Here is a 144,179-nt window from a genome sequence, read left to right as displayed (position 1 = left end):
CCAAACCATTCAAAAACAAGCCTTGCCACATGGCCAGGCTAACCATAAAGGCATGTATAGATATTAAGGATGGAGTGGTCCAAAAAAGCGCTGTTGTGACTAATGCAGGCACTCGTGACATCGGCGGACCGATCTTCACCACTGGCCTCCCAGCCCGCTATCGCTACCGCAAAGGCCTTGGCAGTGAAGCTATCGCAAGAGGCGAGGCGGGACACGGCTGCTCGAACGAGCGTCAATGAAAATATGGAAGTCCCCTTCGTACCCAAACCATTGCAGAACCACCCTGGTCACATGACCAGGGTGCGTCAATGTACAAACGTCCCAACGTCCAACGTACCAACGTCAACGTCAACGTACGAACGTCAACGTCAACGTACCAACGTCAACGTCAATGTACCAACGTCAACGTACCAACGTCAACGTCCCAACGTCCAACGTCAACATCAACGTACCAACGTCAACATCCCAACGTCCAACGTACCAACGTCAACGTCAACGTCCAACGTACCAATGTCAACGTCAACGTCAACGTTCAACGTACCAACGTCAACGTTAACGTTAAACGAATAATTTTATATTTTCTCCTTAAATAAATGTTTGCAAAATATGATGAAAAGCTTGTTAAGCAAGCAAAAAAGAACAGAAAGAAATTCAAACACATCAAAGACCAATTTAAAGAATGGAAAATTAAGCCTATAACCGAATACGAAAAATACAAAAAGGAGGACCAACCAGTAATTGACAAATTAGATGCGATAGGGAAAGACGTGATTGACGCTATAGAAAAAAATCGTGAGATTGAAAAGCAGCTACTACCTTACGATGGGGAATATGACGATATGTTCCCCATACCACCTACTCCTGAGGTAACATCGTTTGAGAGAAGCTTATTTGTTGATGAACCCATAACACCAAAGACACGTAAGAGGTTGGAGCCTATGTTGGAACAAATTGAAGACGAGGAACGGCAGAAGATGAAGGCTGTTTCAGACTACTCAACAACTTACGTGGGCCCAAAAGATTCAAAATACTTAGGCGCTCTGAATGACACAATTTTTGGTCTCCGTTTTGATAATGGGAGGCATTAGATGGGTGACTCCGAAGTAACATTCAACAACGATAATATTATGGTGAAGAGGTACAACTTTAACGCCAGCGATGGATTGATGAAACTTCTGACTCAGAGAAACATACCACTTGAAAGCTACACACCTGAAGACCTTGATACATATACAACTATGCTGAAGGTTACCAATGCGATATACCAGAACAATGATCCAAATGCAAACAAACCCAAGTCAAGTAGTAGCGAAAAGTACAACAACATCATTAAACCAATATGGCAGTCACTCAAGAAAGAACGTGGCAACACGCCAAACTCATATGGTGGTATGGGTTTTGTGAAAGAGGTATACAGACAAACCGGTGGAGTACGTGTGGATGAGTGACGTCCGAGACTTAATTGATAGGCTAATGGTGATCCACGGTGAAGAGAATGCAGGAAATAATAACTACCACAATGAGAAGGTTGGGATAACCAAGATGCTTACGAGTAAATTTAATGACTTCATAATAAATAATCCAAAGGGGATACCCTACCTAATTCGTTTCCTGAATAATCTTCCTCATACGTTCTGGAAGGCAGAAAGTTATGGAAAGGCCTTAGTGAATACGTTAATTAATAATCTTCCTGTTGAAATGCATTTACCTGGATACAATTACTGTGGCACTGATACCAAACTAGAAGAAAGATTAGCTAGAGGTGATGCAGGAGTTAATCCTCTAGATGAAGCGTGTAAAAGACATGATATTGCCTACAGAGACCATAAAGATTTGGAACAAAGACACCAAGCTGATAAAGAACTTCAGAAGGCCGCAAAGGAAAGGATTTTGAGTAAAGATGCTTCCCTAGGAGAAAGATTAGCTTCAACAGCTGTAGCTGGAATAATGTTTGGGAAAAGGAAGCTAGGTCTAGGCTTAGATGATAATGGATGGGCACTGTGAATGTGAATGAAGAGGTGTAAAATTAACGGGTCACAACACATTAAAATTTAATATGAGTGTTGCACTAAAATATTTAATTTATTTGAGATAATAAATGAGAGGATTTAGTATTGACTATAACATTCCGTCCAGTGGGAATCCGAGAGCGAAATCTATTAAAATAAAACTGTCCAATGACGACCTGAAAAATCATGGCTTTCTAGATGCTTATCTTACAGAGACTCAAATGAAACAGAAAGCTAATAAACTTAAAAATGGTGGTAGCTTACTGATAACATTTTCTATACCTGTTGTGAAGAAGATACTCGAGTACCTAAACTCTAAGAGATTGAAAGCAGGTTCTGGATTGAATAAGCACGAAGGTGGATTTCTACCACTAAATACTTGAAGCGTTGGGAGCAGTCGGGTCCTTAGCTGGTGGTGCTGCGGCAATAACAAGTGCTGTGCACAAAAAGCAAAAGGAAGACGCAGAGTTAGCGGAGCAAAAGAGGCATAATCTTGAAATGGAAAAGAAAGAGAGTTATGGTATCTTTAAAAAAAGTCGAAAAAATTGTGCAAAAATATAACCACCCGTTGAGCAACTATGATATCGAGAGGTTAGCTGCCTGAAAACCTAAAAGATGTTGTTTTTAATTATCTAAGACGGCTTCAGCAATTGCAGTTAACTATACTGGAATGTGTAGAAGACGAGATAGCGATCAGTCAAATAGGTGAAGATATGTCACAACTAGAAAAACAATTTGAAAAGTTGATGGTTGAAATAATACCACAATCTGACTAAATTAGAGGAAGAAATTATTTTTAAGGTCTATGAAACCTTAAAACTATTGGTAGCAAGTAGTAAGAAGCAGTCTCTATTGGTATGTTTTGTAATGCTTTGTTTGGAACCATTATTTTGATGTTGAGACCAGGGTGGTGCAATAGAGTTCAACACAACAACAGGTGATCTGGCCGACTCCGCTTGAACCACATTTTGGAACGGAAAAATGAGGCAAAGGGGTACTCCACGGTCAAACGGTCCGTTCTGCAACTTTGAAGTTAATGGTTCAATGAACCATTAACTCCGCTTGTACCACATTTTGGAATGGAAAAATGAAGCAAAGGGGTACCCCACGGTCAAACGATCCGTTCTGCAACTTTAAGTTAATGGTTCAATGGCAAGTAATGGTTGGAAACCACTGTGCCCACGTGGGCACGGTGGTTCTGCAATGGACCAACTAACCATAAAGGATACAGCACACCAGGCTGAACAGGATAGGATAAAAGAGGAGCTTGCCAAAGCCAAGCAACAAGCTTTAGAGGAAGCTAAACAAAAGGAGCGTCTAGAGCGTAGTGTTAGGTTGATTGGTAAGCTTACGGATTCAACCACACCACGAACAAAGGATCAATTCACCTACATCGTGACCAAACGATCGTATCTGTCCTAGAACAAGTATAAGGTTGGTGGTAGCCTTAACTACAAGACCCTAAAGTCAAGGACGAACGAGACCCCAAATACTTTTTTTCACTTAAAGAGATGATTGTACCCATAAAAGTAAGCATAACATTAGTAAGACGGAAGGAAAGAAATATAACTATGCAGGTAAGCACTGCAACAAGTGTGGAGTGAACATCACTTATAAGAACTGGTCCAGGCACTTGAAATCAAAGAGTCATGTTAAGAATGACCCTAACAATGAAGAGAAGGAGGAGCACAACAAGGAGAAAATAACACGCCAAGACCTTAGAACCATGGCTAAAGATTACAATCTTAGTGGTGTTTCGAAAATGAAGAAATCGCAACTTAAAGACGTTTTGGCTAAGACTGTGGACATGTTGTACAAGAATCAGGATTTGGAGAAGCTAAGGGTACCACAGCTTAGAGAGATCGGTAGAAGTAAAAACATTAAGGTAACTGTTAGGACGAGGAAGGCTGAAATAATCGAATCCATTTTGAAGATGCAGGACATTGTCTTTCTTAATAAGGTAGCTGAAGAGTTAGGCTTCCACGAGGACTTCATAGAACAACCTAAGGAAGAACGCAAGCCACCATACACCATCACAGATTCATTAAGAAATTTAATGCTACTGAAGTAGATTACGCCATAAAAATTGATAAGATTATGGAAGTTGAGAATGCCATCAACGCAATGATTAAACTGGCCTAAGAGAAGGGTAACTACAAAATGGGAGATAAATTAACAGTAGTAGCAAGCAATCCGAATTTTCACCACGACATTTCGACTGATTGAACCACAGTGCTAGAACATTCATGAGCCATATAGGCAGAATTCTATCTTCTAACGAGAACCTAGACATCACTCAGACCAGGTTCAATATTATGATTCTGAATATGCCTAGAGGCCAGAAAGCACAGAAAATAATTAATCTAGCGTATGACTTGAGGACCAAGAGATGCATCACTCAAATAAAGAACAAAGATAACTTGTGCTGCCCTCGAGCCATAGTCACTGCTTTGACGTACCACTCGAATGAGGTTCTCGGTAGGCAACTGACTGACATTAATATTAAACATATCAGACTGGGTAGAAAAATTCAAACAGAACTGACTGAAGAGTTGTGCAAAAGACTCGGCAGTTACAATGAGGAAGGTTTCACGTTAGAGGATATAAAGAACGTGGAAAAATTATTGAATATTCAAATAAAGGTTGTGTGTGCCGAAAATTTTAATTCAGTTATATACTCTGGTGAAGACAGGGAAACAAAAATTTATCTATACAAAAACGGGAACCATTTCGATGTCATAAACAGTATGAAAGCGTTTCTAGGAAGCTGTTATTACTGCAAAGCTTGTGACTCACCTTACAACAACAAGGATATGCATAAGTGTAAAACGAACGCAAAAGTATGTATATTATGCAAGAAACCAGCACACCCTCCCGAAGGTAAAGCTAAAGTTTACTGCAATGATTGCAATAGGTATTGTTACTCTCAGGAATGTTTGAATCATCACTCTGAGGTTTGTAAGGCAGTTTACAAGTGCAGAGGATGTAATATGATTCTTCAGAGGTCTAAGGAACACAAATGTGGATACTCCTTTAACTGCATGGAGCCTTGTAAGACTGGTGAACATCAATGCTACCTACAAAAGAAACAACAAAAAGGTGGGAAGTGTGATACAAGGTGTGTTTGCACAGCGACAGATAAGGAAAGGTTCGTGGAACATTTTGCCTGCAAAAACGAGGATAAACTTATCAACAATGCAAAACTCATTAGGCTTCGAAAACAATTTAGTAATGGAGACATTTCAGAAGAAGAGTACAAAGTACTCTACACTAACACACTGATGGAAATTGTAACGCAGGTCATTGGGTGTGGATATACAGAGAAATATATTTGGTTCGATTATGAAGCTGAGCAAGATACTGAAGTGCACATACCTAATTTGGTAGTTGCACATTACATCGACGGGACCAAATTAATCTTTAATACGAATGAAGAGTTCTGTAAGTGGTTGATTTCTAAGAACCATCAAGGTTACACCGATATCGCACACAACGCTAAAGGGTATGACTCACAATTTATCTTGAAATACTGCAAAGAGAATACGTTGAAACCATACACTATATACAATGGAACAAAGTTAATGATGCTTGAGGTAAACGGTTTGATTAAGATTGTCGATAGCCATAATTTTGTAGCTTCGCCTCTGAGTGAGTTTCCAAAAACATTCGGACTGAAAAAACTTAAGAAAGGTTACTTCCCCCATTTTTTCAATACACGAGAGAATCAGCATTACATTGGGCCTATACCTGATACCAAATACTACGGAATTGATACGATGAAGGCAAAGGCTAGAGAAGAGTTCCTTGAGTGGTATCAACAAAAGGTTAAAGAAAACTATATATTAGACTTTCAAAAGGAATTTATGGACTACTATAACTCTGACGTAGATATTCTGCGTAGAGGTTGCCTAGAGCTGAGGAAACAATTTTTAGATATAGCTAACATCGATCCTTTTCAGTACATCACACTAGTGTTTGTATGGGTATTTATAGGTCAAAGTATCTCCAGGAAAATACAATGGCTGTGATAAAAACTGATAAGAAAGAAATGTATAGTGAAGCTTCAATCGGGTGGCTAAACACATTTGAGAACGTACAGCACGCTTTGAATGGTGGTGAAGTCATGATTTGTGGAGCAAAGGTAGACGGATTCAACAAAGAGAGTAATACTGTGTATCAGTACCATGGTTGCTTTTGGCAAGGTTGTCCTGATTGTTATCAAGAAGATACTATCAACAATGTTAACAATGAGACTATGGGAGACCTGAGGGAGAAGACCAAACGAAGAAGTGACCAAATTAGAGAAGCAGGTTATAATTTGATTGAGGTGTGGGAATGCAAATGGATTAAAAGCAAAGAATACAAATCGGTTTTGAGAAAGTGTACACCAGTAGAAGAGCCACTGAACCCTAGAGATGCATTTTATGGTGGAAGGACCAATGCAAGCAAGCTTAAAGTGCAGAATAAAAAATTAAAATATATAGACGTATGCAGTCTCTACCCTACAGTTCAGTATTTCGATTACTACCCTGTCGGTCACCCTATAAAAATATACAAACCTAAGAGGTACAACCAAAGTTGGTACGGTTTGATTAAGTGCAAAGTATTACCACCACGTAAGCTTTACCACCCAGTACTGCCTGTTAAGAAGGAGAAGCTGATATTTGGGTTGTGCAGAAAGTCTTTTGAGGAGAAATGTGGTGCTTGTCAGCACTCTGATGGTGAAAGGGCGTTTGTTGGGACGTGGACCACAGATGAAGTAAAGAAAGCTATAGAGAAAGGTTACAAAATAGTTGAAGTATATGAGGTTTGGCATTTCGAAGAAAAGAGCAATGATCTATTTAAAGGATACGTTAAGGACTTTATGAAAATAAAGCTAGAAACGAGTGGGTGGAAAGATGACTTTAAAACTATTGAAGAGTACACCGCAGCTGTTAAGAAATGCCTTGATATCGATCTGAATCCTGAAGAGGTGCTTCCAAATCCTGGTAAGCGTGCCGTTTCAAAGATTTGCTTAAACTCATTGTGGGGTAAATTTGGACAAAGGCAAAACTTGACCCAGAGTGAATATGTAGTGGATGTTAAAAGGTGGTACCAAATAATGTTGGATGACAGAGTTGATGTAAGCAATATGATATTTATTAATGACAATATAGTTCAAGTCACCTATAAGTATAAAGATCATTTCGTTGAGGTTAGTTTGTCTACCAACGTGTTTATAGCAGCATTCACTACTTCAAATGCAAGACTTAGGCTTTACGATATGTTGGACAGATTAGGATCAAATGTGGTCTACTACGATACGGATAGTGTTGTTTATATAGATGATCGTTCACACACAGTTGAAACAGATTGTATGTTGGGTGAATGGACTGATGAACTTGGGAAGGATGATCATATCACAGACTGGATCTCTACAGGACCTAAGAGCTACGGTTACGTAATGAGCAAGGGTAAGGTGATAATGAATGTCAAAGGTTTTACTTTAAACTATGAAAACTCCAAAGCATTGAACATCGAAACTATGAAAAATATTGTGTATAATGAGATTGATAAGGTTAAATTGAAATACAAAATGATTACAAGAGATACAAAATCTAAACGCTTGATTAATAAGGATGTTAGTAAAGAATTCAAATTCGATTATGATAAAAGAATGATTGAGTCTGAGGTCAGTGGTATTATTGAAACATATCCTTGGGGATATTAAATAACAAAAGAAATAGTATAAGTTAAGGTAGACACAAACCATAGACAATAAGATAGGTAAAACAGATTTAAGGTAGACACAAACCATAGCTCATAAGGTAAGTAAAGTAATTTTTAAGGTAGACACAAACCATAACTGATAAGAAAGGTAAAACAATTTTATAGTTACTTTCGCCTAAAACAAGAGTTACTTTCCGAATCCTGTCAGTGGACTGCCAGCGACGCCTCCTCGACCTTTACATCCGTATTTGGATCGAGGGTGAGTTTCCGTCGCAATGGCGGGAAAGTATTGTTGTCCCCATTCTGAAACCAGGGAAGGCCCTTTGGAGGTGGACAGCTACCGTCCCAATAGCCTCTCCAACGTTCTTTGCAAGTTGCATGAACGGATGGTGAGCCGGCGCTTGAATTGGGTACTGGAGTCTCCGGCCCTTCTGGCTCCATCTCAGGGTGTGTTCCGTAAAGGCCTCTCCGCCGCCGACAATGTTGTGAGCCTGGAGTCGGCCATCCGTACTGCCTTTGCCCGCCGTCAGCATCTGGTCGCTGTCTTTTTCGACATGGGGAAGGCGTATGATACGACATGGCGTCATCAAATCCTTTCTACGCTTCATGGATGGGGTCTTTGAGGCCCTCTGCCGATCTTTATCCGCAATTTTCTGTCGTATCTTACCTTCCGCGTGCACGTCGTGGCCTCATATAGTTCCTCCCAAGTCCAGAAGAACGGTGTGCTACAGGGTTCTGTTTTAAGTGTCTGCCTGTTGTTAATAGCCATTAACAGGTTCACTGCGGCCGTGGAAAATTCTGTCTCCGCTTCCCTGTATGCTGACGACTTCTGCCTTTATTACAGCTCTATTGGCATTGCAGCTGTTGAACGTCACCTACACGGCGCAATGCGTAAAGGACAGTCTTGGGCTGTAGCGCATGGTTTTCAGTTTTCGGCAGCCAAGACCTGCGTTATGCATTTCTGCCGGCGCCGAACAATCCATTCTGAGCCGCGGCTTTGTCTTGATAACGAACTTCTTGCTGTAGTGGAGACCCACAGGTTCTTCGGTGTAGTTTTTGATGCCCGGTTGACTTGGCTGCCTCATATTCGGCAACTTAAACAGGCGTGTTGGTGGCATCTAAATGCTATGCGATGCTTGAACCACACCAGCTGGGGCGCCGACCGATCTACCGTGTTACGGCTGTACCAAGCGTTAATCCAGTCCCGTCGGGACTATGGGAGTCTGGCTTATGGCTCAGCATCCCCATCTACAGCTGCTGGACCCAATCCTACACAGCGGGATACGACTTGCCACTGAGGCCTTGCAGACCAGCCCTGTGGACAGCACACTTGCGAAGGCAGGTGTCCCTCCATTGTGGTTAAGGTGCCAAAATTTACTGGCTGCTTTTGCTGCCCATGTTTTTAGCTTGCCCGTGCATCCAACCGGCCGGAGTGGCCGTGCAGTTCTAGGCGCTACAGTCTGGAGCCAAGTGACCACTACGGTCGCAGGTTCGAATCCTGCCTCGGGCATGGATGTGTGTGATGTCCTTAGGTTAGTTAGGTTTAAGTAGTTCTAAGTTCTAGGCGACTGATGACCTCAGAAGTTAAGTCACATAGTTCGCAGAGCCATTTGAACCATTTTTTGAACCTGGTTATCCAAACTATCGTCTCCTATTCCCGAAATCGGTTGTCCATCTGCCTGCACGTTGGCCCCGGTCAGGTTTTACGATCGCGGTCCGTGTCAAAGAGCTTCTCTCAGGGCTTGGGGCTTTACCTCTTCCGCCTCCTTTCTGGGCACCTCTGCATGCACCTCTGTGGTGTGTGACTCGCCCTCGCCTTGACTTGGAACTGGCACAGGTCCCAAAGGACTCAGTCCCTCCGGAGGCCTTCCGACGCCGCTTTTATTCCATCCTGGCCACGTATCAGGGCTCTGGCGTTATCTACACCGACGGTTCGATGTTGCTAGTCATGTCGGTTATGCACTAACTCTAGGGGACCATTCTGAACAACGTTCGTTGCCGGTTGGCTGCAGTGTTTACGCTGCTGAGCTGGTCACCATCTTTCGTGCCCTAGAGTATATCCGCTCCTGGTCAGGTGAGTCCTTCGTTATCTGTAGCGATTCCCTGAGCGGTTTACGATCTCTCGACCAGTGTTTCCCTCGTTCTCGTCTGGTGATGGCTATCCAGGAGTCCCTGCATACTTTTGCCCATAGTGGCGGATCTGTGGTCTTTGTTTGGACCCCGGGCCATGTTGGCAATGAAACAGTTGACCGCCTGGCGAAAGAGGCTACCAGTTACCCATCTCTGGAGATTGGCCTCCAGGCGACTGATTTGCGGGCAGTCTTACGCCGCAAAGTTGTCTCGCTTTCGGATGCTGAATGGCGCGGTATGGCCAACCCTAACAGACTCTGTGCCATCAAGGACACGACGACTGTGTGGCACTCCTCCTTGCGAGTGTCTCGCAAGGAGTCTGTCGTCCTCTGCTGACTGCGCATTGGGCACACACGGATGACCCACGGCCACTTATTGCGCCGTGTGGACCCCCCTCTATGCCGCTGCGGCCTGGCAACCACGTATTTTCCTTCACCACCTTCACAATCAGTAAAGCGCATGAGGGAGCCTAGTCCTCCAGATATGCTGATAGAACAGAGTAACAGGGCTCATGGAGTCGTAAATGACAATGTTTTCATCGTGATTAAGAGGAAGGAGGGCTCATTTGAAAAAGTGTCTCCTTTCTACATACATAAAGGTTTAGAAGGACTCGCAGGTACACTGAAATCTATCAAACGCCTGAGGAATGGTACCCTGTTAGTTGAGACTACTAGTGCAAAGCAAGTGGAGCTGCTTTGAAAGTCGACCAAGCTAGGCGAGTATGATATTACTGTCGAGTTGCACAATTCCCTGAACTCCAGTAAAGGCGTTGTCACTTGCCGTGATTTAATGGATATCGAGGTAGAAGATCTGAAGCAAGAATGGGCAACACAGGGGATTGTAGACGTGAAACAAAGGACACGTAAGAATATTGGAGTTATTGAGAAATCTGCCACTTTCATTGTGACTTTCCATTCGCCTGTCTTACCTGAATACGTTCTGGCTGGTATCCTCCGACTTAGGGTTAGGCCTTATATACCTAACCCTTTGCGATGTTTCAAATGTCAGCGATTTGGCCATACGACTATGGGTTGTGGGGGTGAACCGACCTGTGGTCTATGTGGCAAGGCAGCTCTTGAAGCTGGTACCAACTGCACATCTCCAGCGCTGTGTATCAACTGCTCTGGGAGCCATCCCGTCTGGAGCAGAGACTGCCCTGTCTTCTCAGAGGAAAGAAAAATTCAGGAGATCAAAGTGACAAAGAGGCTACCTTATGTGGAAGCCAAAAAAGAGTATAGGGCGACAAAACCCCCTGTCTTTGCCACAGCCTATGCCTCCTTGGTGCACAACCGTGCATCAAAAGTTGACGCTTCGACGCAGACCATGTCCAGCATAGCAGTATTCTCCACCACTACCTCTACCTGCGTTTGTTCCTGCCAGAGCACTACCAATAATGCTGCAGCTATTCAGGCTGCTCCGACTGCACCCACCGTTATTGGAGGGAAAGCTACACTAAAGCCTTCGAAGGCCCTCTGGAAACATAGTGCCTCTCCACTTCCCCCATCCCCGACTTCCACAAAGAAAATAGGACCAGGGAAAGGGGCACGGCGTTTGACGTCAAACCTGCCAAAGGCACCATTGGATGTCGTCATGGCATCCCTGACTGATGAGGAGGAAATCGTCATGGATTTTGATGCCTTGTCCCCAGAACCTGACAGCCCCTCTGTTGCCACTCGCTCCACAAGTGCCTCACCAGCGCCTCGCAAAGACAGGGGGAAATCTAAACCGAAACGCTGATATGGCTCCCATACTTCAGTGGAATCTGAATGGAGTCAGACCTCGCTTTGAAGAATTGCAGCTGTCAGTACAGGAAAACCCCTTTTGCATCTCTTTACAAGAGACCCATTTTAAAGAGACTGACACGCCTATACTTACAGGATACCACATGTACAGGAAAGACGACTTGACTGGTAATAGAGATCAGGGTGGGGTGGCAGTGTTCATTAAGGACACATTCGACTCCTCACCTGTGCCCTTAACCACAACGCTACAGGCGGTTGGATCTCAGATTCTGGCCCAGGTTAATGTCACAGTGTGCTCCTTGTATTTACCACCTGCTGAGCTCATTGACAGTGAAGCCATCGCACAGCTTATTGATCAGTTACCTCGTCCCTTTCTCATTTTAGGAGATTTTAATGCTCATAATGCATTATGGGATTCAAACAAAACCTGCCCAAGATGCCAGATGATTGAGCAGTTGATCAGGACTTCACACATCATACTGCTGAACACAGGCCAGGCCACGCATTTTAGCACCGCTTCAGGATCGTCTTCTGCCATATACCTCTCTCTTTGTTCGCCTGTGCTTGCGGACATTGCTCAATGGGTCGTAGACGACGACCATCATGGCAGCGACCATTATCCTATCTGCCTCCATCTCCCACTTGAAATGGGTCGTGTCGAACAGCCGCCGAAATGGTTGTTCTGGAAGGGAAACTGGACGCTCTACCGGCAGTTGGCTGTTTTTGAACAGTGTGAAGGCGTCCAGGATTGGGTGGATCACATTATGGCGTTGATGCACAATGCCGCTGATGTATCCATACGAAAGTCAAAGGGAACACCTGTGAGGCAGCCTGTCCCTTGGTGGAATGACGACTGTCGTACGGCAATCAGAGGCAGAAGGGCGGCTTTGAGAAGATTCTGTCAGTGCCCCACTGATGAGAATCTGGCAACATTCCGAATAACATGGGCACAGGCGAGACGAATTGTTAGGGAGAGTAAATGGAGGTCTCGGTGTGAGTTCCTGAACTCCATCAATAGGTCCACATCTTCAAGCAAAGTATGGGAAGCCATTAGGAGGATCTCAAGGCGATACTCTCTACCCCCAATAGCAGCTATACGTGAGTGGGGGTGTATCTTAACATCTCCAAGAGACATCGCCCAGGCGTTGGCAGAAGCTTTTCAATGTATTACGGCCGATTCTAGCCAGGACTCAGAATTTCTTCGCTATCAGGGTACACAGGAGAGGGCTGGTTTCGATTTCCGTTCAAACAACACTGAGGAATACAACCAGCCTTTCTCTTTGTGGGAGTTGGACTCTGCACTGTCAGTCTCTCGGGATACTGCGCCTGGTCCGGTCCTGATATCGTATAGCATGCTGCAGCAGTTGGATCTGCGGTCAAAGGAAGTCTTCCTTCAACTTTTTAATGAAATTTGGAAGACAGGTGACTTTCCTAGTTCGTGAAAAGAATCGATTTTAATTCCACTTATAAAACCAGGCCCCCTGCGGGTTCGGGGGTAAGAATAGGCCCACGGTATTCCTGCCTGTCGTAAGAGGCGACTAAAAGGAGTCTCAAACGTTTCGGCGTTATGTGATGGTCCCCTCTTGGGTTTGACCTCCAATTTTCAAAATTTCCATTGTTAGTGCGTGCCATTTGGGGAAGGACGCCTTACGTGGTTGTTTTCTATTGGTTGATCGTGTACCACCATCTTGCATGCTATCTATTGTCGTGTGGCGGGATTTACACCCCATGTCTTCTGGGCTGCCTCCTTCTCGTCTTGTGCGCAATCCCCTTCTTAGCGCCCACGACAACTGTGGACCCTTTCAACACCTAAAATCCAGCACGGTAGCCAGACCGCTGTGGTGGGTCGTGATGTACCCTCTTGGTGGTAGCCCCCTGATCATGCAGGGATCACACTACAGATGCCAGAGCTGTTTCCTCCCCACGCATGCCAAGGAGTATGTGCCCATCTTGACTGGGGCATGGGGACTCCGTGCAATAAGATATCGGCCAGGTACCCGTTGCTTTGGCTGGGTGACGCCCTTGGGGAGAGCCCTTGTTCGGAGTAGGTGGCATCTGGGCGGATGTGGCGCAATGAACTGCAATAAATCTCACCAAGCTGGTGGTCGCACTGCCACCATCGTCTCTAAGCGAGGCAGAATTGAATTTGATGCTGCACAATATGACCCTCAGTCGTTCCCCTCGTTGGCTGCGCTGTGGGAGGGACGTAGATCTAGTGCCAAGCCGGAGCCTTATGTACCACAATACCTTGTCTGCAGCAGGACTGATGGTGACTCCTTTCTTACGACAAAGCCTCTGTTTTTTGTGGAACACCTGGAGGATAAGTTTGGGGAAGTGGCGGGGCTGTCGAAAACGAGGAATGGGTCCAACATGCTCAAGACGTCCTCCCCAGCCCAGTCACGGGCGTTGCTCTTGTGTGATAAGTTGGGAGACGTCCCTGTTACCGTCACTCCCCACAGTAGCTTAAATATGGTCCAGGGGATTATTTACCATCGTGACCTCTTGTTACAATCCGACGACGAGCTGAGAGCCGACTTGGAACGACGTGGTGTGCATTTTGTCTGTCGTGTACATAGAGGACCCAAGACTAACAGGGCGGCCACCGGTGCCTTTATCTTGGCCTTCAAGGGTGCTGTATTGCCTGAGTTTTTCCTTCAGTTTTACCAAGCTTTCGTGCGTTCACGGTTGGACTATGGGTGTACAGTATATGGGTCAGCGAGGCCTTCTTATTTGCAGATCCTTGACGCTGTTCACCATGCTGGGATTCGACTGGCCACGGGTGCTTATCAGACCAGTCCCATACGCAGCCTCTGTGCTGCTGGGGAACCACCACTTACCATCCGGCGGCAGCTCCTGCTGGTGCGCCAGGCTTGTAAGTTTCGTGCAGCTCCCAGCTCGCCTGCTCACCATCTTGTTGCCCATCCACCTCTGGAACCCTTTTTCCCGCTGTCCCCGGGCTACGTTGCCATTTGGGATCCGTGTGCAACGTGTACTAGAGTCCCTCGGTGTGGAGTCTGTACAACCCCAAATCCAGGGTTTTAACCGCCTGCCACCCTGGTTACTGAAGAGGCCCGGAGTGATTTTAGATTTATTGCAGTACAAGAGAGATTGCACTCCTGCCACCGTTTTTAATGCAGCATTTTCTGCCATTTTATCTGTAGCTGTTTTTACGGATGAGTCGAAACAAGGGGATTCTGTTGGTTTCTCAGTTGTTTTTCCAGATCGTGTCTTCAGGGTCCGCCTGCCTCAGACTTTCGCTGTCATTGATGCAGAATTGTCTGCGATCTTGCGGGCACTGGAGCACATGAGACATTCTTCCTCTCCTAAATTTCTTGTCTGTTCCGATTCACTCAGTGTCCTTCACTTATTGCAACGTTTGTATCCGGCAGACAAAACTGTTCAGACCATCCAGGATGCCCTCCTCCGACTACAGCGACTGGGGAAGGTTGTAGCTTTCTGCTGGGTTCCGGGGCATGTCGGCATTGCTGGGAATGAAAGGGCAGATCTCGCAGCCAAGGAGGCGTGTCTCGCCCCACGAGTATCTCAGTGTGCTATCCCGTTGCACGCACTCACCTCACTGTTGAGCTCACGGGTTATGCGTCGGTGGGAGGATGAGTGGCTGGAAGTGACTGACAATAAGCTCCGTATAGTCAAGCCCACAACGCGTGTGTCGTGTTCTTCCTTTCAGCCCCATCGACGGGATGAAGTTCTCCTCACTCAGCTTCGAATAGGCCACAGCCCTATGACGCATGGCTACCTGCTCCGGCGAGAGGACCCTCCAATGTGTGGTGCTTGCGGCGTCTAGGTCACTGTGCGCCACGTTTTATTGGATTGCGTTTTATTTTCTGACCAGCGGGCCGCAGCTGACTTGCCAGCGGACCTGCCATCTCTTTTAGCCAACACTCGGACGAATGTGGCTAAAGTTTTAAAGTTCTGTGACATGTCAAATGTTTTTACAAAGATTTTAGGGAGAGGATTTTAATTTGCTCGCTGTGTGACAAGCTAGCCCATATTTTATGTAAGTGGGCAGCCAATAACAATTTCCTGTGACATTCTTGTTGCTATGTTTCCCCTTTCCTTAGGTTTTACCTTCTTATGTACCATTTTCCTTCTTTTCCTGCTTTCTTTGAGTGTGTGCTTTAGTTTTCTTAGGTCTGTCCACGTTCGTTCCTTTTAATGTGTCAGGGCGCTGATGACCTCGATGTTGAGCGCCCATAAGCCTCAATACACCACCACATATTGCGCCGTGTGGCCCCCCTCTATGCCGTTGCGGCTTGGCATTGACAGTGGCCCACGTTTTGTTGGACTGTCCACTTTTATCTGTGCTCAGGCAGACGTTTGCGCTGCCTGATACGCTCTCTGCTCTTTTATTAGATGACTCTGCCATGGTGGACTTGGTTTTGCGTTTTGTACGGGCAAGGGTTTTTTATCCTTTAATCTGAGTTTTTGTTTTATAGTGTTGATTCTGGCTTTTAGCCTCCGATTTTAAACTGAGTTTTTAATATGTTCTTGGTGGTTGGCTTTTCCTTTTTTTCTCCATGATCTGGCAAACACCGTCACAGTGTCTGTTTTAATTTGTTTTGTCTGGTCTCTGTCAGAGTATTTCATGTCCTGTTTCGTCTGCTGTCTTTCCTGTTGTTCGTTTTTTGTTCTCCTTGGGTGGTTTTAGTTTTTTTTTTGGAAAAAGGGACCGATGACCATGGTGGTCTGGCCCCTTTAATCCCACAAACCAACCAACCCATCAGGAGGTATCATTCCACCCTAGATAACCTGATCCTACTCGAAACAGCGATACAAGATGCTTTTCTACGCAACCTTCTCAGGGTTTTCTTCCACCTGGAGAAGGCGTACGATACTACCTGGATGCATAACATTTTGCGGCAGCTTTGTGAGTGGGGTTTCCGTGGGCGTTTACCCGCAATCATCAGATCCTTTCTGTCTGATAGGTATTTTAAGTATAAGGTTGGGAATGTCCTGTCTGCCCGTTTTAAGCAGGAGGACGGTGTCCCTCAAGGCAGTGTCCTCAGTGTGACCGCTTTCGTAATTGCAATCAATAGTATTGCATCCATGGTACGACGACCCATACAATGCTCCTTGTTTGTGGACGATTTTTCCATTTTCTGTGTTTCTTCCTCCCTTACAACTGCTACACGCCAATTACAGCTGACACTCGTGCGATTGGAGGAATGGTCTAAGACAACAGGCTTTAAATTCTCTTTGGAGAAGACTGTTTGTGTGGATTTTAACCGTTCCCGTTCTCTTTTTAATCTCCCTGTTTTAAAACTAGGAGACACTGTTCTCCCTATTATGCGAAAAGTGAAATATCTCGGGCTTCTTTTTGATGAGAAGCTTACATGGTTGCCACACTTAAAGGATCTAAAAGTCCGCTGTTTCAAAGCTTTAAACGTCCTTAAATGCGTCAGTCATAGATCTTGGGGCGCCGACAGTGCAAGTCTGCTCCAACTTTATAAGGCCTTTGTGCGACCTCGACTGGAATACGGATGTCAAGCTTATGGCTCTGCACGACCCTCCTACCTCAAAATGTTGGATGTAATTCACCATGAGGGTATTAGGCTTTCAACAGGAGCTTATCGCACGAGTCCAGTTGCTAGTCTATGTGCCGAGGCGGGAGAGCCTCCCCTGTCAATTCGGCGTCTTCTCCTCGTGGTACAGCACGCATACAAGGCCAAGTCCACTCCTCTTTCATTGGCGTCGAACACCTTTTCCTAGTCGGCACTGCAACGTCTCTTCCGCCACCGTCCGAAGGCAACAAAGCCGTTTGGCATCCGTGCAAATGAGAGTCTCGAGTCAGTGCACCTGGAGGGCATTAAGGTCCTCCGCCAGGGATGGAGTAGGGGATCTCCCTGGCTACTACAAAGGCCAAGAGTACTTCTTGATCTGGCTGCTTACAAGAAGTATTGTACCCCGGACCACCTTTTTAAAATTAAACTTACTGAGATTTTAGAACGCCATTCAGATTTTGTTGCTGTTTACACGGATGGGTCTAAACAGGGGGATTTTATGGGCTGCTCTGCTGTGTTTCCCGATACTGTCGCATCCAGGGGCTCAGCATTCACTTGCTGAGTACGGGCTTGGCGACCCTGGGGTCCTGAGGTGGGAACTGGTTAGCGCCGCCAGTCTCCTGTCACCATAACCCCCGGCCATGCTTCAGCGACCATCGTATGGCGCGGCGGTGAAATGTTGTGTGCTGCGGGGAATGGTAATCTTGGTTTGACCACCTGGATTGCGAGGAAGGCCAATCTCTATAAAAACCCCTCAATATTTCGGTGTGCTCCGCGCCTAGAAGATGCATGGCTGTTGGGGTGGAACAGTCGCAAGCGGGCAACCTCTGGGGCACCTGCCACACCCCAGTTGTATAAGGCTTACTCAGGCACGTGGGGCTGTGTCTGAGCGGACCTTTACTTCAATAGCTGCTTGTGGGACCGCAATGGAACCTTCGACCTCTACATTTCCCCCTACCAGTGGCTTGGGTGGGCCACTGGTAGGAAAACACACCCCATCGAAACAGCGGCTACGCGCTGCGCCTGGTGTTGCTAGAGATTTAGCAGACTGTCCTAACGGAGCACATGCTGATAATCAGAATGTGTTTTTGATTATTAAATGGAAGGAGGGTAGCTTTGAGAGGGTTTCTCCCTTTTACATCCACAAGGGTCTTGAGGGAATGGCAGGAACACTGAAATCTGTGAAGCGACTGCGCAATGGGACTCTGTTAGTTGAGACTTCCAGTTCCCATCAAGCCGCTTCCCTTCGGAAAGCAACCTGTCTAGGAGAGTACGCTATCGAGACTGAGCTCCACTCCAGTTTGAATTATAGTAAGAGTGTTGTGACGTGTTGGGACTTGGTGGATATCCCCATAGACGAGTTAAAATCTGAGTGGGCTGACGAAGGTATTGCTGGTCTGCAGCATATTATGAAACGAGTCGATAGGGACCTCGTCAAATCTGACTCGTTTATTCTCACGTTCAGCTGCCCGAGACTCCCAGAGCATGTTAAAGTGGTGTTCTTAAGTTTGCCAGTACGGCCATATTTCCCCAACCCAATGCGCTGTTTGAAATGTCAGGTCTTTGGGCATACTACGTTGGGGTGCAATGGGATAGCCACTTGTGGAAAATGTGGTCAGCCTGCCAATGACGGGGCCGATTGTTCATCGCCTATGAAGTGCGTGAATCACTCTAGGAGTCACCCTGTGTGGAGCCGGATCTGCCCCATCTATCTCGAAGAATGGAAGGTACAGGAGATTAAGACATCTAAACGCATCCCCTATGGTAAGGCCAAGAAGATCTTTAAGGCCATGCAACCTCCTGTGTTTTCAACATCTTTCGCTTCCGCTCTGAAAAAACCGGTACAAATGGCCACTGTTGCTACGCAAATAGAGGTTGCTAGTGTTAGCACTAATACCTGCGCTTGCCAGTGCACTTGTGCTGCTGCGGTTGTTTTGCAACCTGCGGCTCTTTCCACTACGTCGGACAAGGCCGTGGGGTACTTCCTGCCTCTCCCCATATAGCGCCTTCTGCACAGGCGAGTAAAACTCCAACTGTTGACAAGGCTCTGCATTCTAAGCCCCGCAGGACAAAGACGCTGAAGGTGAAGGTTTTGCCACCTGAGGAGACTAGTCAGGGTCGGTCCGATGATGAGGCCATTGTACTGTCTGACATCTCCTGTGGGTCGTTATCGGAGCTTATGGACATTGATGGCGACCGGGGGCGATCTTCTCGCCCCAGGAATAAATCTCCGGCCATTACGGTCTTACCTCCAAAGCACAGAGGCAGGGTGAAAGTTCAGCCATCCTGACCACTGGCTCCCATATTACAGTGGAACCTGAATGGGTTCAGGACGCATGTGGCCGAATTACAACTCCTTGTACGAGAGTGCCCCTTGTGCTTCTGTCTCCAAGAGACACATTTTCGGGCCACTGTTGCTCCTTCTTTATGGGGCTATACAGTATATCGAAAAGATGATCTGACAGGGGAAAGGTCAAAGGGTGGTGTTGCGGTTTTTATCCATGACATGCACCCCTCATCTGAGCTCCCTCGCGTTACAGACTTGCAAGCAGTTGCAGTTGACATTCTTGTGGGTCGGAGGCTCACAGTCTGTTCAGTTTATTTACTGCCTCAAGATGCAATGGACTCTGAGGCTCTCACAGAGCTTATTAACCAACTCCCTGGCCCATTTCTCCTTCTGGGGGACTTCAATGCTCATAATGTACACTCCTGGAAATTTAAATAAGTACACCGTGAATTCATTGTTCCAGGAAGGGGAAACTTTATTGACACATTCCTGAGGCCAGATACATCACATGATCACACTGACAGAACCACAGGCACATAGACACAAGCAACAGAGCATGCACAATGTCGGCACTAGTACAGTGTATATCCACCTTTCGCAGCAATGCAGGCTGCTATTCTCCCATGGAGACGATTATAGAGATGCTGGATGTAGTCCTGTGGAACGGCTTGCCATGCCATTTCCACCTGGCGCCTCAGTTGGACCAGCGTTCGTGCTGGGCGTGCAGACCGCGTGAGACGACGCTTCATCCAGTCCCAAACATGCTCAATGGGGGACAGATCCGGAGATCTTGCTGGCCAGGGTAGTTGACTTACACCTTCTAGAGCACGTTGGGTGGCACGGGATACATGCGGACGTGCATTGTCCTGTAGGAACAGCAAGTTCCCTTGCCGGTCTAGGAATGGTAGAACGATGGGTTCGATGACGGTTTGGATGTACCGTGCACTATTCAGTGTCCCCTCGACGATCACCAGAGGTGTACGGCCAGTGTAGGAGATCGCTCCCCACACCATGATGCCGGGTGTTGGCCCTATGTGCCTTGGTCGTATGCAGTCCTGATTGTAGCGCTCACCTGCACGGCGCCAAACACGCATACGACCTTCATTGGCACCAAGGCAGAAGCGTCTCTCATCGCTGAAGACGACACGTCTCCATTCGTCCCTCCATTCACGCCTGTCGTGACACCACTGGAGGCGGGCTGCACGATGTTGGGGCGTGAGCGGAAGACGGCCTAACGGTGTGCGGGACCGTAGCCCAGCTTCATGGAGACGGTTGCGAATGGTCCTCACCGATACCCCAGGAGCAACAGTGTCCCTAATTTGCGTAGGATCGTACGGTCTTGGCGTGTATCCGTGCGTCGCTGCGGTCCGGTCCCAGGTCGATGGGCACATGCACCTTCCGGCGACCACTGGCGACAACATCGATGTACTGTGGAGACCTCACGCCCCACGTGTTGAGCAATTCGGCGGTACGTCCACCCGGCCTCCCGCATGCCCACTATACGCCCTCGCTCAAAGTCTGTCAACTGCACATATGGTTCACGTCCACGCTGTCGCGGCATGCTACCAGTGTTAAAGACTGCGATGGAGCTCCGTATGCCACGGCAAACTGGCTGATACTGACGGCGGCGGTGCACAAATGCTGCGCAGCTAGCGCCATTTGACGGCCAACACCGCGGTTCCTGGTGTGTCTGCTATGCCGTGCGTGTGATCATTGCTTGTACAGCCCTCTCGCAGTGTCCGGAGCAAGTATGGTGGGTCTGACAAACCGGTGTCAATGTGTTCTTTTTTCCATTTCCAGGAGTGTATTATTGGGCTCTCCGACTACTGGCCCCAGGGGTCGCATTCTGGAAAGCCTTATGATGTCTGAAGAACTATGCATCCTCAACTCTGGTGCTCCCACTCATTTCTGTACTGCTTCTGGGTCGTCATCGGCTATTGACCTTTCCTTTTTCTCTCCAGCACTCACGGATTCTGCTCTGTGGGAGGCTGCAGTTGACCTCCATTCTAGTGACCACTTCCCCCTTTGGATTCACCTCCTGGATGAGGCTGTGGCATTACCAGTGCTGCCCCGGTGGCAACTCTGCAGAGCTGACTGAACACTTTTCAGCCAACTGGCTGTTTTGGAACACCGTGCCGGCATCCACGAATGGGTAGACCATGTTACAGCCGTGATCTCCCATGCTGCTGAATTGTCAATCCCACGGTCATCCGGTCATCACAAGAGGCGTCCTGTCCCTTGGTGGACCGCTGAGTGCTGCTCAGCCATCTGAGCCCGTCGTGCAGCTTTGCGCCGCTTCAAGTGCTGTCCCTCAGCTGACAATCTTGTGACCTTTCGGGTGGCAAGGGCTAAAGCGCGGAAAGTGATTAAAAAGAGCAAACGACGGTCATGGAAATCGTCCTTGAACTCCATCTCTCGCTCCACTAGTTCTACGAAAGTATGGGAAGCCATCAGGAGGATTTCCGGGAAACTCAGCCAACTACCTGTCACGGCATTGCCCATCAGAGATGTTTCCTCACGGCACCGAGAGACATTGTCCAGACACTGGCCATGCATTTTGCGGACTCTACCGCCACTGTTAACTGTGATCCAGATTTCTGCCGCTACCCCACTGCCATCGAGAGGAGTCACTTGGACTTCTGGTCTCTAAATTCTGAACCCTATAACTGCCCCTTCACAATGTGGGAACTGGATTCGGCGCTGTCTATGGCTCATGATACTGCGCCTGGTCATGATCAAATCCGGTACAGCATGCTGCGGCACTTGTTGCTGCTATCCAAGGAAGTTCTCCTGAACTGTTTTAATATGATATGGTTATCTGCCACGTACCCTGACTTGTGGAGGGAGGCGATTATGATTCCCCTCCTCAAACCAGGAAAGGACCGAACGGATCCCAGTAGTTATCGAAGTATTGCTTTGATGTGCTGTGTTGGGAAGACGTTGGAATGCATGGTCAACTGACGCCTGGTTTGGCTGTTCGAGACCAGGCAGCTCCTTAGCCCCTCTCAGTGTGGCTTTCAGAGATGTTGTTCCACTATAGACAACTTGACCCTGCTTGAGGCCGCCATCCAGCAGGCCTTCCTACGTAACCAGCATTGTCTAGGTGTCTTTTTTGACATTAATAAGGCGTATGACACTACTTGGCGCCGCCTTATCCTCAATCAACTCCATGAGTGGGGCTTTCGTGGCCGTCTCCCAACCTTCATTCAGTCCTTTCTTTCTCACTGCCTCTTTCGGTATAGGTTTGGTAATGTGCTCTCTGATTTGTACGTGCAGGAGAATGGTGTTCCTCAGGGCAGCGTTTTAAGTGTCACCCTCTTTGCCGTTGCTTTTAACAGTATCACATCCACTATCTGGAGTCCTGCCCAATGCTCCTTGTCTGTGGAGAGTTTTGCTGTTTTCTGTTCTTCCTCCACTCTTGTCACTGCTAGTCGGCAGTTGCAGCTTACGATAAAGTGCTTAGAGGCATGGACTTCAAAGATGGGTTTTACCTTTTCTGCAGACAAATCTGTGTGTGTTCATTTTAATCGTTCTCAGCGTCCTTTTACCTCCCCTGAATTGCGTCTGAGGGACACCGTTCTTCCATTTAGAGACACTGTGAGGTTCCTGGGTCTCACTTTTGATTCCAAGTTGTCGTGGTTGCCTCACCTTAAAGACCTCAAGGTGTGGGCCCTGAAGGCACTGAATATTTTGAAGTGTCTGAGCCATCGGCCCTGGGGAGCAGATCGGGCGCGTATGCTGCAGTTTTATAGGGCTTTCGTCCGATCGCGTCTTGACTATGGTTGCATCGTGTATGGGTCAGCAAGGCCTTCGTATCTGAAGATCCTTGACGCAGTACACTATGAGGGTATCAGGCTGGCCACCAGTGCCTTCCGTACCAGTCCCATCGCGAGCTCGTGTGCTGAGGCAGGGGAACTGCTGCTCGCCATCTGGCGGAAACTCCTCATGGTGGGATGGGTGTGTCATTTCCTGCCCTGTCCTACCTCCACTGCGTACCCTACCGTTGCCCGACCGCCTATGGAACGTCACTTTTCCAGTCGTCTCAGGGCAACGAGACCATTTGGGATTCGTGCCAAGAATTTGCTTGAGTCCCTTGGTGTGGAGCGTGTGGCCCCCCAACGACAAAGTTTTTCTCGCCTGCCTCCCTGGTTGCTCCAGAGGCCCAGCATCCTTCTAGACTTATCGGAGAACCGGAGGAGCTGCACTCCAGCGTTTGTTTTTACCTCCTTATGTTACGATATTTTAAACCAGTATCTGGACCATGTACCTGTATTCACGGATGGCTCTAAACAGGGGGACTCTGTTGGGTGTGCTGTTGTTTTCCCTGATCGAGTGGTCAAGTTACAGCTTCCTGCGGCGTTTACCATCTTTGATGCTGAATTGTTTGCAATCTTGCGGGCATTGGAGTAGATGAGATGTGTTCCCAGTCTTAAGTTACTCATCTGTTCTGACTCCCTGAGTGCCCTTCAGACCATGCAACACTTGTACCCGGCGGATACGGTCGTCTAGAACATCCGTGATGCCCTACTCCACCTGCAACGGCAGGGAAAGGAGGTTTCTATCTGCTGGGTGCCAGGGCACGTGGGTATTAGGGGAAACGAACTGGCGGATGTGGCTGCCAAAGATGCATGTTCCCTCCCTCACGTTGTTGTCTGTGCCGTCTCCCTCCATGCTGTAACCTCCCTTTTGCGTTTTCGTGTTATGCATGAATGGGAAGAGGAGTGGCTGGCAGTTGGTGACAATAAGCTGCGTCTGGTAAAGGCCGCTACGCGACCATGGCGTACGTCCTACCAGTCATACAGGCGGGATGAGGTTCTCCTCACTCGCCTCCGCATCGGGCACAGTCCCTTAACGCATGGTTTTTTACTCCGGCGAGAGAACCCCCCAATCTGCAGTGCTTGTGGCGTCCAGATTACTGTCCGCCACATTTTACTTGACTGTCTTTTATTCTCTGACCAGAGGGTGGTGGTTTCTTTGCCACCGGATTTGCCCTCTATTTTGCAAGACGACGCAACGACTGTGGTTAAGGTCTTACAGTTTTGTGTCCTGTCCAATTTGTTGCCTCGGATTTTAGGGAGAGGGTTTAATGTGCTGCTGGGTGACTGGCTCACCCAGGTTTTAGGTAAGATGTCCGCCAGTCACGATTACCTCCTTGTTTCCCTTCGTATTCTGTTCTATTTTCCTTGTGTTTCATTTCCTTTTTTAGTGTGTTCCTTCTCCTCTTGTTTTGCCTCTGTGTGTGGGGATTTGGAACTGCGTCAGGTCTGCGTCTTTTAGCCATTCTCCTTGATCGCTGTTCGTCATAGTCCCTTCACTGCATGTGTTCCTGATTTTATGTGCTTGGACGCTGATGACCACGCTGTTTAGCGCTCGTAAACCTCAAACATACACACACACACACGCAGACACACACACACACACACACACACACACACACACACCGATACTGTTGTAGGATAGGACTCGCAGAGCAGTTCTCACTTTCCTATGCTGAACTGTTTGCCATTCTGCAAGCATTAGAGCATAGGCGCCGACACCGTGGCACGAAATTCATCATCTGCTCCGATTCCCAAAGTGCTCTACACGCTCTTGAACAGATGTACCAAGCCGATCGGATGGTGCAAGAAGTGCAGGACGCACTCCTGCTCTTGCAACAGCAGGGTAAGGATGTAATTTTCTGCTGGGTTCCAGGGCACATACGTATTCCTGGAAATGAACTTGCAGATGCTGCTGCCAAGGAGGCTTGCTCCATCACACCTCCTGCATGCTGTTCCGTCCCCCTGCGGGCGATAACATCTTTCGTGACTCGAAAGGTCATGCGTTGGTGGGAGGCTCAGTGGCTGGACGTGAGGGACAATAAGTTGCGAGCGGTGAAGGATTCTGTCCGACCGTGGCTCACCTCCTTCCGACAACGACGAGCTGAGGAAGTACCCCTTACACGGCTTAGAATAGGACATTGTCCTTTGACACATGGTTTTCTGTTACGTCGTGAGGAGCCACCAACGTGTCAGAAATGTGGGGCACAGCTGTCGATACGACATCTTTTAACTGAGTGTGTTTTATATGTGGGTTTGAGGGAAGATTTCGGTTTCCCACCGGACCTGACCTCTCTTCTAACTAATAATGAGTAGAGTGTCGCTAGAGTTTTACGCTTTTGTGTGATGTCTGGACTTCTTCCCAAAATATTGGGATTGAGGACTTAATGTGCTGTACAGTGGTTTGGTCACCCGTTTTTTGTAAGTGGTCACTCAGCCGCCGTTACTTATTTTTACCTGTTTTGTACTACTCATTTATTTCTAGTTTTATCTACCTGTTTTGATTTGCTGTGTCCAATCTTGCAGTTTGAACATTACCACTTCTCGCAAAGATCGGCTCTGAATTGATCTTTTGGTAAAGGGCACTGATAACCTTGTTGTTGTGCGCCCTAAAACACTAATCGTCATCATCATCATCATCATCACGAACAGCCTTCCGGGCCACGTGCAGGGAACGCCCACCACAAAATACTGCCATTCACGGACGCAATTCTCAACACACAAACAAAGAACGCACTCTCCACCTTGTTTCTCCCATCCCTTCTCTTTAAAAAAACAAACCCCGGGAAACACACCTTTCTCGACACCTTGATGTAGGGAGAGTGCGTTATCTTGACCGTGACAGAGTGACGGCAACTATCGACGATCCATTCCCCCCCCACTGGTAAAAAATGTTCACCAACACTACGCCGACAATAGCATACACAACAGGATGGCACACGAAAATGAAAGGCAAGCAAGCCATTGTGTCATACAGTCTTCCTCAGAACCATATCAACGAACGTTATTCCCCGGAAAGCAAAGCAAAGCCTTGCAATGCAATGCAATTCAGCTGTCAAAGGTAACGTTCACCACAGCAGACACTTGCAGCCGCGCCGTTAAACGCATTTCAGTGCGGCTACAGTGCACCTCCGACAGGGGAACGTTCCCTTGCTCTACACTGCGTTTCTCCGTTTTGTTTTTTCCTTTTTCTTTTTCCCCACTTTCGTTTCCTCCTCCATTGTTTTTCCTTATTCCTCGCGTTCTGCCGAGACATTCGACCGATCAAAGTCAACCTTTCGTTACCGTTCTCAGCAGCGACGGTGTACAGTATGACGGGTGTTCAGACTTCAGTTGCGTGATGCCGGTGTATCGCGCCGAGCGACAGTCAGTTACTCAGAGGGGACGGATCGGATCACATCACCGACACACAAATAATTTCAACATAAACCGAGGGACACAGACAAACATAGACGTGTACGCCCATTCGCCAAAACAACAAACCGACCGTTGACGTCGTCTAGCGTCACGCTTACTGTACTGAACTGAACACACGTGCATCTTGAATGACGACATCGATGTGCGTGCGTCGTACGCACAATCAATCTATCATTCACCTGCACAAACGGCTATCACAAAATCAGAGTCAAAAGGTACATCATAGTGCGTGTCGCCCAACTCACTCGCCCATGCAATACAATGCAATACAATGTGTTTTAATGCACGTTCATTTAAAACGTCACTAACCCACATCCACGCTGCAGTTACGTCGCACCGTTGTCAACTAACTAACTAACTAACTAACTCGGCGTAGTGCAACGGAGAATAGTAGGCGGCAACATTTCACCCTCGCCATGTATGATGATGTGCAAACGAACCCGCAAACGGCCGTTACGGTGACATCCAACAACCGCGGTTTCCATTTCAGTCACATGACTAACCAGGCATACAAAGGGGCAAATGACTGATCACACTTCCCCCGTTGCAGACAGATAACACCAACACCAATGTGTAGAAACCACGCCAAGTGTTGTGCTCGTACGAGGCAAAGTGCATTCCACGTCACACTGTCGGGGACCAACACCTCGTGGCCGTACCCCCTAACACGCGCCCCCCACAATCAAATTCAGCAAACCCCATCCACGGCGCAACCAAAGCGCTAGGTAGCTATGCCACCTTCCACCCACTCAAACAAAAACAACAACAACAATTCCGCTCTTCCCGCAAAGGCAATTTGATGGCCCTGAAAAGAGCTGTTTTGCCGCTCTCGCAACGGAGGAGCCTTCTCCTTCCTTCCAGAGACACCGCCTTAGTTGGAGCTCGTGTACTTCGTCACCGCCTTCGTGCCCTCGCTCACCGCGTGCTTGGCCAGCTCGCCAGGCAGCAAGAGCCGCACAGCGGTCTGGATCTCGCGGTACGTGATGGTCGAGCGCTTGTTGTAGTGCGCCAGGCGAGAAGCCTCGGCCGCAATGCGCTCGAAAATGTCGTTCACGAAGCTGTTCATGATGCTCATCGCCTTCGACGAGATGCCTGTGCCAGGGTGCAACTGCTTCAGCACCTTGTAGATGTAGATGGCATAGCTCTCCTTCCTCTTGCGCTTCTTCTTGTTGTTGCCCTTCGAAGTGTTCTTCTGCGCCTTGCCAGCCTTCTTGGCGGCCTCCCCGCTAGTCTTAGGCGGCATGTTGAACGAACGTACAACAGCTAAGCGACGGCAACAGGCACCAGCAAGCGCTCCGCTGTAGTTAGCGTCTCCCCACACAGTGGCACCCGCCGCGAGCGAACGACATGTCGAATGGGTACAGGGACCCCTTGGTGTTGAAGGTTTGAGCTTCAGTTAGCTCAAGCCTTCTGTCAGAAGTTTTTACTGGGAACAAAGCTAATTAGTTTTTGATGTATGAAGTTTGATTTTTGTTGAGTTCTTGTATAGTGTTTCTTGGTGGCGTCTAGATGTTAAAGAGGCGAGAGGTCGTCATTTTCGGAAATTTGGTTATGTGGTGGTCCGGGATGATGCCTAAGTTTCGAATGAGTGGGTAGGGCGAGTTGTGCGAGTTGTGGAATAATGTTTCTGATTTTCTAATGATGATGTCTGTGATTGAGGGGAAGTTTGTGTTTGTGTATAAATTTCTGACAGATAACGGGGCCCATCGACGCCAGTCTCAGAAATGTGTTGTGGACTGCTTTCACTCTTCTAATGTTGGTGTCGCTGGCTAGCGACCAGTGTTCCGACCTGTAGAGTATAGCTGGCAGTACTATTGTTTTGTACATTTTAAGTTTTATTTTGACCGTGAGGCCATTTCCTTTTAACAGAGGGTATAGTTGGTAATGGACTGTGAACCCTTATTGCAAATCTGTGTGATGTGGTCCTTGAATGTGAGTCTTTGGTCGAAGACTATTCCCAAATATCGAATGTTGTCTTTCCAAGGTAGGACTACATTGTTGAAGGTGATGATAACATTTGGGCTCATCCTGCGGTGGGTAAACATTATCGTCTGCGCTATTTATTGTTATTTTCCACAGGTTTTCCCACTCCTGTATGGCTGCGAGGTGTTGTTCCAGCTTTTTTGCGATGAAGGTTTGGGCTGCTCCTATAGACAGCAGTATTGTCGGCGAAGAGTGAGAAGTGACCTGCTGGTGGTTTCGGGATATCGTTGGTGTAGATGGAGTAGAGGACTGGGCCCATAACTGATCCCTGTGGGACTCCAGCCTCTATTTCCATGGTGGAGCTGCCTGCACCAGAAAGATGGACGAAGAATGTGCGGTTCCTCAGAAACGAAGCAATGATGTTGGTGATGTGCCTTGGACACCCTTGATTGTGGAGTTTGTATATTAAAACTTGGTGCCAGACGCTGTCAAAGGCTTTCTCGATATCGAGAAAGACTGCTCCCAAGCTGTTCCTTAAGGTTTTGGCCATGCAGATCGTTTCCGTCAGGCGCATGGCTTGCTGTATGGTGTTATTTTCAGTGCAGAACCCAAACTGTTCTTCGATGATGATGTTGTTGTCTGTCTGAAATTTCTGGACCTCTTTTAATATAATTCTCTACATGTTTTTCCCCAGGAAACACAGGAGTGATATTGGCCTGTGATTCTGGGGAAAGAGGTGGTCCTTATATGGTTTGGGTATGGTTACTATTTTAGCTTTTTCCCATGGCAGGGGGAAAATAGTGGTGATCCAGGCAGGCATTAAATAAGGATGTGATAAATTGTATGGCGTTCGGCGCCAGGTGCTTCAGTTGGAGAGGATTAATGTTGTCTGGCCCTGACGCTTTCTTGCTTCCTATGTTGCTGATGATAGTGCTGATTTCATCTTGATCTACATGGGTGAAGGACATGGTGCATGGGATTCTGGTGATTCTGTTAAGTTGGCGCAACGCATGTTCCTCGTGGTCATCGCTTTCCTGATCTTCTATGTTTGGTGTCCTAAATTGTAACTCCAACGAGTCAGCCATTGCCTCTGCCCTTTCTTGGGGCTCGTAGACAGTGCCGTTACGTCCGTGTAGTGGTGTTAGGGCTGTGTTCTCCTTTTTCCTGGACTTGATCATCGGCCAGAAATTGTCTGGGCAGGTTTCCATGTCCGTTAGGACTGTTTCCCAGCAGTTGCTACAGTGAGTTTATAGTTCTGTTCTGGCTCTCCTGGCTAACCTGTACATCCTGGCTCTGTCAGCAGGGTCTCTATAGTCTTGCCATCTGCGTCTGTAGTATTTCTTTTCAGCGAGGAGGTTCTGGATATGGGCAGGGAGGTCTGTTCTAGATGTTGAATGGGCTATGTTATTGTTGACTTTTTAGCACAGTCCTTGAAGTGCTTAGTTTTGATGGATCTCGAGTCCAGTTGCCTGACTGCGTCCCTGTTAACTGCCAGGATCACTGGATTATGATCTGAGTTTAGGTTGTTTATGACCGAAACCGACGTCTGCAGTCTGAGATTTTTGGCTAGAAATATGTCTAGTATGTCAGGTCTATTCCTGTCATAGTGTGAATAGTGAGTTGGAACATCTGGCTCGATGACTGTTGTGTGTCTCAGAGTGTTGAGGTATGGTCGGAGGATCCTGCAATTTGTGTTAGTGGTCCTGCAATTCCAATCCGCATGCTTGGAGTTGAAATCTCCTCCTAATAGTATTGTGTCTCCCAGGTTAAAGAGGGCATCTAGGCCTTCTCTCTGTAGGTTGGGGGGCAAGGTGGGTTGTATACTGTTGCCAGTTGTAGTAGTTTTCTCCAATTTTTATTTCTATAGCGGTCGCTTCCGCTCTGGTTAATCTGGGTGGATGGATTTTCCTGTGAGCTAGTCTGTTTTTAACCAGTATAACGGTGCCTCCTCCAGGTCTGTTTGGCCTGTCAGTCCTGGTTATATTGTAGTTTCTAATTTTTAGAGTATCCTCTGGCTTGAAGTGAGTCTCTGTAATTCATGCAATGTCCACATTGTGTGCGTCTAGGAATTTCTGCAATTCGATGTTTTGTTGTAGGATGCCGTTGGCATTCCAATTCATGATTATGGCTTCCTTATTAAGGACTGAGAATGGACATCACAGCAGTGCATATGATACTAAATTTTGTGACTGAGTCAGCAGCTTGTTGTAGCTGTGCCGCAGTGTCCTGGGCTGTTATGATTATTTTTGATATGTTGAATTTTGTAAGGAGGCCAAGAATTTCCTGAAGATCAGCACCTATTCCTGGTGATGTGGAAGGAGCGGTGTCAATCTGCGGTTGGTTGGGTGGCGCTGTAGTAGAAGTGGAAGCTGTGTTCCATGCAGAAGTGGTTTTTTGAGTTTTTCTGGTTCTAATATTAGGAAAGTTTTTGGCATTGTTGGCTGGGGCTGGAGGTGGGTGTGGCACTTTTTGTGCAGCCTTTGTTTGTTTCCTTTCCTGCCTGGCTTTCACTATTGCTAATCTTGCAGGGCATTTAGAGTAGTTTGCAGTATGTGGACCTTCACAGTTTGCGCACTTTGGTGTGGTTAAGAATTATTTTCCGCAGTCGGCCGTGCGTTGGTTTTCATCTCGTGCTCGTGCAGTAGCGTTCTCGCTTCCCATGCCTGAGTTCCCGGGTACGATTCCCGGCGGGGTCAGGGATTTTCTCTGCCTCGTGATGGCTGGGTGTTGTGTGATGTCCTTAGATTAGTTAGGTTTAAGTAGTTCTTAGTTCTAGGGGACTGATGACCATAGATGTTAAGTCCTATACTGCTCAGACCCATTTGAACCATTTGAATTTGCGGTGGTTTTGGCCGCATTTGACTCACTTCAGTTTTAGGGTACAGTGTCTGGCACTGTGATGGAATCCTTGGCAGTTATGGCACTGCGTGGGACCAGATGGGGTGCGGTAGGATTCTACAGAAACTTTTAAATGGAGAAGTGACTTCAGTTTGTAGATAGTCTTCGCTTTGTCAGTGTTTTCTAGGTGGACTTGAAAATTCTGCTGGAGTCGCTTTTCGGTCTGTCCCTCGTCGAGTGTAGACATTTGAGCAACTTTCAATACTGGGATTCCCTGCTCGAGAAGAGCCTGTTCTACGAGTTTCGGATCCATAGTGGTCAGGAGCTTCTTGACTACAACCTTTAAAGATTTGGTTGGTGTTAACTCATGTGTGTAATATTGTATGTTCTCGTTTCTGAGAATGGTGATGAGTTTTTGAAAGTCCTGGGAAGCGAGAACTGAAAGGTGATTCTGACCCCTCTAGATTGCGTGTTCAGAGAACCTTTGAGCTTTGGTTTGAGTGCTTGTAGAATATTGAGGTAGTTTTTTGTGTCATATACGACAATTGGCGGCACTCGCGGTTGCTTCTCAGAGGGTTTATCTGGCGCCGGTTTGTCCCCCGCATCATTGTCTGGTAGCTCACTGAACCAGTTTTTGGTTGGTACCTGCGCTTCTATGATCAGTTCTTGTTCCATTTGACTTTCGTCAATTACTAAGTTTTCTGGTTCTGAGTCTGAGTCATTTCGGAGATCGAGTTTCCGCTTGGGTTCGGAAGAACTCTCTCCTTGGTTCGAATCATTTTTCCGTTTTATTTTTCGATCGTCCCCCATTATCATGTCATGAGTGAGTGCGTTGTCTGCAGAGTGTTGTGTGTGTTCTGTTTGGGCTGTATGATGTGTGATGGCCGCGGGAACCGCAGGGGGAACCGCGGCGGGCGGAAGTGGGTGGGATGTTGCTTCTAAAGTTTCTGACAGTCGGATATGATGCGTTCTGAAACCCTGCCTTTGCCTCTGGAATGCGGGCTGGTCCCACGTGAAGGGGGCCCTGGCTCACTCAGTCCCTGACTAACAGGCCTAGATTCCAGCTAACCTGGAATACCGACGAGCATCATGAACAGATCGGTGAACACGAAAGTTTGCTGGCTAGCAGACTCGCATGCGAGTTGTAAGCCTCGTCGAAGCGGTGTCTTTTTCACGCCCACGTGGTCAGAGAAGTTAGCGCGCCACAGCACGGTAGCGCAGAGAAAGGTAGCGAGCGGAGAAAGGCGGCGGCAAGCGCACGCGCGCCAGGCAGCAGGAAGCTCCGTTCAGCGCGGAGTGCGAGCTCGGAATGGCAGGCACCCGCCGCACGCCGCCCCGGCACCTTTTCCAGCACGCCCTGTTGCGGCCGCCGACCAATGGGGCGCGCGTGCAACCGGCCGCCGCACCCGTGCCCATAAAGGACCCCAATCCCGCCGGCCCCGGCACGCACGCATTTCCGAGTTGCGATGTCGAGGCGGAAGGACGTGTTTGATGATCGAGCGAAGGGTGTGGCGGATCGCTGTCCGGCGGGGTCAGCTCAGGCGACTGAGCTGCTCCCGTCGGCGGCCCCATCCGACTCCCACTTATGACGAACCGGCGCCGACTACCTGACAATGACTTGGATGTCTCTTCTGGTGCGTTTCTCGCTCCCAGGAGCGCATGCTCGTGCACATGCGGAAGCTTGCACGTGGGGGTGACTACCCCAGTCGTGAGGACGATGTAGCTGCCGTGCTTTCATACGGCAGGATCCGGAAGGCTGCTGCACTGCCGGGCATGGGGGACAGGAGGCAGGTGAGCTGGTGGGGGCCTCGCCAGGCGCAAAGTCTGCGTCCTTGGCGACGGCCGCCTCACTGGGTGCGCCACAGGGGCCAGCCAAGCAAGAGGTCGGTTCGCTCGTGGCTGCTCCTGTGGCCCTGCAACAGCAAGAACCCATAGCCACGCCAGTTTCTGTCCTGCCCTGCGCAAAGGGCACTACCGCGGTCTGGGCGGGTGCAAATCCAGCACAAGAGGCCGCCGTGATTGCCGCCGACGATGAATTGCCAGACGCAAATCTTGCGGAGGCCATTGCTGACACAGACAGACGTGACGCCGAAGCGCCGTGCTGACACGGATGACGACTCTGACGTCCGCTCCCAAGCCTCCGACACTGCTTGGCCGCAGAGGAAGGCCCCTAAGGCCTCCCGAGCCACTGCTGCCACCACGGCCCAGGCGGTTGCGAAGACTATGTGCGTGAGGGAGCACCGGTCCTCCACAGGGCCTACTGCCGTGCGCCACGCTGATGAGGACGGGTTCATCACCCCTATCCAGGAGGCACATGGCAAGGGCAGCTGTCCTACAGCCTGCGCTGCCGACCGCCAACGCCTACCAGGACACGTCTGATGACGTCCCGTACGACGCCGGGGTGTCGCCCCGGAAAGCAGCGTTGCGCCCCCCGCCGATTGTGGTCGGGCCCAAATAAGCCGCTCAAGCAGAAGATCACTTGGGTGGCGCCCACTGCCAGCTTCAGGACTGCCGGCACTGATATTTACCGGCTCTCTGTGACCACTGTCGAGGACTACCATGCAGTCATGGATGTCATCTCCAAAGATGGCCTCCATTGCTACACGCACCTGTCAGAATCGCTCAAGCTGTTAAATGTGGTGTTCTGCCACCTTCACCTCCAGTTTGGGGCAGATTACCTACGTGAAGCCCCCCCCCTGCGGGTCCGGGATAAGAATAGGCCTGCGGTATTTCTGCCTGTCGTAAGAGGCGACTAAAAGGAGTCTCAACTGTTTTGGCCTTTAATGTGATGGTCCCCATTGGGGTTGGACCTCCATTTTTCCAAATTCCACAGAAGTACGAGCCTTTTGGGGAAGGACACCTTACATGGTGCACCATCAGTCCTCTGTGCCCTAAGACCTTGGCACTCTTTATCGTCTTGGTGTCGTAACTACACTTTCCATCCCTTATTTTGGGCATACACCTCCGATGGATTGTGTAAGTTACATCATTAGTGCGTCACCATCTGCACCCAAGATCACTATGGACTACCCATGGCACCCAAGATCCAGCACAGTTGCCACCCCGTTGTGGTGGGGTCGTCATGTACCCTCTAGGTTGTAGCCCCCTGACAACACAGGGATCATACTGCCGATGCCTGACCTGACACCTCCCCATGTAAGCCAAGGAGTAGATGCCCGTCTCTCTGGGGCATCGGGACTCCCAGCAATGGCCATCCTGCCAGGTGGCCTTTGCTGGGGCTGGGTGGCGCCCATGGGGAGAGCCCCTGGTTGGAGTGGGTGGCATCGGGGCAGATGCCCTGCAATGAAGCGGGTGAAATGTCACTCTCGTGGTCGCCCGACCGCCAATGTCTCTAAGTGTGGTAAGGTGGAATTTAACGCTGTGAAATCGTTTCCTTCCATAGCCACACCATGGGAGGAATGTAGGGCTGCGGACAGACAGGAGCCGTATTCACCGCGATACCTTGTGTGCAGCAGAACTGATGGGGATTCGTTTTTGGGAACTAAGCCTCTTTTTTTCGTGCACAATCTCGAAGATAAGTTTGGGGAGGTGGCGTCTCTTTCCAAAATGAGGATCGGGGCCATTCTGATACAAGCAGCTTCATCGGCACAGTCCCAGGCATTACTTGCCTGTGAGAAGCTCAGTGACATCCCCGTTACCGTCACTCCTCATAAGTCTTTAAATTTGGTCCAGGGGATTCTTTTTCATAAAGATCTTCTGCTCCAGTCTGATGATGAGCTACGGGAGAACCTGGCACGACAAGGTGTGCACATTGTCTGTCATGTCTTTAGGGGGCCCAAGGATAATAGGGTTGCTACTGGTGCCTTCATCCTGGCCTTTGAGGGCGACTGCTTGCCTGAGAAGGCCGAGGTCATGATCTACCGGTGCGATGTCAAGCCCTATGTCCCGCCCCCTATGCGATGCTTCCAGTGCTGGAAATTCGGACACATGTCCTCCAGGTGCACTGCCAGCCCCACGTGTCGTGATTGTGGACGACCTTCACATCCTAATGCTCCATGTGCTCCGCCTCTCACCTGCGTTAACTGTGGGGAGCATCATTCTCCCTGTTCGCCAGACTGTGCAGTCTACGAAAGCGAGCAGAAGCTACAAGAAATTAAGACCCTGGACCATTTAACTTACCAAGAGGCAAAGAAGAAGCTAGATCAACTCAATCCCACACCTATGTTGAGGAGTTATGCTACTGTCACACTACCGCCACCAGCTCCTGCAACGACTCCCTTCTCTGTTGGCCCATAGAGAAATCAAGTAACGCCTGCCCCACAGCTGGGACAGGTCACTCTCTCTTCCACTGCTCCCAAAACACTCAGTTTGGAAGCAGTGCGCCCCAAACAACCGGGGACGTCAGTCCCCACCTCTCAGCCGGAGGGGCGGCAGTCCTCTCCGGCTGCTCAGCCGGGGAGGGGGGGGGGCGGCAGTCCTCTCCGGCTGCTCGGCTGGGGATGCAGCAGCCTCCTCCAGCCGCACTTGTTTGGAAGGGATCCCTTGGGGGAGTCCCCCCCAAGGACTTCCCCAGTGTCTCACAAGACACTAGCCAGTGGCTGAAGAAGGCACCAGCTGCTGGTCGAAGGGCTTCCCGCTCTTCGTCTGTTCCTGATGATGCATTAGGAAAGCTCACCTGGCATGCAAACACTCCTCCAAAAGACAAGAGAGAGAAGAGGACGCTCTCTAAGAAGGATAAGGACCCAGTGGTTCCTGCGCCATCGCTTCGTGTCAGCTCAGCCTCTGAGGATCAGGTCGAGCTCTTTGCGTCCCCTGGTGACCTCGATCTCGCCGTCTCCCCGGAAACTATGGTCGTAGCGACGTCCGTCACTCCGTCGATGGAAGCATGTGACCCTGCGAAGTAATTTGCCTTTTCCGTGCCTGAACGCCCCTACAGGACACGCTTTGTACAATCCTCCAGTGGAGGAAACCTGGTTCCCGGGAATGCGGACCCCTGTCCGTGGATACAGGGGTTATTACTGCAACCGTAGCACTTACAATTGTGTGTCAGGTGGAGCCTGCGTGTATGTCCTTACCTCTGTATATAGAGCTCCTGTGCCCCTTCAAACATCATTGGAAGCTGTGACTGTCAGAGTAAGGACTACTCAGGACCTATAACCGTCTGCAGTGTCTCTCTCCCTCCAGGTGGTACAGTCTCTCTGACCGAATTGGCTGCACTTGTCACCCAACTTCCCACGCCTTTTCTTCTCCTGGGGGATTTTAACGCTCACAATCCCCTGTGGGGTGGAACGAAGATTACTGGCCGAGGCAGAGATGTCGAGAATCTCATCTCCCAACTCGACCTGTCTCTTAAACAATGGCGCCGCCACACATTTCAGTGTGGTGCATGGCATGTTCTCGGCCATAGATCTGTCGTTGTGCAGTCCAGGGCTTGTACCATCAGTCCACTGGAGAGTCCATGACAACTTGTCTGGTAGTGCCTTGGTGGTCCCCGGAGGTCGCTGAAGCCATTAAAGAACCATTTTCCCATCTTCCTTTCACTACCCCAGCGTCGCTCCCACGCCCGCTTGCCTAGATGGGCATTTAGCAAGGCAAACTGGGAAACGTTCTCGTCTGCTGTCACTGTTGACCCTCTCCCCCACGGTACCATCGATGTGGCGGTTGAGACACTGCCTGCAGCTATTGTTTCCGCTGTGGAACGCACCATTCCTCTTTCGTTAGGGTGCCCCCGGCGAAAGTCAGTGCCTTGATGGTCTCCGGAGGTCGCTGAAGCCATTAAAGAACGTCGGCGGGCCATTCAGCGACATAAGCGGCACCCGTCTTTGGAGAACCTCATTTTCTTCAAATGTCTACGTGCTCAGGCGTGGCGGCTCATCCAGAGGCGGAAACGGGAGTGCTGGGAGAGGTACGTTTCCACCATTGGTTCCCGTACCTCACCCTCCCCGGTGTGGATGAAGATTCGTCGCATCTTTGATTTGCAGCACTCTACAGGTGTCCCATGGCTTACCATCAATGGGGCGCTATCCACCGATGCCGATGCGATTGCCGAGCATTTCGCGCAGCACTATGTTCGGGCCTCTGCATCAGAGAATTGCCCGCCCGCGTTTCGCGCTCTAAAACGCCGGGAGGAATGCAAACATCTTTCTTTCGCTTCTCGCCACCCTGAGGCGTATAACAGCCTGTTTAGTTTGTGGGAACTCCAAAGCGCCCTGGCACAGTGCCCCGTTACAGCCGCTGGGCCAGACGGCGTCCACAATCAGATGCTCAAACACCTGTTCCTGGACTGTCAGCGATGTGTTCTTGCCATCTTCAACCGCATATGGGGGCGATGGCGTCTTTCCGTCGCAGTGCCGAGAAATTACCATCATTCCGGTGCTGAAGCCTGGTAAGGAGCAGCTTAATGTGGATAGCTATCGGCCCATCAGCTTGACAAATACTCTGTGCAAGCTCCTGGAACGTCTGGTGAGTCGACGGCTGTGTTGGCTGCTCGAGTCTCGGGGTCTTCTGGCTACGTGCCAGAGCGGCTTCCGTCAGGGCCGTTCCACCGCCGATACTTTTGTCTTCCTTGAGTCTGCATTCCACACTGCTTTTTCCAGGCGCCAACACCTCGTCTCCGTCTTTTTCGACCTCTCCAGAGCATATGACACGACGTGGCCGCACCATACTCTCGCCACGTTGCACGGGTGGGATCTCCGGGGCTCTGTCCCCATTTTTATTCAGAATTTTTTATCTGTTCGGACATTCCGCGTTTTAATTGGCACATCCCATAGTTCACTTCATATCCAGGAGAACGGCGTTCCACAGGGCTCAGTATAAAGGGTGCCCCTTTTCCTTGTGGCCATTAACGGCCTTGCAGCAGCAGTAGGGTCGTCTGTCTCACCCACGTTATATGCTGACGATTTCTGCATCTTTTTCAGCTCCTCCACCATTGGTGTTGCAGGACGTAGGTTGCAGGGAGCCATACGCAAGGCGCAGACGTGGGCCCTAGCCCATTGGTTTCAATTTTCTGCTGCGAAGACTTGTGTCATGCACTTTTGTCGGCATCGAACTGCCCATCCCCACCCTGAGCTCTATCTTCAGGGTGCCATGCTCAGGGTTGTTGACACTTATCGTTTTCTGGAATTGCTGTTCGATGCCCAGCTTATGTGGCTTGCACATATTCGTCAGCTCAAGCATCAGTGCTGGCAGCATCTGAATGCCCTCCGTTGCCTCAGCAACACAACTTGGGGTGCAGATCATAACACGCTGCTGCAACTCTACAAAGCCCTCGTGCTGTCCTGACTCGATTATGGGAGTGTGGCGTATGGCTCAGCGTCGCCCTCAGCATTGCAACTGCTGGACCCCATTCACCATTGTGGGGTTCGACAGGCGATAGGAGCATTCCGCACCAGCCCTGTTTATAGCCTCCTTGCATATGGCTGGGGTTCCTCTGCTTTGTATTCAGCGTCAACAACTGTTAGCGAACTATGCTGCCCACATCCGTTTTCGCCCTGTCACCCTAACTACCGTCTCCATTTCGCTAATGCAGCAGTCCATATCCCACACCAGCGGCCACTATCAGGCCATACAATTGGGATCCGTGTTTGGTCGCTCCTTCATGAACTCGAGTGTTTGCCTCTTCCGTCTGCTTACCAGGTCTGCTCACATACACCACCTTGGTGTATTCGTCGGCTACAGCTTCGGCTGGAACTTTCCCGATGGCCTAAGGATTCGGTTCCTCCTGCAGTCTTGCGCCGCCATTTGCTTGCTCTCCTCGGTGCATACCATGACTTGGAGGTTATCTATACCAATGGCTCGATGGTTGATGGCCGTGTGGGGTACACTTACGCTCATGCGGACTATGTCGACGAGCGCTCCTGCGGAAGGCTGAAGTGTTTACACTGCAGAACTGACAGCCATTTTTCGTGCCCTTGAGCATATTCGTACCAGCACTGGAGAGTCATTCGTCATTTGCAGTGACTCGCTCAGTAGTCTGCAGGCTCTTGACCAGTGCTACCCACGCCATCCCATTGTTGGTGCCATCCAGGGGTCCATTCACACTCTTGAACAGCGTGGTCGTTCAGTGGTGTTCATATGGACCCCGGGCCACGTTGGAATCGTGGGAAACAAACTTGCCGACGAGTTGGCAAAAGAGGCAACCCGCAAACAGATGCTGGAGATCGGCCTACCGGCAATTGATCGCCAAAAGATTTTGCACCGTCGAGTCTTTGGGATGTGGGGAGACGAATGGCGCACTCTGTCTGCACCTAATAAGCTGAGGCAAGTAAAGGAGACCACAGCTGTGTGGGGTTCCTCCATGTGGGCCTCTTGCAGGGATTCTGTTGTTCTGTGTAGGCTCTGCATTGGTCACTCTTGGCTGACACATGGTCATCTGCTGCATCGAGAGGACCCCCCTCATTGTCGCTGTGGTGCAACCATGATGGTGGTGCATCGGTTGTTGTAATGTCCTCTTTTAACCGCTGTCAGGTGTGATTTTAATCTCCAACGTGATTTATCCTCTCTTTTAGGTGACAATGTCTCTATGGCAGATCGGGTTTCACGTTTTATTCGCGCAAGTGGCTTTTATAGCTCCATTTAATTTTATTATATCACCCTCTTTTGAGCTGTATTTTTAATTAGTTTTGTGTTGTCATTCGACTCCATCCTATTCTTTTAGGTGGAGGTTTTAACGTGTTGCAGAGTGGCTGGCTCATCCTATTATTTTCGTGATCAGCCAGTCACAATCCTCTGTTGTACAGTTTTAATTCTTTCTGCTTTTCTTCTCTATGTTGTTTTTGTTGCTGTGCTTCGTTTTCCATGTTTCTTTCTTATTGACTGTAGGGATTTTCTTCCCTTGGAATTTTTATCTTGAGCTTCGAATGACAAATGGATGGATTCACTGTGCTTTGTTTGTTTATGAAAGAAGGGACCGATGACCTATGAAGTTTGGTCCCTTTAATATTTAAACCAACCAACCTACGTGAAGAACGGGAGGACATGGGCTTCAGCATCCACCACAAGGGGCTCATGAACCCCCCACGCAACCACCGCCCCATGCCGCAGTCCCAGGTAGTTCTTGTTGACAACCTGGAAAATCGCAAGATTTTTCAGGTGCGGCGAGTTGGACGGGTCGACGTCGAAGTGGATCCACTGTGGGCCAAAGGTAGGAGGGCCCAGTGCTTCTCTTGCCAACGGCTCGACCATGTGTCTAGCTACTGATTGATGCCGCCCCGCTGGGTCAAGTGCGGGGCCCAGCATCAGAGCAAGGAATGAACGCTCCCACAAGAAGATAAATCGACATGCTGCAACTGCAGCGGCGCGCACGTCGTGAGCTACCGGGTTTTGTCCGGCCTTCCAGCATGGCCGACATCAACACCGTGGCCAGGTTGCCCCTTCCTGCAAGGTACAGCCTGGCACCAGCTTCGCTGATGCCGCCAACAGGGGGCACCCGCCCCCTCCCCTCAGTGGCCTGCTGCCTCCGATGGCGTTGCTCCGGCCACTGATGCACCTCTGGCGCGATGGCGGTCTGCCCCTCGGGCTATGCCCCCACAACCAACGCCTCCTGCAGTCCCACAGCAGCCCCAGGGGCCGCACCCGCTCCCGATGCAGCTGAGCTCCGTACATTCCTGTGTTCGTTGAGCCAGCTGCTCGAGCAGATGCCGGTGCTCGTCACCGCCGTCATGTCCGCCCTCCAGGCCAGCGTTGTTCCTGCTGACCGCCAAGGATAATGAGCATGTCCATGGGCTCAGAGTGTGCGGTTTTAACGCACGCGGCTTCGTTCCCCAACATGGGGAATTCCGCCAATTCCTCCCGGATGAGGCTATAGACATTTGTCTCGTCTGCAAGACATATCTGAAACCTAGTGTGGCCATCGGGGTGGCGAACTATCGCTGCTACCGCACCGACTGGCCCACCCGTGGCGAAGGCACCGCCATCTATGTGAAGAATTCGCTGAAGCACCATGAAGTCCTGCTGCACCATTGGGGTGACTAACACCACAACGGCGGGGGTCATTACCTTGGACGCCGTCTACAGGAAACCGAGGGGCCACCTCCTGGAGGCCGACCTTGATCGCCTGCTGACGCTGCATGGGAAACTGTTCATTGCGAGTGACTTGAACGCAAAAAGCTCGCAATGCAACTCTCGAGTCACCAACGTCAGCGGGTGGCGCCTTCTTTGCATCACTCAACGTCACGCCGCTGTCATCCTGGGTCCATTTGACCACACCTTCTTCCCCAACAGAGGCCAGTCCGATGTGCTGGATGTCGCAGTCCTGATAGGTGTCGGGCACTTTACGTCAGCTACCGTCCGCTGTGCCCTGTCCTCCGACCACCTTCCGGTGGTCTATGACATGGACGTCGTCGGCGCCTCCCTGCCGTCTAACCGCCACACCTTCCGCGGCACTGATGAGGCCCGATTTCGGGATGAACTGCTCGGTCGCTTCGACGGTGGCCCAGATCCTGCCCCAGTGGGGGCCGATGCTGGGCTGGCCTTCTTTACTAGGCACACTCTCAGCGCTGCTGCTGCTGCGTCTCCCCAACAGCTGTGGCGGCCTCGCGAGATGTCCCGGCAGCTTCCACCATACATCTTGGAGGCTGTAACAGCCAAAAACCGTCTCATCCATGAGTGGCAGCTCACTCGCCAGCCTGCGACCAAGCGCCGCCTCAGTCGGGCACGGCGCGAAATCCGGGCCGCTATTGACCAACACCGGAACCATGACTGGGCTGGCCTTGTGGCCTCTCTGAACACGACTGATGGGAGTGTCTGTCGGACCGCCAAGCGCTTCCTCCGCCGCCATCAGCCTGTTACTCCACTCCCCATCGGCGGCGAGATTGTCTGTGTCCCGGACGCCAAGGCCAGCGCCCTCGCCGACGTGTTCGCCGACAACTTCCACCCAATCGCGGACGTCTTCGATGCCGACCACTTCTGTCTCGTGGAAGACCGCCTGCCGGTTTTCCTCGCCGCCAGGGCCGCTGACGATGTGACGCACCCATCACCGCCGATAAGGTTGGACTCCAGCTCCGCCGCCTCAACCCAGGAGGGCGGGTGGCTACGATGGTGTCACGAACCGCCTCTTGCGGTTATTGCCACCGGCACGCCATCAATCACTGGCAGACATTTTCAACTGCGTTCTCCACTCCGGGATCTTCCCTTCTACATAGAAACACGTGGAAGTGGTGGCTATCCACAAGGCCGGCAAGGATCCACGTCGGGCGGAGCACTACCGGTCGATCAGCCTGCTCCCGTCTCTCTCCAAGATCTTTGAGAGACTGTAGGTGGAGCGGCTGTGGTGCTACATCACTGCCGAAGGGCTCCTTCCAGTGGGGCCACTCGACCATACAACAGCTATTACGCCTGGTGGAGCAGGCGCTGCGGGCGCTGGAGTCGCGGGAGTACCTTGGGGCGGTACTCTTCGATGTCTCCAAGGCGTTCGACTGCGTGTGGCACGAGGGCCACGTGTACAAGCTCCATGTACATGTGGTCCCGACATTACACGCCCTTCTGCTGTGGTCCTTCCTCGCGGGCCGCAGCTTCTACGTTCTCCGTGAGTGGCAGCCCCCTGCTGTACACCTTGTATACCGCTGACGCACCGCAAGTGGCACGCGTGGAGTTGGCTCTATATGCCGACGACATTGAGCTGTGCACCCGCAGCATGAATGTGGTCGCGATGTGCCGCCAACTAGTTTGCGACATCCTGGGAGCGTGGTCCACCAAGTGGCGACTCAAATTCAACGCCGCCAAGAGCCAGGCGGTCTTCAGTTGGAGATGGCTGCCTCCTGCCATGCCGCATGTCTCGATCTCGGAAGCCCCCATCCCGTGGTCACCAACCGGCAAATACCTCGGTGTGATGCTGGACACCCTAGACATCAGGAAGCGAGCGATTGGGCGTCTCCGGCCGCTCTACCCGCTGCTGAACCCCACATCCACCCTCCCCCTTCGAAACGGCCTGACTGTGTACTTGGTAGCTCGCGGCTGAGGTGCTTGAGCTGGCCGGAAACGCGGCCCGCGACAACAAGAAGACTCGCATCATCCCGCGCCACCGGAAGCTCGTTATCCACAATGACGAGGAGCTCAACAAGCTCTTGTCGGACGTCACCATCGGCCTCGACAGCACAGTCTTTGGCTCCGCACTGTGTCTTCTGGTACGGACACCCACCCCCTCGCAAACGCACACCTCATTTTGTTTGTTGTTGTTTTTTCTTCTTCCTTCCCCCCTTTCTCACCACCACCGCCACATCGCGCAAAGCCCCCTTTGTGGTTTTTGTTTTCTTTCTTTCTTTCTTATTTTTTCTTTCTTTTATTCCTCTCAATGTTTCAACATCAACTCGCCAACACGTCCAACGCGCTCTATTTCCACTCTCCATGCACCACACCACGGCCATCAGCCTCCTAAACGGGCCAGGCGCAGTGTGTCATTTCTGGTGCACAAGCACACCGTACGGTACTGCTGCGGCTCGCTCTCATCGCCCCCACACCACCAATGCGCACCAGAAATGTTTCGCAACACAACACACGGCGCCCAGACATCGATCACGCGGCTCTAAGGCATGGCACCGGCTAAATGCGCCGCCTTCCGTCCCCGGCCTTCCCGCATCCGTCGTCTCACGTTCACTGACAGCAGCGTCTGCGGCTACACCACGACGACGGTTTCCTCCTGGCAACTCATTTTTTGCACAAACACGACGCTGCACGCGCCAGCCGAGCGCAGCGCTAGCCATCCACACGCGCCCTCCCCGTCTTCAGCCTCCGCTTCTTGGTTTCTTTTGCCCCACCCATCTCCCGAATGCCTGCCAGCAGCAGCGTTACGCGTGCCCCTCCCCTGTCGACACTACCGCGAAACGTACAGCCTTCGGGGCCACGTGCACGGCACGCCCACCACCAAATACTGCCATTCACGGACGCAATTCTCAACACACAAACAACGAACGCACTCTCCACTTTGTTTCTCCCGTCCCTTCCCTTTAAAACAAACCAAACACCGGTTAACACACCTTTCTCGACACCTTTTTGTAGGGAGAGTGCGTTAGCTTGACCGTGACAGAGTGACGGCAACAATCGACGATCCATTCCCCCCACTGGTAAAACATGTTCATCAACACTACACCGACAATAGCATACTCAACAGAAGGGCACACACACGAAAATGAAAGGCATTGCATTGTCGCATACATTCTTCTTCAGAATCATATCAACGAACGTTACGCTCGGGAAAGCAAAGCAAAAGCAATGCAATTCAATTCAGCCGTCAAAGGTAACGTTCACCATGGCAGACACTTGCAGCCGCGCCGTTAAACGCATTTCAGTGCGGCTGCAGTGCACCTCCTACACGGGAACGTTCCGTTCTCTACACTGCGTTTCTCCGTCTTTTTCCTTCTCCTTTTTCTTTTTTTTCTCCTCTTTCTTTTCCTCCTCCATTGTTTTTCCTTATTCCACACGTTCTGCCGAGACATTCGACCGATCAAAGTCAACCTTTCGTTTCCATTGTCAGCAACGACGGTGCACAGTATGACGGGTGTTCAGACTTCAGTTGCGTGATGCCAGTGTATCGCGCCGATCGACAGTCAGTTATTCAGAGGCGGCGTGTTGGATCACATCACCGACACACAAACAATTTCAACATACACCGAGGGACACAGAGAAACAAACACGTGTACACACATTCGCCAAAACAACAAAACGACCGTTGTCGTCGTCTAGCGTCACGCTTACTGTACTGAACTGAACACACGTGCATCTTGAATGACGACACATCGGTGTGCGTCCGTCGTACGCACAATGAATCAATCAATCACCTGCACAAACGACTATCAAAATCAATAGTCAAAAGGTACATCATACTGCGTGTCACCTAACTCACTCGCCCGTACAATACAATACAATGCAATACAATGTGTATTAATGCACGTTCATTTAAACGTCACTAACACACCACCAGGCTGCAGTTACGTCCCACCGTTGTCAATTAACTAACTCGGCGTAGAGCAACGGCGAATAGTAGGCGGCAACATTTCACCCTCGTCATGTATGATGTACGAACAAACCCGCAAACGGCCATTATGGTGCCATCCAACAACCGTGGTTTCCATTCAGTCACGTGACTAACCGCGTGTACAGAGAGACAAATCAGCAATCGCACATCCCCCTGTAACCCCGACACCAATGTGTCGACACCACACCAAGAGTAGTGCTCGTACGAGGCAAAGTGCATTCCACGTCACACTGACGGGGACCAACACCTTGTGGCCGTACCACCTAACACGCGCCCCCCACAATCAAATTCAGCTACCCCATCCACGGCGCAACCAAAGCGCTAGGTAGCTATGCCGCCTTTCGCCCACTCACACAAAAACAACAACAATTCCGCTCTTCCCGCAAAGTTAATTTGCGGCTCTCGCAATGGAGAAGCCTTCTCCTTCCTTCCTTCCAGTGCCACCTCCTTACTTGGAGCTCGTGTACTTGGTTACCGCCTTGGTGCCCTCGCTCACGGCGTGCTTGGCCACCTCGCCAGGCAGAGAGAGCCGCACAGCGGTCTGGATCTCGCAGGACGTGATGGGCGAGCGCTTGTTGTAGTGCGCCAGGCGAGAGACCTCGGCCGCAATGCGCTTGAAAATGTCGTTCACGAAGCTGTTCATGATGCTCTTCGCCTTCGACGAGATGCCCGTGTCAGGGTGCACCTGCTTCAGCACCTTGTAGATGTAGATGGCATAGCTCTCCTTCCTCTTGCGCTCCTTCTTCTTGTCGCCCTTCGAAATGTTCTTCTGTGCCTTGCCAGCGTTCTTGGCAGCCTTCCCGCTAGTCTTGGGCAGCATCTCGATCGAATGTACAACAGCCAAGCGACGGCAGCAGACACCAGCAAGCGCTCTGCTCTAGTCAGAGTCTCTCCACACAGTGGCACCCGCCGCATGCCGCCGCCGCACCTTTAGCAGCTTGCCCTATTGCGGCCGCCGACCAATGGGTCGCGCTCGCAATCTACCGCCGCACCCGAGCCCAGAAAGGACCCCCACCCCGTCGGCGGCGGCGTGGGCAACATAAGGAGCAAATGGCCCCTGTATTAGGTCACACTGCCAGACGTCCAACAAAACAAAAGGGCATTAAGATGATGCTGGCAGGCCCTGTGACCACTGAACCACTGCGCCGTAAAAACAAGACGGTGCAGTGCTTCAGATGTCAGGGGCTCAACCGCATTGCGGCACACTGCTCCATGGCACAAGACACAAGAATATGCAACATAAAACCCACGGACCCGCAAATAAAGTGCGCGCTATGTGGCACAGCCACACAGTGGGTTACCAAGGTTGTGAGGTCCACAAAAAAAATACACAGCAGGTAAAGGGCACAAAGGCCGCCCCCCACACTCGCAAAGAAAACACCACGAACCCACCCAGACACACAAGAAACCAAAACATGAGAACACACACGGACAAGGCCTGGATAAAACCTAGGCCGGACACACCAAAGGCGACTTATGCGGAAGTGGTCTCTCCCTGGAGGAGCCATGAAAGCGTGGCCCAGTCACCACAACACCAGACACAAACGCAAAAACAACACTGGGAATCACACAGCAACAACGACCAGGTCCACCATGATGGAGAAAGCTCTAGGAAACCCCACACACACTTCCCCCCACCCCATGTACCAGTTGTTAGGCGTAATGGTGCAGACCATGAACCTCGTCATGGAAATGATGAAGGAATTCAGGGAAGGCCAAAAGCAGAACACATTGATCCTCGTTGCCCTTCAGGCGAACAGTCCAGCAGTCGTTCCCCTCTGCGACTTCCTCAGTAGTAACAAAACCCCATAATGAGTAGTTGACCAAACATCCAAGGCCTAACAATGTGCATCTTTAACGCAGACGGCATTGTTAAACAAAAGGTCGAGTTCAGAGAACTCATGAAGGAGTTCTCTATCGGCATATGCAAGATGGGGGAAACCTACCTAAAGCCGGGTATAAAAGCGACAATCTCCAACTATGTTAGCTATCGCAAAGACAGGCCAACCCAAGGCGGAGGAGTGGCCATATACATAAAAAGAGGGATCCCCCAGCATCAGGCATTCTTACCAGCCGCCAACAAAATCGAAGCAGTGGTGGTGGACATAACCACTGACACCGGACCCCTAACAATTATTGCAGTCTGCCGACCACCACATGACCAGATAGATGAGGGAGACATATCAGCTCTAGGGCAAATTGAAGGCAAACTCGTAATATTGGGAGACTTCAATGCCAAACACCCTGACTGGAATTCTAGAGTAACCTCCAGAGCAGGCGCCAAGCCGCAACAACTAGCGCGCACCCACCCCTTCGGAACATGGGGTCCAGTCGAGCCCACACATTTTCCAAAAAACGGAAGCAGGCCTTATGCGTTAGACATAGCTCTCACTAGGAGGATCACAGCATTTGTGGCCGCAAGGACAATCAACAGAATGTCCTCTGACCACAACCCAGTATTCCTAGAGGTTGATGTGGGAGAATGGGTAGCACTCCCACGGTACCAGACGTCTTACAAACGTTCAGACTGGGAGCGATAGCAGGAAACTGTCGCCGCTGATATCGCTCGTGTTTCGCTACCTACTGCCGAAACAGTAGAACAAGCGCTACAAGACTTAACAGGCACCATCTTGCAGGCAGCGGAAGAGGCCACCCCTTCACAAAGGGATGGCCCTCCAACGCAAATACAGCTCCAGGAACACTTGCTAGCTCAAATCCGACATAAGAACAGAGTGGCAAAAGAGTGGAAGATCACCAGAAATCAGGCCACCAGGAGGCTGCTCAATCGTCTACAGAGAGAACTGAAGGTAGCGCTCAATGAGCACAAAAACCAGCAATGGCAAAACCACCTCCAGCTCTCAAAGTAGACGATCATACACTATGGCAAGCAACCAAACAGTTTACAAAAAGACATTCTAGGATGCCGCCACTGCACGGCGAGCGGGGACTGGTCTACAGCCATGCTGGGAAGTCCAACGCCCTCGCCGACTCCTTTTAGAAGCAGTTTCAAACGCGCTGCAAGACGTAGGCACGGCGGCGCTCCATCAGGGTAGGTGGCTGTGAGCGAGGGTCTGCCACAGCCTGTGTAGACGCCACGGTGTTGCTGGTGGTGTCGCGTGGTGAGCGACGCTTGGCGTTCAGCGGTGGTAACCCTCGCTGGCGGCGACTGGCCTCCTTGTGCTTCGGACTGTCAGAACCGGTGGGCGCACCATCGGGAAAGTATAACAGGCGATGCCCTGGGCGCCAACCATATCCATGACTGTCATGTAGTCGTCCGTGTGAGTCAGCGTCAGCTTCAGCTTATCCCCGCCGGCCTGCCTAGCGGTGAACGGCTGTTTGCAGTGCTGCTTAAGCCACTCGTACAACGTGCGATAATCTGCAGGATACTGTAAGACGATGGGCGGTATCCTCTGCTGTGGCGGCGGTGCAGGACGTCGCTGCTGTGGCGGTGGCTCCGGCGGCGCTGCCGCACCCGTTCCCTCGTCGCCTTCTTCCATAGCCTCAAAACGATTTTGCAGGGCGATCGCATCATCAGAAACTTCTACATCTACATCTACATCTACATCCGTACTCCGCAAGCCACCTGACGGTGTGTGGCGGAGGGTACCCTGAGTACCTCTATCGGTTCTCCCTTCTATTCCAGTCTCGTATTGTACGTGGAAAGAAGGATTGTCGGTATGCTTCTGTGTGGGCTCTAATCTCTCTGATTTTATCCTCATGGTCTCTTCGCGAGATATACATAGGAGGGAGCAATATACTGCTTGACTCTTCGGTGAAGGTATGTTCTCGAAACTTCAACAAAAGCCCGTACCGAGCTACTGAGCGTCTCTCCTGCAGAGTCTTCCACTGGAGTTTATCTATCATCTCCGTAACGCTTTCGCAATTACTAAATGATCCTGTAACGAAGCGCGCTGCTCTCCGTTGGATCTTCTCTATCTCTTCTATCAACCCTACCTGGTGCGGATCCCACACTGCTGAGCAGTATTCAAGCATTGGGCGAACTAGCGTACTGTAACCTACTTCCTTTGTTGTCGGATTGCATTTCCTTAGGATTCTTCCAATGAATCTCAGTCTGGCATCTGCTTTACCGACGATCAACTTTATATGATCATTCCATTTTAAATCACTCCTAATGCGTACTGCCAGATAATTTATGGAATTAACTGCTTCCAGTTGTTGACCTGCTATTTTGTAGCTAAATGATAAGGGACCTATCTTTCTATGTATTCGCATCACATTACACTTCGCTACATTGAGATTAAATTGCCATTCCGTGCACCATGCGTCAATTCGCTGCAGATCCTCCTGCATTTCAGTACAATTTTCCATTGTTGCAACCTCTCGATACACCACAGCATCATCTGCAAAAAGCCTCAGTGAACTTCCGATGTCATCCACCAGGTCATTTATGTATATTGTGAATAGCAACGGTCCTATGACACTCCCCTGCGGCACACCTGAAATCACTCTTACGTCGGAAGACTTCTCTCCATTGAGAATGACGTGCTGCGTTCTGTTATCTAGGAACTCCTCAATCCAATCACACAATTGATCTGATAGTCCGTATGCTCTTACTTTGTTCATTAAACGACTATGGGGAACTGTGTCAAACGCCTTGCGGAAGTCAAGAAACACGGCATCTACCTGTGAACCCGTGTCTAAGGCCCTCTGAGTCTCGTGGACGAATAGCGCGAGCTGGGTTTCACACGATCGTCTTTTTCGAAACCCATGCTGATTCCTACAGAGTAGATTTCTAGTCTCCAGAAAAGACATTATACTCGAACATAATACGTGTTCCAAAATTCTACAACTGATCGACGTTAGAGATATAGGTCTATAGTTCTGCACATCTGTTCGACGTCCCTTCTTGAGAACGGGGATGACCTGTGCCCTTTTCCAATCCTTTGGAACGCTTCGCTCTTCTAGAGACCTACGGTACACCGCTGCAAGAAGGGGGGCAAGTTCCTTCGCGTACTCTGTGTAAAATCGAACTGGTATCCCATCAGGACCAGCGGCCTTTCCTCTTTTGAGCGATTTTAATTGTTTCTCTATCCCTCTGTCGTCTACTTCGATATCTACCATTTTGTCAACTGTGCGACAATCTAGAGAAGGAAGCACAGTGCAGTCTTCCTCTGTGAAACAGCTTTGGAAGAAGACATTTAGTAATTCGGCCTTTAGTCTGTCATCCTCTGTTTCAGTACCATTTTGGTCACAGAGTGTCTGGACATTTTGTTTTGATCCACCTACCGCTTTGACATAGGACCAAAATTTCTTAGGATTTTCTGCCAAGTCAGTACATAGAACGTTACTTTCGAATTCATTGAAAGCCTCTCGCATAGCCCTCCTCACACTACATTTCGCTTCGCGTAATTTTTGTTTGTCTGCAAGGTTTTGGCTATGTTTATGTTTGCTGTGAAGTTCCCTTTGCTTCCGCAGCAGTTTTCTAACTCGGTTGTTGTACCACGGTGGCTCTTTTCCATCTCTTACGATCTTGCTTGGCACATACTCATCTAACGCATATTGTACCATGGTTTTGAACTTTGTCCACTGATCCTCAACACTATCTGCACTTGAGACAAAACTTTTGTGTTGAGCCGTCAGGTACTCTGTAATCTGCTTTTTGTCACTTTTGCTAAACAGAAAAATCTTCCTACCTTTTTTAATATTTCTATTTACGGCTGAAATCATCGACGCAGTAACCGCTTTATGATCGCTGATTCCCTGTTCTGCATTAACTGATTCAAATAGTTTGGGTCTGTTTGTCACCAGAAGGTCTAATATATTATCGCCACGAGTCGGTTTTCTGTTTAACTGCTCAAGGTAGTTTTCAGATAAAGCACTTAAAAATATTTCACTGGATTCTTTGTCCCTGCCACCCGTTATGAACGTTTGAGTCTCCCAGTCTATATCCGGCAAATTAAAATCTCCACCCAGAACTATAACATGGTGGGGAAATCTACTCGAAATATTTTCCAAATTATTCTTCAGGTGCTGAGCCACCACAGCTGCTGAGCCCGGGGGCCTATAGAGACATCCAATTACCATGTCTGAGCCTGCTTTAACCGTGACCTTCACCCAAATCATTTCACAATTCGAATCTCCGTCAATTTCCTTCGATACTATTGCACTTCTTATCGCTATAAACACGCCTCCCCCTTCACTGTCCAGCCTATCTCTGCGGTATACATTCCAATCAGAGTTTAGGATTTCATTACTGTTTACGTCTGGTTTCAGCCAACTTTCTGTTCCTAGTACTATATGGGCGTTGTGACCGTTTCCGTTTCCTGTCGATTTCGTGCCACTTTCTTCTTGGGAGGGCGGACAAACCCTTCCTCGTCGATTTGCGATGTTGAAGGACGTTGGCGCCCTTTTCCTCTCAAGCGTCTGTCACTCCGACGGAGGTTGGAAATAAACTGCTGTTCAGCGTCGTCCTCGACCGACGCGTCCGTGGAATATTCCGCTGCAAAGTCCAGTTCACGTGCCATGGTCGTCAATAGATCGTTTCCCGTCCTCCTTTGCCTGGTCGTCACCGGTGGAGTGACTGACGGGGCCGGCGGCGGGGCAAGCCCCACCGCTCGGCGGTCAGTCCCCTCCTGAGCGCAGCTAACGTGGTCTGTACGCGTCGACATCCCCGTAGCGACTGGGTAGCAAGCGCTACTTCCGCATTTCTTCTGGCTGATCTGCTTCAGCTTGGTGGTGCAGGGTTTACTTGTAAGCATTTCCTACATCTCTCTGGGGGGTAGGTTTGTGTTGAACATCTTTATTTGTTTGTGTGTCATGGGTGTGGGCGGGCACGAATCAGTTTCCATCTTGGGTGCAGATTCCGTCGTATTTCGGATTGTTTTCTTTTTACATTTTTACCTTTCAAGCATGGCAATGGGTCGCGCATAGCGTTCCCTTGGCTGAGGCGGTGCTCCAAGGTGTCGTATCAGTGGGTTGGTCGAAGTTTCAGTCCTGGCATAAAATCGTCGTGCAAGCTGCTTATGTCTCTGCGGTACCTCCAATTCTTCAGCTGCTTCACGAATGTATCGGTGAGGAAACTGCGGGGGAACGTGGAAAACACGGCGAAGTATCTTATTCTGGAGCGATTGAAGGCGCTGAAGATGTGTCTTTGCTGCATTGCCCCATACCTCCCAGGCATAGTCAAAGATGGGGCGAATGTACATCCTGAATATCAACAGTCCGTTGGCTATCGATAGGTCCGAGCCTTCGTTGATGAAGGGGAAAAGTGCCCCTATCCTTCGTGACACGTTAGCGCGGACGTCGTCGATGTGGTGCTTCCATGTAAGTTGTTTGTCCATGGTCACTCCTAGGTATTTAACAGAGTCCGTCCACTGCAGTTCGGTTCCATAAAGTCGGAGGTTCCGAAGATGTCGAAGTCGGTGAGGGCCAGGTCTCCTCTTGGCGAAGATGATGGTTTGCGTCTTCTGTGGGTTGAACCGGATGCGCCACTTTCCTGCCCATTCCTCCAGGGCATAGCAGGCACTCTGCAGACGTGGGACAAGGACTTCAAGCCATTTCTCCCTGGTGTATATCATGGTGTCATCGGCGTAAATGGCTTTGTCGACTCTTGGTGGTGTCGGAAGGTCCGATGTAAAGACGGAGTACAGGACTGGTCCGAGGACTGAGCGCTGTGGGACCCCTGCACGGATAGGTCTAGCCGTGGAAAGTGCATCCCCTACTCTGACCGCAAAGGTGCGTTGGTGGAGGTAGGCGGCAACGAGCTTGACGTACGCCCTGGGGAATCCGAAGGCGCTAAGCTTCCAAATGAGGCCCTGATGCCATACACTATCGAACGCCTTCGTCACGTCCAGAAGAACAGCACCACAGAACTCTCCATTGTTGAAGGCTGACGTAATATATTCTGTTGCCCTAAGAATCTGCTGTGTCGTGGAATGACCAGATCGGAAGCCAAACTGCTCCGGTGGCAGAACTTGGAGGCGGTCCATGATGGTGTGGAGCCTCGTCCACAGGAGCCTTTCGAAGAGCTTACTGAGGTGTGGTAGCAAGCTTATCGGTCTGTAACTGGTGGGTAGTCGTCGGTTCTTCCCAGGTTTCGGGACAGCCACCACTATAGAATGTTTCCACGCTGCTGGGTACTTGCCCGTAGCAAAAATCCAATTAAAGATGGTTGCCAAGTGCACAATCGCGGTCCACGGGAGTTGTTTTAAAGTCCTTCCCGTGATGTCGTCGCAGCCAGGTGCTTTGCTGGCGGGTAAGGCCCGGATGCCAGCGTCGATTTCAGCAGGCGTTACTGGAGGGATGAGGTCGTCATCGTTGTCGGCGTCGTCGTCGGCTGCACGAAGTATGGTAGTAACTTCGTTTTCAATGTCTGCAACCCGCTGGGGGTCAACTCCGTCGTCCAGCGGTCGAAAGTTCGTTTCGAAAACGTCCGCCAGCATATTGGCCTTGTCTTCCGACTTGTACACAGTGCGGTCATCATTTGTCAACGGCGGTATCCGGCTTCGTCTATTTGTGAAGAACCTGATGGAGTTAAAGTTCATCGGGTCGGGCGTAAACGATCGCAGCTTCGCAGCCCATCGCTGGTTCCGGTGTTCAATTATGGCTGCCCGTATGTCTCGTCTAAGTTGGTTGATGCGTTGTTTCAGTGCTGCGTCGCGCGTGAGGCGCCACTCACGGCAGAGTCTATTCCTGGTGCGTATGGAGTCCAATATGTGCGGTGGCAGATCCGGTGGTGGACGATGAGGTGTCCTTGGAGGTGGTGTGGCCAGTTCCAGGGCGTCCGTGATGGAAGTGGCGAACCGTTCTACGGAGGTCTCGTCGATTTCGTCTGGGTCGTGGATGACATCAAGAGAGAAGGCAACAGAATCACGAAATTGGTCCCAGTTCGTGTGCTTCAGGTTGAGGCGTCCTGCAGAAAGTTCCGGCGCAACCTGAAGCTGGAATAATACCGGCAGATGGTTGGAGTTCAGTCCATGGATCACTTCCGCAGTCATGTATTGGGGAATTCCCTTAGTAATTGCCACATCTATGATGTCCGGTGTGCCATTGGACGGGTAGCAAGTTGGCTCTTCAGGGCCACAGACGTGTGCCTGGGCTTCTTCAACAGCCTGCAGGAGAAGACGTCCGCTCATGTTCGTGTGTAGCGAGTTCCATGCAGCGTGCTTGGAATTCAGGTCCCCAGCTATAAGGAACTTTCCCGGCATCCGTAATAGCGTTCTGGCGTCGTCGAGGTCGAGTAGGCGACGAGGGCTGCGGTACACCGCAACAAATGTCACAGGTCCAGTCCTTGTTTCCACTACGATCGCTGTTGCTTCAATGGTCCTTGTGGTAGGCGCCTGCACTTCGTAATGTTTGATGGAGCGACGTATGTAGATGGCAGTGCCACCCCCATGGGTAAGGCGGTCCGTGCGATAGCAGCAGTAATTGGCCACGTTGCTTCTGATCCCCGGTTTGAGAAAAGTCTCATTGACAAGACAGATGTCGATATTATGATCACTGAGGAATTGCTGGAGTTCTGCGACGTCATGAGTGAGATTGTCTGCATTGTACTCGAGGATACGAAGGTCGTCGAGAGGAAGGTGTCTAGGCATGGTGGACGTTGCCTTCTCTGAGTGCCTGGATGGCGCTGCTGACCGACACTTCAACAGTGGCGGTGATGGTGGCTGGCAGTTGGGCCAGCGTCTTGGTGACCTCTGCCAGTGACGCCGCGATGGTCGTCAAAAGTGTAAATAGGTCCTTCAGCTCAGTCTGTGATGTTGATGGTGCTGGATGAGTCGGCTGGCTTGAGGGTGGCGGTGCTGCTGGTCCTGGTAGGGCAGTCGACGTGGTCGAGGGTGGTTGTGTCTGCTTCATGGCTTCCGTAGCAGTCTGCTGCGAGTGAAGTCGAGCTGCCCTCCGCTCTATCAGCGAGGGCCACGCTTTGGTCACAGCTGGCGTCGGGGGTGCTGGTGGTGGCAGTTGCTGCCAGCGTCTGTGGTTCCTAGGAGGTCTCGGCGGAGCAGGTGGAAGACCTCGCTGACGTCAGCTCTCTTCTTTGTGTTTAACACAGGTGCCGTAGTTAGCTGGGTGGTTACCGCCACAAAGGCCACAGGTAGCTGGTTGTTCGCGGCCCCTGGTGCATTGTCGGCTGTCGTGGTTCCCGCCGCACTTGACGCAGAGCCAAGGCATGGTGCAGAGGCGGGCAACGTGGCGGAAGCCCTGACACCGGAAACATTGAACCGGCCCCCTTGACTTCCTGAGCTTCTCAATTTTGATGTCCAAGTCATACAGCCTGGTCAGCTCAAATATTTTCCTGTGAGCTGGCGTGTCGGGCAGGACAACGACTCTGTGTCCCGTCTTTTCATTAGTGCCCGGCATGCGATGGTGGTCAACGACTGAAGCTGCAAACCCTGCATCTTCAAGGGCGATTTTTAATTCATCATTCGGCAGCGACGGTGGAATGCGTCTGATGAGCGTCTTCAAAGTTGGAGGGCGAACAGCTTGGAACGTGTACATCGGGACGTCCCTTCTCCCAAGCTCGTCGTGGACTTTCACATAGTCATCGATTGAGTTCAGTTGCAACTTCAGCGTGTCGCTGTTTCCGGCTAGACGCACGGTGAACGGCTGTGTAAACGTGGAATGTAGCCAGTTTCTAAACTCCGTATATGATTCCTTGTAGACTAGCACAATCGGCGGGATTCGTCGATGTGGACCAGGCGGCGGTGCGCGGCTTCCTGCATTCTGGCCCGGCGATGGCGGAGCGTCATCCTGTTGCTGGTGCGATGCGTTGGCAGCATGCTGTTGCTCTTCCCTCTGATTCTGCTGCTCGGCGAGGGAACGGCCAGCTTCTTCTATGATCGCCCCCTCCCCCTGCAGAGGCTGGTAGCGGTTGCTCACGTCCAGCTCTCGCGCTACGACCGTAAGGTTTTTCGTGCGGGCTTGTTTCTTCGGCGGCGGCTGCTTGAAGCCCTCTGTAGTTGTGTCACGGCGCGTTGCGTGACGCTCTAAAGATCGGTCTCGTCGGCTTCTTCTGTACAGCGCGGAGCCCCTCCTTTGTACTGTGTCGTCCTCCGCTGTAGCGGCACTCGAATCCGAACCGTATTCCATATCAGCGTCCATGTATGTCTCCGCGGTCGAGGTACTACTTCTTCCCTGTCCCTCGGGTTGAGTCGTCATAGATGCGCCGGCTGATGGCGGGGCGGCCGGCAGGGCAGGCCCTGCCGGACCGCGGCCGGCCGGCGCGGTTGCGGTTGCCGCATCGTTCGCGAAGCGCGCGAGCGCACTCTCCACGTCTGTTCGCTGCGACATCTCAGTCGCGACTGGGTAGCAAGCGCGGGAGGCGCGGCGCGGCAGCGCGCAGAGTGGCGGCCGCTCTCTCGGCCGACCGCGCCCGCGCGTGTGCGCGGCTATTCTCTGCTGTGGTTGCCTGCGCCCTCTGGTCGGCTCCTTGCTCTCTCGCTCCTCGCTGTGTGTACGCGCTTGCATCGTCGAAAAATAAAACAAAGAATTGCAGATCAGGCGGCTACGAACAAGACTGCCGCGGCACCTGCCGCCACCAGCACTGCGAAGAAAGCCAAGTCTGCGTCGTCTGCGAAGAAGCCGCGCGCCAAGCCTGCGCACCCGCACACCTCTGAAATGGTGACGGCCGCCATCAAGAGTCTGAAGGAGTGCGGCGGGTCGTCGCTGCAGGCGATCAAGAAGTACATTGCCGCGCACTACAACCTGGACTGCGGAGAATCTGGCGCCCTTTATCAAGAAGTACCTCAAGTCGGCCGTCGTGGCGGGCGAGCTGGTGCAGACGAAGGGGAACGGCGCGTCGGGCTCTTTCAAGCTTTTCGGCGCCGGCGGTGGGGCGGCCGAGGGCGGCAAGGCTCGTGGTGGCGGTGCAAAGAAGAAGCGCCCCGCTCCGGCCAGCGAGGAGAAGAAGAGCGCCCGTGCAGCCGGCGCAAAGAAGGCTGGTGGTGTGAAGGCGGCGACTGGTCGGAAGGCGGGCCCCTCCAAGAAGGCGTCTGCGGGATTGGCTGCTCCCGCGGGTGCGAAGAAGGTGGCTGCGGCGAAGCTGGCCAAGGCCAAGTCGCCGTCGAAGTCGAAGAATGCCGCCAAGGTTCCGACGAAGAAGCCGAAGGCCCCACGCCCGAAGAAGGCTACGACGCCGTCTAAGGCGAAGGCTTTACCCAAGTGGCGCGCAACAGACGCACGATGGCATGGCTGTCACGTGCGCACGCAGTCCAAAACGGCCCTTTTCAGGGCCATCAAAGCACGTCAGGAAGGTGTTGATTGTCGTGTTGTGTTGTGTGGTTGGTTGGTTGTCTTGTCTGTCTGATGGCGTTTCAGTATGGACCGTGTGTTCATGCTGTTTGCGTGCCGTGGTGGTTGGATTGTGGGGTCGGTGGCGGGTGTGGCCGTGCAGTAGCTGTTGTGTTGTGGTTTGTTGTTATGGAGGCCGACGGTTGGTTTCTGTGGTGTTTGTTTGTTGGTTGTTGTCGTCGTCGTGGTTTTGAATACTCTTTTTGCTTTTCCGACGTCTTGTCTTGTCGTGTGTGTGTGGAAGGAGTCGGCGGGATTGGGAAGGCGCGGGTGGCGTTTGACGCTTGCGCCTGCCTTGGCCGTTGGCCGTCGGCCGTCGGTGCGCTTTTGGAAACGGTGGTTGTTTGTTTGTGTATTGTGAGCGCCGGGGAGGGAGGGACGACGACGATTGATTGTTGCTGTGTGCAAGCAAGCAGGCAAGAGAGGGGGAGCCGGCGACTGTGTGGGGACTTGGGTGTCTGGTTCTTTTGTTGCGACCGACAAAGTTTACTCGCGACGGAGAGACGCTAGTAGCCCTGAAAAGGGCCGTTTTTTATTTCTTTTGCCTGTGTGCGGTGCAGTGGCGCGGTTTAGGCGCGCTCGCCGCGGATGCGGCGCGTGAGTTGGATGTCCTTGGGCATGATGGTGACGCACTTGGCATGGATTGCGCACAGGTTGGTGTCTTCAAAGAGGCCGACGAGGTAGGCCTCGCTGGTCTCCTGCAGGGCCATGACTGCGGAGCTCTGGAAGCGCAAGTCGGTCTTGAAGTGCTCTGTGCTCTTCTGGTAGCTCCTGATTTCTCGCAGGGCGACGATGCCCCGCCTGTAGCGGTGGGGCTTCTTGACGCCGCCGGTGGAGGGCGCGCTCTTCCTCGCCGCCTTGGTGGATAGCTGTTTGCGCGGCGCCTTTCCGCCGGTGGACTTGCGGGCCGTTTGCTTTGTGCGGGCCATAGCTGCTTTGAGAGCGGAGCGGAGCGGCGTGGATGCGTACGCGACGGCGTCCGGTGCTGCCTTGACATCAGGCCCGCGCACCCCTGTGCTGCGCTTATATGCCCTCGGTTCGTGTGGTGGGGGGAGGGCAGACCAGAGTCTATATAGGGGGGCGGCGCATGCGCTGGGCGCACCCATTCCGAGCTGCGATGTCACTTGCGACTGAATCGTGTTCCGGAGCTGAGGGTGTGGCGGATCGCCGCCTGGCGGAGCTAGCTTCGTCAGCGGCCCCATCCGGCCCCCCACCGATGTCGACCCCGCTCATACAACCGGATTCCGAGATGACTCGTTCTTTGGACTCGCAACCTGCGAGTGCTACGTCTTCCGTTGGCGGCTTGCCGCTAACTCTGTCCTCTTCTACTGACTCTTCTGTGCGATGTGGCATCGATTCAGGAATCGATGCTGCCGCCCTTAGGCGGTTAGATAGGGAACGTGGCGCGTCAGGGCCCCCTTCACGTGGGACCAGCCCGCGCGCGCCAAGGCAAAGGCAGGAACCCACTCTTCCTCGTACCTCGTCCGCCCTAGACATGCCGGATATTTCCGACGCTGTCAATGTGTCCGAGCAATCGGACTGTGACTCTTTTGACGGCTTCATGGACGACAGCGACATCGCGGAGGGCCTGGAGAAACACCTTACCGCCCTCCGTGACGCCGCAGAGGAGGGAGAGTACCCGTTTGACCCCGCCTTGGGAGCTCGGCGGTTTCTCTACCCTCACGCCGCCGCCGCTGACAGTGCCGTCGACTCCATGCAGGTCGAGCAGGAGTCCCGCAAGAGGAAGCCTGCTGCGGCCTCTTCTGACTCTGAAGCCGCCCCCACCGCCGCTGCACGTGGAAAGAAGCAGAAAGCAGCATCCGACGCCGAGGGCTTCACCATCCCCCGCAAGACGGCGCCCCGCCGCCACCTTACTGTGCCGTCGGCGGTCCCAGTGAAGAACCAGTTTACGCCGATTTCTGACGGCGCGGCAGACACTCCTCCCGCTCCCTCCCAGCCCTCCCTCCCCAAACCTCAGCCCCCCTCCCATCCTGGTGGAATATACTGAACCTTATACCCAACTCCGGCAACTCCTAGACCACATCACCGAATCTGACTACCGCGTGCGGCAGGCTGGCGAAGACCTCTACCGCCTCTACCTACAATCCCCTGCCGACCTCAGGAAGGTCATCCATGTCTTTGGAGACCAGAAAATCGGCTGCTCCACCTCCCCACAGAGGTCGCGGCGGCTCCGGGTCGTTGTCCGCGGCCTTCCTTTTAAGTATACCGCCGACGACCTCCGAGAGGCGCTGCATGCCCTCAATGTAACCCCAGCTGTCATTTCCCGTGTCGTCTCTCCCCGCACCAAACTCCCCACCCCCCTCTATTTTGTTTCTGCCGACGACACACCGGCGAATAGAGTCCTCTTGACTCTCACCGCCATCGACCGTTGTTCGGTCTCCATGGAAAAACCTCGTTCCCGGCGCCTGATTCTCATTTGCTACCGGTGCCAGGGCCTGGCGCACTATGCGAGTGATTGCACTCGCGCAGTGCGCTGTGTCAAGTGCGCCGGCGGCCACGAATCAACATCCTGCTCGAAACCTCTCGATGTCCCCCCCACCTGTGCGCGCTGTGGTGGCGCCCACACCGGCAGCTACCAGGGCTGTCCGAAAATCAAGGCGTTTCGCGCCCATTAGCGACGCTCTGCAGTCCCTTCCCTAGTGGAACACCATGCAGTTGGCTCTGCAGGTCCACCTGCATGGCACCGTCCGCCTGGCCCATCTTCCCTCCCACCCTCCCGCCCCCCCAATCACCTGCAACCTTCCCACCCCTCCCCACCACCCCTCCTCGCCACCACCATCCCCCCTCCTACCCACCTCCCACCCTCCCCGTACCCCCAGCAAGCCCCACTCACCCCAGCTCCCAACAAGCCCCCTCCCCTCATTCCCCGAGCCCCTCCTGGCCCTTCCTCGCACCCTCCTCCCACCCTCCCCCTACCCCCAGCAAGCCCCACTCACCCCAGCTCCCAACAAGCCCCCTCCCCTCATTCCCCGAGCCCCTCCTGGCCCTTCCTCGCACCCTCTCCTCTCCTCCTCCGTCCCCCCAGTCTTTGGAGACCTAATCTCCAGTGTTGTGGATGCTTTGACATCTGCGATCACTGGGGCCCTCGACGCCCTCCTACATTCCATTCCCCAACAAATTGCTGCTGCCCTTTCCCACTCCCTCTCCCCCATCACCTCCACCCTCCCCACCCCCCGTCATGGCTGTTAGACTTCATGGCCTCACCGTCCTTGTCTGGAATGCCAATGGCATCCACCGCCAGCAAGGGGAATTCCGGCAGTTTCTCCTAGACGAAGGTGTCGATATCTGCCTCCTCACAGAATCCCACCTCAAGCCAGGGGTCAGCGTCCGGGTCCCCAACTTCTGCTGCTACCAGACCGATAGGCCGACCGCGTTTGGAGGTACCGCAGTATATGTCCGCGCCTCCCTCCGCCACCACCCTATTACCCTCCCCGCCCTCGCCACCCTTGAGGCCACAGGCGTCGTCGTGCACACTGTGCTAGGACCTATGACCTTTGTGGCCATCTACTGTCGGCCCCGTGGCCTCCTCCAAGCCCCTGACTTCGCCAGAGTCCTGTCATTAGGCGGCGACCTCTTTGTTGGGGGCGACTGCAATGCCAAGCATACTGCTTGGCACAGCCGCCTCACGAACAACCATGGCCGTCGCCTCCTTCGTGTGGTCGAAGCTCATGGTGCCCGTGTAGTCAGCCCGTTTGATCCCACCATCTTTCCCCATCGTGGCCCTCCAGATGTCCTTGACATCGCCCTCGTGAAAGGTCTCCCCGTCCCTATTACCGCCACCACCCGAGCAGCCCTAGCCTCTGACCACGTCCCTGTCATCTACTCCATCGACCTTGTCGGGTCCTTGGAGCCGCCCCGTGCCTCCTTGGACTTACGGGGCATCGACTGGGACGCATACCGGCGACGCGTTGAGGCGGCTCTGCCCACTATCCCCGACGCCGCCAGGGTGGGGGCTGACCTCACCCTCACCCACTTCACAGATGCTGCCATAGCAGCTGCGGCTGCTGCCACCCCTCACCATCCCCCGCTACCGCCCTCCCACTTGCGTCCCCTACCCCCGGCCATCCGTGCCCTCATCACGACAAAGAATCGGACCATCCGTGAATGGCAACACACCCGCGACCCAGCTACCAAGCGCCGTGTTAACCGGATGCAGCGCGAGATACGGGCCGCCATACAAGCTCATCGCAACGCCACCTGGGAGGCAAAGCTCACTGCTCTCACCCTCCGCGACGCTTCTGCCTGGCGCCTGGTCTCCCAGTTCCTCCAGAAGCGTTCCCGTATTCCCCCCCTCCTGGTCGGTGCTGCGGCTGTGTGCGATCCTGACGCTAAGGCCAACACCTTGGCTGATGTTTTCGCACGCAGCTTCACACCGATCGAAGACCCCATCGACCCCGCCCATGTTCGCATGGTCACGACCCATGTCCACCGGTTCCTTGGCGCCCACGACCCTGACGATGTCATCACCCCAGTCACGGACGAGGAGGTCGCCCGGGAGCTTCAGTGCCTCCATCCTAGGAAAGCCGGCGGTCCCGACAACCTGACCAACACGCTTCTCAAACAGCTTCCCCCACCCTCCATTCCCATCCTTACCTCTGCCTTCAATTCCATCCTCTCCACCGGGCAATTCCCTTCCCTTTGGAAACATGCGGAGGTGATTGCCATCCATAAACCCGGTAAAGACCCACGCTCCCCTTCCAGTTATCGTCCCATCAGCCTTCTTCCCGCCCTCTCCAAGCTGTTTGAGCGGCTGTACCTCAAGCGGATCCTTATCCATGTCGCCCGGGAGCGCATGCTCCCAGACGTTCAATTTGGTTTCCGTCGTGGCCATGCCACCACGCACCAACTCCTCCGCCTCATCGAGGAGGCGCTGGACGCCATCGAGCATAGGGAGTACTTCGGGGCCATCTTCCTCGACGTCTCCCGGGCCTTTGACTCAGTCTGGCATGAGGGTCTGCTGTATAAGCTCTTTGACCATGGCTTCTCCACCTGCCACGTCCGTCTCATCGCCACGTACCTTGAGGGCCGCACTTTCCATGTCCGTATCCCAGGAGGTACCTCCACCAAGAGGCGCATCAGGGCGGGTGTACCTCAGGGGAGTGTGCTCGGCCCAGTCCTCTACAGCCTTTACACGGCCGACACGCCCACCATTCCGCGTGTTCATCTCGCCCTGTATGCCGACGATACGGCAGTTTACGCTCGCTCCCGGAGCAAGGCCCTCCTCCGACGACATCTCCAATCCGCCATCGACACTCTCATGGAGTATGCGAAAAAGTGGCGCCTCGCATTCAACCCTGCGAAAACCCAGGCTCTCATCATGTGTAGGCGCCGGTGGCCCATCAACTACCCCCCCGTCACTGTCCTTGGCACACCTGCCCCATGGGCAATGACTGCCAAATATCTGGGGGTCACCCTGGACAGGGCAGTCACCTGGCGTCCCCACATTGAAGACATCCGGCGCAAGGCCTTGGGGCGAGTGGGTCAGCTCTATCCCTTCATAAATCCATCTTCCTCTCTTCCCCAGCATCTCGGCATCCTCCTGTACACATCCCTGATCCGACCCATCCTTGAATATGCTTCAGTTGTGTGGGGCAACGCCGCTCCTACGCATCTCCACCGTCTCCAGACGGTGCAGAACCGTGCTCTCCGGCTTGCCCTCCGACTCCCATACCGTTTCCCCACCCGCGAACTTCATTTGCTTGCTGGTGTCCCCCTCCTTCACGATCGCGTCTGCTCCTCCGCCATTTCCTTTTATCACCACTCCCGCCAATCAGCCAATCCTCTCATCCTTTCCCTTGGCACCCGCCTCCATCGCCTGGCCACCACCCGATGGCCTGACCTCCTTGCCCACTGATACCTGGTCCCCCCTTCTCCCTTCCCTTCCTGCTCCACACCTTTCCATCTTTACTTTTTCCACCTGTCGACGCCAGCCGCTCAACGCCTCCTCTATGTTCTCTCGTCCTTTTCCCTCGTTGCTCTAGCAATCCAAACACTCCCTATGCTTTCTTCTCCTGAGACCTCTCCCATCTCACTTATTGGTTCCCCAAACCATCATTCTACGAGTGTCTGCCTCACCGTCCGTGTCGGCACACGCATTGGTGGTCATCGTTCTTCTGATCTTCTTCTCTCATTCTCTCTTCCTTTTCTTCTCTTCAATCTAATTATAGACTGGCTTGTCAATTGAGCCTTTCGTCTTCCTGCTTCTCTTACTGTCCCTTCTACTATCCTATTCTCTAATATTTATTAAAAAAAAAATGCACAACGCCAAGCCTTTCACTACCGCCAAGACTCCACTCGCCACACCGTCATGAGGAAGGCGAAGCGCATCAGCGCTAGAACTTCCTACTCAAGCCGAGGGTCCACCCTCACCTGTGCAGCGACAGCGACAGCGACAGCGACAGCGCTGGGCGCACGTTAGCGTAGTTGTGTTAGGGAGAGGACGCAGCCTGCGCTCTGCTCCGCTTTGCCGCTTCCGCCACCGCTGCTCTGGTAGTTCCCGCCCGGCCGCTAGAGGGTGCGCGCTGCCGCTACCGCGCGCCTCCACTGCTGCCGACTGCATTCTGCTGCCAGTCTCCGCGCGAATGCGGGAGGTTGAGCACCTCCCTGCCGTGGCCGCTTCGGCACGTCCGGGGCCACCTCCAGAGATCGCGCGCCACCGCCACAGCTCGAGTATGACCACGTCATTGTCTCCGCAGTTAGCTACTGCACACTGCGTCAGTCTACTGTCGAGTGCTCTATTGTCGTGTGTTGCGTGTTACTCTCCCAGTGACACTTAGGTCCGATCATAGAAGAGAGGTTATAGTGATCCCAGAAAGCCGGATCTAAGGCTGGTTACTTAGGGATTTTGCAAGCCAGGGCCCTCTCCGCGGAGAGACCAGCCCGCGTTTGCCGAGGCCAAGGCACAGATCAAGCAAAGAACAATCTCCGCGAATAGGATAACTCAGTGAACATGCAAAGGAAACCCCGTAAAACCTCCAAGCCGCCCCGAGAGGAAACTCTGACACGCACAGTCCCCTTCCCAAACCCTTCCCCCCAACCACTGGCAACTAACCCAACCCACGAAAATCCTCCAACCAGCAGCAACGAACCGCAACACGTCCCTCCTCCAAGCAACGACCCTAGCTGCGGCCAGCCCCGCCCCCTACTTGAGATCACTGTCAACCCTCCCATCCAACCACCATCCTACTCTCAAATTCTATCCTCCCCTTCTCGTCCCTCAACCACGCCTCCTCCCTCCCCCCACAAAGCAAGCCGCCCCAGCACCCCAGCAACGGCCTTCAGCCACAACCAATCCCCCAATGACGCCCCATATAAATTAGAATTACACAACCTATCAGCAGGAGTAACGCAGAAAACCCTCCACACAGAGCTCAAACAGTTCACGTACACGGCGATCTCTAACCAATACATTAGGCGGGACGGAGTCGCCATGATTGAATCTCGCAAGCCAGAGTTGAAGCGACTGATAGAGACTAAATTATTCCCTAACTGCCACCCAAGGGCCTCCTGCAGGCTCGTGCAGAGCAAAAGAGACCCGAACTTAACACGTCCCCCACGCCTCCCGTCCTACTCGGTGGTAATCACCAAAGTAGAGATGGAGACCAAAAGCGAGGACGTCAAAGACGGCCTTGCCGAACAAAACTATATCTTCCACAACGTGATCAGGGTAAGATCCCAAAAAACTGGCAAACTAACCGACTTGTTCAGAGTATTTTCCTCCGACAATGACTGTCAAGACAGGATCCTGAGAAACGAATTCCGCCTATTCAGCAAGTTTCACCGGGTCGAACCTTCTCGCTCCCAAAACGCCTTCCCAAAAACATGCCTCAAGTGTTTCAGCCACGAACATACGGTTGAAGACTGTAAAGACGTGCTGAAATGCTCAGTGCGCTGGCCACCACCCAATAAAAGACTGCCCCATCAAAGAGCCAAGGTGTGCGAACTGCAGTGGGGACCACCCTTCACTGGCCAAAATATGCCCCCAATTCCCCAAGGCCCCTCTTGCACCTGAAAAAATCCAAGAGGTACGCTGCACTGACCCCCCAGCCCAGCTCTGCGACAATGTTTCCCCCACACAACAACTCATGCTCGTTGAGGACTACATCAGGGCAACCACAATGGTTATAATGAACGTCATACCGGACTGGCGCGACCAAATAGGAAAAGCTATGGCGGAGGTAGCAAAATCCCTTTTAACCGCAAATTAACTATCCTTGCACACGGACCACACAGGCGGTTTGCAATCAAGGCAGAATCTAGCCCCCCTCAGATCCAGCCAACAATCCTTTTCCCAACCATAAATCCTGACATCGATCCCCCAACCCAAACCCCCCAAGCCTCCCTCCAACCGACCGCACAACACTCGGAAGATGGAAGTGTAACCAAATGATAATAAAAACACCATCGCCTTCCTAAATGTGAACGGCTTCAACAGAAAACAGCCACTGGTAGAGCGATTGGTTAGCACACACAATATATGCCTAATAGGTCTCACCAAGATACGCACTGGCCCCAACCCCCACCAAATCGCCAGAATGATACAGCACAGAACACCACAAACGCGAGCAAGCAGAGGAGGAGTGGCGGTTTTCCCCAGTGCCGACTTCCCCGCCGTCAGAGTCGACCCACCGCCCCACTTAGCCAACCGCGAACTCATTATACTGAGGGCAAACAGCCCCTATTTGGGTCGCCTGTAAATCGCCACAGTATATATCTCCCCCCAAGAGTCCTTCCCTACAGAACTGATTACCTACCTGGTGTCCAAAGGTGAATTCATCTTAATGGGGGACTTCAACGCCTGCCACACGTCCATTGGGGACTCAGCCACCAACACGAGGGGCGTCTCACTCATAAATCTATTGGACAGCCTCCCTATCATCCGCCTCAATAATTCAGCCCCAACCTTAATAAACTCCCGTGGACACTCAATCCCAGACCACATCCTCTGCTCAGTAAAGATAGCCAACCGGTGCTCTGACTGTACCATAGGTGACAGTGTGGGCAGCGACTACCTCCTGTTACTATTCAACACAACCGCCTTCAGTTCCTCCAAACCTCCCACAATGACAAAAACTATAAGAGCTGAAAATAAAGGAAACTGGACAAAATTTGCAGAAATCCTTAAAAACTAACTCCCACAATCGCCAATTTCGGACGAACCCGAACTGAACACCCACAACACAAAAATTATAGAAGCATTCAACAAAACTTACTGCGACAGCGTCCACCTTACCAACATCAAAGAAGGAACCATTAAAATCCCTCACCCCCCCCCCCCCCATATCCTCAACATCATCAGGGAAAAGAGGCGCACATACAGACAGTACAAACAGACTCTCGACCCTGCCCTAAAGCAGGAATGGAACCGTCTAAGTAGGCAAGCCAGATCTGCTCTACAGCGCTGGCGAGCTGAAATATGGGCGGAGAAGTGCAGCTCTCTGAACCCAAAAGAACCTCGAAAATTCTGGCGATCCTTCAGGAACATAACAGGTATAAGTCACGCCCCCTCAAGCCCCGCACTTGTGCTAGAAGACAATATTATAGCGGACAATCCAGGGAAAGCACAATTATTCCGCGACTCCCTGAAGCTAGTGCACTCTTACCCCGAAGACGCACTGTTTGACTTTCACCACTCGGTAAACATAAACAGTCTCGCAGATACAATATCCCAATCCCCAATTGCACCCACCAAAGACCAGGCCGATCTTACCCAGCCCATCAGCGACGCAGAGATAACGGCAGCCATCAAAATAGGGAAAAACGGAGCACCAGGACTAGACGGCATCACCCTGAGGCAAGTCAAAAATGCACCCGTGCTTCCTCTCCTCTTCTCTCCTCCTTATTATCCTATTCAACACTGCCCTCTCCCCAGGAACAGTGCCACAACAGTGGAAACACGCCAAAATTACTATGATCCACAAATCAGGCAAACCCCTCAACCGACCGGACTCATACCGGCCAATATCCATTCTCCCTGTTTTAGGCAAGCTCTTTGAACACATCATCAACGCAAGAATAACAAAATTCACAGACAGACACAACGTAATACCCGTGGAACAGGCAGGCTTCCGTCGGAATCACTCTACAACGGACTGTATAGTCAGAATTACAGACCACATAACCGAAGCCCTTAACAGAAGCGAGAGCACTCTGGCACTGTTCCTAGACATCGAGAGGGCATTTGACAAGGTGTGGCACAGGGAGCTCATATACAAACTCTGGACTCAGAGATTCCCACCCCTGATCTGCAAATTAATGCGCAATATCCTCTCCAACCGTAAGGGGCAGGTAATAGTAGGAGGAAATCTATCTACCCCCTTTACCCCCGAGGCCGGTGTGGCACAATGAGCGGTACTATCCCCTACCCTATATAAACTATACACCGCCGATATACCGAAACCCGAAGCATGGTGCGAAGGCCTCGCTCTTTACGCCGACGATACCGCCTACTGGTGCTCCGGTACCTCAGCAGCCAGCGTACAAACCCTTGCCAAAGACTACATCAACAAACTCGAAAGATGGATGTGCAAGTGGCGAATAAAACCGAACCCCGCCAAAAGCCAACTAATTCTCTTCCGTCACAGGCATCTCTGTCAAAAACGTAACCAGACCACAGACTCCCTAAAGGTAACCTTGTGGAACAAAGAAATATATCCAAATCCAATATCTAGGCATCACACTGGACTATACACTAAGCTGGCCACGTCACACCTCCCTCATCTTAGACAAAGCGCGCTCGTATGAATTTAATAAAACTTATAAAAGGGAAATTCTATGGCGCCCCCTCCTGGGTCACAGTCCATACTTATAGCTGCTTTGTCAGGCCCGTACCCGAGTACGCGGCAATTACTTGGCTGAACTCAGCAGCGCAAACCAACAGGATACAGGCGCACGACAGGCGCAATCTCCACGTTGCCGGACGTCTAAATCCAAACACCCCCTCCGCAGACATTCACACTATGACAAACACCATCCCAATCCCAGAAAGATGCCGCTTCCAAATAGCGAACTATGGATCGCAAAGACTTATAACCGATGGACCTATAAAGGACATACTAACAAGTAAACACTAGAAATTTAGGTACCCTCATTTCCAATACCCACTCCCAGCATACCCAATAGCCAAATGTATACAAGGAAACGTACCAGAGCACACCACACCAATCCTACACCTCATAGAGGAAATAGAAGGCTAAGATATCAGAGATGAAAAAACCATAAGGTCAAAATTACCCCACCCAGAAAGAACACCAAATAGACATACTGTGTAGAATAAGACAAGTAAACTAGGATAGGATAAAAGAATAGAATCACAAACTACAGAAAATCACGAAAAGAAAAGGACAAAATTAGACAAAACTGTGTAGAATAAGACAAGTAAACTAGTATAGGATAAAAGACTAGGATCATAAACCACAGAAAAAACTCAAAGTAGTTAGAATTACGGTAGCAAACTAGGCTAGTAAGTTGCAAGAATAGAATATAATTTATCACTTAGCTGAATATTCGTTCCGCACGAGCTGAGGTTTTGGTGGTTTTCCTCAGGCTGTAAGGCGAATGCCAGGGCGAGTATTCCCACCAAAAAAGAAAATAAAATAATATATTGAATATTCAGAAAAGAAAGAATATAATCAAGTTGAAACGGAACGAATCCAAACAAAAGGAAAAACAATTCCCATTTGATGAAATAAACTGTGACAAAACAGCGCAACATTCCAACCCCCCATGGCTGAAAAGCGGATCATATCGCGCATCAACAGCCACACGTTCTCCATCGCAGAGACGTGAAAAAAAAAAAGCCGACTCGCTAGCGCCGAGTGAGGAGCTGCTGCAGCTTGCCGTTTATTGTGTACGTTTGTTTCGCTTGAGGAAGAATGACAGGCCGCGTCAAGGGAGGAAAGAGGCTCGGAAAGGGTGGCGCCAAGCGGCACCGCAATGTGTTGCGCGACAACATGCAGGGCATCACGAAGCCTGCCATCCGCCGCCTGGCTCGCAGGCGCGGCGTGAAGCGCATCTCTGATCTGATCTACGAGGAGACCCGCGGAGTGCTGAAGGTGCTGGAGAACGTGATCCGCGACGCGGTGACGTACACTGAGCACGCCAAGCGCAAGACTGTGATGGCCATGGATGTGGTGTACGCCCTGAAGAGGCAGTGGCGCACCCTGTACGGTTTCGGCGGTTAGGCGCAGCAGCAGCAGCAGCATCAAAGGCGGTGTGCTATGTGGCCTGTGCTGCGGCCGTGCTTGTGGGGGAGACGAAAAACGGGCCTTTGCAGGCCCACCACACTGTTCGGAAGTTGAAAAGTGCGAAAGAGTCTGTGTTGCTGGCTTTCTCTACTTCGTTTTTTTTTTTTTGTTTGGTTTGTTTTGAGTTTGACGTGGTGTGATTGGGAGGGGAGAAGGAAAGGAGTTGAGTTGTGTGGCGGTAGGGTGAGCTCTTCCTCTTCTTTGCTTTATTATTTGTCGATGGATGGATGGAGATGGGCTGTGTGTTGTTGTGCGAGAGGCGGTGATTTTGCGTGGGTGGCGGCGCGGCTGAGTCCTGAGTGAGTGAGTGAGTGAGTGAGTGAGTGAGTGGTGTTTTGGCTGTGGCGTTGTAGTGCCGAGGGAATGCGTTGGGGCATAGGCGGCCGGATGAGCTGGTTGGCGGGGGGTTTTGTGTTGTTGTTGTTTGGGTGTCGGGAGCTCGCGGCGGCAGCGTGTCGACGAGCGCCAGGTGTGGCAGTGGAGAGCGGTGAGCGTGCGGCATATGCTGGTTATAATTACTTACTGTATTGATATCGTTGTCGTTAGGGATGCGACTGTGCGTGCGTGGGTGCGTGCGTGCGTGGAGGTGCCAAAGTATGTGTGTGCGTGTGTGGGCAAGATGGCGGCGCCTTTGTGAAAGCGGGAAAAAGAAGAAAAACAGAAAGAAAAGTGCGGCGACGAACGACTGGAATTCTGCTTTCGACGTAGGTTTGTGTGGTGGCCCTGAAAATGGCCGATTGTTTTGAGCCGAGCCGGCAAAGCGTGCGCTGCGTGCCAAGGGAGCACGCAGCGGTTGATCGGGCGTGGCGGGGCCGCGTGCCGATTTCGCTCTTTTGGGCGTTCTTCTCGGTCTTCTTTGGCAGCAGGACGGCCTGGATGTCGGGCAGGACACCACCCTGTGCGATGGTGACGCCCGACAAGAGCTTGTTGAGCTCCTCGTCGTTGTGGATGGCGAGCTGCAGGTGGCGCGGGATGATGGGCGTCTTCTCGTTGTCGCGGGCCGCGTTTCCAGCCAGCTCGAGCGCCTCAGCCGCGAGGTACTCTATTACGGCGGCGAGGTAGACGGGCGCCCCGGCGCCGACGCGCTCGGCGTAGTTTCCCTTGCGCAGGAGGCGGTGGATTCTGCCGACCGGGAACTGGAGCCCAGCCCTGCTTGAGCAGGACTTGCCCTTGACTTTGCCTCCCTTTCCGCGTCCAGACATGGCGATGGGCTAGTGGCGTTAACGGTAACGGTCAACAACAACGGTGCGAGCCGCAGCGAGTCGAGCAGCGGAGTGCATGCCGGCGCCTGCACTGCACTGCACTTCAAATCTCTGGTTACATCTACCAGGAAGGAGTCAGGCTAAGCAGCGAAGCTGCTGTTCCTGTGTGGACCTCAAGAACTATTGTGGGGTCTCACGGCTATGATTGGCCTATGGGAGCGGCCGCGTGGGGGCGGACGCTGCGTCAAATGCGTCATAGATTCTGCGGAAGAAACTACTCTCGCAGCAGATCAGGCCAACGCGTAGTTCGCCTGCGGTGGACTTGGAGTCCCAGTCCGCGGAGAAGACGACTGCCAGAGTGTTATGCAGAGGCATAGAACACCCTTGAGGACTGACTGAAGCGATCCCGCAGCAACGGGACGCCAGCTTCCTCATGAAGCAGCCTTGTGGAGTAACGAGGCGGCTTGTGGAGAGCGAGCCACAGTGCCCGATTCTGGACACGCTGGAGCATCGCAACGTGCGATGGAGTGGCATTCCCCCACACAACGGCGGCGTACTCAGTCACCGGCCGGATGAGGGCCAAGTACACGGTCAGGCCATGCCGAGGGCTGAGCGTGGATGAGGGGTTCAATAGCAGGTAGGGCGCCCGGAGACGCCCAATCGCCCGTCCCCTGATGTCGCAGATGTGCAGCAGCCACGTGAGATGCCTGTCCAGCATCACACCGAGGTATGTGCCGGTCGCTGACCACGGGATGGGGCCTCCCGAGATCGAGACAGGCGGCAGGTCAGGAGGCAGCCGTCTCCAAGTGGAAACGACCGCCTGGATCTTAGCGGCGTTAAACTTGAGTCGCCACTTGGTGGACCACGCCCCCAGGACGTCGCACGCTAGTTGGAGTCGGCGGCACATCGCGACCACGTTCATACTGCGGGTGAACAGCGCAGTGTCGTCGGCATAAAGAGCCAACTCCACAAGCGCCACTCGCGGAGCGTCAGCAGTGTAAAAGGTGTACAGCAGAGGTCCGAGAACCGACCCCTGCGGTCCCCCCGCACGAATTGGCCGGTCAGTGGAGGTGCCGCCGCCAGCCCGGACGTGGAAGGTGCGGCCTGCGAGATAGGACCGCAGTAGAAGGGCGTGTGACGTCGGGACCCCATGCACAAGGAGTTTGTACACGAGGCCCTCGTGCCACACGCAGTCGAACGCCTTGGAGACGTTGAGGAGTACCGCCCCAAGGTACTCCCTCGACTCCAGCGAACGCATCGCCTGTTCCAACAGGCGTAATAGTTGTTGCGTGGTCGAGTGGCCCCCCCGGAATCCGAACTGCTCCGCTGGAAGGAGCCCTTCGGTAGTGACATGGCGCCACAGTCACTCCACGTACAGTCTCTCAAAGATCTTGGAGAGAAATGGGAGCAGGCTGATCAGCCAGTAGTGCTTCACCCGACGCAGATCCTTGCCAGCCTTGGGGATAGCCACCACTTCTGCGTGCTTCCATGCAGAAGGGAAGATCTCGGAGTGGAGAACACAGTTGCAAGTGTCCGCCAGTGAGTGATGGATCGCCGGTGGCAATAGCTGCAGGAGGCGGTTCGTGACACCATCGGCGCCACCCGCCTTCTTGGGGTCGAGGCGGCGGCCCTGGAGTCCAACCTCAGCGGCGGTGATGGGTGCGATCGCATCGTCAGCAGCCCTGGCAGCGAGGAAAACCGGGAGGCGGTTTTCCATGAGACAGACATGGTCAGCATCAAGGACGTCCACGATCAGGCGGAAGATGTCGGCGAACACGTCGGCGAGGGCGTTGGCCTTGGCGTCCGGGGCACAGACAACCTCGCCGCCGACGTGGAGAGGAGGAACAGGCTGATGGCGGCGGAGGAAGCGCTTGGCGGTCCGCCAGGCACTCCCATCAGTCATGGTGAGGGTGGCCACAAGGCCAGCCCAGTCACGGTTCCAGTGTTGGTCGATAGCGGCCTGGATTTCACGCCGTGCCCGATTGAGGCGGCGCTTGGTCGCAGGCTGGCGAGTGAGCTGCCACTCACGGAAGAGACGGTTTTTGACGGTAATAGCCTCCAAGATGTGCGGCAGAAGCTGCCGGGACATCTTGCGAGGCTGCCTCAGCTGACGGGGAGACGCACCGGCAGCAGCGCTGAGAGTGTGCCGCGTAAAAAAGGCCAGCGCAGCATTGGCCCCCTGCAGGGTAGGATCTGGAGCACCGACGAAGTGACCGAGCAGTTCACCTCGAAAACGGGCCTCGTCAATGCCGCGGAAGGTGCGGCGGGCAGGCGGAAGGCAGGCGCCGATGATGTCCATGTCGTAGACAACCGGTAGGTGGTCGGAGGACAGGGCACAGCGGACGGTAGCCAATGTAAAGTGCCCAACGCCCTTCAGGACCGGACGTCGGACTGGCCTCTGTTGGGGAAGAAAGTGTGGTCAAACGGACCCAGGACGCCAAGGCCATGACATTGAGTGATGCAAAGAAGGCGCCGCATACTGACATTGGTGACACGAGAGTTCCATTGCGGTCTCTTGGCATTCAAGTCACCCGCAATGAACAGTTTCCCATGCAGCGTCAGCAGGGCATCAAGATCGGCCTCCAGGAGATGGCCCCTCGGCGGCCTGTAGACGGCGATGAAGGTAATGACCCCCGCCGTGGTGGAGACAGCCACCCCAGTGGCCTCCACCGCAGCAAGAGATGGCATCAGGACTTCATGGTGCTTCAGCGAAGCCTTCACATAGATGGCGGTGCCTCCACCATGGGTGGGCCGGTCGGTGCTGTAGCAGCGATAGTTCGCCACCCCGACAGCCACACCAGGTCTCAGAAACGTCTCGAGACAAACGTCGATCGCCTCATCGCGGAGGAATTGGCGGAATTCCCCTTGTTGGGGAACCAAACCGCATGCGTTGAAACCGCACACCATGAGCCCATGGACATGCTCATTATCCATGGCGGTCAGGAGGAACAACGCCGGCCTGGAGGGCGGACGTGACGGCGGTGATGAGCATCGGGAGCTGCTCAAGCAGCCGGCTCAACGAACGCAGTAGCGTACAGAGCTCATCGGCATCGGGAGCTGTTGGGGCCTCCGGGGTGGTCTCCAAAGCAAGAACAGCAGGCGGCGGCGGAACCGCAGGAGGCGGTGGCAGCGGGAGCACAGCCTGAGGGTCAGGCCGCCGCCGCCCCAGAGGGGCATCAATGCCGGACGAGCCGTCGCGGGGGCGTTACGCCGCGGCCGTCGGTGGTGCCGGCGGGAGGCGGCAGCCGGTGAGGCGGGCGTGGGTGCAGGGTCAGCAGACGCTTCGGATGATGCAGGCCGCTGCGGCGCAGCACCAACGGAGGCAGCAGGCCGCTAGTCAGTGAGCCATATCCACCTAATGATCTCAGTGTCAGCTGCACTGCACTCCCTGTAAAAGAATCTTAATGCTAACTAAAATTTAGTGGAAGGGGTTCTCAAGGCTTTTCCTGTTTGTAGTTAAGCTGGTGAAATTACGTCGGAAAAGCAGTTAGGTTTACCGTTGGAAATTGTACTGTGCTCACAAAAACATAAACAAAAACAAACGGTTATTAAAATGCTCTAATTGATAAAAGGAAATGTTTCAATACAGGATGGTAAAGACCAACTGCGTTCAACAGACATGTGAAGGAAAGAACGTTCCCTGAATGGGTTTACAAGTTCTACAATGGATCAAAGGATGATCTATGCCATATCACATCCCCTATAATCTAGGTTTTAAATTAAGTTTCACAAAAGCGAAAAATATCAAAATGGTCTACAGTGTGACCCTCAATTGTTGTCTTTAATCACTTACCTAACTTGTCGTAAATTACAGTGGCTGCTCAATAACTATATATAACAGATAAATCCATGGCGTTTCAGATTTCTGCTTCAAGTGGCAAATGTGAACACCATGAGCTGTTATTGACGATCGACATTAGTATGACACGAAAAGGGGGAGCAACAGATGCGACTTCTGCAGTTGTGAGTGAAACTTTTGATGTGCTGTTATGCGGCATCGCGTGCCTTCATTACCTTGTCGGTGTTCGTCAGGGGGGCAGCGGCCGGCGCAGCTCCGTCCAGCTCACCCTCTCGGAAACAACCCTCTCCTAAGGTCTCCCTTACTACGATTTATTACCGGCGTTGGTTTCAAAGGAAAACTATCTGGCTGGTTTTTTTTTTCCATGTGACCAATGAGGGTCTCAACGTTGGCCTTGAGCTCCACCTACAAAAAGTGTTGAATGTATCCAGTGAGAAACGTGATGCTTTCCGTGGTGTGGGGCAATGTTTTTAAAAGTTTGCAACATTAACAGAGACCCGGAAAAGTGTCACGCTAAAACTTGCGGGCGGTGTGACCCTGGTGTTTATCTGGCGATGCGGGTGTCCAGCCCGTCCCTTGTTATAGGGCGTTGTAGCTTAAAGTACGGTTCTGCTCTCGGCTTCTGTCCTCGTTTCTCCCTCCCCTCGGAACTGCGTCTGTCTGACGGTGGGGTGGGAAGGTATGACGTGCAGTTAGGTATTCTTGTGTTATCCTGTGGTATTCCATTTGCTCACTCGTTACCCGTATTTAGTGTCACGATGTATGTGCCATACTACTGGATTTTTCTCATCATGTCAGGGTTTTCATGGAAGGTGTTGGATTTGCCTGACACCTTACACGGCTCAGTCCGAAATTGCCATTGCATTGCTCTCCCGTTCGTTGATATGTGGGTTCTGAGGAAGAATGTACGTGATAATACCTTGCCCTGCCCTTTCACCTTCGTGTGTGCCCTCATTGTTGTCATGTTGGTTGAACATGGTTTTTACCAGTGGGGGGGGGGGGGGGAATGGGATCGACGGATCATTGCTGTCACCTCTGTCACGGTCAAGACAACGCACCCTCCCCTACGAAAAGGTGTGTCAACCGGGGTTTGATAATTGTTTGTTTGAAAGAGTAGGGACGGGAGAAGCGAAGTGGAGAGTGCGGTGCAGTGCATGGAGAGAGCGGAATTGGAGCGCGTTGGACGTGTGTCGGCGTGTTGATGTTGAAACATTGAAAGAAAGAAACGAGAAACCAAAGTGGGGCCAGCATTGCGGGATGTGGCGGTGGTGGTGAGAGCGGGGGAAAAGAAAAACGAGAAAATGAAGAAAAAAGAAAGAGGAAAAAAGGAGGCGTGCGTGTGCGTACCGGAAGGCGCAGTGCCGGAGCCGAAAGACAGTGATGTCGAGGCCGTCGACGCATTTCAGTGCATGTCGGCCGAATGCGTGTGCGGGAGGAGAGGCGGGGCAGCGTCGGCACGGAGAAGCAAGGAGAAGGCGCGCGGGCTGCAGCGTGGTGGCGCGTTTGCGGTTGGCGCCTTTGCTGGCAACTGCCAGGGCAAGTATCGGTGTGAGGTGTGGTTCGGGGCGGGCAGGTGGACGCGACGCGACGATGGCATGGGGGCGAAAAAAGGGGCGGCGGAGGGATGTTGAGAGAGGCGGCGCGCACGCGTCTCGCGGGGACACAGACGCACAGCGTTGATGGAAGGAGGTGCGGTGCGGGGAAGGAGGGAGAGAGGGTGAGAAGAAATAGTTGGGAATGTGAGTAACCTTGCGGGGATGGGCCGGGAAGACGGTCGTGGCCCCTGTTTTGGGTGCATGTCGACGTTGACGTCGGTGTGGTGTGGGCAGGGAGGACGAAAGTGGGCTGCAAGGCTGTGGCGGCGGCGCGTAATGGGCGTAGGAGGGAAAAGAGAGAGAGACTTTGTTGGCCAGACGTCGGTTCGATTTCCGACAGGGCCGGGCAGGGGGAGGGAATGGTGGTAGGGAGTAGGCATGTGGGCGGGCGCAAAATCGGCTACGCTACTGCTGTAGGCCGGTGCCTGTAACCGCTATGGGATGGGTGGGTGAGTGAAGGACAGAAGGAAAAGAGGGAAATGTAGAAACGAAAACAACAGAAGGGGGCGAACGTGGTGATGCGGGGAGGCGGTGGTGTTTGTGGGCATGTGGTGGGAGAAGGGTGGGGACGGAAGGACAGAGGCGAGGCGAGGCGAGGCGATAGCTTGCTTTTGTTTGTTTGTTTGTTATCTGTCGGTGGCCTTGGAGGCTGTCTGTCCGGCTACGCTTTGGGTGTGTATGTTGGTACTTTTTCGTTTTCTGCAGCAGGGGCGGGTGCGCGGCAGTGGGAACGCCTGGCTGGCTGGGCGGGCGGGCGGCCACAGCACCCCACATGTGCCCAAAGGAGGAGACGCTGGCGGCGGGCCTGGCTCCTGGGGCAGTGCATGCATGCGCTGCTGCAAGAAAAGAAGAGTGAGTTTATTGGCTGTTGAGTGCATTATTTAGTCGGTAGACAAGGTGTGGCGTTGTGACGGGGATTGCCGGCTTGCCCACTTGGCTCGATGCGCAGGTAGATGCCGGCGGCGACCGCAGGCACACGCGTGTACAGAGGGACGGGCCCGGTCTTTTGCAGCAGGATGTGGCGTGCCGAGTGGAGAGGAGGAGCGGCGGCGGCGGCTGCTTGGTTCGGGAATCGGCCCGGGCCGGCGGGCCGCGCTGTTGTCGCGGACGTGAACGCCCCCTGGCGGGTGGTTGGCGGCGGCGCGGCGTGGTGGACGTGTGGCAGTTGTGCACGGTTGCTTGCGTGGGAGTAGTGGCTGGCGGTGTTGGCGCGTCGGAGAGAAGAGGGAGGTATGTGTTGCGGGCGCCACTGCTGTGCTGCGTCGTTGCGTGCGCTTGTCGACTGTGTGACTGTGTGTGGGAGGCGTGGCGGTGAATTGTGGCGGCGTTGTTGTGCCACGTGTGCTCGGCCGAGGGCGTCGTAAAGTGGGTCGGTGTGCGTGCGTAGCCCGTGATGATATGTGTCACGTCACGTCATGAGTGCGAAACGGCTGCCAAGAGGTGTGGCAGCGAGCCGGTGTGTGAGTACGAAGGGAATGTGCGTTTGGCGGTTTCGGTGTGTTTTGCGGCGTGAGAGTGGGGCTGGCTGGTTGGCAGTCTGTCTGTCTGTCTGTCTGTCTGTTTGTTGTTGGTTGCTTGTGTGGTGTGTAGCTTGATGGCGACGTGGAAGGACGCCGTTTGCTGCGTGCCTTGCGTGTGGTTGTCCAACGTTGAGTGGTTGGGGGTGTGGGGTGTGCATGTGTGTGTATCTGTAGGTCGTGGGGGTGGATTTTATTTTATTTTATTTTTTGGCTGTTGTGTTGTGTATGGCAAGGCCGAGAGGAGGAGGAGGAGGCGGTGATAATGCAGTAGTGTCATTGCCACGGGCGTCGGGTGGGGCTGTGCGTCGCGGCGGGAAGGTGTGTAGGTTGCGGAGAAGCGGCGAGCCCGTCGTTGACGGTGTCGGGTGAGTTGCGAATCGAGTGTGGCGGGAAGGGAGCAGCGTGGCGCCTGCGTCGTTCGTAGTCGTTAGCAGCAGGCGCTGTGCTTGAGAGATTTTTTTGGCGTTTTGTTTGTTTGTTTCTTTGTTTTTGGGACGACGACTGGTTGCTGGCGTGCGCGCGAAGTGGTGGTGTGTGCGTTTGTCGTGTCTTTTTGCACTGGGTGAGTCGATTGCCAGCTGGTGAAAGGCGCGCCATTTGGATGGTGTTGAACAGTGGCTGTGTACGGTAGTGGCTGTTGTCGTACGTGCATATTGCCCGGCCCGGCGCGGTTGCCAGCCATGTCGCATGAGCGGCGGGTTGCTCTGGTCGACACGTGGTGCTGCTCGGCTCGGGTTTGTTTGGTGCCTTTGGCCGGTGGGTGGTTTGTGTGTGTCCTTCGCTCTCCGGAACCTGCTCGTTCTGCTGATCCGCCTGTCGGCGTTTATTTTTATTTATGTCTTTTTCTAAATTTTTTATTTGTATTTTGATTTATTTATATATTGTTTCCTTCTTTTTTCGACGTCGTCTGTAGTTTTGTTTTTTGGGCGTGCCGACGACCCGTCACGACTTTATAAACCCCTAAGCGTGGCGCCCGTAACGTAACGTAATGGAGCCGAGCCAAACCACAGCTAAGGGGGTGCAGCTGCCTCACGCTTCACGCCTCGCGCCTCAACGCTTAACCTAACTTTAAGCCCTTAACCTAACCCAAGTCGCCTTAACCAAACCTGACGTAACCTTAGCTTACCTTACGTTACTTTAACGTAATGTAACGTAACGTCACGTCTAATGCCTCGCGCCTCGCGCCTCATCGCTTAACCTAACCTTGACCAGTTAACCTAACCTAAGCTAACGTAACCCTAAACAACCTTAGATGTTGAAGCTTAATGTCTTAAAGTGCGTAAGGTCGGCTGTGGTGTGTGCTGTGAGGGCAGATTCGGTGTCTGTAGTTGGGGATGGCGGGTATTTTTTGTTAATTGTTTTTGCGTTGGGCGGGGGGGTTGGCGCTCCGTTGGCCGGTGCATGTTGCGCAGGCGGCGCTCGCTTGCGGCGGGCAAAATTGTGTGAAAGGGCTGTGGATGTTGGCGGGCGAGGCAAGAGGAGGAGGACGGCCCGCAACCGTGGCCCGACGGCTGCGTGACGATTGGGAAAACGGTGGGAGGGCGGAGGAAGGCGATGGGGCGGCGGAGGTGCGTTTGCACGGCCGTCATCGCCGCACGACTCCGCTTGTGTGGCTATGGCGCCGGCCACGCTGGTAGGGCTGCCGCGGCGACGGTGTGGGAGTTTTGACGAAGGTTTGGCCATTGTGGCGGGTTGTCGGCTGGGGCTGTGGGGGCGGCATTTGGGCCGCGGCGGCGATTCTCGGCGGCCCGACCCAGGCTGTAGCGCGCGGTAGCTGCAGTTTGGCCGTGGTATGCGGCGCCGCCGTGGCGACTGCTTGGCGACTGTGGTGTGGTTGTCTGTAGCCCCATCGTCGGTGGTTTGAATGGCGCGGGTGGTTGGTTGCGGCGCAGGTTCGGGGCTGCTCCGCACAGGCCGTCGGACTTTGGGCTGTAGCAAGCGCCGGCCTGTCCGCATCATCAGCGTGTCATCGACTTAGGAAAGGTAGTTTTTACCAAGGAGGCATTTACTACTAACAGCAGATTACAAGAAGGAAATAAGGGGCGTCACGTTTATTTATGTGTCATCATGAAAGCGGTGGAGAAATTAGAAGCACATGAAGAGAGCGATACTGAGCATGTTAGCGAGTAAGTAGCGCACTGGGCCGCTTATAGCGGCCTCTGTCGTCAGGCGGAGCACCAAGGCTCCGGATGAGAGGATTCTCGGAGTCCACAGAGGAACGATACAGATGTCTGGCCTGGCGTTGAAAACGAGCCATGACGTAGTCCTCTTGGGCTGCCTCGTGGAGATAGCGAGACGGAAACGTGGCAGGAACGTGACAAATACTGCGGAGGGCCTTGTTCTGAAGCTACTGAAGGCGATGAATGTGCTTAGCGGCGGCGTTGCCCCAGACAGCGCTGGCGTAATCCATCACTGGGCGGATAAAGAGGCGGTAGACCAGAAGCCCATTCCTCACGAGAGTGCAGAACGTTCATTGAGGAGGGGGTACAAGGACCCCAGACGTTGGTGCACTTTAAGGCGGACAGCCGCTGCCTGCTGTTGCCACGTAAGTTGACGGTCCATAATGACCCCCAGGTAGGTGGCGGCTTCGGTCCACTCGATGTCCTCGATGTCCACACCAAACAGACGGATCAGCTGGACTTGTGGCGGGCGTCTCCTGGTGAATATGACGGCCTGGCTCTTGAGCGCATTAAAGGAGACACGCCACCTCGTCGCCCACGTCTCGAGGTCAGAGCAAGCATACTGCAACCGATGGTGGAGAGCTGCTGGCCAGCGGCTACGGGTGTAGAGAAGGGTGTCGTCAGCGTACAGGGCCCTCTGGCTGCGTGGAGTTCGAGGGAGGTCTGATGTGTAGATAGAATACAACGTGGGGCCCAGTACAGAGCCCTGCGGAACGCCAGCCGTGATCAGACTAGTCGAGGATAGGGAGTCGCCTATCCGCACCTGCAAGTGGCGTCCCTGCAAGTATGAGGCGAGGACATGAACGATCTTCTTTGGGAAGCCCATGTCCTTGAGCTTGTACAGCAGCCCGCAATGCCACACACTATCAAACGCCTTCGATACATCCAAGAAGATGGCGCCACAGAACTCCCTGTTGTTGAAGGCGATGGTAATTTTCTCCACCACACGGATCAACTGGAGGCAGGTGGAATGCCCCTTCCGAAAGTCAAATTTCTCAGGCGGCAGAATGCGTCGGTGGTCCAGGAAGTCCCGCAAGCAGTGCAGCAGGAGCCTCTCAAAGACTTTGCTGAGATGAGGCAGCAGACTGATAGGCCTGTAGTTGCGAGGATCATGGCGGGGTTTATCCGGTTTAGGAACAGCCACAACAATCGCACGCCGCCAAGCTGTTGGGTAAGTGCACGTCGAGATGATGCTGTTAAAAATAGTGGCCAGTATCACGAAAGCGACTGGCGGCAGTTCCTTCAGGACCCTCACAGGAACGTCGTCAGCACCCGGCGCCTTGGTGGACTATAAAGCAGCAACGGTGGACTTGATTTCCGCCGGAGTGATGGGAACGAGCAGATCGTCGTCCTCGCCAATGTCTTCCGCCAAGTACGTGGCCATAGCCCCCTCCACGTGGTAAACATGCGGCAGATCGATGGGGTCAGCGATGGGGCGAAAGTTCGCCTCAAAGACGTCAGCCAACGCGTTGGCCTTGTCCAAAGGTACATAAGCGACGCCGGCAGCAACGTCCAGGGGAGGAACGGAGGCTTTCCATTTGGTGAAAAATCTCACAGCGTCCCAGGAGTGGGCATCCGGTGTAAAGGAGGCAAGCTGCGACGCCCATTGGCGATTCTTGTGTTCAGTGATTGCAGACTTAAGGTTCGGCGGAGAAAGTTGACATGTAGCTTCAGGTGAGGATCACTTGTAAGCCGCCAGTCCTTGAACAGCCGATTTCGCTCACAGATGAGATCGAGGATGTCCGGCGGAAGACCAGGCCGTGGTGGTGGAGATCGTCGAGGGCGCGGCGTGGAGGAATCCAAAGCATTCCCCACAGCGGCAGTGAATTCATCAACTGCCCACTCCACGTCGCGAGCGTCGTCCTCAGGGTGAAGATGAGCAGAATTAGTGAGGCGGGCACGGAAAGGTCCCAGTCCGTCCTCTTAAGGTCCCCAAGATCAGGCTGTGGCGGTGGGATGACAGCAAGCCTGAAGAGGACAGGGACGTGATCGGATTTCAGCGCATGGATTGACCCCGCCGTGAGAAACTGCCGCAGCCCTTTGGTGATTGCAAAGTCCAGGACATCCGGAGCACCCCTGGACGGAAAATAGGTGGGAGTGTCTGACCTACAGGCATAGACATCCACCTGGTACAGGACGCGAAGAAGTCGGCGGCCATTGTGCGTCGTGGTGATAGAGTTCCATGCGGTGTGCTTTGCATTGAGATAGCCTGCGACGAAGAGCCTGCCACGAACTTGGAGCAGCGCACGGGCTTCATCCATGTTGAGAGGTCCACGTGGCGGACGATAGGCCGCGATGAAAGTCACGAGGCTGGCAGACGTCTCAACCGCGACCGCCGTCGTCTCAACATAGATGGCACTGCCGCCCCCGGCCGTCATTCGGTCAGTACGGTAGCACCAATAGTTAGCAATGTTGGCCCGGAGTGCGGGCTTCAGATGGGTCTCCGTGACAAGGCAGAGATCCACGTCATGGTCAAGAAGGAACTGCCGCAGGTCCAGGAGGTCGTGGTAGAGGCCGTTGGCATTCTAACAATGCAGAGATCCTCCAGGCGTCTAATCCCGCCAAGCTCGGTAGAGGGTGCCTCGCTGGTTGCACGTAGTGCTCCTTGGACGGTCGCCTCGACCACGGCTGCAATAGTAGCTGGGAGTGCCTGAATGGCCTTGGTCATCTCCGCAAGAGCAGCAAGCATCCTGTGAAGAAGAGTCTTCACTTCACAGCCACAACGAACACACATAGCCGGCATGGTGCAATGGCGAGCGACGTGATTGAAGCCCTGGCAGCGATAACACTGCAGGACTCCACGTAACTTCCGAAGTTTCACCACCATCACAGCTAGGGCACAGAGCCTGGTCAGTTGGAAAATTTCACGATGGCAGTCCGTGTCAGGCAGCACGACGACCCGCAAACTCGAATTCTCGTTCGTGCCAGGAATCTTGTGGTAGTCCGCGACAGTGGCCACGAAACCGAGCTCTTCAAGCGACTCCTTCACATAGTCATTTTGAAGGGAGTTTAGAATCCCTCGAATGACAACTGTCACAACCGGTGGGCGCACCATTGGGAAAGTATAACAGGCGATGCCCTGGGCGCCAACCATATCCATGACTTTCATGTAGTCGTCAGTGTGAGTCAGTGTCAGCTTAAGCTTGTCCCCGCCGGCCTGCTTAGCGGTGAACGGCTGTTTGCAGTGCTGCTCAAGCCACTCGTACAATGTACAGTAATCTGCAGGATACTGTAAGACGATGGGCGGTATCCTCTGTTGCGGCGGCTGTGCAGGGCGTTGCTGCTGTGGCGGTGGCTCCGGCGGCGCTGCCGCACCCGTCCTCTCGTCGCCTTCTTCCATAGCCTCAAAACGATTTTGCAGGGCAGTCGCGTCATCAGAAACTTCCTGTCGATTGCGAGCCACTTTCTTCTTGGGAGGGCAGACAAACCCTTCCTTGTCGATTTGCGATGTTGAAAGACGTTGGCGTCCTTTTCCTCTCTGGCGTCTGTCACTCCGACGGAAGTTGGAAATAAACTGCTGTTGAGCGTCGTCCTCGACCGACACGTCCGTGGGATATTCCGCTGCAAAGTCCAGTTCACGTGCCGTGGTCGTCAATAGATCGTTACTCGTCCTCCTATGCCTGGTCGTCATCGATGGAGTGACTGACTGCGCCGGCGGTGGGGGAAGCCCCACCGCACGGCGGTCAGTCCCCTCCTGAGCGCAGCTAACGTGGTCTGTACGCGTCGACATCCCCGTAGCGACTAGGTAGCAAGCGCGGGAGGATCGGCGCGGCGGCGCGCAGAGTGGCGGCCGCTCTCTCGGCCGTCCGCGCCTGCCCGCGACACTGGCTGGGCCTGGCGTGTGCGCGGCATTCGAAGGGGAGGGGTTGGTCGTGAGCAGATGGTATACTACCGCGCGCTACTGGGAGACCCATTGGGAGCACTACGCTAGCCGTAGCATGGCAAAATTTGTCGTGTGCGTTGGGCGTGCACAACGCAGGCAAAATTGTCGTGTCTGGGTGCGCACGCTTTGCGATTGCGCCGCAAATTTGTCGTGGTAGGACGCTTACATGGTCCCTTCATCCTGCAGCTGCTGCCGGTCTACTGGCAGCGCGGTGGCGGCAAGGGCCATGGCTTTCTAGTTCAACAGTCGCCTGATCTGCCTCAGATGTGAATCACTCAGACACTGCCGCAGGGCATCCTCCCTGCTCCTCCAATAGTAGGGAAATTCCTACGCCAGGGTCCGTGGTGCTACCCGGTAACCAGCGCGTAGTCAATGGTAGGGCTGGCGCTGTTCGGGGATACCTAACGGTGCCAACGAACGAACAACCAGTGCCCCTGGGCAGTGCATGTCCGACTTCAAGTACCGCTAATACAGACATCTTGGTTAAGCCCAAAGCCCCAGTCCGCTGCGGCACCCAGTCACTGGGTACCTGTGGCCAAACAAACTCTGCCATTACCAAAGCGAAAACACAAGTACAAGACTCGGACGTAATAGCACCGCGTAAGATTCTGGCCCCAAGCCGGCTCGCTGAGGAAACAGAACACACTGCCAGTGACGACATGGAAGTAGGGGGGGAAACTGTTGTCGCAAATATCCCGACATCCAACAGCTTCGCTCCGATCGACAGCGACGGGGCGGAAACGGCCTAAGCAACTCCTACCCGTCCCTCGACCTCAGGCGCCCAAGCGCAATCGAGGCCAAAATGGGAAAAGGTGCTCCCAATCATTGCTACGATTGTAAATGGCACGATGAAGATCATAAAGGAGGTCGCCCCACAACTAAAAGGAGGCCTAAACACCTCATGCAGGGGGTCCTCAGTAAAATTCCAGCCTGCAACCCTGCCCGGCTACAGACTTCTGACGAACTACTTCACCCAGAAGAAGATACCCTACCACACTTACCCGATCAGCGAGAAAAACACGTACAAGGCGGTGATAAAAGGTCTCCCCAGAGACACCGATCCCACAGAGATAAAGGAGCTTCTCATCGAGCGTCACTTCCGGGTTATCGAGGTCAAACAGGAGATCAAGGCATCTGAGCCGAGCAACCTGGGAGAAGGGCGCAAGAAGAGAGCTTCTTTCAAAGTCATTCTTCATCTCGATGAAAGAAACAGAGATCGCTTAAATATACAATTGTTCATGAACTGCAGGGTTACGATAGAGAAGTATCGGCAACTCGAAGGTCCTGTTCAGTGCCACCAGTGCCAACAGCTGTTTCACTCTGCGGAACAGTGCCATCATCCTCCAAAGTGCCTCAAGTGTGCCGGCCCACACTTGACAAACACGTGTAAAAAGAGCTGTGCAACCCCTGGCAAAATGCGCCCTATGTGGAGACGATCACCCGGCGAACTACAGCTGATGCCCCACAACAATTCAAATGATGTCTACTCGCCCCCCTCGGTCGGCAAACGGTGCTGCCCTGTCGCGAGGCGCTTCCGCCTCTACGATGCCGCAGCCCACACCTGCGGCAAACGCGCAGGCTGCTAGCTCTGCCTCCACCAGCAGCCGCAGAGCGACTGCGCCGGGCCGAGAAGCTTTCCCCTCGCTTCCCCCACCACGCGCGCTGACGGCTGCTGCCGCCTGGCCTCCTCCTCCACGACACCAGCGCACAGAGGCGCCCGCAGCTGCCGCGTCGCCTCAGTCGTCTGTTGGCCAGCAGCCAGGGACGCCGCTCGGCGTCTTCGACGAGCTGCGACAACTGTTTGCGTGCTTCAGCCTGGCAAATGCAATGATCACAATTAGGGACAGCATGGCGTGCGTGCGGGCAGCGCCTGATGGCCTAAGTAAATTCATGGCCCTTGCAGAGGGGGCAATCTCATTATTTGATGTCTTTAATGGATCTCCCTAGATCCAAAAAATTCGGAATTTTAAACTTTAACGACAATGGCGTAAAAACACAGAAGCACATACTAGAGGAGTTTCTAGACCGGTATGCGATCGACGTTGTGTGCCTGACGGAGACCCACCTTAATCCCGAGGACCGCTTTCCTGTTAGAAATTACTCCATCTATAGAGTCGACCGCGTAGGCCGCGAGCGCGGCGGAGTAGCGGTCCTCGTAAAAGGCAGAAGGTGTTTCCGCACCGTGGAACTACCGCAGACAAACAGCATGGAGGCAGCCGGTATAGAAATCAAAATTCAAAACACACCACAGACAATCATTTCCGCCTATCACCCCCCGGGCACCACCATACTGCAACAGGATCTTTGGGCTATGCTGGGTACTAGCGTTCGTGTGATTGTGGGAGGGGACCTAAATTCGAAACATAGGGCCTATGGCTGCCGCGCCAAGAACAGTAGTGGTGACAGATTCCATAGACTCGTCGAGAGGCGTGCCGCCCTCAGCGTCATCGCACCCGACGAGCCTACGCATATCCCTGTGCACCCGACAAAAACCCAGATATCTTGGATCTTTTTGTCGTAAAAAAACTTTGCTCTCGACGCGACAGACACTGTGTACTATGAGCTGAACTCTGACCACAACCCAGTCGTTCTGGACATAGCCAGACAAAGCTGGGAGGATGGCGAAAACAGAAGTAATAACAAACTGGGATCGATACAAATACCTGGTGGCTGAGCACCTGGAGGAAATCCAACAGATGGAAACAAAAGAAGAGGTAGACGAAGCAATCACGAACTTTACAGACGTCCCTCACGCCTGTGCTCGCGCTACAAGCGTCAGGCTCACCACAGAGCCTGGCGCCAGGGACCTGCCCCCTGACATCTGGGACCTCATAGTCGCCAAACGCAGGCTGCGCAAGCAGTGGCAGCGTCACCGCGACCCTGCTGACAGCCGCCTGCTGCGGAGGCTCGAGAACCAGGTGAAACTCCGACTGCAGGAGCACAGGAGCCGCTGCTGGGAGAAGATGTTACAAACCGCCGAAACAGAGAACACCAAACGACAGATCTGGCAAATAGCCCGGCAGCGGAAAGCCCCCACCAGAGAGAACAGACCACTCAACGGAGTAAACCGTCTAGTGTACGAAGATCATGACAAGGCGGAAATAATGGCACAATCACTAGAGTCACAATTCCGAATTCACGTCATCGACGATGACGAGAGTGACAGGCAGGAAAGATTAGTCATCGGATGAGTGACTCAGATTAGAAATACGCGCCCAAATACAGAATTCGTGCCCGTAAACGAGCCGACAATAAGCGCACTTATCAAGCGTCAGGGAAACCACAAAGCTCCTGGCCCAGACCGCATCCGCACCCCACTCCTAAAGCACCTCCCAGCTCCAGCCATAACATTTCTGGCAAGTGTCTTCAACACTTGCCTCAAACTCACCTACTTTCCCTCAGTGTGGAAAACTGCAAAAGTAATCACACTCCCCAAACCTAATAAAAATGTGCTCCTTTCAGAAAGCAATAGACCTATCTCCCTACTAAATGGCATGAGTAAAATACTCGAGCTGCTCATCCTCTCACCCCTACAACACTTCCTTACTGCACACAACATCCTGATACCCGAACAGTTTGGTTTCCGCACTGAACACTCCACAACCCAGCAATGCCTGCGCTTGGTAGAGCACATTTGTCTGGCCAGGGCAAAGAGAGAATATACAGGAGCAGTGTTCCTGGATATAGAGAAGGCATTTGACCGCGTCTGGCACGATGGCCTAATCTACAAACTAGACCAAATTGGGTGCCCAGGACATCTAATAAAGATAATTGATTCGTTTCTTGCGGAGCGTCAATTCTTTATAAGAAGTGGATCGAGATCGAGCCAGACACGACCGATTGCTGCCGGAGTGCCGCAAGGTTCGGCCTTGGGTCCGGTTCTCTACTCAGTCTACACGTATGACATACCCAAGCAGGTCCGTGGAGGGATTGCTCTCTACGCCGACGACACAGCAATCTACAGGAGCTGTCGTAACCTTGCATTCATAAGACGCAAACTACAAGAACAACTCGATAGCATCATGCAGTGGTGCAATATCTGGAAAATCAGAATTAATCCTGAAAAATCCCAAGCCATATACTTTACGACCAGGCTGATACTCCCAGACCAACAACTCACCATTGGTGGTCGAGATCTAGCCTGGCGTAACCGCATCAGATACTTAGGTCTAGAAATAGATCGGCGCCTCACGTAGCAACACCACATCCACAAAACAGCAAACAAAGGCTGCGTCCTATTGTCGCAGCTAACCCCCCTCCTGAAGGGCGACGGCTTCACCCTAAACTGTAAAATGCTTCTCTGGCGTCAGCTCATGCTACCGGCCATCTTGTATGGTTCGGAAGTATGGTCGATGGCGTCAGATACGACACTTGCAAGATTACAGCGACTTCAGAACAAAACCTTCCGAGTCATCACAGGCGCTGACAGATACGTCCGAAACACACAAATAAGAGAATTTTTAGGCCAACCAGCAATTTACTCCCTCATAAAAGAGAAGTCAACCAAACGTTATGAGAAATCACAAACATCGCCCCACAACCTCATACAAAATTTAGGTCACGAACACCCCCATTTTCAACATAAACGCCCTAAATTAACACTCACCCGTCAATTTAGAGATATTTAGAGAACACATACACACACACAGAACAAACATTTACATAAAAACACGTACACAACACAATACCTCATTTTCATGAACCCCCCCCCCCAGCGCATTACTTGAAGTCAGGTGGGCACAGCCCAGTGGCACTTCGATATACGTGAACAAACTGAGAGCCTGTTGAGAGCCTGTTGTGCGCGGCTATTCTCTGCTATTCTCTGCGACAGTGCCCATCCTGTAGCGGTGCGGCTTCTTGACGCCGCCGGTGGCCCGGCGCGCTCTTCCTCGCCGCCTTGGTGGCGAGCTGTTTGCGCGGCGCCTTTCCGCCGGTGGACTTGCGGGCCTTTTGCTTTATGCAGGCCATGGCTGCTTAGAGAGCGGAGCGGCGTGGATGCGTGCACGACGGCGTCCGGTGCTGCCTTGACAACGGACCCGCGCGCCCCGGTGCTGCGCTTATATGCCCTCGGTGCTCGTGGTGGGGGAGGGCGGGCCAGAGTCTATATAGGGGGGCGGCGCGTGCGCTTAAATTGGAATGCCAATGGCATTACCGACAAAACCCTCCAGCTACAGTCCTTTCTTGACCGGCACACCATAGATGTCGCCTGCATCACAGAGACGCATTTATTGCCGACCGACCGATTTAAGGTGAGAAATTACGCAGTCCACAGGGTCGACCGGCAAAACCGCCCAGGCGGAGGAGTCGCGGTGCTCGTGAGACGGCGGACTTGCCACCGAACAATCGACATATCTAACTTGAACACGGTCGAGGCGTCCGGGATAGAACTGAAAGTAGGCAACCACATACTTAAAATAATAGCGGCCTACAAACCCCCACGACCAACGATCAACGTCAGGCACCTTCACGCCTTGTTTGATAGCGATGATCGAGTCATAGTAGCGGGGGACATGAACTCCAAGCATGGGGACTGGGGCTGCGTCGCCGAAAACGGCAGTGGACAGAGATTGAGGCGGTTTATCGAGAGTGATCCCTCTCTGGGGTAATCGCTCCAGACGAGCCGACTCATATCCCACTCCCAACCCAGAACAGGCCAGATATCCTGGATATCTTCCTGTGTAAGGGCCTGCCATGGAGGGCTGTGGCAACTGTTCATTATGAGCTGGACTTCGACCACAACCCGGTTGTCCTGGCATGTGCCAATGTCGAAGACCAAATCCAGAGGATGGCAAAAACAAACATAGTTACTAACTGGGGACAATATAACGCCCTGGTAGAACATCATCTGTGCTAGGGACACCAGCACCAGGCAAACCACCCAGCCTGGTGCCAGGGACCTGCCCCCTGATATCTGGGACCTGATAGTCGAGAAGCGGCGCGTGAGGAGGGATTGGCAAACTTTTCGCGATCCCGCCGATCGTCGTCTGCTTAGACGGCTGGAAGCCCAGGTAAAGCAAAGGTTACAGGAGCACAGAGGCCTCAGCTGGGAGGAAAGACTCAGAGAGGCAGAACAGGACACAAAAGAAGTATGGAAGATCATGAAAGCGCTGAAGGCTACACCCAGGGTAGAAAGGCCACTCCAAGAAGAAAATGGATTAGTTTATGACAGTGAGGAAAAGGCAGAAGTGTTAGCAAAAGAAGTGTTAATAGCATCGACGATGACGTGAGCGACAGGCAGGCGGAAATAATAATCGGAAGAGTGGCTCAGTGGAGGCAAGAGAGGATAGAAACGGCATTTACGCCGGTTTCCGATCGCCTTGTATGTGCCTACATTAGACAGCTAGGGAACAATAAATCCCCCAGTCCTGACAAGGTCTGTGTCCCTTTCCTGAAACACCTTCCTCATGCAGCAATCACTCACCTCACCGCCATATATAACCAGTGCCTCTCCCTAAGCTACTTCCCAGCCGTGTGGAAAACAGCTCAGGTTGTAACCTTACCCAAGCCCAATAAAAACCCTATCCTTCCTGAAAGTTACAGACCCATCTCACTCCTGTGCTTTCTGGGGAAAGTACTGGAGTGTCTTATCCATGGAGCCCTTACCCAATTCCTGAGAGACCATAACATAATCACACCTGAGCAGTTTGGTTTCCGTCCTGATCACAGTACTATCCATCAATCCCTACGTCTGGTGGAACACACATGCAAGGCGAGAGACATAAAACATAGCACGAGAGCGGTATTTCTCGACATCGAGAAAGCGTTCGACAAAGTCTGGCATGATGGCTTAATATATAAATTACTCCAGTTAGACATTCCAGGACACATAATACGCATGATTGACTCATTCCTGGCAGGGAGAAAATTCTCTGTCAGGTGTGGCAATCATGTTAGTACTCTCAGGGATGCTGTGGCCGGGGTCCCGCAAGGGTCTGTTCTGGGCCCCTTTATTGTACTCGCTGTTTACAAATGACATACCAAAACTGGCAGGCAATGAACTGGCGCTATACGCTGACGATACAGCGGTATATAAAAGCAGTAGCAACCTCAACTTCTTAGTGAGGAAACTACAAGATCACCTCGACGAAATAGTAGGCTGGTGTAAAACATGGAAAATTAAAATAAATCCAGGGAAAACTGTAGCGATTATGTTCACGAGAAAGTTAACCCCCCCAAGCAGGCAGATTTCTGTTGCAGGCAGAGAAATCGACTGGAGCGACTCAGCAACATACTTAGGATTAGAGCTAGACAAAAAGCTGACATTTGGGAAACGAATAAAAAGGGCCAGGACCAAAGGCTGTTCAGCCTTTAATCGCCTTTACCCTCTCCTAAAGGGAGGCGGCCTGACAATACAAACAAAGCTAAGATTGTACAGAGCGGTTGTCCTCCCTACCATACTATATAGATCTGAAGTTTGGTCAATGGCGGCGGACACCCACCTGCACAAACTTCAAAGCTTTCAAAACCGCATCCTCTGTACCATAGCGGAAGCAGACAGATATACGCCCAACACACACATTAAAGAATTATTAGACGAACCATCCATCCTCTCATACATTAAAAAGAAGTCAGTAACTCTATACGAAAGGACTTGAACTTCGCCCCACCAACTAATTCACCAGCTAGGCACACAGTACCCCTACGCTTCAAATAATAGACCAATTTCCACAACCACCAGACAATTTAGAGATTAACAGGTACAGACATACAGTCATACATACAAACAATCACTTAGACAAATAAATAAACGCAAACCTCAAAAAACTCATTAGCCATGCTAGAAGTCAGACGGGCAAAGCCCTGTGGTGCTTCAAATGGAATTAAATATAGATAGCAGCTACTACTGGGCCAGTCTCGCCCTGGTAGCCGCAGCGTTCACACGCTCCGCTACTAGCGCATAGGCGCCGAGACCGTGTCTCTTTCGAGAAGCAAGGAAATTGTCACGTTGTCGTAGGGAGTAGGGTGTTAGGGCGACAGTAGAATAGGGCAGGACTCAGGAATAGCCTGAGTTGGTTAGAGTTTGGGACTTTCCACGGCCAGGGCCCCTGCTGCGGCGTGACCAGCCCGCATCGTGTAGGCCCAAAAATGGAAGGGAATAAGCCAGATTCCGCGATCAGGGCACCCTCCCCTCCCAACCAACCTGCCATCGCGTCGACCGCGCCGACGCACGCAGCGAGAACAACGAAGAAAGAAGACGATCCCCCCACGCCAGGACGCGCCAATGAATAAGTTCGTCATGGACGAACTTCTGGCAGAAGAACAACAACAAATCTGAAACATCCAGCGAAGAGCGCAAGCGAGAAGAGAGGCAGCAGCAAGAGACAGGAGGAATCGGAGACACAGAAGTGACTCCGAAGAAAACGACTGTCGCACTCGCTCCGAGTCCGACATATCCGATATCTCGGACGCCGAGTCCGACTCCGACAACCACCAGATGAGCTGCGACGCCGCGGCAGAGGGGACCTCCACCCAGGAAGCAGAAGAAGACCTCACTGGATTCCAAGTGGTCAGGAATAGAAGACGGAAACAGAAATCCCTGCAACAAAGTTCGGAGGAGGAGATGAAACTAGTGAGGACCGACACCACGGAATACGCCGTACCTACCAAAAACGCATTCACTGGACTGGAGCAACCAGACGAAGAACCAGCCATCCCAACAACGAGCACCTCGACAACGGCAGCAGGGGCGAAACCCCCGCCCCTTGTAGTGTACCAAACTACAGATTACCTCCGCCTTAATGCGGACATCAAGAAGAACATAGAGGGAGAACTATGGGCGATATACAAAGGAGACCATATTAGATACCACTTTGCCTCCATGGAAGACTACAAGATAGCCTACGCCTTCCTGGAGAGGAACCAAATGCAATACTTCACGCATCAGCTTCCAGAAGACCGATGCCTGAAAGTAGTCTTCAAGGGAATACCGGAAACTGTACCACCGCAGACAATAGTAAATGTACTAGTGGAGAGAGGATGTACAATCAAGGACATCCACCAGTACCGACAGAGGAATGAGAAGACGAAGAAACCGGAGCCGATGTCCGTCTATGTCATCTCGCTCCCCAAAGAGAAGAGATCGGACAAGATCTACAGAGAAAGATTCATACTGGACACATGCGTGAGAATAGAAAACTACCAACCCCGAGATGGACCCCCGCAGCGCAAGAGATGCCAGTGGCTCGGCCACACAGCGACATACTGCAGGCTAAATCCGAGATGCGTGAAGTGCGCCGGCACCCACTTGTCCGCAGCCTGCACACTGAGCCAGTCAGAGGCGTGCATCTGTGTCCTCTGTGGTACCAAGGGCCATCCGGTCAACTTCAGAGGCTGTCTGAAGTACCAACGAGCACTAAAGCCATTCAGACCTGCAATTAATCTTCGAGGGACAAGCCACCCAGCACCAACTAGGACCCCACCGGCACCAACCAACACAACCGAGAACTTCCCACCTCTCCGTCAGAGACGAACGGTATCAAACACCAACGCTTGGGGCCGCCAAGCGACACAGACAACGGAGCCACAACAGGAAGCACCTTCGTCAGGAGCCATAGGGGATGCCTTTAAACAGATTACCGATTTGGTGAAGAAACTCTTTAAACCAAACTTCGTAATGAAGATCAAGCAGATGGCAACTGATATAAAGAATGCGGAGGATCCATTCTCGAAGATACTGGCACTTGCCCAAGGAATAACGTCACTCTTCGAGTAGGATGGCTCGCAACCGCCCATCACGAGACATCACCGCGGCAATCTGGAACGCCAACGGTATCAAGAACAAGAAGAACGAGATTGAACAGTTCGTCACGGAGCATAACATCGATGTCCTAATGGTCAACGAAACACACCTGCGTGGGAACGAGGCGTTCAAACTTAGAAACAAGCACGCATACCGCTACGACAGGCTGTTAAGAAGAGGAGGAGGCACAGCGTCTTCGTGCGGCGGTCGCTGATCCACCGCAAGGAAGACATACCCCACTACAACCACCTAGAAACTACGTCGGTCACCGTCAGAACCTATGCGGGAAACATCACATTTGTGGCAACATACCTACCGCCACGAGCAGCCCTCGACATACAAGACATAGCGGCCCTCACCCGCTTCTCCCCAGCAACGCTGATTGGCGGCGACCTAAACGCAAAGAGCCGTCAGTGGAACTCGCTGAGAAACAATCGGAACAGCAACCGACTTCTGGAGATAGCGGAAGAACTCAACATCGACATCCACGGACCGGAAGAACCCCTACGTCCCAATATTCACTCGAAACCACCCCGACGTCCTGGACATCGTACTAACGAAGGACATACCGGCGGACGTCGAGCTGACCACTATAAATGATCTCTCCTCCGACCACCTGCCAGTCCTCATACGGCTACGACGCATCTCGCTATAGGATCAGCCATGGACGACGAGGGACATCGACTGGGATGCCTTCCGCCGAGCATTAAACAACACGGTCTGCCCCACACTATCGCTGAACACAAAGGAGAAAGTGGCCACAGCGGTGGACTACTTGACAGAAAAAATCCAGGCAGCGGCCCGAAGAGCCACCACATCGACCGTCATCCAAACGCCGCACACAACGGAGCTCCCACCACTACTCCAAGAACTACGACACCAGAAAAACCGGTACCGCCGACGCTGGCAAGAGTTCAGGAACCCTAGGGACAGACAAACAATGAACGGGCTCCAACGAGAACTACGCGCCCGCCTAACGGACTGGAGGAGAGAACAATGGGAGGACAAGATGGACCAATTCCACCTACAGCAAAAAGTAGAGTGGAAGCTGGTGAAGGCCATACGCCGCCCTAAAGAACCGAAACGCGCCATCCGCACCAACAGAGGACTGACCTTCGAGCCACTAGAGATGGCAGAAACATTCGCAGAGGCTTATGAACAGCAAAATACCCTCCCCAACTACAAACTCGATGAAGATGAAACCCGCGCCGAAACCGCAATGAAGGAATTCGTCGAAGAATTCACCAGGCGACAAACAGCTGACCAACCTCTCCTCACCACTCCAACAGAAGTCAAGAACATAATCAGAAACAGGAAAGGGATGTCAGCACCAGGAATGGACCGCATTTTAAACGCGCACCTGAAGGAACTGCCTAGAAAACCGCTAGTACTGCTGACCCGAATCTTCAATAGCTGCCTCATACTGAACCACTTCCCGCAGCAATGGAAGTCAGCTAAGATCATCCCTATCCCGAAACTGGGCAAAGACCTGCAAATGCCAACAAGCTACAGGCCGATAAGTCTGCTCAGCACCTTAAGCAAGATCTTCGAAAGGGTGGTACTCAAGAGAATACAGCAGCCGCTAACAGCAGACGGAACGATCCGACCGGAGCAATTCGGATTCCAACGGAAGCTCTCAGCAGAACTGCAGGTTGTAAGAGTGGTTGAGCATATCACCAAGAAATTCAACGCGTCACATTCCACCGCTGCGGCCTTCCTGGACTGGGACAAGGCCTATGACAGAGTCTGACATGATAAGCTCTTCCAAAAACTGGCCACTCAGACAACTAACAGCAGGCATCCCTCAAGGGTCAGTCCTCTCGCCGTCGCTGTTCAATGTGTACATCAATGACCTCCCGCTGGAAGACAATGTCAACTTGGCCCAGTTTGCGGACGATACGGCGCTGTACACTAGCGGCCGCCAGCACTTGCTAACATCAACCGATTGCAGCGCCAAATGGATAAAGTCGTCAGCTGGTGCAGAACAAACAAAGTGGTCCTAAATGCAGAGAAAACCGCACTGGTATACTTCTGCAAAAAGCAACCAAGGATCGAAAGAGTGAGCATCCTGGGACGCCGGATTCCGTGGTCACCCTCAGTCCACTACCTGGGAGTTCAACTGGACACGAAATTATTCTTCCACACGCACGTCCAGGGAAAGAAGACCAAATGCATGCAGATGGCTAAGGCACTGACACCATTCTTCATCAGCAGCGACCTCAACCAGGACACCAAGCTTCGGCTGTACAAGGCAACCGTGCTACCAGCGCTACTCTACGGCAGCTCGGCGTGGGGCACAGCATCCAAGACCCAGCTCCAGTCCCTCCAGGTAGTGCAGAACAAAGTTCTGAGATGGATACTACGGGCCGCCCCTTGGGAAAGCAACCACCTAATTCACGAAACCACCCAAATGGACACGCTAAAGACAGCAATCAGGAAAAAGGCCATTAAACTTTATGCTAAAGTAGCCCAACTCCGAAATGTACTGACCCCACCTCAGGGAAGTAGGAATCAGCCACCCACAACCAGGCCACCGTTTTAAGGTCCCATGTCTCTAACAGAAGAAGAGTAGCCTATGAGCAAATGTAAACTTGTAAAGAACGTAATTAGGTAAATAGATAAGCAACAAAAATGGACAACGAAGCAGATCGGCTAAGGGCCCCTGAGGTCCAAGTATGCCAGCCCCTGCAAAAGCAGTTTTTCTTTGTAAATAAAGATTGTTAAAAACCTTCATCCAAACACACGTACACGGCGAGTCGCATCAGCGACGGCCCTGCAGTCACACACACGAAAAAAAAAGCTCTGGGTGCACTGTAGCCGACTCGCTAGCGCCGGTTGAGGAGCTGCTGCAGCTTGCCGTTTATTGTGCACGTTTGTTTCGCTTGAGGAAGAATGACAGGCCGCGTCAAGGGAGGAAAGGGGCTCGGCAAGGGTGGCGCCAAGCGGCACCGCAAGGTGTTGCGCGACAACATCCAGGGAGTCACGAAGCCCGCATCCACCGCCTGGCTCGCAGGGGCGGCGTGAAGCGCATCTCTGGTCTGATCTACGAGGAGACCCGCGGAGTGCTGAAGGTGTTCCTGGAGAACGTGATCCGCGACGCGGTGACGTACACTGAGCACGCCAAGCGCAAGACTGTGACAGCCATGGACGTGGTGTACGCCCTGAAGAGGCAGGGGCGCGCCCTGTACGGTTTCGGCGGTTAGGCGCAGCAGCAGCAGCATCAAAGGCCGTGCTTGTGGGGGAGACGAAAATCGGCCCCTTTCAGGGCCACCATACTGTTCGGAAGTTGAAAAGTGCGAAAGAGCCTGTGTTGCAGGCTTTCTCTACTTGGTTTTTGTTGGTTTGTTTTTGAGTTTGACGTGGTGTGATGTGTGGGAGGGGAGAAAGGAAAGGAAGCGTGCCTTGCGTTGTGTGGCGGTAGGGTGAGCTCCTTCTTCTTTGCTTTATTATTTGTCGATGGATGGAGGGAGGGAGATGGGCTGTGTGTTGTTGTGCGAGAGGCGGCGATTTTGCGTGGGCGGCTGCCCGACTGAGTCCCGAGTGGGTGGGACGGTGTCCGTGCGTGCATGCGTGGTGTTTTTGGCTGTGGCGTTGGGGCATAGGTGGCCGGATCAGCTGGTTCATGGGGGGTTTTGTGTTGTTGTTGTTTGGGTGTCGGGTGCGCGCGGCGGAGGCGTCTCGACGAGCGCCAGGCGCGGAAGTGGAGAGCGGTGTGCGTGCGGCATATGCTGGTTATAATTACTTACTGTATTGATATCGTTGTCGTTAAGGACGCGACTGTGCGTGCGTGCGTGCGTGCGTGGAGGTGTCCAAGTATGTATGTGCGTGTGTGTACAAGATGCGAAAGTGGGAGAAAAAAAGAAAAACAGAAAGAAATGTGCGCCGACGAACGATTGGAATTCTGATTTGGACATAGGTTTGTGTGGTGGCCCTGAAAACGGCCGATTGTTTTGAGCCGAGCCGGCAAAGCGCGCGCTACGTGCCAAGGGAGCACGCAGCGGTTGCTCGGGCGTGGTTGGGACGCGTGCCGATTGCGCTCTTTTAGGCGTTCTTCTCGGTCTTCTTTGGCAGCAGGACGGCCTGGATGTTGCGCATAACACCACCCTGTGCGATGGTGACGCCCGACAAGAGCTTGTTGAGCTCCTCGTCGTTGCAGATGGCGAGCTGCAGGTGGCGCGGGATGATGCGCGTCTTTTTGTTGTCGCAGGCCTCGTTTCTGGCCAGCTCGAGCACCTCAGCCGCGAGGTACTCCATGACGGCGGCGAGGTAGACGGGCGCCCCGGCACCGACGCGCCCGGCGTAGTTTCCCTTGCGCAGGAGGCGGTGGATTCTGCCGACCGGGAACTGGAGCCCAGCCCTGCTTGAGCGGGACTTTGACTTGCCCTTGACTTTGCCTCCCTTTCCGCGTCCGGACATGGCGATGGACTAGTGGCGTTAACGGTAATGGTCAACAACAACGGTGCGAGCCACAGCGAGTCGAGCTCCGGAGTGCGTGCCGGCGCCGGTTGCTGCTGCTTCGCACTAGAAATTCCTCATTCTTGAGGATGTTTAGGAGGAGTTTGTTGTCTTTAGACATTTACTCCACTTAGATGGGTTGAGGTTTGCTGGGACGTTTAGGAATAACTGGGACGGTTGTGTGTAATGGATTTGTATGATTGCCGGTCGAAGACAGGCGGTAGGTCACGTGAATTGACAGGTATGCGTCGGTTACGGGCCTTTACTTGACTGGCCCTGTCGACGCCTGGGACTGTCAGTCAGCGACTGACAGCGGGTATTTGATGGTGATGATAATGGTGATGGGTGTCGGGCGCAGTGCGGAGGGTCTTCTATGTCCTCCTGCCGTCAGGGTGCCTCTTCTTGCTGTCCTTCTTCTTCTTGTGGAATGTGTCTGCTTGTGACACTTTCGGATGTGTCACATCCTCCCAGTTGGCAGCTTCGGCATCTTCGGCGGTCCTCGCCCCTTGTTCTTGACTTGCGTTCTCCTCTTCTTCTTCTTCTTGTTCTATTGAGACGAAGAGAGCTTCCCACTGTACAGGCGTGAGACGAGCGCGGGTGTTACAGGACCTGAGAGTATCCAAGTGAATGGGTACTACCTTCTGCAGCTGCGTCTTGGAGAGGGGGGAAGGGGCCTCCTCCATAATGACGATTGTCTGAACGGCTGCGTCTTGTGTTTCCACCCTCGTGGCTTCCTGTATTACTACAGGTTCCACGGGGGCGGCAGTCTGCGTGTCAGCATCCTTCTTCTGTGCTGGATGGGGCTGGCTGGCCAATGCATCACGGAGACTGTGCACCAGCAGCCGAGCCTCGGCTAGCTCAGCTTATAGTGTTGCCCTCTCTTCCGCCATTGCGGCTTTGAGGGCAGCAATTTCTTCATCGGCGGCGGCGCGGACCCTGGCGCACGCCTCGCTGACTGCGTCCGATGGTACAGCCACGTCATCGGCCACCAAGGATCCGCCAAAGGCGGGGGGTGGCGAGGACAAAGGCGTGCGAGACACAAAGGCGCGAACGGAACAAAGCGCAGCGCGGAGCATGGGCAACCGGTCGCTGCGGCGGCTCAGCGCAGAGTGCGTGCGTGAACGGGCGTGCCGGCGCCGGCTGACGCTGACGCTGGAATGACGAGCCTGTCCCTGGCTCGAGGTGATGCAGTATAGACATACATATGTCGTTCCTGCAGTTCCTGTAGGGGAGAGAAATATTATTTAAAGTCTAGTCGAATGGTCCTGTCCGGTTTTACCTGAAAAAAAAAGAAAGAAAGACACACTCTGTTGAGGGATTAGTAAAAACTTAATCCCTCAGCAGGTCAGGCCAACGCGTGGTTGGCCTGTGATGTGGTTGTTGGCCCAGTCCACGGATGAGCCGGTTGCGGGAGTGTTCCGTCCTCTCGTAGAACTTCCTGGCGATGGCGCGGAACCTTTCTCGAAGAGGCAGGATTCCGGTGTCCTCGTGGAGTTGGCGCGTCGAAAAGCGCCTCGGAAGATGCATAGCAGTCTTCAGGGCGCGGTTCTGTATCCTTTGCAGAGTCACAATGTGAGCATCTGCGGCTTTCCCCCAGACCACAGCCGCATACTCTAACAGTGGGCGAACCAATGTTAGGTAAAGCGTGATGCCATGTTGCGGTGGCAATGTCGACTGCGGGTTTAGCAGTGGATACAGGGCGCGGAGGCGTCCAATTGCTCTCCCTTTCACATCACGGATGTGATGCTTCCAGGTGAGCCTGCGGTCTAGGGTAACCCCTAGGTATTTCGCCGTCCCGCTCCATGGGATAGGTTCTCCCAGGATTTCGAGCGGCGTAAGCCCTGGCGGCAGAAGTCTTCGAGTGAAGACGACTGCCTGGCTCTTTGTGGCGTTGAATTTCAACCGCCACTTTGTTGCCCATGAGCCCAAGGCGTCGCACCCGCGTTGGAGGCGGTTTCTCAGCACCTGGGCATTCATGCTGCGCGTGAACAGGGCTGTATCATCAGCATACAGCGCCAGTTCGACTCCTGCCACTTTCGACGCGTCTGCAGTGTACAGGGAGTACAGCGAGGGGCCGAGAACCGACCCCTGCGGCACCTCTGCACGTATCTGCCGGTCTGTGGACGTACCGTCGTCAGCCCTCACGTGGAAGGTTCGTTCGGACAGGTACGACCGCAGCAACGTCATGTGAGACGTCGGTATCCCTTGTTCAAAGAGTTTGAACTCGAGACCGTCGTGCCACACCGAGTCAAATGCTCGGAAGACGTCGAGGAACACTGCGCCAAGGAATTCCCTTGTCTCCAGTGCCCTCATGGCCGGTTCTACCACCCGCAACAGCTGGTGGGAAGTGGCATGCTCTTCTCGGAATTCGAACTGCTCGTCCGGGATGATGCCCTCCTGGGTGACGTGTCGCATCAGTCTTCTCGCGTACAGCCTCTCGAAAACTTTCGAGAGGGACGGGAGTAGGCTGATGGGTCGGTAGCTCGATGCTTGGCGTGGGTCCTTACCAGATTTCAGGATGGCCACGACCTCCGCGTGTTTCCACGCAGAGGGGTAGTCACCCGATCGGAGAATCTCGTTGAAAACATCGGCAAGTTACCGGTGTAGGCCCGGTGGAAGGTTCTTCAGCAGGAGGTTTGTGACGCCATCGCTGCCTCCGGCCTTATTGGGGTTCAGCGAGCGAAGTTGTACCGCAACTTCCTCCTCCGTTATCGGCTCGATAACGTCGCCTTCCTCCCTTGCGCCGCGGAAGGTTGGCAGTTGCTCGTGGACTCGCCGTATGTGGTCGTCGTCGATGACGTCGGCCACCGGTGTGAAGTTGGCTGCAAAGGCGTCAGCCAGGACGCTAGCTTTCGCGTCGGGGTCGCTGGCGAAGTCGTTTCCGACCTGTAAAGGCGGTATTCGCTGTCGCCGGCGTAGGAAGGACTTTACCACCCTCCATGCACTGCCATCCTCAGGATTGAGGGTAGACACAAGGTATTCCCATTCCTGGTTCCGGTGATGCTCGACTGCTGCCTTGATCTCCCGTCTCATGCGGTTTAATCGGCGCTTCGTGTCTGGTAGGCGAGTGAGCTGCCATTCACGAAACAGTCGGTTTTTCTCCGTGATCGCGTCCAATATAGGGCGCGGTAGCTGTCGCGAGAAGTCTCGTGTTCCTTGGCGACGTCTCGGCGTGGCTTCCTCAGGTGCTCGGAGTATTCTTCGGGTGAAGAATGCTAGGGCGGCGTCTGCCCCTACCACGGTGGGGTTTGGCGCGTCCTCGAGCAGTTCGAGCGCTTTCATCCGAAAGCGCTCGGCGTCGAGCCTGCGATAGCTCGGACGGCTGTCTGGAAGAGAAGTTCCGGCCACGTCGAGGCCAAAAATGACCGGTACGTGGTCGGAGGAGAGAACGTTCCGCGTCTCAGCGGTCGCGAAGTGCCCGATGCCCTTCAGAAGGGCAATATCGAGCACGTCGGGCTGTCCCCGTGCAGGGTGATCGCGCCGTTGCGGTGAACAACGCGGGAGAGGCGGCGCCCGCTGCGGCTAACAGTTCGCGAGTTCCATTCGGTGTGTTTCGCATTCAAATCCCCGGCAATGAAAACTCGCCCCTCCAGCGACAGCAGGACGTCGAAGTCGGCTTCGTCTAGCGGTCTGCTAGCCTGCCGATAGACCGACACGAAAAGAATCTTTCCGGCGGTGGTGTTGACGGCCACTCCCGTGGCTTCCAGCGCGTTGAGCGCCGGCAGTTGAACTCGGTGGTGGCGCAGTGACTTCTTCACGTAGATGACAGTGCCGCCCCCATGGGTGGCTCTGTCATCTCGGTAGCAGCAAAAGTTTGCTGCTCGCACGTCGACACCGGGTTTGAGGAAGGTCTCCTGCACAAGGCAGATGTCGACCGCCTCGTCCCGTAGGAATTGGCGAAACTCGCTCTGCTGGGGGTGGAGACCCCGAGCGTTGAACGTGCATATGGTTAACCCATAAAAATGGTCGTTATCCATATTAGGGCTGGCTTCTCCCGGCGGTGGCCTGGAGGGCCGTCGTCACTGCTCCCACGAGGACTGGTAGCTGCGTCACCAGCTGGTTGAGTGACCGCAGAAGCGGGGCTAGCTCGGTGGTGTCGTCTTTCGCCGTTTTGGAAAGACTTGACTCCCTCGCGACGTTTCCCGCAGCCAGCAGCGGAGCGGCGCGCTGGGAACGCCCTGCGCGGGCAGCAACCCCTCCTACAGCCGCGGGCGCCGGCAAGCCGGCCTCCCCGACTGCAGGCGGTGCCGCCGGCGAGGTCAGCTGCGACGGCTGCGGTGCCAGTGCGGCCTCCCCCGCGAGCGGCCGTGGCCTCTCGGAAGGGGCGGCCGGCTTCCCCTTAGCAGCGTCCGCGAAGCTGCGACTCGGGTTTACGCGGCTGGTGCGTTTCCCGCTCTTGAATGCGGCGCATCCCCGGTAACAGGCGACATGGTCCCCGTTACAGTTGCAGCACGTCGGTCGCTCCTCCTTCTTCTTCAGGCAGTCACGCGACGGGTGCTCCTCGGCGTACTTGCAGCAACGCACAGGCATTCTGCAGAACTTTGCCACGTGGTTGAAGCACTGGGCTCGCCTGCCTTTCGCGCGGAGTGGCTCGACTTTCACGTTGAAGTCGGCAATGTTTGCAACCTGAAAAATTTTCCAGTTGTCCACATTGTCGACTAAGACCACAAGGAACAAGGGCATGTCCTTGTGGGTCCTGGGCGACCTCATCAGGCCGACGTGGCGGGTCTGGAAGCCGAGTTCCTCCAGCTGCCGCTGTAGGAACGCCGGTTCCATCTTCATCGGCAGGTGACGGATGACGACGTTCAGCTGCTTTAGCTGCTCCGTACTCTGCGTGTAGCAGAACAGCTTCTTGGCCTCGCAGAGTCTCATGAGTTTCGCATGATCTTCCAAGGACTCCGCTCTGACCTTGTAGATGTCTGTCCCCGCGAACATCTTCAGCGGTTTTGCGATGGAGTACAGCATCTCTCGGAGTTCGCTGTACTCCTTACTCCAGTGAATGGTGATCAGCGGAGGGCGGCGGTGTTGTCCCGTTCCCGTCGGTCTCGGCTACCTGAGGTAGATCTGCAAAGCGGTTTGCAGCCTCGACCTGTTCCGGCGTCACCGGTCCAAACGACCTGGGTTTCGCTGTGTGGCGACGGGAGGGCGCGATGAAGCCTTCTTCATCCGGCTTCCTCGGTGATGCAGTCGTCATTCTGCGGCGTACCCTCCTCTTCTTCCCCCTGGCGCGACCGGAACTTGCCTTTGGGGAGGGAGTGTCCTCTACGGCCGCGGCTGGGCGCTTCCGCGAGGTTTTCTCGACCTCGACAGGCTTGTCAGGTGTTGCCAGCCTGGACGTCGGTGAGGGCGTGGCGGCTTCAGTAGCCACCACGGCTGGTGCGACTGCTGGCGCTGGCGCGGCAGCTGTCGTGGCAACTGCGACAGGCAAATGCATGTCGCGAAACGACCGGAGTCTCGTTACCACCTCCACCCTGTCCGCGTCTGTTCCCATAGCCAGACGTTGCACGGCGATGCAGTACTCGTCGGGAGTCAGCATGGCCATGGCGGCGGAGAGTTCCTCCTTTGTCAGGTGGATCGGCGGCTCGATCCGTCGTTTCGGCAGAGAGAGCGTGCGGGCGCGGCGCCGTCCGTTCGCGGAAGTTTCCACGTTCGTCCGACGCCCGCGAGCAACACTCTCACTCGTCGGTGGTGGGGGGCCAGACGCTGCCGTCGTCCGGGAAACTTCCCTTAGACCGCCATCTGCCTCATCCTCAGTCTCGCCGGGGGCGATCGCCTCGTTCGAGCTCCTCCTCCATGTCGTAACCCCGTACACGACAATTTTGCCTCTTTTGAAGGGCACGACAATTTGCTTTTTCGGACAATGGGGTCACGCCACGTGGATTTTGCCGCACGAGTTCCTAAAGGCCGTTGCAGGCTGTCGACTCTGAAAGAGAAAGACGCTGGTTTGCGAGAACACGCAAGGCGAGAAGCCAAATGCGTGAACCCGCGCAGCCGATTGCTACAAAACCGCAAACAAAGGAATAGCCTCGGCAGCGTCAGCTAAGAGCGTCCGCTCGCTTCGGCATCCACAGCGCAAATGCGTGCGTGCGTGCGTGCCTGCCGGCGCCGGCGGGGTGCGGGTCCTTTATGGGCTCGGTTGCGGCGGCCGCTTGCGCGCGCGCCCCATTGGTCGGCGGCCGCAACAGGGCGAGCTGGTAATGGTGCGGCGGCGGCGTACACTCGCAGTGTTCCTGGACATAGAACGGGCCTTCGACAAACTATGGCACCAGGGCCTGCTGTTCAAACTAATCAGCATCGGCATCCCAACCAAAGTAGTCAGGATAATCCGAACATACATCACCAACTGGACCTGCAGGGTGCACGTAGCCAATCAGGTTTCAGAAGCCTTTACCCCACAAGCTTGCGTCCCCCAAGGTGGCATCTTGTCCCCACTACTGTACATACTATACACTGCTGACATACCTACTGTAACGACTGCACGCGAAGAAATGGGACTATATGCAGACGACACGGCTTACTGGTGTACAGAACTACGCACAACGACACTGCAACGGAAAACGACCACATACCTCCACTGCCTAGAAACCTGGATGGCAAAATGGAGGATACGACCAAACCCAACCAAGACACAGACAGTCTTCTTCAGACACAGACACTTAACAAAAAAGAAACAACAGAACGAACAGGACATCTGACTAACCCTCTGGAACAGCCCCCTACAACTAAACGAGACAGCTAGATACCTCGGAGTACACCTAGACAAACACCTCAACTGGAAAACCCACCTGACGTACCTCCTTAACAAAATCCGACTCAGACAAAACCTAATACGACAAGTGCAAGGACGCTTCCATGGCTGCAATACTCAAACAGCAATACACACCTACAAAACTTTCATCCGACCAGTGCTAGAGTATGCTACAGCCCCCCTGCGAGGCATACATGCACCGACTGCAAAAAGACTGTTCAGCTCAGAACGCAGACTAATACGAAGTATCGCAAGGCTACCGTTTCTAACACCAAGTAATGAAGTATATGAGGCAGCCATAATAGAGCCACTACAAACAAGGTTGGCCAAAATGAGAGCCAGATACGGAAACCACATCCTAAACAAAAGACAGGACATGGAGGACTTAATCACAGTCAACCAGAGAACCAAAAGGAAACCCAAATTCAAGTACACAACACCCTCTCACACAGTTGCCCACAACACAGCGAAGAAGTACCCCGATCTCGCCCCAATCCTGTCACCACTAACAACAAACACCACCATCCCCCCACACCTAGACGAAAGGACCCAAGAATAAAACACTAACACCACCAAGTACACAAGAACATGGCCCACAAAGAACCACCAAAATACACCAAAAACAACTCCCACTCCCCCGCCAACCCAACTCCCTCCACTCCCCCTCCCTCGCTCTGTACACCAAATAAGAAATCTAAGACAAATGCATATGTATAGTAAAATAAGAACTCACACATACTACAAGATATCTGTAATTGTTAAATATTAACGACAAGAATAAATGCACTGTAAAACAAACCTGAAACTAATAAAATTAATTTAAAAAATCGTAACTGTAATGTAATATTAACAGAAATTATTTAAAACATCATTGTAATTGTTAAAATATCACAAAACTGCTAAAATATCATTGTAAATGTTAAAAACCCACTGTAAATGTTAAAATATCTAAAAACCTTTGTAATTGTTTAAAATATCTAAAGATCTCTGTAATTGATAATAACCAAAACGAAACTTGCACTATGTAGCAAGAAAAATGTAAAAAAAAAGTTTAAAAATAAATTGTATAAACCCATGGCTGAAAAGGACAAATAGCAAGCCCTAAAACAGCCCGCTCTGTCCCCTCAAGGAAGAGAATGAAAAGTGCAAAAAACAAAAAAAAGTGCGGCAGGTGCCACTGTGTGGGGGACGCTGACTGGAGCGGAGCGCTTGCCTGTTGTTGTACACGTGTTCGTTCGTTCGTTCGTTCGAGATGCCGCCCAATACTAGCGGGAAGGCCGCCAAGAAGGCTGACAAGGCGCAGAAGAACATTTTGAAGGGCGACAAGAAGAAGAAGCGCAAGGGGTATGCCTATATATACCTTCCCAACTGTTCGGGCACCTACGCTGAAAGTGCTATTGCGAGAGGTAATCGCTTCCCTCACAAATGAAGACGTAAAGAAAGAACTGCAACGGATGGGCTACACGGTGCACGTCGTAGACTTCCACCGAATGCCTGGCACCAACCAGAAGTCTGGACTGAGAGTTGTCGTCCTTCCTGACTCCCTGGACAGCAGGAAGATTCTACAGATCCACAGGCTCTTTGCCCTGGAAGTCTCAGCGGAAATCCTACGTAAACAACGCGGAATCACGTAATGCTTCCGCTGTCAAGGACTCAACTATGTTGCCAGACACTGCACTATGGCTTGGGTGTGTGTCAAATGCGGCGGACCTCATGACAGCCGGCAGTGCCCGGTTCCAAAGGAACAACCAGCGAAATGTGGGCTTTGCGGGGGTAACCACCCCGCAAATTACAAGACTTGCCCGAAACATAAAGATGCCAGTCGAAGGATGAGAGGACTGCCACCGCTCACATCCAGGGAAAGGAGCCGAATCGGAAGAAATATTGTCGTCAGAAGCACCCAGGCCAGCCAGCGCTATGCCGAAGGACAACAAACCGGAAAACCCCCGCCTGATGGAGCGACGAATCGCATATCTGCATCAACAACAGTCACGGCCTGCACCATGGGCACAGCAAGAGACTTCCAGATGGGTGCGACGTGAGGACGACCACAACCCCGATCCGTCTACCTTCCCACCACTACGTGGGCGAAGACCTGATGCAACAACCACTCCACAACCATCGTAGCAGCAAACACCACAACCATCACAGCAGCTGACAACACCATCGTACGCTGACATATGAGTCGGGCCATTCAAGCTCTACCATCGACCCTGGCAGAACAGTCGATGCCACGATTAGAAACGTGCTTCGACCCGCTGGCATCTCAACACTCAGCGCATAATGGCTCGAGTTCTCAGAATTGAAGATCTTTGCGTGACTACTTACAACGCCAACAGCATATATCATGACCTACTCGACGTACGACACTTTCTGATTGACGAAAACATTAACATCTGCCTCATTTCTGAGACACACCTGAAGCCGAGACTCCGAGCAAATATCGCAAATTACAGCTGCTATAGAACAGATCGGCTAACAGCGGGCGGTGGCAAAGCAATATACATCAAACGATCCATTAAACACTACCCTGTGCCGGTACCAGACATGGGATCAATTGAAGCCACAGCAATAGCAATGGAAACATCAGTGGGAATAGTGACTTTCGTTGCAGTGTATCGACCACCGAAACCAGTCTTAAATGAAGAGGATGCGACAGCGCTCCTACAAATGCGAGGAAAGCTCTTCATAGCTGGAGATATGAACGCGAAGCACGCCGCCTGGAATTCGCCGACCACTACCTACAGCAGACGGCGCCTCCTGCAAGTATTAGAACAGGCAAATGACTTTGCATGTGGCCCGGATGAACCCACCTGCTATCCGTCTCATGGAAATCCGGACGTAATTGATATAGCCATAACGAAGGTGCTCAACCAGTTCCTGACAGCTTAGGTGCGGCATGCACTAAATTCAAACCATGTGCTGGGTCATCTTTCGTCTGGATGCAGAAGCGACTCATCAGCCACCCAAATTGAATTTCAGAAGAACGAACTGGGATCAGTATAAGGAAATTAGCAATCAGGAACTACCACTTCATCCGGACGCTGAAGACATCGAAGCTGAGCTGGCGATACTTGACGACGTTCTGAACACGGCCATTACCACCTCGACACCGATGATTAGAAGACAGCAGACAACACGACCAGGACTTCCGCAATAAATACTTGACCTGATACGTGAGAGGAACCGGTTCTGCAAGGATTGGCGATTGACAAGGGACCAGGCCCTGAAACGACGAATTAATCTACTGTGAAGAACCATCAAGGCTGCCATTATGAACTTTAAGAACAGGCAATGGGCAGACAAACTGCAGGAGTTTACACCCGACCCAGATGCCTGGGACACCGTTAGATTCTTCACGAAGTGGAAGGTAACGATTCCACCACTTGAAACGCCCAATGGTATCGTCTATACTCCTGCGGACAAAGCGAATGCCTTTGCAGACGTTTTCCAAAACAACTTCGTACCGGTGGACGACCCGGTTGATGGGAACCATGTACATCGGATTGAACACGAAGTCGAAGAATATCTCCACACACCTGACAGGGCAGAAGAAGAGGATATACCACCCATCACTCCAGAAGAAGTCGATGTCTGCATTCGTGATCTAAACAACCAAAAAGCGCCGGGACTTGATAACATCAACGGGAAGGTGCTAAAAGAACTGCCACCTAACGCATTCATCTACATTGCCGCTCTGTTTAACATCATCCTGCGTCTGAAGAATTACCCAACTGCCTGGAAACAAGCCATAGTTGTGCCGGTTTGCAAACTAGACAAATCCAGAAAGGACCCTCGAAGTTACCGACCGATCAGCCTCCTCTCTCATCTCAGCAAGGTTTTTGAGAGGCTCCTTCTGAAACGTATCAAGGCTCTCATCGATCGCCATCACATGCTGCCTGATGAGCAATTTGGATTTAGAAGTCAACATTGAACCACACAACAACTGCTGCGGGTCGTGGAAGGAATCACTCAAGCGTTCAACAAGCGAGAATTCTGCGGGGCCATCTTTTTGGATGTCTCTCGTGCCTTCGATAGTGTCTGGCACACAGGACTGCTGTGGAAACTCCAACATCTAGAGTTTCCCAAGCCTTATGTAATCCTGCTTGCTTCTTACCTTCATGGACGCTCCTTCCGAGTTAAATTAGCGACACCACCTCGACGTTCGCTACGACCTGTCGCTGCTGGAGTCCCGCAGGGGTCAGTGGTTGGGCCAACCCTGTACTCTTTGTACACAGCCGACCTTCCTCGGACACTGCCTGTAGAACTGTCTCTATATGCAGATGACACAGCGGTCTACACCCGGCGCAGATGGGCCATAATTATGCACCACCGACTACGAGACGCCTGCCGAAACATCGAGAACTGGTCCTGCAAATGGAGAATGTAATTTAATGCACAGAAGAGCAAAGCTATCATCTTCACACAGATACCTGCGCTCCAGCTGTTTGGAGAGGAGATGGAATGGCAATCTATGGCCACATATCTAGGAGTCATAATGGACGCAAAACTTACAAGGCAACACCACATCACTGCCGTCCGAAGGAAAGTTGACCAGCGCCTGGGGGTTCTCTACCCCCTCCTCAACAAGCACTCAACTCTCTCCAGCCACCATGGGCTGCTCATATATCGAATGTTTATCCGCCCCATCATGGAATATGCCTGCACCAACTGCAGATAAGTTAAGAAGAAGTGGGTAGGAGCGCTTGCTACTAGTTCGAGTTAGTCTTCCGATGCGAGCAGTTGTGTGACGCTTGCGCTGCGATGTTTTCAGGTGCTAATACAGCGAAGGGTGTGGCGGATCGCCGTCTGGCGGAGGATGCTTCGTCGGCGGAAACATTCGACCACTCACTATGACGAGCAGGCATACGGCACAGGACGAAGCCATGGAACACGAAGATGTTAACTGCAGCATCTCCACGAGACGCAGGAGGAGCGACGCTGGCACTGCCACACAGCGGCAGTCTGAGACTGACGAAGGTTTCCGCAACTCACCGAGGAAGCGGCAGGCGAAGCAGCAAGAATTACCTATGCCTCAAGGGCTCCCAACTAACAACAGATATGAAGTCATCGCGGACGCGGCTACGACTTCACAGCAGCAACAACCTCCACGACAGGCGCAGAAAATACTGCCGATGGTTATGCAGGCAGGAGGGGACAAACTGAAACTCACCGTCACCTCTACAGACGACTACGTTAACGTGATGGACCTTGTCGGTGCCAGGGGTATACCTATGTATACCTTTCCAGCTGTTCGGACACACACACTGAAGGTGGTACTACACAGGATCGTCGCATCACTAAAAAATGAAGATATTAAAGACGAATTACAACGGATGGGCTACAACGTTCATGACGTAGATCATCACAAAATGCCTGGCACAAGTCAGAAGTCTGCATTACGGGTGGTTGTTCCTCCTGACAGCCGGAAGATACTTCAGATCAGCAGACTCTTCGCCCTGGAAACCTTGGCAGAAATCCTACGTAAACAGCGCGGAATCACGCAGTGTTTCCGCTGTCAACTAGTTAATCATGTCGCCAGGCACTGCAACATGGACTGGGTGTGTGTCAAATGTGGCGGACCTCATGAGAGCCGGCAGTGCCAGGTTCCACGAGAGCAACCTGCGAAATGTGGTCTGTGCGGGGGTAACCACCCGGCCAGCTTCAAATCATGTCAGAAGCACAAGGATGCAAATCGGAGGATGCCCCCACTCACCTCCAAAGAACGCAAGAGGAGGAACTTTGTCGTCAGAGGGACGCCGGCCAGCCAACGCTATGCCAAAGAACAGCCGACTGGGAAGCCGACTATGATGCAACGCCGCACCGCCTACATACAGCAACAACAACATCATCGGCCTGCACCATGGGCTGAACACGAACCGATCGCACCGCTGTCAAGAGAGGAGGAGCACACTCCGGATCCCTCTAACTTCCCGCCCCTCCGTGGAAGCAGACATGAAGCACGACCTTCGTCACAACCACCACTGCAGCAGACATCTCCAACATTCGCAGAGATCGCGAAACACCTCACGGGAATGATGACAGCTGTCACGGAAATGAATAGGGCCATACAAGCCCTGCCAACGACCCTGGCGGCAACGGTTGAAGCCACGATCAGGAATGTGCTTCAACAAGCTGGCAATCCTACACTCGCTTCGTAATGGAAAGAGCCAGAAGAATAGAAGATCTCTGTGTGGCAACTTACAATGCCAACAGCATCTATCATGACCTCCTGGAAGTGAAGCAATTCCTGATTGATGAAAATGTTGACATCTCTCTCATTTCTGAGACTCACCTGAAGCCAAGACTGCGTGCAAATATCGCTAACTACTGTTGTTACAGAACTGACAGGCTCACAGCAGGCGGTGGCACAGCGATTTATATCAAACGCTCCATTAAGCACTACCCTGTGCTGGTCCCACCCATGGATGCGAAGCACGCCGCCTGGAATTCGCGAACTACGAACTATAGTGGCCAGCGGCTTCTACAAGTATTGGAACAAGCCAATGCTTTTGCGTGTGGCCCTAAAGAGCCAACCTGCCATCAATCACATGGCAACCCCCACATCATTGACATTGCGATCACTAAGGGGATCAACCAGTTCCTAACAGCTGAGGTGCGGCATGCCATCAACTCCAACCACCTGCCGGTCATCTTTCGCCTAGCTGCGGATGCCACTCATCAAACTCCACAGCTGGATTTCCGACGAACGAATTGGAACCAATACCGGGAATCCATCACACAGGCATTCCTCCACAACCGGATTATGATGACAATGATGCTTTACAGGAAGCTCTGGGCGACACGCTCACCACTGCAATCACCACCTCGACGCCGAGGTCCAGACGTCAGCAGCCAGCAAGACCAGGCCTCCCACCTGACGTTTTGGAATTTATAAGGGAGAGGAACAGGCTCTGCAAAGACTGGCGCCTGACAAGGGCTCAGGCGCTGAAACAGCGCATTAACCACCTCAGGCGAACCATCAAGGCTGCCATCGTCGACTTTAAGAGTCGACAATGGATGGACAAACTGCAGGTGTTCACGGCAGACCCAGAAGCATCGGATGCAGTTAAATTTTTCACCAAGCGGAAGGTCACGATACCACCTCTTGAAACGGTTGCAGGTCTCGTCTACACGCCGGAGGATAAAGCGAACGCCATTGCGGACGTTTTTCGACGCCACTTCGTGCCAGTGGACGACCCAATTGATATACGTCATGTGACACGTATCGAAAATGAAGTCCAAGCCTACCTTCAAGAGCCGGAAAGGGAAGAAGATGAAGCCATTCCACCTATCACGGCAGAAGAAGTCTCTGGCTGTATTCGTGGCCTCAACAACCAAAAGGCACCGGGGCTTGGCAAGATTAACGGGAAGATGTTGAAGGAACTGCCACCTCCAGCCTTCATCTACATTGCGGCACTCTTCAACATCATCCTGAGATTGCAGGTTTTTCCGATTGCCTCGAAAGAAGCGGTGGTCGTGCCAGTCCCAAAACTGGGAAAATCCAGGAAAGACCCCCGTAGTTACAGACCAATCAGCCTCCTCTCTCACCTTAGTAAGGTGTTTGAGAGGATACTCCTGCGCTGCATCCATGACCTCATGGATCTGCACCATTTGCTGCCCAACGAACAATTCGGATTTCGCAGCCAACATTCGACAATGCAACAACTTCTGTGGGTTGTGAAAAAATCACCCAAGTATTCAAGAAAAGGAAATTCTGTGCTGTCATCTTCCTGGATGTCTCCCGTGCTTTCGATAGTGTCTGGCACCCACAACTGGTCTGGAAGCTCCAACATCTACGTTTCCCAAGACCCTATGTCGTCCTGCTTGAGTCTTATCGTGTGACTGCTACGGTCACAGGTTCGAATCCTGCCTCGGGCATGGATGTGTGTGGTGTCCTTAGGTTAGTTAGTTTTAAGTAGTTCTAACTTCTAGGGGACTAATGATCACAGCAGTTGAGTCCCATAGTGCTCAGAGCCATTTGAACCATTTTTTTTGTCTTATCTTCGAGGCCGCACCTTCCGAGTGCGGATCAATGATGCCACCTCGACACTCCGACCTGTCGCCGCTCGAGTACCGCAGGGGTCTGTTCTTGGACCGACACTGTACAAATTGTACACAGCGGACCTGCCACGAACGCTGCGTGTGGAATTGGCCCTCTACACAGATGATACTGAAATCTACACCGGGAGCAGATGGTCCATCATTGTGCACCACCGCCAGCGTAACGCCTGCACCAACATAGAGAATTGGTTACGAAAGTGGGGACTCCAATTCAATGCCAGAAGAGCCAGGCTGTGATTTTCACATGGAAGCGGTCAACCATGGTTCCAGCGCTCCAGCTGTTTGGAGAAGAGATGGAATGGAAACCAACTGCCACCTATGTGGGGGTCATCCTGAATGCAAGACTCACGTGGTAACAGCAGGTCAATGCAGTCAGGATGAAAGTTGACCAGCGCCTGGGGGCCCTGTACCCCCACCTGAATGAAAATTCGATGCTGGGGTCAAGTGAGAATGGCCTCAAGATTTACCGTCTATTCATCCGCCCCATCATGGAGTACGCCAGCGTTGTGTGGGGAAATGCAGCCACAAAGCAGCTCTACAGACTTCAAGCACTGCAGAACAAGGCCTTAAGAAGAATAATGCACATGCACTCGCAGTTTTCAACGAGGTCTCTGTGTGACATAACACCTGAGCCTGAGATATTACCACGTCTCCAAGAAGTTGCCGCCCTCTTTTATGCGACGAAGGACGAAGGAGGAAATCCCCTGATCCGGAACCTAGGAGCCCCTGATGATTAAAGGGCTTTATATGACCAACCCGTAGCCCTGCTAAACAGATGAAAGCCCCAGCTGGCCTACATGATGCCACACCAATCACCCAACAGATGACAGATACACCCCACAAATAAAGATGTCACACCTCCTAACCTCATGTGTCCTCTCCTGTAACACACAAAGAAGTAGGAAATGCCCACAGGTAAACCCTACCTGACAAACAACGGAAGGATAGTTACGAAGAAGTGGGTAGGAGCGCTTGCTACCTTTCAAGTGCGACATGTCGCAGCACACAGAAGTGCCTGGAGCAAAGGGTGTGGCGGATCGCCCTCCGGCGGGGCTTACCTCGTCGGTGGCGTCATCCGGCCCCCATGTATGACGACCAGAGCTATGGAGGAGAGGAACAAGAATATGACGGACCCGGCTTTGACTATGGACCTCGATTTGGCAGATTTCTCCGACACTTCCTTTGACGACGACGTCGTTCTGAGGCAGACACCACCGACGGCGGCTTCTCGGAAGAAGAGGGGCACTGATGGTGGTTCACGCGCGGCCGACGTGCCAGACGATGGCTTCCGCAAGCCACCGAAGAAGCGTCAACCGCGGGCGGCGCAAGCTCAGCCGCAGGCGGCGCATATTCCTGTGCACAACCGGTTTGATGACATCCCTGAAGATACTGACGATGCAGCTGAGCCCAGTCTCCAGCACCAGGTGCAGCAGCAGCAGCCGCAACCGCAGCAGCATAAGCGCATTCCGCCGATCGTGCTGCAGCTTCCCTCGTCATATAAGGAATTTTACGAGTGGTTGAAGCAGCACCTACTGCAGCCTTTCACCGCGCGCCAGACGGGCAGCGACAAACTGAAGCTTTCTGTCTCCACCCTCGACGATTACACCACCGTTATGGACTTCCTGGGTGCGCAAGGCATTCCGAATTATACGTTTCCGGTCGTTCGGCCACCGACCTTGAAGGTGGTTTTTCGGGGGATTCTCGAGTCACTCCCTAACGATTGGGTGAAAGAAGAAATCGAAGACGTCGGCTTTGCCGCCACGATTGTGGACGACCAAAAAATTCCGGGCTCTAACCGTCTGTCAGGTCTCAGAATCGTAATCCTTCCTGATACGCCGGACCATCGGTAAATTTTCAACGTCACTCGCCTTTGCGGACTTGTCATGTCTGCAGAAATACTCCTCAAGTGACGTGGGGTGGCGCAATGTTACCGGTGCCAGGGCTTCAACCATGTTGCTCGTGGTTGTACGATGCCCTTTGTTTGTGTCAAGTGCGGCGGCGCCCATGACAGCCGACAATGCCCGGTACCTAGGGAAGAACCAGCGAAGTGCTGGGCGACACCCCGCTAACTTCAGGTCGTGTCCAAAACATAAGGAGGCCAGCCGACGGCAACAAGGGCTACCCCCGTACACCGCCAGGGATCGCCGCCGAAGGAACGTCGTCGTCAGCAGCACTCCTGCCAGCTTCCGCCATGCAGGGGCCCCGCAGGAGGGACAGGGCTCACTCTCGCAGTCTCGTCCTCCTTCGCCTGGCAGCGTCCATTTGCTGCACCGTTTGTCATCCGCAGAGACGCCCAGCGTCCTCTGCCGCTCCGACGGACGTTCCAGAAGGCCCTGCCGCACGGCCAGCAGAAGAGTGTCGAATCCCACGACCTCTTCACCTTACTCCAAACCATGATGGCGGTCACCCAGATGAGCCGCGCCATCTAGGCGTTGCCCGCCACTCTTGCTGCCACCGTGGAATCTATGATACAAAGCGTTCTTCACACCACCAGTGACGCTCCCGTACATCATGGATAGGGTGCGACGCTTCGAGGAACTCCGTATTTCAACATACAATCCCGACGGACTTTTCCCTGATCTCCTGGAAGTTAAGCACTTCCTTGAAGCTCACAACATCGACATCTTTCTCGTGACGGAGACGCACCTGAAGGCGGGTCTATGGGCCAACATCTCCAACTACAAGTGCTAACGCTACGACCGCCCCACACGCGGCGGCGGCACCGCGATCTACGTCAAGCGGAACATCCGCCACTGTGTCGTACCTACGCCACAATTACGACAGATAGAGGCGACGGCTGTGGCTGTGGTGACCTTATTTCCGTCTACCATCCTCCTCGCTACCTGCTGGACATAGACGATGCCTATGCACTGCTCCGTCTCCCGGGGAAGCTCTTTTTGGCCGTCGACTTCAACGCCAAACATGCGGCGTGGAATTCTGTGCACACCACCCACAGCGGCCGCCAGTTTCATCAAGTCATCGACAGGGTTGGTGCTTACGCTTGCGGGCCTGAAGAGCCGACCTGCTACTCGTCCCACGGCATGTCGGACGTCCTTGACTTCGCCGTCACAAAAGGCCTGCATCAATTTATGATGGCTGACGTCGTCCATGAGTTGAACAACCATCTGCTGGTCCTCTTCAATATTGCTGTTCATCCCACCGTCACCTCGACTCAATCTTCGGTGCACAGATTATCCTGCCTACCGAGCCGATATCTGCGCCCGTGTGCGGCCACGTCTTGACGCCGACATCCACGACGTCGATGCTGACGTCACTGCCTTCGTCCACTCAGTGATGTTGCGATCCACGCCGTCCCGGGGTTCGCTTCCCTGGCGCCCGGGACTACCGGCCGACATCTTGGATCTCATCCGTGTGAGGAATCGTCTCAGCAAGGAATGGCGCCTTACCCGCGAACCCCTTCTGAAGCGGCTCGTCAATCTCCTTCGCCGTGACATTAAGGCCGCCATCATCTCTGGCAAGAACGAGCAGTGGGCTCAGAAGCTGTCATCGTTCACCCCTGATCAAAATGCGTGGTACACGATGTGCTTCTTTACCAAGCGGAAGCACGTTCTGCCCCCTCTGGACTCGCCGACTGGTGTTGCCTATACAGCTGTGGATAAGGCTAATGCCCTCGCTGATGTCTTTCAGGCGAACTTCGTCCCACTCGACGACCCTGTGGACACCCATTTCGTTCATGATGTGGACCGTGGCCTCGAGGCCTACCTTTCTGTTGACCACCCTGATGACGATCATTTTCCCGTCTTCACCACCGATGAAGTGACCACCTGCATCCGGGAAATGGCCTTTAACAAGGCTCCTGGTGCAGACGACGTCCTTGGGAGGGCGCTCAAGGAACTGCCTCCTGCAGCTTATGCTTATCTGGCCCGCCTATTCACTGCCATTCTGGTGACACACACCTATCCGGCTGCCTGTAAGCATGCTGTTGTCGTCGCCATACCCAAGCCGGAAGGACAGGAAGAATCCCAACAACTATCAGCCCATCAACTTGCTTTCGCAGCTCATCAACATATTCGAGCGGCTCCTCCTTCACCGGCTCAAGATTATTATGGACCGTCGTCGCCTGTTGCCTCCCGACCAGTTTGGATTCCGGGGTGGCCACTCCTCTACACAGCAGCTCGTCCGCGTTGTTGAGGCGATTACTACGGCCTTCAACAACCAGGAGTATTGTGGCGCCATTTTCCTTGATGTCACCAACGCCTTCGACAGTGTGTGGCATTCTGGGCTGCTGTGGAAGCTCCATATGCATGGATTTCCTTGGTCCCTCATCCGCCTGATGGATAGCTATCTGCAGGGGCTCACCTTTGTGGTCCACATTGATGACTCGACTTCGATGCTGCGTCCTATTGCCGCCGGCGTCCCGCAGGGCTCGGTCCTTGGTCCAACCCTGTACTCTTTGCATACGGCTGATCTTCCTACCTCTCCCCAGGTGGAGCGCGCGATCTACGCCGATGATACAGCGATCTTTCCACGCAGCCGGTGGCCCCAAGCCATGTATCGCCGTTTCCAGGATGCGTGCGCCGCCCTCGAAGCGTGGGCGACTCTTTGGCGTGTACGGTTCAACGCTCAGAAGAGCCAATATGTGGTCTTCACGCGAAAGAGGACTCCCTCCATGATCACCAACTACAGTTATTCGGCGAGGTCATCCCCTGGACGCTGACGGCCACGTAACTCGTGGATCGCCAACTCATCTGGCAGCAGCAGGTGCTAGCAGTTCGTCGGAAGGTTGAGCAGCGGTTGGGGGCACTTTATCCCCTGCAGAACGAGCACTCGGCGCTCTCTGTCAACAATGGGCTCCTCATCTACCGGATGTTTGTGCGTCGTGTTATGGATTATGCCTGTGGTGCTTGGGGAAATGCGGCGCACCAACACCTTCATCGCCTGCAGGCGCAGCAGAATAAGGCTCTTCGCAGGATCTTCCACGCCCATCTGCAGTTTCCGACGCGATATCTGCATGAAGCTGCCCAAGAACAGGAAGTACTCGCTCGCTTTCAGGCTATCACACAGAAGATGTATGATAAAGCTGCTGCATCGGATAATCCCCTTATCAGGACCCTTGGGGCGCCTATACATGCTGCTTCGATAACGACGGCAGTTGCAACCTACAGAAACTTCAGTTCCTCCAGATAGTCCGTTCCCAACACCACATCCTTAGACGACAGTAAAGAAAATCCTGATGTTTCTATTTTCCGACCCTCAGCCAGTGTAGTAAATGCCTTCGCGTAAAGGCTACATTCTCCCGTTTGATGAAGTTAGATGATAGTGGATTGGAGCGCTTGCTACCACTCGAAATCGTGATGTCGGAGGGAGAGGACGTGCGATTCCGTGCTCGCGAGTCTGGCGCACATGTGCCAGGAACGCCCGCGCCGGCCGGCCGCGGTTCGACGGGCCTTGCTCCGTCGGCCGCCCCGCCATCAGCCGGCACGTCTACGACAACCCGACCCGGCGCGAGGGGAAGCATTAGTACTCTCGCGTCGGTGCTGAATATGGATCACGAAATTGACTTCACACCGGATTTTCCTGATGAGGATGAACCCACAGAGACTCCAGTAGCCTCGAAAGAAGGAAAGAATCACCGAAGAGGAGACCGCAGTCACTCAGCAGACGGCCGACAAGAACACGGCAGCACAGCCGCATAGGAGTTTCCGATTCCGCCACGTAAGAAACAGGCGCGGCACCAACAGCTTGTAGTGGCACGAGAACTGGATGTGTCGAATCGGTACCAGTCCCTACAAGGGACGGGGGTGTCACTGAACGCTGCAAATGAAGATTTAGCGGGAAAACAGAGGCAAAGAGACGAGCAACAGCGGCGGCAAAGCACGCCCGCAGACGCCAATAATGATGTTCACATGGAAGCTGATGCTCAACAGATACCACCTGCAGGACCAAAGCGAATTCCGCCAATTTCTTTAAGATATAAGGAGTCATACAAGACGTTACACACCTGCCTCATGGCAAACTGCAAGGCGGCCTTCACTGTCAGACATGCGGGCGGTGAAACGCTAAAACTGCTGCTAAACACCACAGAACATTATATTAACGTCGTGGGAAAGCTTGGGGACCAGGGAATTCCCATGTACACGACGCCGGCGGTACGTCCGCCTACTATCAAAACATTGATCAAAGGAATACCATCGACTGTAACCCACACGGAAGTCAAGGAGGAGTTAGAAGATCTTGGCTACGTCGCCACATTCATAGAACACCACAAGATGCCGGGTACAGATAAACCGATGGGACACCGAGTCGTAATACTGCCGGACACGCCAGAACATCGAGGCATATTTCAGCTTACGAGAATATACAACTTATCAGTGAAAGTAGAGCGGCTACGGAGATCACGCGGCCATATCAAATGCTACAGGTGTCAGGGCTTCAATCATGTCGCCCAATATTGCACAATTCCGCCTGTGTGCGTCGAATGCGGCGCGGGACATGACAGTCAAGAGTGCACAAGATCACGAGAGGAAGCGCCGACGTGCGGGTTCTGTGGCGGGGGTCATCCAGCTAACTACAGAACATGCCCCAAGCACAAGGAGGCCAGTAGAAGATTCAGGGGACTACCACCCATGAAGCCGCCTACGCGCCGGCAACGACTGCCGCGGCCTCCACGACCGCCGACGCTGGACCACAACAGCTGGCCCACGCCCATGCAGCACCGCGCTAACAGACTGCGCGCGGAACTCACCGCAGCGGAAGCCCTGAACAGGGCCTCCAGCCGCATACGTCTACATCAATTCCGGCGTCACAGCGCCAAACTTTGCCGCCAGCCTACAGACAGCAGCCGGCAACTGCACCAAGTCAGCCGTCATCACCACCGAGGACGGAAGAGCCGGAAATACAGGTACTGCTAGCTCAGATCGCGTCTACGCTTGCGGAGGTGAGTAGCTGCCGCAAACCATCGCCGCCACCATTGAGGCGACGATCAGCAGAGCGCTAACAGCATCTAAAGAACAACCCATGCAGCATGCGTAGAGCGCCAAGGGTAGACAATCTACGAATAATGACGTATAATGCGGACAATATGACTAATGACGTGCCTGAGCTGCAACAGTTTATCATGGACTACAACATCGGCATCTGCCTAGTCAATGAGACATTTCTTAAACCTGGAATTCGCTCGAGTATACCAAATTACAAATGCTACAGGACGGACAGACCTACACACCTACACACTGCTATCTTCATTCGTCGATCCCTTACGCACCACGGAGCTCCTCCGCCAATCACGCGCCACGTTGAAGCGACTGCTGTCATTGTAGAGACACAAAACGGACCAATCACGTTCATCTCAGTATACCGAAGCCCACGTCAGCTTCTCGATATCGATGACGCAAGAACATTGTTAAGGACACCAGGACGACTTTTTATTGCTGGAGATCTTAATTCAAAACACGCAGCTTGGAATTCCCTTGTAACTAATATGAGTGGCCGCCTTCTCCTGCAGGCAACAGAAAAAGTAAATGCGTACGTTTGCGGCCCAGACGAGCCGACGTGTTACGCATCACGCGGCCGACCCGATATCATTGACATTTCTATTACAAAAGGAATCCCACATTTCATGACCGCTGACGTTGTGCATGCACTAAATTCTCATCATCTGCCCGTCATTTTCAACCTTCACGTCACACCAGTACAGCACCCAGGCCGTCTAAATCTCCGTCGGACGAACTGGGACTTATTCCGCGAACACGTAACATTTTCCATCGACCTAATACAAGACGACGACGAAATCACGGAGCACTCGATTACTGCATTTACTGACGACATCATAGAAGCAATGAATCTTTCCAGACCGCCACCTAAGCCGTCGCATTTACCGACGCCAGGACTGCCGCAACACATTCTCGACTCCATACGACGACGCAATAGATTGTGTAAAGAATGGCGACTTACACGAGATCCACAACTTGAGAGACAAATAAACCAGCTACGACGTGACATCAAAGCCGCACTTATCAACCATAGAAATCAGCTGTGGGCAGCTAAACTCCGAGCCTTCACCCCAGGCTCTATGCACTGGCACATGATCAAGTTTTTTACAAATCACAGGACCAAAATACCGCCGCTTCAGACACAAGACAGAACCGTATACAGACCAGAAGAAAAAGCAAACATGCTCCCTGACACGTTCGAACGTGAGTAGAAAGAATGGAAAGAGAGGCAGACGAATTACTCCAAGCGTCGGACGACGAGAACGAAGAAGAGGAAAATCAAATAACGCCTACCAATACAAGGGAAGTCCAAGGTGCAATAAGAATGCTACCACCGAACAAAGCTCCCGGCGTTGACGACATACAAGGTCGTGTTCTCAAGCAACTTCCATGGAGAGCGATAGTACGTCTTGCAGCCATTTTCAACTGGATTTTCACCACATCTTCATATCCATCCCAGTGGAAACATTCAGTAGTTGTCGCTGTACCTAAACCTTTCACAGAATTATAGACCCATCAGCCTGCTACCGCACATCAGTAAACTGTTTGAACGCTTATTACTTGCAAGACTACAGAACATCATAACCAGAGATGAAGCTCTACCACAAGAACAGTTTGGATTCCGCAGCGGCCATAGCACAACAGAAGAAAAGGAAGTACTACAACGACACAAGGATCAAACAAGACGATTCTAGGACCGAGCACAGGACGCAGACAACCCACTAATCACAGCATTGACGGAACCACAGCCAGCAAGGGACAAATATAGAAGACCAATAGCACTGCTTGACAGATGACAAAAAAAGAAGACTAACAACGACCTCTCTCAGCCTGGAAAAAAGGCACAGAAGTAAACTGCTCCAAAAAGTAAAAATAGAAAACTCTGCAAAAAGCAAGAAAGCCGCACTCCCGTCCCACACACACACAAGACACTGATAAATAAAGAAGAACAAAATTTCAACACATGTTACCCCAGAAGAAGCAGGCAATGCTTCAAATCCTGCATAAATAGCTGTAAGTTAGCCATAAGAAGGTGGACGGAGCGCTTGCTACCGCCAAACGTACGACAGCCTGTGCGGAGCAGCCCCAAACCTGCGCCGCAACCACCCGCGCCATTCAAACCACCGAGGATGGGGCTACACACACCAACACCACAGTCGCCAACCAGTCGCCACGGCGGCGCCGCAAACCACGGCCAAATTGCAGCTACCGCGCGCTTCAGCCTGGGTCGGCCCGCCGAGAATCGCCGCCCCCTCCCAAATGCCGCCCCCACAGCCCCAGTCGACGACCCGCCACAATGGCCAAACCTTCGGCAAAACTCCCACACCGTCGCCGCAGAAGCCCGGCCGTCGTGGCAGGCGCCATAGCCACACAAGCGGATGCGTGCGGCATGACGGCCGTGCAAACGCACCTCCACCACCCCATCGCCTTGCGCCGCCCTCCCACAGTTTCCAGATCGGCCTGCAGCCGCCGGACCACATCGCCGGCCGTGCTCCTCCTCTCGCCTCGCCTGCCAACATCCCCAGCCCTTTCTCACAATTTGCCAGCCGCAAACGAGCGCCGCCTGCGCAACATGCACCGGCCAACGGAGCGCCGCCCCTCGCCGCTTAAGCCAACTCCTTCCCTCCCACCGCCCGAGGCAAACCCGCAATCCCCAACTACAGACACACCGAATCTGCGTTCACAGCACTCACCACAGCCGACCTTACACACGTTAGACATTACGTTTAACGTCTAAGGTTTAGGGTTAGGTTAGGTTAGGTTAGAATAGGTTAAAGTGACTTGGGTTAGGTTAAGGGTTAAAGTTAGGTTAAGGGGTCAAAGTTAGGTTAAGCGTTCAAACGTGAGACGTGAGACGTGAGGAGTGAGGCGTCAGACGTTACGTAAGGTAAGCTAAGGTTGGGTTGGGTTGGGTTGTGTTAGGTTAAGGAGACTTGGGTTAGGTTAAGGGTTAAAGTTAGGTTAAGGCGTCAAAGTTAGGTTAAGCGTTCAGACGTGAGACGTGAGGCGTCAGGTGGCCGCTCCTACCTTACGGCCGGACACCTTAGCTGCGGCTCGGACGGGATCGGCTAAGGTCAGGTTAGGTTAGGTTAGGTTAAGCGCCGAGGTCAGATTACGTTCACCTTCGGGAGCCACACTTAGGGTTTATAGGTCGCGACGGGTCGTCGGCACGCCGCAAAAACAATCTACAGACGACGTCGAAAACCGCCGAGAGGTGGAGCGGCAGCACGAGCAGATACCGGAGCGCGAAAGAGACACACAAACCACCCACCGGCCACAGGCACCAAACAACAAACCCGAGCAGCACCACGTCGACCAGAGCAACCCGCCGGTCACGCGACATGGCTGGCAACCGCGCTTTCCGCGCCGGGCCGGATGCACGTACGACGACAGCCACTACCATACGCAGCCGCTGTTCAACACCATCAATGGCGCGCCCGCGGCTCGTCGCGGTCGCAGCCCCGACGCCAGCACTTTTGCACCACCATTCACGCACCGCAAACAGTTCGCCGACCCACCAAATAAACAAAAAACAGCTGACAAAACAAACCGCAAGACGGGCGGCGGCCGCCTCCGCCGCCACTACCACCACCACCACCACCACCACCACCACCACCACTTGTGCTAACGAGCCACCCCACCGATGGCGCACCTTTCGCCAGCCGGCAATCGACACACCCAGTGCAAAAAGACACGACAAACGCACACACCGCCACTTCGCGCGCACGCCACCAACCAGTTATCGTCCCAAAAATAAAAAATAGAAACAAGGCCAACAAAACGCCAAACTCGCACAAAACGAACAACCACAGCCTCCGCTAATAACCACGAACGCAGGCGTCACGCTGCTTCCTTCTATCTCCGCCACCTCCTCCTCCTCTCCCCCTAGCCATACACAATACAACACAACACAACAGCCAAAACCCCCCGTCACGACCCACACATCCACGCACGTGCACCTCACACCCCAACCATTCAACGTTGACAAGCACAAGCAAGGCATGCAGCAAACTGCGTTCTTCCACGTCGCCATCAAGCTACACACCACACAAGGAACCAACAACAGACAGACAGATAGACAGACCCACCATTCCCACTCTCACGCCGCAAAACAATACCGAAACTGCCAAACGCACCTTCCTTTCGCACTCACACACTGGCTCGCTACCACACCTCTCGGCAGCCGTTTCGCACACATGACGTGACATCATGGGCTACTCACGCACACCGACCCAGTTTACTTTCCTTTGCTTTCCCTTTCCGACGCCTTCGGCCGAGCACACGTGGCACAACGCCTCCAATTCACCACACCGCCCACACAGAGTCGCACAGTCGACAAGCGCACGCCCTGTACGCACGCAACGACGCAGCGCAGCAAAGGCGCCCGCAACACATACCTCTCTTTTCTTTCCGCCGCCCGACGCGCCAACACCGCCAGCCACTACTCGCAACGTGCACAACTGCCACCAGCCACACGTCCAGCACGCCACGCCGCGCCGTGGCCGACCACCCGCTAGGGGGCCCTCACGTCCGCGACAACAGCGCGGCCCGCCGAGCCGAACCGAGCCACCGCTGCTCTGCACTCGGCACGCCACATCCTGCTGCAAGACCGGGCTCGTCTCTGTACACGCGTCTGCCTGCAGTCGCCGCCGGCATCTTCCTGCGCATCGAGGCAAGTGGGCAAGCCCCGTCACAACGCCACACTTTGTATACCGACTAAATGCACTCACCAGCCAACTACTCTTCTTCTTGTTTACTCGTTGTTGCAGCAGCAGCGCACACCTACACCTACACATGCACAACCCCAGCCGGGCCCGCCGCCAGCCTCTTCTCCTTGGGCACAGGTGCGGTGCTGTGGCCGCCCATCCAACCGCATTGCTGGCCGCCCAGCCGCCAGGCGTTCCCACTGCCGCGAGCCACGCCGCGCACCCGCCCCTGCTGCAGAAAACGAAAAGTACAAACATACGCACCCAAAGCGTAGCCGGACAGACCAACAGTCAGACAGGCTCCAAGCCGACCGACAGATACGAAACAAACAAAAGCAAGCTGTAGCCTCGCCTCCGTCCTTCCGCTCCCGCCCTTCTACCACCACATGCCCACAAACACCACGGCCTCCCCGCTTCACCAAATTCGCCCCCTCATGTTGTTTTTCTTTCTACATTTCTCTCCTTAAAAAAAACCCTCCATCTCTCCTTCACCCACCCATCAATCCGTCCCGCACCCCCCCGCGATGGCGGTTACGGGCACCGGCCTGCAGCAACAGCCGATTTTGCGTCCACCTCCATTCCCTCCCTCCCCCTGCCATGCCCTTGCCATCAACGTCGGAAATGGAACCAACGTTTGGCAAACAACACACTGCCCACGACTCTTTCTCTTTCGACCTACGCCCACTACGCGCCGCCGCCACAGCCTACAGCCTACTTTCCCCTCCCTTCCCACATCACACCGCCGACACGTCAACACGCACCCAAAACAGGGGCCACGACCGTCTTCCTGGCCCATTCCCGCACGGTACGCACATTCCCAACTACTTCCGCGCACCCTCTCTCTCCCCGTCCGCCCCCCACCTCCTTCTATCTATGCTATGCGCCTGTGTCCGCGCGAGACGCATGCGCGCCGCCTCTCAACATCCACCCGCCGTCCCGTTTTCGCCCCCATGCCATCGTCGCATCGCGTCGCGTCCTCCCCCGTCCACCGCCGCCCCTGCCCGCCCCGCACCACACCACACACCGCTGCTTCTCCTGGCCGTTGCCACCATAGGCGCCAACCGCAAACGCGTGACCACGCCGCAGCCTGCAGCCCGCGTGCGTCCTTCTTGCTTCTCCGTGCCGACGCTGCCTCTCCTCCCGCACACGCATTCGATCGACATGCACTGGAATGCGTCGACAGCCTCCACAGCACAGTCTTTGGGCTCCGAACTGCGTCTTCCGGTACACACACGCACGCCTCATTTTTTCTTTGTTGTTCTTTTTTGTTTTGTTTTGTTTTCTTTTTTTTCCCGCTCTCACCACCACCACCGCCACATCCCGCAATGCCTGCCCCTTTGGTTTTTCGTTTCTTTCTTTCTTGCTTTCTTTCTTTCGTTCTTTCTTTCAATGATTCAACATCAACGCGCCGACACGTCCAACGCTCTCCAATTCCACTCTCCATCCACTGCACCGCACCGCACCGCACCGCACCGCGAATAACGCACTCTCCACTTTGTTTCTCCCGTCCCTGCTCTTTGAAACAAATACCAAACCTAGAGGATGACACACCTTTTCGTAGGAAGGGTGCGTTGTCTTGACCATGACAGAGTGACAGCAACAATCGACGATCCCATCCCCCCCCCCCCCCAATGGTAAAACCATGTTCACCAACACTACACCGACAATGGCATATACAACAGGAGGGCACTCACGAAGATGAAAGGGCAAGGCATTGTCTCATACATACTTCCTCAGAACCATATCAACGAACGTTACACCCAGGAAAGCAATGCAATTTCGACTCAGCTGTGTAAGGAGTCAGGAAAATCCAACACCTTCCATGAAAACCCTGACATGATAAGAAAATCGAGTAGTATGTCACATAGCTCCGAATAAATCGTGACATTAAATTAACCAAAGTAATACCGGTAACGAGTGAGCAAATGGAATACCACAGACTAACACAAGAATGCTGAAATGCATGTCATACCTTCCCACTGTGAGACAGACGCAGTTCCGAGGGGAGAAACGAGAACAGAAGCCGAGAGCAGAACCGTGTTAAACTAGAAGGCCCTACGATAAGGGACTGACTGGGCACTCACGTCGCCAGCTAACCACTAGGGCCACACAACCTGCAAGTTTTAGCGTGAGACTTTTCCGCGTCTCTGTTACATTAGGACCACCCCCCAGCCCATGTTAAAAGATAGAGCCCTCCAGAAGAATAGTATAGATCTTACGATAACGCTAAAAGGACCACACCAGTTGGAGGTTTTAGCGTGAGACTTTTTCGCGTCTCTGTTACGTTGCAAACTTTAAAAACTATGGCCCGCCACGAAAAGCATAACGTTTCTCACTGGATAGACAGAATTTTTGTAGGCGGAGCTGAAGGTTAAAATTGAGTCCCTGATTGCTCACATGAAAACACGGCCAGAGAGGTTTTTTTTTTTTTTAAACCAACTTCGGTAAATTGCAGTAAGGAGAAGTTAGGAGAGGGCTGTTTCCGAGAGGTTGAGCTGGACGGAGCTGCGCCAGCTTCCGCCCCCATGATGAACACCGACACGGTAATGAACGCACGCGATGCCACATAACAGCGCATCAAAAGTTTCACTCACAACTGCAGAAGTCTCATCTGTTACACCCCCTTTTTGCGTCATACTAGTGTCGATCGTCAATTAAAGCTCATGGTGTTCACATTTGCCACTTGAAGTAAAAATCTGAAACGCGATGATTTCTCTGTTTTATAGTTATTGAGAAGCCACATCAGCCACTGTAATTTACGACAAGTTAGATAAGTAATTAAAGATAATTGCGGGTCACTGTAGACCATTTTGATAGTTTTCTCTTTTGTGAAACTTAATTTAAACATAGATTATAGATGTGATATGGCATAGGTCATCCTACGATCCATTGTAGAACTTGGAAACCCATGCAGGGAATATTCGTTTACATTTTTGTTGAACGCAGTTGGATTTTACCATCCTCTATTGAAACATTTTCTATTATCAATAGAGCAATTTGTAACCTCTGTTTTGTGAGCAGAATAAAATTTCCAACGGTAAACTTAACTGCTTTTTCGACGTTATTTTACCAGCTAACTAAAAATAGGAAAGTTTTGAACCCCTTCCACTAAATTTAGTTAGTATTATGATTCTTTTACAAGGAGTACAGTGGAGCTGACGCTGAGATCATTAAGTATTTGGTTATACCATCGCTACTCTCACTAAACTCTTCTGAATTCTATATGTCATGTGTGGTCTGGCGTCTCCTTACCAGCAACAGGTCCCAGGTTCGAACTAGTCAATTCCCTAAAAAAAAAAAAAAAACCACGCTCAGGGCGTCGTTGCGCAAAAGTGGTAGGGAGACACGATATAGAACAGACAGACACCACCATGAGTGTTAGAGCCGTCACAGGTAACGTTCACCACGGCAGACATTTGCAGCCGCGCCGTTAAACGCTTTTCAGTGCGGCTACAGTGCACCTCCGACACGGGAACGTTCCGTTGCTCTACACTGCCTTTCTCCGTCTTTTTACTTTTTCTTTTTCCCCACTTTCTTTTCCTTATTCCACACACGTTCTGCCCAGACATTCGACCGATCAAAGTCAACCTTTCGTTACCGTTCTCAGCACCGACGGTGCACAGTATGACGAGTGGTTCAAGACTTCAGTTACGTGATGCCGGTGTATAGCGCCGATCGAGAATCACTTTTTTTTTACCATGAGGCGACGGATCGGAACACCGACACACAAACATTTTCAATATCAATAAACACCTGTATGCCAATTTGCCAAAACAACACAAAAACGACCGTCATCGTCGTCGCCTTCGTCGTCTTGCATCGCGCTTACTGTAACTGAACTGAACGGAATACACGTGCATCTTGAATGACGACATCGGTGTGCATACAATCAATCAATTAATCACCTACACAAAAGACTATCAAAATCAGTGGTCAAAAGGTACCTCATTGTGCGCGTCGCCTAACTCACTCGCCCGTACAATACAATGGTGTCTTGAAACTTCCTGGCAGATTAAAACTGTGTGCCCGACCGAGACTCGAACTCGGGATGGCTGGTCGACGTGGTGCTGCTCGGGTTTGTTGTTTGGTGCCTGTGCCCGGTGGGTGGTTTGTGTGTCTCTTTCGCGCTCCGGTATCTGCTCGTGCTGCCGCTCCGCCTCTCGGCGGTTTTCGACGTCATGGTAGTTTGTTTTTGCGGCGTGCCGACGACCCGTCGCGACCTATAAACCCTAAGTGTGGCTCCCGAAGGTGAACGTAATCTGACCTCGGCGATTAACCTAACCTAACCTAACCTAACCTAACCTTACCTGACCTGAGCCGAGCCGATCCGAGCCGCAGCTAAGGTGTCCGGCCGTAAGGTAGGTGCGGCCACCTGACGCCTCACGTCTCACGTCTGAACGCTTAACCTAACTTTGACGCCTTAACCTAACTTTAACCCTTAACCTAACCCAAGTCTCCTTAAGCTAACCCAACCCAACTCAACCCAACCTTAGCTTACCTTACGTTAACGTAACGTAACGTCTGACGTCTCACGCCTCACGTCTCACGTTTGAACGCTTAACCTAACTTTGACCCCTTAACCTAACTTTAACCCTTAACCTAACCCAAGTCACTTTAACCTATTCTAACCTAACCTAACCTAACCCTAAACCTTAGACGTTAAACGTAATGTCTAACGTGTGTAAGGTCGGCTGTGGTGAGTGCTGTGAACGCAGATTCGGTGTGTCTGTAGTTGGGGATTGCGGGTTTGCCTCGGGCGGTGGGAGGGAAGGAGTTGGCTTAAGCGGCGAGGGGCGGCGCTCCGTTGGCCGGTGCATGTTGCGCAGGCGGCGCTCGTTTGCGGCGGGCAATTGTGAGAAAGGGCTGGGGATGTTGGCAGGCGAGGCGAGAGGAGGAGGATGGCCCGCGATGTGGTCCGGCGGCTGCAGGCCGATCTGGAAACTGTGGGAGGGCGGCGCAAGGCGATGGGGCGGTGGAGGTGCGTTTGCACGGCCGTCATGCCGCACGCCTCCGCTTGTGTGGCTATGGCGCCTGCCACGCCGGCCGGGCTAACGCGGCGACGATGTGAGAGTTTTGCTGAAGGTTTGGCCATTGTGGCGGGTCGTCGGCTGGGGCTGTGGGGGCGGCATTTGGGAGGGGGCGGCGATTCTCGGCGGGCCGACCCAGGCTGAAGCGCGCGGTTGCTGCAGTTTGGCCGTGGTTTGCGGCGCCGCCGTGGCGACTGGTTGGCGACTGTGGTGTGGCTGTGTGTAGCCCCTTCCTCGATGGTGTGAATGGCGTGGGTGGTTGTGGCGCAAGTTTGGGGCTGCTCCGCACAGGCTGTCGTACGTTGGGCGGTAGCAAGCGCTCCGTCCACCTTCTTACGGCTGACTTACAGCTATTTATGCAGGATTTGAAGCATTGCCTGCTTCTTCTGGGGTAACATGTGTTGAAATTTTGTTCTTCTTTATTTATCAGTGTCTTGTGTGTGTGTGGGACGGGAGTGCGGCTTTCTTGCTTTTTGCAGAGTTTTCTATTTTTACTTTTTGGAGCAGTTTACTTCTGTGCCTTTTTTCCAGGCTAAGAGAGGTCGTTGTTAGTCTTCTTTTTTTGTCATCTGTCAAGCAGTGCTATTGGTCTTCTGTATTTGTCCCTTGCTGGCTGTGGTTCAGTCAATGCTGTGATTAGTGGGTTGTCTGCGTCCTGTGCTCGGTCGTAGAATCGTCTTGTTTGATCCTTGTGTCGTTGTAGTACTTCCTTTTCTTCTGCTGCGTCTTGTAGAAAGCGGTGTGGAAGCTGTGAATGAACGTGGAAAACTCGTCGTAAGATTTTATTCTGCAATGATTGTAGTCTTTGAATGTGCGTCTTGACTGCACATCCCCATACTTCTGCTCGCATAGTCCATGATTGGCCTGATATACACCCTAAAAATCAGGAGGCCGTTTTCTATGGATAAGTCTGAGGTCTCGTTGATTAGTGGATATAATGCACCAATTCTTTGGTTGATTTTCGCTCTAACGTCTTCTACACTCCTGGATATGGAAAAAAGAACACATTGACACCGGTGTGTCAGACCCACCATACTTGCTCCGGACACTGCGAGAGGGCTGTACAAGCAATGATCACACGCACGGCACAGCGGACACACCAGGAACCGCGGTGTTGGCCGTCGAATGGCGCTAGCTGCGCAGCATTTGTGCACCGCCGCCGTCAGTGTCCGCCAGTTTGCCGTGGCATACGGAGCTCCATCGCAATCTTTAACACTGGTAGCATGCCGCGACAGCGTGGACGTGAACCGTATGTGCAGCTGACGGACTTTGAGCGAGGGCGTATAGTGGGCATGCGGGAGGCCGGGTGCACGTACCGCCGAATTGCTCAACACGTGGGGCGTGAGGTCTCCACAGTACATCGATGTTGTCGCCAGTGGTCGGCGGAAGACTTCTTCTGTTGTGGTAGGTGGAATGGCTTCATCTTCTTCCCTTTCCGGCTCTTGAAGGTAGGCTTGGACTTCATTTTCGATACGTGTCACATGACGTATATCAATTGGGTCGTCCACTGGCACGAAGTGGCGTCGAAAAACGTCCGCAATGGCGTTCGCTTTATCCTCCGGCGTGTAGACGAGACCTGCAACCGTTTCAAGAGGTGGTATCGTGACCTTCCGCTTGGTGAAACATTTAACTGCATCCGATGCTTCTGGGTCTGCCGTGAACACCTGCAGTTTGTCCATCCATTGTCGACTCTTAAAGTCGACGATGGCAGCCTTGATGGTTCGCCTGAGGTGGTTAATGCGCTGTTTCAGCGCCTGAGCCCTTGTCAGGCGCCAGTCTTTGCAGAGCCTGTTCCTCTCCCTTATAAATTCCAAAACGTCAGGTGGGAGGCCTGGTCTTGCTGGCTGCTGACGTCTGGACCTCAGCGTCGAGGTGGTGATTGCAGTGGTGAGCGTGTCGCCCAGAGCTTCCTGTAAAGCATCATTGTCATCATAATCCGGTTGTGGAGGAATGCCTGTGTGATGGATTCCCGGTATTGGTTCCAATTCGTTCGTCGGAAATCCAGCTGTGGAGTTTGATGAGTGGCATCCGCAGCTAGGCGAAAGATGACCGGCAGGTGGTTGGAGTTGATGGCATGCCGCACCTCAGCTGTTAGGAACTGGTTGATCCCCTTAGTGATCGCAATGTCAATGATGTGGGGGTTGCCATGTGATTGATGGCAGGTTGGCTCTTTAGGGCCACACGCAAAAGCATTGGCTTGTTCCAATACTTGTAGAAGCCGCTGGCCACTATAGTTCGTAGTTCGCGAATTCCAGGCGGCGTGCTTCGCATCCATGGGTGGGACCAGCACAGGGTAGTGCTTAATGGAGCGTTTGATATAAATCGCTGTGCCACCGCCTGCTGTGAGCCTGTCAGTTCTGTAACAACAGTAGTTAGCGATATTTGCACGCAGTCTTGGCTTCAGGTGAGTCTCAGAAATGAGAGAGATGTCAACATTTTCATCAATCAGGAATTGCTTCACTTCCAGGAGGTCATGATAGATGCTGTTGGCATTGTAAGTTGCCACACAGAGATCTTCTATTCTTCTGGCTCTTTCCATTACGGAGCGAGTGTAGGATTGCCAGCTTGTTGAAGCACATTCCTGATCGTGGCTTCAACCGTTGCCGCCAGGGTCGTTGGCAGGGCTTGTATGGCCCTATTCATTTCCGTGACAGCTGTCATCATTCCCGTGAGGTGTTTCGCGATCTCAGCGAATGTTGGAGATGTCTGCTGCAGTGGTGGTTGTGACGAAGGTCGTGCTTCATGTCTGCTTCCACGGAGGGGCGGGAAGTTAGAGGGATCCGGAGTGTGCTCCTCCTCTCTTGACAGCGGTGCGATCGGTTCGTGTTCAGCCCATGGTGCAGGCCGATGATGTTGTTGTTGCTGTATGTAGGCGGTGCGGCGTTGCATCATAGTCGGCTTCCCAGTCGGCTGTTCTTTGGCATAGCGTTGGCTGGCCGGCGTCCCTCTGACGACAAAGTTCCTCCTCTTGCGTTCTTTGGAGGTGAGTGGGGGCATCCTCCGATTTGCATCCTTGTGCTTCTGACATGATTTGAAGCTGGCCGGGTGGTTACCCCCGCACAGACCACATTTCGCAGGTTGCTCTCATGGAACCTGGCACTGCCGGCTCTCATGAGGTCCGCCACATTTGACACACACCCAGTCCATGTTGCAGTGCCTGGCGACATGTTTAACTCCTTGACAGCGGAAACACTGCGTGATTCCGCGCTGTTTACGTAGGATTTCTGCCGAGATTTCCAGGGCGAAGAGTCTGCTGATCTGAAGTATCTTCCGGCTGTCAGGAAGAACAACCACCCGTAATGCAGACTTCTGATTTGTGCCAGGCATTTTGTGATGATCTACGTCATGAACGTTGTAGCCCAGCCGTTGTAATTCGTCTTTAATATCTTCATTTTTTAGTGATGCGACGATCCTGCGTAGTACCACCTTCAGTGTGTGTGTCCGAACAGCTGGAAAGGTATACATAGGTATACCCCTGGCACCGACAAGGTCCATCACGTTAACGTAGTCGTCTGTAGAGGTGACGGTGAGTTTCAGTTTGTCCCCTCCTGCCTGCATAACCATCGGCGGTATTTTCAGCGCCTGTCGTGGAGGTTGTTGCTGCTGTGAAGTCGTAGCCGCGTCCGCGATGACTTCATATCTGTTGTTAGTTGGGAGCCCTTGAGGCATAGATAATTCTTGCTGCTTCGCCTGCCGCTTCCTCGGTGAGTTGCGGAAACCTTCGTCAGTCTCAGACTGCCGCTGTGTGGCAGTGCCAGCGTCGCTCCTCCTGCGTCTCGTGGAGATGCTGCAGTTAACATCTTCGTGTTCCATGGCTTCGTCCTGTGCCGTATGCCTACTCGTCATAGTGGGTGGTCGGATGTGGCCGCCGACGAAGCATGCTCCGCCAGACGGCGATCCGCCACACCCTTCGCTGTGTTAGCACCTGAAAACATCGCAGCGCAAGCGTCACACAACTGCTCGCATCGGAAGACTAACTCGAACTAGTAGCAAGCGCTCCTACCCACTTCTTCTTAACTTATCTGCAGTTGGTGCAGGCATATTCCATGATGGGGCGGATAAACATTCGATATATGAGCAGCCCATGGTGGCTGGAGAGAGTTGAGTGCTTGTTGAGGAGGGGGTAGAGAACCCCCAGGCGCTGGTCAACTTTCCTTCGGACGGCAGTGATGTGGTGTTGCCTTGTAAGTTTTGCGTCCATTATGACTCCTAGATATGTGGCCATAGATTGCCATTCCATCTCCTCTCCAAACAGCTGGAGCGCAGGTATCTGTGTGAAGATGATAGCTTTGCTCTTCTGTGCATTAAATTACATTCTCCATTTGCAGGACCAGTTCTCGATGTTTCGGCAGGCGTCTCGTAGTCGGTGGTGCATAATTATGGCCCATCTGCGCCGGGTGTAGACCGCTGTGTCATCTGCATATAGAGACAGTTCTACAGGCGGTGTCCGAGGAAGATCGGCTGTGTACAAAGAGTACAGGGTTGGCCCAAGCACTGACCGCTGCGGGACTCCAGCAGCGACAGGTCGTAGCGAGCGTCGAGGTGGCGTCGCTGATTTAACTCGGAAGGAGCGTCCATGAAGGTAAGAAGCAAGCAGGATTACATAAGGCTTGGGAAACTCTAGATGTTGGAGTTTCCACAGCAGTCCTGTGTGCCAGACACTATCGAAGGCACGAGAGACATCCAAAAAGATGGCCCCGCAGAATTCTCGCTTGTTGAACGCTTGAGTGATTCCTTCCACGACCCGCAGCAGTTGTTGTGTGGTTCAATGTTGACTTCTAAATCCAAATTGCTCATCAGGCAGCATGTGATGGCGATCGATGAGAGCCTTGATACGTTTCAGAAGGAGCCTCTCAAAAACCTTGCTGAGATGAGAGAGGAGGCTGATCGGTCGGTAACTTCGAGGGTCCTTTCTGGATTTGTCTAGTTTGCAAACCGGCACAACTATGGCTTGTTTCCAGGCAGTTGGGTAATTCTTCAGACGCAGGATGATGTTAAACAGAGCGGCAATGTAGATGAATGCGTTAGGTGGCAGTTCTTTTAGCACCTTCCCGTTGATGTTATCAAGTCCCGGCGCTTTTTGGTTGTTTAGATCACGAATGCAGACATCGACTTCTTCTGGAGTGATGGGTGGTATATCCTCTTCTTCTGCCCTGTCAGGTGTGTGGAGATATTCTTCGACTTCGTGTTCAATCCGATGTACATGGTTCCCATCAACCGAGACGTCCACCGGTACGAAGTTGTTTTGGAAAACGTCTGCAAAGGCATTCGCTTTGTCCGCAGGAGTATAGACGATACCATTGGGCGTTTCAAGTGGTGGAATCGTTACCTTCCACTTCGTGAAGAATCTAACGGTGTCCCAGGCATCTGGGTCGGGTGTAAACTCCTGCAGTTTGTCTGCCCATTGCCTGTTCTTAAAGTTAATAATGGCAGCCTTGATGGTTCTTCACAGTAGATTAATTCGTCGTTTCAGGGCCTGGTCCCTTGTCAATCGCCAATCCTTGCAGAACCGGTTCCTCTCACGTATCAGGTCAAGTATTTATTGCGGAAGTCCTGGTCGTGTTGTCTGCTGTCTTCTAATCATCGGTGTCGAGGTGGTAATGGCCGTGTTCAGAACGTCGTCAAGTGTCGCCAGCTCAGCTTCGATGTCTTCAGCGTCCGGATGAAGTGGTAGTTCCTGATTGCTAATTTCCTTGTACTGATCCCAGTTCGTTCTTCTGAAATTCAATTTGGGTGGCTGATGAGTCGCTTCTGCATCCAGACGAAAGATGACCAGCACATGGTTTGAATTTAATGCATGCCACACCTAAGCTGTCAGGAACTGGTTGAGCACCTTCGTTATGGCTATATCAATTACGTCCGGATTTCCATGAGACGGATAGCAGGTGGGTTCATCCGGGCCACATGCAAAGTCATTTGCCTGTTCCAATACTTGCAGGAGGCGCCGTCTGCTGTAGGTAGTGGTCCGCGAATTCCAGGCGGCGTGCTTCGCGTTCATATCTCCAGCTATGAAGAGCTTTCCTCGCATTTGTAGGAGCGCTGACGCATCCTCTTCATTTAAGACTGGTTTCGGTGGTCGATATACTGCAACGAAAGTCACTATTCCCACTGATGTTTCCATTGCTATTGCTGTGGCTTCAATTGATCCCATGTCTGGTACCGGCATGGGGTAGTGTTTAATGGATCGTTTGATGTATATTGCTTTGCCACCGCCCGCTGTTAGCCGATCCGTTCTATAGCAGCTGTAATTTGCGATATTTGCTCGGAGTCTCGGCTTCAGGCGTGTCTCAAAAATGAGGCAGATGTTAATGTTTTCGTCAATCAGAAAGTATCGTACGTCGAGTAGGTCATGATATATGCTGTTGGCGTTGTAAGTAGTCACGCAAAGATCTTCAATTCTGAGAACTCGAGCCATTATGCGCTGAGTGTTGAGCGGGTCGAAGCACGTTTCTAATCGTGGCTTCGACTGTTCTGCCAGAGTCGATGGTAGAGCTTGAATGGCCCGACTCATATCTGTGACTGCTGTCATCATGCCGTTCAGGAGCTGCACTATGTCAGCGTACGATGGTGTTGTCAGCTGCTGTGATGGTTGTGGTGTTTGCTGCTACGATGGTTGTGGAGTGGTTGTTGCATCAGGTCTTCGCCCACGTAGTGGTGGGAAGGTAGACGGATCGGGGTTGTGGTCGTCCTCACGTCGCACCCGTCTGGAAGTCTCTTGCTGTGCCCATGGTGCAGGCCGTGACTGTTGTTGCTGCAGATATGCGATTCGTCGCTCCATCAGGCGGGGGTTTTCCGGTTTGTTGTCCTTCGGCATAGCGCTGGCTGGCCTGGGTGCCTCTGACGACAATATTTCTTCCGATTCGGCTCCTTTCCCTGGATGTGAGCGGTGGCAGTCCTCTCATCCTTCGACTGGCATCTTTATGTTTCGGGCAAGTCTTGTAATTTGCGGGGTGGTTACCCCCGCAAAGCCCACATTTCGCTGGTTGTTCCTTTGGAACCGGGCACTGCCGGCTGTCATGAGGTCCGCCGCATTTGACACACACCCAAGCCATAGTGCAGTGTCTGGCAACATAGTTGAGTCCTTGACAGCGGAAGCATTACGTGATTCCGCGTTGTTTACGTAGGATTTCCGCTGAGACTTCCAGGGCAAAGAGCCTGTGGATCTGTAGAATCTTCCTGCTGTCCAGGGAGTCAGGAAGGACGACAACTCTCAGTCCAGACTTCTGGTTGGTGCCAGGCATTCGGTGGAAGTCTACGACGTGCACCGTGTAGCCCATCCGTTGCAGTTCTTTCTTTACGTCTTCATTTGTGAGGGAAGCGATTACCTCTCGCAATAGCACTTTCAGCGTAGGTGCCCGAACAGTTGGGAAGGTATATATAGGTATAACCCTGGCGCCAGCGATGTCCATCACGCGTACATTGTCTTGATTAGAGGAGACAGTAAGCTTCAGTTTGTCTCCTCCTGCTTGTTTAGCAGAAAAAGGCTGCTTCAGGTTTTCTTTAAGCCAGTCGTACAATTCTTTATATGTGTCTGGATATTGCATTACTATAGGCGGCATTTTCTCTGCCGGTTGTGAAGGTCTTTGCTGTTGTGACGTCTCGCTTTCGTCCGCAGCCGAAGTTTTTTCTCGATAACGTCATATCTGTTTCTTGTTTCAAGCCCTTGTGGGGGGTTGCGATGCTTGTAGCTTAGCTTGCCATTTTCTTGGCGGGTTTCGAAATCCGTCGTCCAACAGAGATTGCTGTTGTGATGTGCGGCCGTCTTCGCTTCGTTTGCGGCTTAAAAAGCTGCCGCCATTTGCATCAGTACTGCCGCCATTTGCATTGACAAATTGCATGGCTTCATAAGCCGACTGCGATATCATACTGCCGTCCGTGTGCGGCGTGTTCGGAGTACTGGGTACATTTTCTAACTCCATACCTTACTCAGGTGGCTGAGATGCCGTCTGTGCGTTCTGCAGTTGAGGTGCAGTCGGCACGGGTGTAAACAGCTCCGGATATGATGCCTAGCTCTGGCCGTTTTCGATTGCCGGGTCGTCATAGACTCATTATCCTGCCTCCATTGCCGGTTCGTCACCAGTGGGGGGGGGGGGGGGGGGGGAGTGGTCAGATGAGGCCGCTGATGAAGAAAGCTCCGCCAGACGGCGATCTACCGCATCCTTCGCAGAGATATCGCCCGTTATCATCGCAGCCCAAGCGTCACACGTCTGCTCACAACGGAATACTAACTCGAACTGGTAGCAAGCTCTACTTCCACTTCTGGAGGCTGATGACAGCTATTTACGAAGGATTTACCGGTAGGCATTGCCTTCATTTTAAGGTTTGGGGTAAATTTGTTGTCTTTATTTTTGTGTGTTTTGCGGGAAGGGCGTGGGCGGTGTTAGGATCTTAATTTATTTTGTTTTCTCCTTACTTCATTGTGTTCTTTTCCTGAGGTTGCAGTGCCTCATCTATCTAGCATGGCAACTGGTCGTCTGTGTCGATCTCGTGGTCGCGGTTGTGTTCCAAGGTCCCTGATGAGATGATTTGTCGATGTCTGCGTCTTCTCGTAAAAATGTCTTGCAAGGTATTGATGTGGAAACTGGCAGTTAACGTTGTAGACTCTGCGTAATATTTTATTTTGTAAGGACTGCAGTCGTTGAATATGCGTCTTAGCAGCAACGCCCCATACTTCGCATGCATAGTCGAAGAAAGGGCGGAGGTACATCCCATAAATAAGGAGGATGTTCGAGATAGATAGTTCAGACCGCTCGTTGAGTATAGGGTATAAACCCCTAGGTGCTGGTGACTCTTCTTTCGAAGGTCTGTGATGTGCTGGTACCACGTAAATTTCTTGTCCATGATGACCCCCAGGTATCTCACTGATGTCAGCCAGGATAGTTGTGTTCCGTAGAGTCGTAATTGTCGTTGCGGCATCGTCCTTTTCCACGTAAAGATGATGGTTTGTGTCTTCGTCGGGTTGAAGCTGATCCTCCAGCGATCTGCCCAGTCTTCTAGTCTGTTGAGGGCACTCTGCAGTCTTGGTACTAGTACCTCTCTCCATCGGCTGCTGGAGTACAGCCTGGTGTCGTCAGCGTAGATAGCCTTCTCTACCCTGGGTACTGTTGGCATGTCGGAAGTGTACATGATGTACAGAACCGGTCCAAGGACAGATCCTTGGGGTACGCCGGCGTTTATGTTGCACGAGAGACTGATTGTCGAGTCGTACCACAAACGTCCGATGCTCGAGGTAGGACGCTATCAGTTTCACATACAGTCTTGGCAATCGAAGTGTGTGTAGTTTCCAAAGTAGTCCGTGGTGCCAGACGCTGTCAAACGTCTTGGTTACGTCTAGCAGTACTGCACCACAAAATTTTCGTCGGTTGAAGGCGTCTTTGATGTACTAAACTGCTCGGAGAATTTGTTGAGTAGTCGAGTGTCCGCGTCGAAAACCGAATTGCTCCCGTTGTAAGATGTCCAGTTGTATCGCTAGGCGTTGAAGGCGTTGAAGAAGAAGTCTTTCAACGAGCTTGCTCACATGCGGAAGCAAACTAATTGGTCGGTAGCTGATGGGGTGCTTCATGTTTTTGCCCGGTTTCAGTACTGCGACGATGACAGAGTGCTTCGATGCCGCAGGAAACGTAGGTGTCGTAAGAATCCAGTTAAACAGTGGAGCAAGATGAACGATCGCCGACCAGGGTGGTTGCTTAAGTACTCTGCCAGTGATGTCGTCCGATCCTGGTGCCTTGTTGTTTGGAAGCATTCTAATGCCCACTTGCACTTCTTTAGGTGTAATTCTTCAACGTCTTCTTGTAGTAGTGCGGTGACGTCTCGTTCGATATCAGCAGTACGCAGCAAGTCGACTCGGTCGTCTAGCGGCTGGAAGTTGGCTTCGAAGACGTCTGCAAGCATGTCAGCGTTTTCTTCAGGTCGATAGACTGTTCGGTTATCAGTTGTCAGTGGGGGCGTTCTCGTCTTCCGGTTCGTGAAGTGGCTCACTGTCTGCTATCCAAGTGGATCGGGTGTGAAGCTGCGGGGCTTGTCTGCCCATCGTTGGTTACGGTGTGCAGCAATACCAGCTCGGATTTATCTTCTGAGTTGATTAATATGTCGTTTGAGAGCTGCATTGCGCGTGATGCGCCATTCTCTACACAGTCGATTCCGCATCGGGATGGAGGCTAGGATGTCCTGTGGCAGACTGGGCACCACATGGTGAGGCGGCTGCGGCGGCGGTGTGGCTTCATGTAGGCCGTCGGTGACAATGAAAGTGAGTCGGTTAAATTATTCTTCGGAGATGTCTTCGTCTTCGTTGATGTCGGTGAATGCAGAGTCTACATGCTCACGGAAGCGGTCCCAATTCGTTCGTCGTAAATTCAGTCGTCCAGGTACGTGTTCTGCTGTCACTTGTAAGCTGAAGAGGACCGGAAGGTGGTCTGAATTGAGTCCATGGATGACATCGGCGTCTAGGAATTGCGGTATTCCTTTTGTTATTGTGATGTCGATGACATCTGGCACATCTCGCGAGGGATAGCATGTGGGCTCTTCAGGGACACATGCGTGAGCGTGGGCTTCTTCAAGTGCCTGGAGAAGTATTCGTCCACTCCAGTTAGTTACCGATGAGTTCCATGCCGCATGTTTACAGTTCAAATCTCCTGCAATAAAGAGTTTTGCTGGAACACGTAGGAGCGATCTTGCGTCTTCAAGGGTGATGACTCTTCGTGGGCTGCGGTAGACAGAGATGAATGTGATGGGTCCTGTTTGTGTTTCAAGAAGAACTGCTGAGATTCGATGTGCTGGGTGGTGAGTGGATGAACTTCATGATGTTAGATGGAGTTACGAATGAAGATGGCGGTGCCCCCTCCGTGAGCTCTTCGATAGCAGCGATAATTGGCAATATTGCTGCATATGCCTGGTTTGAGAAACGTCTCGTTAACGGGGCAAACATCAACGTTGTGGTCATGCAGGAACTGCTGCAGTTCAGCGATGTCTTGGTTAAGGTTGTTTGCGTTATACGCAACAATGCTTAGTCCTTCAAGCCTTGGTGCTCTAGGCATGCTGGTGTGTTTTTGAAGCTTCAATGGCTGCCGTGACGGCTCTTAAGACCGCCGTGCCGACTGCGGGAGCGATGGTGTTGGGCAGCTGTGTTAGTTGCTTTGTAACGTCGGCTAAGGTGGTGACGATGCTTGTCAGTAGTTTGATGTCATTCTGCGGGGCTATTCGTGGCTTTTGGCGCTGTCTTTGAGAGGCAGGTAGTCTTGGTAGTGCAGAAGGTGCAGCTTCTGTTTGCTGAGCAGAGGCTGCAGCAGCGTAGGCCACTGTGAGTAGTGCCTGGGCCGGGGTGCAAGTGCGTAGTGTAGGCCAGGAGCGTCCATCAGCAGGAGGCGGTGGCGGTTGGGTTGTAGTAGAGTTCTTGAGTGGTGGTAATCCTCTTCTACTCCTGCTGTCCTCCTCGTGCTTCGGACATGACCGAAAGTTTGCTGTATGAGGACCGCCGCATAGTCCACACGTCGGTGTTTTCCCCTCTTGAAGTGTGCACGTTCGGCTGTCGTGTTCACCGCCGCATTTGACACACATGATGGGCATCGTAAATAAGCGGGCAACGTGTCCGAAGCCCTGGCAGCGGAAGCATTGGATTGTGCCTCGCGTCTTTCGTAGTTTTTCAATTGTGACAGTTAGATTGTAGAATCGCGTAACATTGAAGATACTGCGATGTTGTGGAGTGTCTTGTAGGATGACAACTCGATGACCAGAAAGTTGATTAGTGCCTGGCATGTGGTGGTAGTCGACTTTGGAAGCGACGTATCCCATCTCCTCCAGTTCTTCTTTCACATCTTCGTGCGGTAGTCGCTTTGGGACTCCTTTTATCAGTGCTTTGATGGTGGGCGGCCTGTCCGCCTGAAAAGTGTAATTCGGGATTCCTTGCTTCCGAGTGTGTCCATTACTACACTCCTGGAAATTGAAATAAGAATACCGTGAATTCATTGTCCCAGGAAGTGGAAACTTTATTGACACATTCCTGGGGTCAGATACATCACATGATCACACTGACAGAACCACAGGCACATAGACACAGGCAACAGAGCATGCACAATGTCGGCACTAGTACAGTGTATATCCACCTTTCGCAGCAATGCAGGCTGCTATTCTCCCATGGAGACGATCGTAGAGATGCTGGATGTAGTCCTGTGGAACGGCTTGCCATGCCATTTCCACCTGGCGCCTCAGTTGGACCAGCGATCGTGCTGGACGTGCAGACCGCGTGAGACGACGCTTCATCCAGTCCCAAACATGCTCAATGGGGGACAGATCCGGAGATCTTGCTGGCCAGGGTAGTTGACTTCCACCTTCTAGAGCACGTTGGGTGGCACGGGATACTCGCGGACGTGCATTGTCCTGTTGGAACAGCAAGTTCCCTTGCCGGTCTAGCAATGGTAGAACGATGGGTTCGATGACGGTTTGGATGTACCGTGCACTATTCATTGTCCCCTCGACGATCACCAGAGGTGTACGGCCAGTGTAGGAGATCGCTCCCCACACCATGATGACGGGTGTTGGCCCTGTGTGCCTCGGTCGTATGCAGTCCTGATTGTGGCGCTCACCTGCACGGCGCCAAACACGCATACGACCATCATTGGCACCAAGGTAGAAGCGACTCTCATCGCTGAAGACGACACATCTCCATTCGTCCCTCCATTCACGCCTGTCGCGACACCACTGGAGGTGGGCTGCACGATGTTGGGGCGTGAGTGGAAGACGGCCTAACGGTGTGCAGGACCGTAGCCCAGCTTCATGGAGACGGTTGCGAATGGTCCTCGCCGATACCCCAGGAGCAACAGTGTCCCTAATTTGCTGGGAAGTGGCGGTGCGGTCCCCTACGGCACTGCGTAGGATCCTACGGTCTTGGCGTGCATCCGTGCGTCGCTGCGGCCCGGTCCCAGGTCGATGGGCACGTGCACCTTCCGCCGACCACTGGCGACAACATCGATGTACTGTGGAGACCTCACGCCCCACGTGTTGAGCAATTCGGCGGTACGTCCACCCGGCCTCCCGCATGCCCACTATACGCCCTGGCTCAATGTCCGTCAACTGCACATACGGTTGACGTCCACGCTGTCGCGGCATGCTACCAGTGTTAAAGACTGCGATGGAGCTCCGTATGCCACGGCAAACTGGCTGACACTGACGGCGGCCGTGCACAAATGCTGCGCAACTAGCGCCATTCGACGGCCAACACCGCGGTTCCTGGTGTGTCCGCTGTGCCGTGCGTGTGATCATTGCTTGTACAGCCCTCTCGCAGTGTCCGGAGCAAGTATGGTGGGTCTGAAACACCGGTGTCAATGTGTTCTTTTTTCCATGTCCAGGAGTGTAGTACGTAGTCATCTGTGGATGACAATATCAGCTTTAGTAGGTCTTCCCCGATTTGCTTCACTGTAAACGACTGTTTGCAGTTATCTTTCAGCCAGTTACGTAACTTCTTGTAGTCCTGCTTGAATTGTAGGATGATTGGCGGAACTTTTCTTGAGGCTGTAGTTGGCGGCGCTTGATCGGTGTTTTCGCTGACGTCTTCTTCTTGATGTTGGTCAGCTTCCTCAGGGCGCTGCTGCTCATCGCGGCCGCGCTGGTGGGCTGCCAGTGATGCAATGGCTTCATTTAAAGTTGCTCCCGTTCCTAGCAGAGGCTGGTAGAGATAGGAGATCTCTAGTTCTCGAGCAAAAATGAGCTGTCTAAGACGCGCTTGCTTCTTAGCCGGAGGCTCCTGGAATCCGTCAGTGGGCGGCTCATCCCGCACAAATAGTCTGTCAGTTGTGCGTGGACGAGATTTTCTCTCCCGCTCCTCTTCACGACGACGCGCAATGCGTTCCACTGCTGCTTGTCGGCATCCATGTCACAATTGAAGTCCATCTCGGCGTCCTGTAGCTGCTCCGCAGCGTGGGTACTATTACTTCCACCCGCTGCGGGTCGGTCCGTCATCGGTGTGTCGGCTGGTGGCGGGGCGGCCGGTGAGGCAAGCCTCATCGGACAGCGGCCGGCCGACACGAGCTCGCTCGCTTCTTGCGCGCGCGCTGACACCCCCTCCGTACCATGCGACACTGGTAGCAAGCGCACCGATCCGCATCTTCTAAACTAATTTCTTTGGTTGAGCAAAGGTAGTGTTTACCCTAAGGCATTTACTACTAGGTCTGTGTGCGAGAGAGCAGGAACTTCAGGTGTAGGAAATGGTCATCTCTATTTGCGGCTTGTAAATCAAATGGATTTGGTCGTCTGTGGGTGCGACACTGCCAGGTGCATTACCTGTTGAGCAGTGCGACTGGTCTTTGGTAAGTGACCCAGACATCTGACGGGACTCTGATGTTCCTTATGAGTGGGTTTTCCGAGACCACGGCTTTTTGATACAGTCGTTTTGCTTTTTGTTGAAATCTGCGAAGGACTTCAGTTTCGTGCAGAGCTTCACGGACGTATCTAGACGGGAACTGCGGTTGCACGTGGAGAAC

Source organism: Schistocerca gregaria, chromosome 8, assembly GCF_023897955.1.
Source record: "Schistocerca gregaria isolate iqSchGreg1 chromosome 8, iqSchGreg1.2, whole genome shotgun sequence".
NCBI lineage: Eukaryota > Metazoa > Arthropoda > Insecta > Orthoptera > Acrididae > Schistocerca > Schistocerca gregaria.
The sequence above is the reverse complement of the archived record's forward strand: the minus strand, read 5'-3'. Positions refer to the sequence as shown.